The sequence below is a fragment of the Ursus maritimus genome, unplaced genomic scaffold (genome assembly GCF_017311325.1).
Source record: "Ursus maritimus isolate PB19 unplaced genomic scaffold, ASM1731132v1 scaffold_26, whole genome shotgun sequence".
NCBI classification, from domain to species: Eukaryota; Metazoa; Chordata; class Mammalia; order Carnivora; family Ursidae; genus Ursus; species Ursus maritimus.
In genome coordinates this window covers 42,241,255-42,355,327 of record NW_024425119.1, presented here as the reverse complement: position 1 = coordinate 42,355,327, position 114,073 = coordinate 42,241,255, and the positions used below count along the sequence as shown (strand labels likewise).

The 114,073-nt window shown below is 51.1% G+C and overlaps 7 protein-coding genes across 8 annotated transcripts in view; all 7 read left to right on the top strand.

Annotated features, from left to right (window-relative positions):
- Positions 1-861, top strand: part of LOC103675652 (keratin, type II cytoskeletal 6A-like) — a 5,751-nt gene extending 4,890 nt beyond the window's left edge. The window contains exons 8-9 of the mRNA XM_040641955.1: positions 121-155; positions 269-861. Coding sequence (XP_040497889.1) covers positions 121-155; positions 269-504 — 271 coding nt within the window. The 3' untranslated portion in view covers positions 505-861. The remainder of the gene's footprint in view (positions 1-120; positions 156-268) is intronic.
- An 11,802-nt stretch (positions 862-12,663) lies between these two features.
- On the top strand, positions 12,664-25,457 carry LOC103675510 (keratin, type II cytoskeletal 6A). Of its 2 annotated transcripts, XM_008704611.1 has the most exons (10): positions 12,664-13,269; positions 14,188-14,402; positions 14,748-14,808; positions 14,966-15,061; positions 15,187-15,351; positions 15,836-15,961; positions 16,796-17,016; positions 17,235-17,269; positions 17,383-17,559; positions 25,149-25,457. In XM_008704611.1, exons 1-10 carry the CDS (start codon positions 12,730-12,732, stop codon positions 25,319-25,321), a joined length of 1,809 nt encoding a protein of 602 aa, XP_008702833.1. In that variant the 5' UTR covers positions 12,664-12,729; the 3' UTR covers positions 25,322-25,457. The 2 variants fall into 2 exon arrangements, with proteins under 2 accessions (XP_008702833.1, XP_008702832.1); XM_008704610.2 differs by lacking the exon at positions 25,149-25,457 and having other exon boundaries at positions 17,383-18,087.
- A 10,941-nt stretch (positions 25,458-36,398) lies between these two features.
- On the top strand, positions 36,399-46,501 carry LOC103675651 (keratin, type II cytoskeletal 75). The gene is made up of 9 exons (XM_008704767.2): positions 36,399-36,896; positions 37,437-37,651; positions 38,604-38,664; positions 39,013-39,108; positions 39,948-40,112; positions 41,989-42,114; positions 42,256-42,476; positions 43,853-43,887; positions 45,797-46,501. The coding sequence occupies exons 1-9, from the start codon at positions 36,399-36,401 to the stop codon at positions 46,033-46,035; spliced, it is 1,656 nt and encodes a 551-aa protein (XP_008702989.2). The 3' UTR covers positions 46,036-46,501.
- A 1,681-nt stretch (positions 46,502-48,182) lies between these two features.
- Positions 48,183-60,210, top strand: LOC103675509 (keratin, type II cytoskeletal 5-like). The gene is given in 10 exon segments (XM_040642505.1): positions 48,183-48,373; positions 48,375-48,642; positions 50,501-50,709; positions 53,239-53,299; positions 54,089-54,184; positions 56,178-56,342; positions 57,303-57,428; positions 57,905-58,125; positions 58,726-58,760; positions 60,011-60,210. Coding segments are annotated over 10 exon segments (1,572 nt in total).
- Positions 60,211-63,750: 3,540 nt separating this feature from the next.
- KRT82 (keratin 82) lies at positions 63,751-75,563 on the top strand. The gene is made up of 9 exons (XM_008704608.2): positions 63,751-64,172; positions 65,901-66,109; positions 68,402-68,462; positions 69,134-69,229; positions 69,605-69,769; positions 71,674-71,799; positions 73,320-73,540; positions 73,789-73,820; positions 74,338-75,563. Exons 1-9 carry the CDS (start codon positions 63,768-63,770, stop codon positions 74,574-74,576), a joined length of 1,554 nt encoding a protein of 517 aa, XP_008702830.2. The 5' UTR covers positions 63,751-63,767; the 3' UTR covers positions 74,577-75,563.
- Positions 75,564-82,637: 7,074 nt separating this feature from the next.
- On the top strand, positions 82,638-89,799 carry KRT84 (keratin 84). The gene is made up of 9 exons (XM_008704607.2): positions 82,638-83,174; positions 84,387-84,595; positions 85,198-85,258; positions 85,775-85,870; positions 86,778-86,942; positions 87,106-87,231; positions 87,349-87,569; positions 88,037-88,068; positions 89,456-89,799. Exons 1-9 carry the CDS (start codon positions 82,638-82,640, stop codon positions 89,797-89,799), a joined length of 1,791 nt encoding a protein of 596 aa, XP_008702829.2.
- Positions 89,800-102,897: 13,098 nt separating this feature from the next.
- On the top strand, positions 102,898-110,398 carry LOC103675650 (keratin, type II cuticular Hb5). Its single transcript, XM_040642504.1, has 9 exons — positions 102,898-103,358; positions 105,316-105,524; positions 106,116-106,176; positions 106,306-106,401; positions 107,059-107,223; positions 107,465-107,590; positions 107,989-108,209; positions 108,932-108,963; positions 109,385-110,398. The coding sequence occupies exons 1-9, from the start codon at positions 102,939-102,941 to the stop codon at positions 109,576-109,578; spliced, it is 1,524 nt and encodes a 507-aa protein (XP_040498438.1). The 5' UTR covers positions 102,898-102,938; the 3' UTR covers positions 109,579-110,398.
- Positions 110,399-114,073: the final 3,675 nt, after the last annotated feature.

Below are 114,073 nucleotides of genomic sequence, written 5' to 3'. Positions count from 1 at the left end.
TCTCAGAGAACCATTTCAAAGGCAGCTTCCCCAGGGGCTCTCCTCACATCGGGGCTTCCCGCTCTGGTCCCCTGGGAGCTCTCTGAGGTCTCATGCTCCCTGTGCTCTCTCCCTTCCTAGGCTGAGTGGGGAAGGCGTCGGACAAGTCAACATCTGTAAGTACCTTTGCTTGCCTCCCTCCCTTGCCCTTGTGCTCTTCTGACTGGCCTGAGACTGGCAGAGAGAGCTCACTGTGTCCTGTGTGTCTTTGTCCCTCTCTCCTTCACAGCTGTGGTGCAGTCCACCGTGTCTGGCGGCTATGGCAGTGCCAGCGGCATGGGCGGTGGCTCAGGCCTGGGCGGAGGCAGCGGCTACTCCTATGGCAGTGGCCACAGCCTTGGAGGTGGCTTCAGTTCCAGCAGCGGCAGAGGCGTGGGCGGTGGCTTCAGCTCCTCTGGAGGCAGCAGTTCCACCATCAAATACACCACCACATCCTCCTCCAGCAGGAAGAGCTACAAGCACTGAGTCCTGCCATCTGGTCTTGGTCCCACGTTGTCCCCGTCTACAGTGGCATTGCCCTCTCTCAGGCTACTTCTCTCCTGCCTCTGATTTCTCTTACTTTCTGGGTTGGAGCTAAAGTTGCTGAGTGCCTTCGTTTCTCCTTTCTGTCTCTACTGATCCACCTGAGCTTCCATTGCTCACCATCTGAAGGTCACTGCCTGGGTCCCACTCCAGAATAGGGCAACTTCTTATTGCTTTTACTGGCCCAGGAATTCCCCATCTTTCAAAGATTGAGGTGCTCCCTCACAATGGTTATGAAAGCACAAGTAACCAGGTGTGTGATAAACAGGATTTGTATCCCTGTGATATTTTCTGTTCTTTGCTCTCTTCTAACTTCAATAAAGCAGATTTATATATAATTTATGGTGTAGTGTGACTTGCTTCATCACTTTTGATTCTTGAGGTTTTTTCATTGGACAAATGCCTTATCACGTGATAGATACTCCCAACACCCATGTACTTTACTCCCTTCCTTCAGACAGTTTCAACAAAGTGCAGTTTGGTATCCTGATGTTCAGGATTCATCCCCAGATCAGTTTCCATATAAATTTTTGGCACATGGAGTGGCAGGGATCTGGTCTACCATCGTTATAAAATTATTTTTACTGCCTATATTAGGTAGTAGCAGCTTAGTCTCTCCTACTTGGTCTTTGAGATTTCTCTGCCACCTGCCCCAGTGGCTACCCATAATGCCCAAAGAAACATGTTACTGTCCAATTATAGCAAAAGAACATCGGCACGAGAATAAGATATTTGATTTTTGCTTGCAATTGCCTTCATGACCTAGAAACCTGCCTGCCAAGGTGTATGAAGAATAATTAAAATGTGTATGTTCCTGAGCTGGAATTATACTTCCAGACATTTATCCTGAGAAAATAGTACAAATGCAGGAGGATATATGTATGTGGATGTGAATTCCAATAATCCTCACAACATGAAAAAATTGAAAATTCTACAGCTGGACACATTAAGGGTCCAAAAACTCAGGCACAAAACTTACATGCTGATTTCTTGACGTGTGAAGGCAAAACAAGAATGGAAATTCCCTCTTCCTTACCTCATAAGCTTCTCATAGTGGCTCAAAGAAGTCAAGTCCTGTTGCTCTGATGAGATGGTCTCGCATCCGTTCTAGCTATGCCCTGGCCTGCTTTGACTTCTAAGAATGGTTAAAGGAAAATAGGATACAGTGCAGGGATAGTCTATTAATTTCTACTTCCCGAGGGCCAGTTACTGTTTCCAGTCTGTTTTCTTAATGCCCCTAACCCCAACTCTCAGTACAAGAGAAAATCTCATGGATTGGCTAATTTATAAAAGTGTTTCTGGATCCTGCTGTATCAGTATCCTGCTGTGTTCACCTCTAACCTTTCCTGCAGGGAGCAGAGGTAGCCTTTCATTTTGGCACTGACTCACTTTCTGCACAGAATTTACCTAATACCCGATTTATGACCTTTGGCTCCCAAAATCTAAGCCCACTCACCACACACTAATATTACCATGAGGAATAATGGAAAGTAAAATAATTGGCAAAGAATTTTATCTAGGCTATAGCAATATACAAAAAGGAGGTTAAAAACCCATATATGCATGTATGGATTTAAATTAAAATCTTATGGTGCATAATCAAGAAAAACTACAAACAACTCCATACTTACATATTTGATAATTTAGATGAAATGAGCCAAATTAGAAAGACAAAAAACTACTAAAGATGACACAAGGAGAAACAGATAATGATAATAGTGCTGTATCTACTAAATAAATCATATCAGTAATATATAACCTTCCAAAAAAGAAAGCACCAGGCCTGGATATTTTCATCGGTTAATTCTACCAAACAATTAAAAAAGAAATGGCACCAATTCTTGGCAATCTCTTCTAGAAAATAGAAGCAGGAAGAACACTTTCTAATTCATTCTGTAAGGACAGCATTACTTTAATACAAAACCAGATAAAGACATTTCCAGAAAGGTAAAGTACATTCTAATATCTATTATGATCATGGACATGAAGACATTCAGCAAAATGTTATCAAATTGAGCCCTATGATGTATAAAAAGAATTCTACACCACAACAAATGAGATTTATTCTAGACATGTAAGGCTTATTCAACATTCAAAATCAATCAACGTAATTCACCATAGCAAAAGGCTAAGGAAGAAAAATCATATGATTACATTAATTAATGCAGAAAAAAAGTTATATAACATAATCCAACATCCATTCTTTTTTTTTAAAGATTTTATTTATTTATTTGACACAGAGAGACAACCAGCAAAAGAGGGAACACAAACAGGGGGAGTGGGGGAGGAAGAAGCAGGCTCCCGGCAGATCAGGGAGCCCGATGCGGGGCTCGATCCCAGGACTCCGGGATCACGCCCTGGGCCAAAGGCAGGTGCTTAAAAACTGAGCCACCCAGGCGCCCCCCAACATCCATTCTTGATTTAAAAAAAAAAAAACCAACTCACCAAACAAGGAGTAGAGAACAAGTTCCTCATCCTAGGAAAGAACATTAAAAAAAATTTATAGCTAACATCACACTTACTGGTGAGAGACTGGACCCTTTTCTTCTGAGGCTGAGAATAAGACAAGCGTGTGTTCTCTCTCCACTTTTATTCAACATCATACTGGAAGTTCTAACCAGTGCAATAAGATGAAAGAAAACAATATAAGTTATACAGATTAGAAGTGAAGAAATAAAGCTGTCTTTATTCCCAGATGACATGATAGTCTATGTATGAAATCTGAAAGACTTTGTCAAAAATCTCCTGGAAAAAAACAAGCCAGTATAGCAAAGTTGTAGTACACAAGATTACTATTTTAAAAAGTCATTTGCTTTTTTATACACCAGTAGTTAAGAACTGAGTGCTGAAATTTTTTAAAGTATCATTTATCTTTAGTACCAAAAGATTAAGTACTTAGGTATCAACCTAATAAAATATGAAGAATATCTATGTGTGGAAAATTATAAAATATTGATGGAAGAAATCAAAAGTGTAAATATATGAATAGATATTGCATATTTATGGATTAGAAGATTCAGTATTATTAAGATGTCATTTGTTCCCAGTTTGCTATATAGATTCAACACAATCTCCATTGAAATTTTAGCAAGCTTTTCCATTGATTATCAACAAGTTGATTCTAAAATTTATGTGGAAAGACAAAAGACTTTTGCAAGGTTAAGTAAGTGAAGCACAGAGGACTTACTTAAGGTAGTTAAACTTTTCTGTATGATACTGTAATGGTGAATTCACTACACTCTGAATTTGTCAAAACTCACAGAATTTTGTAGCACAAGAGTGAACTTTAATATTTGAAATTAAAAAGGAGGAGCGCCTGGGTGGCTCAGTCGGTTAAGTGTCTGCCTTCAGCTCAGGTCATTATCCCAGAGTCCTGGGATCGAGCCCCACGTTGAGCCCCATGTCAGGCTTCCTGCTCAGTGGGGAGCCTGCTTCTCCCTCTCCCTCTGCCACTCCCCCTGCTTGTGCTTGCGCGCTCGCTCTCTCTCTCTCTGTGAAATTAAAAAGGAATCATTTATGAGATTAAGCAATCCCAGGATGGAATGTAAAGTGTGAAAAAAAGAGCTACTGTATTACAAATGTATGAAACAACCCCATGGAAGGGGTTAGAGATAAAAAAGGCTGACCTAAGTAACTTTGGAAATGAATGGAACCTGTAAGACTAAAGGCAAGAGGAGCTATACATAAACACTGTAGTTAATAAAGTCAGTTCCCACAGGGATAAGGTATAATAATTATGAAGCCACTATACACATATAATGGCATTGAAAAATTAAGTAAACGGATGGCAGATGCTTAGAGCCAGGTTTCTCACTGTTGGTGCAAGTTTACATATAAGCAAAGGAAAACGCTAAAACTATCTTTATGGTAATGAATTAAAACTGTAGACACCAGCATGAGCTTATGGTTAGTTTAGTATAGATACAGATGGTTACATATTGTAACATTTATAGATATGTGTATATGCAGGGAAATGCTAGAATGTATACATTGGTTTTTTCGCTCCACCACCTTAAGGCACCTGGAAACAATGACACTCCGGTAGCAATGAGCACATCTAGCAACCAGATCTTGGTATCTAATACCATGACCCAATATTAGTGTGATGGTTAATTTTATGTGTCAAGTTGACTAGGCCACAAGGTGCCCAGATATTTGGTCAAATATTATTCCAGGTATTTCTGTCAGGATGTTTTTAGATGAGATTAACATTTAAATTGGTAGTTTGTATGGAGTCAATTGCCCTCCATAATGTGGGTGGATCTCATCCAATCCACTGAAGGCCTGGAGAGAACAGAAGGCTGACCCTCCCCTAAAAAAACAGCTCTCTTGCTTTGATGGCCTTCAAACTGGGGCATCAGCATTTCCTGGCTCTGCGGCAGCCTTCCAGCCCTCAGACTTGAAATGGAACAGCAGCTGTGCGGATTTTGGACTTGCCAGCCTCCATAATCACACAAGCCAATGCCTTGTAATAAATCTCTTTTTGTATATATATATACATACATACAAAGATCATATATATATCTATCTATGGATAGATATATATATGCAAAAAAAATTCGTTGTAAGGAATTGGTTCATGTGATTATATATATTATATATGTAAAACATTTATTTACTATAGATTTATGATATATAATTATATGTATTTATGTGTAATCATGTGTATTGTATATGTTGTAAATCTATAATGTGTTTTTATACATATGCATATATGTATATGCATATATATGTATATGTCTGCTCTGTTCTGCTTCTTCGGAAAACCCTAACTAATACCATTAGGAATAAAGAAGGCTCCCTGGAGAAATGACTGATTCTAGGACTGGGGTGGGAAATAAACAAGATAACCCTAGAGCATCTTTCCATGCCAAAAATTTAGGAAATAATCAAAAGCCCACTGAAAGAGCTCCTAGTGGCCAAACTGGGACAGTTTGTACAAGGAAGGGAAAGAAAGAAGGAAGGAAGGAAGGAAGGAAGGAAGGAAGGAAGGAAGGGAGGAAGAAGGAAGGAAAGAAGGAAGGGAGGGAGGGAAGGATGAAGAAATACTGGATTGTAATGCAAAATATAAAATAAATAATCATGAGCCCATACTAATATTAATAAATGATTTAATTAATTAATTAATGAGCGAAGGTACACTATTCTCATGAATTCCCAATTATTTACACAGATGCTTCTCCTTTCAGCAGATAGTAAGTCCACCCCTCTTAAGTGTGAGCTATGCATAATGATTTTGTTCCAAAGAGTATGAAGGAAAGGGTTAAAAGAATAACTTTATAATAACTTTACAAAAATCTGGCAAACACTTTCTCAGGCAGATGATCAAGGTTAACATCAGCAGTGATAAGTCCTGTTCATAGCATGTACCCTTGATACAACGCGATGAGAGTGGCAATATCACGTCTGCAGTCTTCCTCTCAAAATCCCATCACATCAGTGTCATCATGAAAAAAACATCAGACAAATCCCAAATGTGGACACCTACAAAATATCTAGCCACTGCCCCTCAAAACTTTCAAGGTCATCAAAACAAGGAAAGCCTGACAACCAATCTCAGCCAACAGGAGTTAAGGAGACATAATGACTAAATGTAATGTAGTATCCTGGATGAGATCCTAGAACAGAAAAAAGGACAGTGATAAAAGCTAAAGAAATCCAAATAAAGTATGGACTAGTTAATAATAATATATTTATATCAGTTCCTTCATTGTGACAGATGTACCATACTAATGTAAGGTATGAATAATAGGGAAATTGGGTGTGTGGGGTCTACAGGACCTCTCTGTATTATCTTCAAAAATTTTTTTATAAATCTAAAATTATTCTAAAATAAAAAATTTATTACAAAAATGCTTAAGGTGTGGGGCTCAAAGCGACATCTGTATTTTTAGGTAATGCCAAATTTGTAAACAAAATTATAACACAACTAAGGTGGGGAGAGAGACAGAGAAATAACTGAAGGACAGACGCTAAAGCAATACTACTGGTTATTTCAAGTTGGTGTAAACCTAAATAACCTGTATTTATTTTAAGTTGTGTACTTTCTGAGTATTTCAATGTTGAGCATGTATTATTTTCATCATTGAAACATATTTCAAAAGAGAAAAAAGAAAGAGTCCTCCAATGATGTCCTAATTATAGGAGATCTGAGATTAAATGTGGTTATGCTTTTTGGTACAAAGAGAGAAAAGATTTAACTCTAGATTTGAGGCCCTTGTGAAGAAAACATTGGATTTTATTCCTTTCCACACTGAGTGCTGAATAAGAAGGAATGGATTTCTTTTGCAACAGCAAAGACTTGCTTTTGAGGCAAGGAATGAGCTGTCAGTACCAATGGTGGTTAGATATTAGATTTGACTCCTAAGAAGCCTAGCCTATTGCCTTCTTCAGTACAGAAGCCATGTAACTGGAAAAGATAGGAAATACATCTTTTAAATACACCTGTAAGTAGAAGAACTCTTTTCTAGATAGACAACATACCCAAAGTCTACCATACCTGAATCCTCTGTGATCCAGCATGATTGCTAGTGGGCAGTCCAATGTAGATTCCAGCTGCATTTAGGTAGAATCCTGACCACATTCCAATGCTTGGAATCACATCTCATAGCAGGGAAGGGCGCAGCATAGTAGGGGAGGGAATGCTTCAGGGAGGGTTTGAGAGCAGGCTGCACTTCTCTGCCCTTCTCCATGCTTCAGGAGGCAGTCCTTACAAACTTCCTATCTATCTATTCATTGTATGTGACTTTATGAAAAGCTGGCAGTAGATCCAAGGATGGGAGGACAAAGGGGTTGAGGCATCCATCTCTGGAAGTAGCTGTCCCCTTTTTGACCATGACTCCTGTTGGGCGGTCTTTTCTCAATGCTTTCACTTACTAGACTTCAGGGGCACCATGATGCCTTTGGCACTAAAAAGTAGGGATGGGGCAGGAAAACCACCGTCTTTAGGTCTTGGAGGCATGTCTACTCAGAGGTTCCATTTCCCCAGCACTTTTACAGTCCCCAACCTCTTCATGCTCCCTTAGCAGGCCACTTCTTTTTTTTTTTTTTTTTTAAAGATTTTATTTATTTGACAGAGATAGAGACAGCCAGCGAGAGAGGGAACACAAGCAGGGGGAGTGGGAGAGGAAGAAGCAGGCTCATAGCAGAGGAGCCTGATATGGGGCTCGATCCCATAACGCCGGGATCACGCCCTGAGCCGAAGGCAGACGCTTAACTGCTGTGCCACCCAGGCGCCCCAGCAGGCCACTTCTTTAAGGCTTCTGTCATCTGTGTCTGTACTCCTCTCACTGAAGAAACTCTACTGCATCAGTCGTGGTAATGGAGGACCTTACGTTCCTGCTTCTGTTTGAAACTGCCAGCCTAGAATTTATCTGGATGTCATGAAAGTTTTCTTTCACCTCTTTCTCTCTGTCCATTCCCTTTACCTAATTTGTTTTTCTTCATACTACTGGAGAAAGTAACCCCAAAGAAATCACAAACCGCATTCAGTAGACTGATTTTTAATCATGACATTGCTACTGCTATTTTTATACTATCATAGGTATGGTGCAGGATAAAGCAAATGAGTAATATGTTTATGTCATTCAGGGCCAAGATTTCAGTGTGAGAAACAATAAATACAGGTATAAAATCAACCTGTAATTTTCTGTTTGAATTGAAAATATTACTACAAATGTTTGATTTGTTTTTAAATATATTTTTACATCTTTCCTAGTTCTGTCCATTGAAAAGATTTCAAAGCCGAGACAAGCCAGTAACAATGAGTGCTCTTATCATCCAAATTCTAGTTTATGAATATTATTTCCCAATAAAAGGAACCAGAGCTATTTGGCAAAATGGCTGATTCCATGTCTGTTACAAGGTAAGTATAAGATAAGCTGGAGACACCTCATCTCAGAAAACAAGGAAGCTATTGAAGCTGAATGGGTCTCGTCAAGAGGACACAGAAGCCAATCTGAAAAACTCCCATTGGCCCGAATTGGGACACTTTAAGCACCCAAAGGACTAATGGCTGCAACAGACTAAAACATATCAAATATATATTTTTTAAACTGTGAATTTATAATTACACCAAAAATTAAAACAAACTACCAAACTAAAAACTACCTTGATTACCTTTGGAAATTGCTAGGCTCCCAATCCATTAGTCTAAAAAGTAATTTTAAAAGGGAAAGAATCAAGTACTTATTTTGACTCTTCTAGATGAATTAACTATTAGTTTACCGAAAGAGTAAACCTAAAGAGTCCTTTGTAGATGAGCCCTGGCTAATAAATGCAGAGGCAGGATGCTAAATCAGAAAGTTGCCATTTCGCAACCCCTAATGAAACAGTGACTCTAGGAAGTGATCCGTGAACACTACAATCTTAGATGAAATTTTGTTGTGTACTTTTCAATAGAAGGATGGGGACGAACCACAGAAGTCCCCCGATCAGTCTTCATACACCAAAAAATTGGACATCTAGTATTGTGTAGCTCACGATCTGATGCAATCAGGAGTACAGAGCACAGCTAGTACTAGTCTTGCCCGAAACAATGGAAATAAATCTAAGCAACTCCAGGACAACTACCGGTATGCAGGAACACTGGGGCTAGAAGTTATGCGACACCAACAGGAAACAACGAGCCAAATCCAGAATGTAAGCATTCTATAGAAAAAATAATTTCTCCACAAATCAATGGCTTATGAAAGAAAAGGACGGAGTTTGTTATCAAATAAAAGAACTTTAAGAGACATAGTAGTCCAATGCAATATGTGAACCTAGTTAAGATGTTGCTTCCAGCAAACCAGGATAAAATGACATCATTGAGATAATCAGAGAAATTCAAATGTAGGGGGCTATTAGATACCATTTAAAAAGGGCTGCCGCTGAAGAGAGCCATAGTGTTGTTATGCAGTTAGCTTAAAAAGTCTTTATTCCTTAGACCTGCCTGCAAGTATTTGCAAGTGAAATGCTTGATGTCTGGATTTCCTTTAAGTTCAACAAAAGTAGTAGAGGATTTAGATATAAAAAGAAGGCGGATTAGAAGAAACAATAATGAGAAAACTTTGATAATCGTTTAATCTGGGTGATCGGTACCCGGTGGTTTATATGCTATTCTCTGTGACTGTATCCACTCAGAAACGTTCAATGATACAAATTTTGTTTAAGCAATTAAGTAAGTTGTCACACTGATGAGAGCATTTAATTTAGGGTTAAATTTCTACTGACAGTAAATATGATGTCCTATAGAAAACTGTCGGGTGACTCCCAACGTGGCTCTGGGGAAGGGAGGCCCTGAGGACAAGAACATCTGCACTGAATAAAACTGTTTTCATGAAGCGTGAGAGAGGAAAAAATAATATTTCTACTTTAAGTTACTAGCTTGATATTTTGGTTAGTATGATATTTTAAATATAAATATGTGAACGGGAGACTTCTGAATGGACCTAGCAGATGAAAGGGAAGCATTTCCCCTTTTTCAGAAATTCCCTGAAAACGACAAGAACAAGAAACACAAAGGTAAACTCCATCCTCAACTATCAAAATGAAAAGATCTTAAAATCCCTCAATTAAAAAAAAAAATAGAAGAATATTCTCACAGAAATAGAGACACGCAAGCACAGCTGTTAAGAAAACTCAGAGAAAAGATGGCCACGGCCACACGTCTCAGTGAAGGACGCTCTCCACCAACCGACAAATCAAAACCAAACAGCATGGTAACCACAGAGAACAGAAAACAAAGCTAACGCAGGTCTCCCTACATGCCAGCCACTGCTGACTCACTGAACTCCTGCCAAGTCACTGTAAAGGACACTTCATCAAGTGCAAATCCAGGAATCCCTTTTTGCAACAGTCAGAACTGGGTGTGTGGGCCGGAGGCAGGACCCCATTTGTCATGAAGTTTCTAGAAACTGTGAAGGCAGGGCTGAATAAGGAATCAGTCGAGGCCTATTGGCAGCATTTTGTTGGTGAAGCAAAGAAGGCTGAGAATGAACTGTGAGCCACTCTCCAGTGACCTTTGTTGTTTGGTCTGAATTAAAGCGTAAAGGAATTATTCGCACAGCTCTGTGTCATAATGAGAATCACTGTGAGCCTGGATATGGCCCTGGCCAACCTCCCAGAAGTCTTCCTGCAAATGGCAGGCCCAGAAGGCGCTCGCCTCATTCAGAGATGAGCACTGGTCAGAAAGGAACCATTCCAGGACCCACAATAGATACCTTACGTTAAAAAACACAGGGAACTAGAAAAACAAGAGGCATGTGAAAAACACTCAACAGAAAAAAGTTCCAATAAAATATTACCCAAAACTCAAGGAAAGAGACATCATGATAAAATAAGAGAATGAAGGGGCCAATGAGTGGGATAATAAAGGAGAAAATGTGAGCTTGTAGAGCTCAGGAAAGGAGCAAAGAAACAAGACAGCCATAATAGAAATGAAGACCAAGTTGGAAACAGACAAGGGGGTCAAGGCCTTGCTGAATGTACAGAAATAGACACGAAGGGGGGGCAGGGAGAGGAAAGGGGAGCGAGCAGGCAGGAAGCAGTCATCATAGAGAATGAAGAGAATACACCAATAATGAAAGAGAATGAGAATGAAGAGAAAACACCAATAAATACAAGACAGGAGTAACCGAAAAGAGAATATGTGGGGGGGTTATATATACATAAATATGCATACAATGTATACTTTTAAAAAAACATGGGCTCTCTCTGTACATATACACTCCCGCCCAATATCTCTCTCCTTCTCCTTCTCACTCTCTCTCATAAACACACACACACACACACACACACACACACATACACATCACACACATGCCAGGAAAAACACAGAAACATACCCAAGGGAGGTTACTACAACGATACACAGGAACTGGGAACGCTGCTTGCGTCTGCATGTGGGAACTGGCTGGCTGGGCAATGGCCTGGAGCATGTCTTTGTCCCTTGAACATCTGTTACTTCTTCAATATTTAAATATACAAGTAAGTGTGTAAGTAATCATATTCAGTAGATTAATAGACAGTGGACAACATCTACATCTGGAACGTTTAAATATATAGCATATTAAGTTTCTAGTTTGAACTACCACGTTCTGGGATATAAAGGGAGCACAGTAGGGTGTCAAGTGAGACATCATGAATATGCAGTTAGAAAACTCCAAGAATGAAACATTGCAGGAGACACATAACCTGGTTTCCTTAACAAATAAACTGTAAGAAAATTATGAAGGAGGATCTAATGACTTAAAAGATTTGAAAGATATATGATCTAAATGACATATCCCCCACGTACAAAATGTATAGAGCTTATGTGGGTCCTGATATGGACAAACAAAATATAAAACATAAATGATCCTCACAGGAATATTTGAAGATTGAATAGATACTTGTTGATGTTAATGAATATATAAAATTTTTAAGATATGAAAATGATATTTTGGTTATTTTTTTTAAAGAGTCTCTCATTTAGTCATAAATATGGAATTACATACCAAAGAGACAATACGATCTCTGGTATTTGTTTTCAAATAATTTACAGTTGCTAAGGAATAGGGTGGGAATATGGAAGCTGTAAGATGGACCATGAGATAATGACTTTTATATAGCCAGGTGATAAGAACATAGGGACCGATTATGTTGTTATTTTACTCCCTATGTGGGTGAAATTTTACATAAAAGGAAAAAAGTCATATTTAACTTCATTAATTATGGAAAAGAACAAGAATATTTCTATGACAGCATATGCAATGGATTATTTCAATGTCCTATCTCTGCTGGGTACAACACAGGTGGAGAGCAAAGCGCTTATACCTTCTGATGCACTAGCATAACACGCCGATCCTTTGTTTGAGACAGTGACTAACTCCTCGCTCAGTGAATTAAGAATAGTCTCATTGTACTGAGATCAAGTCAAAGCTGGAAGACGGGAGATATTTTTCCCTGACTAAAGAAAGCCAAAAATGCAATCTTCATATTTCATAACTTTTCTAATAATCCAGATGTGACATCACTGTTTGTAAAGCCCAACCCTTCCCGATCTGCAAGCTCACCTTCCAGGACGGAGCCCAACCCATTTCCATCCTATATAAACTGCTGCCGGGAGGTTCATCTCACAGATCTGCTCCTCTCAGCTCTACCCTCCAGCCTCTCACGCTTTCTTCAGCCCTCTCCTCTTCAGGAACCATGTCTAGCAAATCCACCATTAGGAGCCAAAGCGTCAGCCACCGTGGCTTCAGCGCCAGCTCAGCCAGAGTCCCAGGGGTCTGCCGCTCTGGCTTCAGCAGTGTCTCCGTGTCCCGCTCCAGGGGCAGTGGTGGCCTCGGTGGAGTGTATGGAGGAGCCGGCTTTGGCAGCAGGAGCCTCTATGGCCTGGGGGGCTCCAAGAGGATCTCCATCGGAGGGGGCAGCTGTGCCATCGGTGGCGGATATGGTGGCAGAGTTGGAGGTGGCTTTGGCTATGGAGGTGGAGTCGCAAGTGGATTTGGTTTTGGTGGTGCAGCTGGTGGTGGCTTTGGGCTCGGTGGTGGAGCTGGCTTTGTTGGTGGCTATGGAGGCTCTGGCTTCCCTGTGTGCCCTCCTGGAGGCATCCAAGAGGTCACCATCAACCAGAATCTCCTCACTCCTCTGAACCTGCAAATCGACCCCACCATCCAGAGGGTGAGGACTGAGGAGCGGGAGCAGATCAAGACCCTCAACAACAAGTTCGCCTCCTTCATCGACAAGGTGAGCCAGGAACACCTGCCTGCACTGGGATTCCAGAGTCCTGACACTAGGCAAGCAATGACTGTCTACCAGGGGGAGACTCAGGAGGCAGGGAGAAGGGGACTGAGACTAGCTCTCCCCTGGGATGCCAGTTGGCCTCCACGTTCACAACAGGCAGCAGGTGATGGAAACCATTTAAAACCCCTGGCTCTCTTACGTGTCCTTCATCCCTGCCAGGGAAGAATACTCTACTTTTCATAAGCATGAAGCAAAATAAGGCAGTGAGAGAATGGAGTGGGTTAGCTTTACCTTCTGAAGACTCCTAGAATCAAAAAATAATGCCAGCGGAAATCTCCTTGAGGACTCTGGGCATGAGGAAAAGAGTGGGAAGAAAAAGAAAAGAAAGCATTTCTGCCTGGATTAGAAGAAAAAGACTCAGAAACATCTATGTATCCATAGAAAGGAATGTGTAGAACCAGAGCATGACCATGAGGGTGTTTGTTGTAGAGGAGAACTATGTACTAAAACAGAAGATATTGCACTCCAATCATTAACTGAATTGGATTTAATCATTAGATTCTGCACAATTCATATACTTTTAACTGAGGTATGATTTTTTTTAAAAATCGTGCAATGTAACAGGGAAATGTGTGATTGTGCTTTTCAATGAAAAGAAAAGACAAGTTGAACGCTACTGACAGGTGACATAACTTAGCCAGCGAGAAGACCTCATAGGTCCATGGAAGAATTTCACATTAGGATCACTGGGGTAGGAAGGAAATAGGTTTGGGGGGACCAACACTGTCAGTCTGATCCTCTCTACATGCTCTGTAGTAGCCCAGGAGCTCGGTGACATGCCAGGCGTGCCTGGGCTCCTGGCAACTCATATCTCTTTCTCCATTGCTTTCTCTGGCAAATAACCACCTTGTCTTCCCCCAGGTACGGTTCCTGGAGCAGCAGAACAAGGTCCTGGACACCAAGTGGACTCTGCTCCAGGAGCAGGGCACCAAGACCGTGAGGCAGAACCTGGAGCCCTTGTTTGAGCAGTACATCAACAACCTCAGGAGACAGCTGGACAGCATCCTGGGCGAGAGGGGCCGCCTGGACTCGGAGCTGAGGAGCATGCAGGACACAGTGGAGGACTTCAAGAACAAGTGAGTTCAAGGAGACAAAGGGGTTCAGTTTCCTGAAGCGCACACTTGAAGACGACCGGGTGACCAGGTCCAGAGGTGGGCACGGTTCCATAGGGAAACAGGTCCATGGCAATGAAAACCACAAGTAGTGCCTAAAAACAACCCCAAAAGAACAAATGGACCATAGAGGTGGGTGGGGAGAGAAAAGATATAAGGAATTGAGGGAACACAAAAAAACCATTTTTGTGGCTCAGTGGCAGGAAAGCTCAACTTAGAGATATCTGTCTTATGGAAAGTTGGGAACCCAGGCTGATCTTGCTGTATCATCTTCGCCACTGGCTCAATTGTGTCTTGCTCTAATTCCAGATATGAAGACGAAATCAACAAGCGCACAGCAGCGGAGAATGAATTTGTGACTCTGAAGAAGGTGAGCTGATGAGGATCAGGGGGTCATGTTCCTTTGTAGAGGGTGAGGACTCTGGGTCTGTGCACACATCCAAGAGTGGACTAGATGGGGAGCCTAAAAGGTGTTCAGACTGGGAAGGAGGGCTCAGCTGACTTCAAGTTGTTGGTTTATTTCCCAGGATGTAGATGCTGCCTACATGAATAAGGTTGAACTGCAAGCCAAGGTAGACGCTCTCACAGATGAGATCAACTTCACCAGAGCCTTGTATGACGCAGTAAGCATCTCCACTCCTCTTTTATTTGCCCTGATGGGGCTCTGCAAAGGGTGGAAGATCTGGGTGATTGGATACCTCTGTAAATGCCATAGGAAAAAATGATCTGATAATCTTCTGCTCTGCAGGAACTGGCTCAGATGCAAACCCACATCTCAGACACTTCCGTGGTCCTGTCCATGGACAACAACCGTAACCTGGACCTGGACAGCATCATCGCTGAAGTCAAAGCCCAATATGAGGAGATTGCTCAGAGGAGCCGGGCTGAGGCTGAGTCCTGGTACCAGAGCAAGGTGAGCCTTGAGTTGACAGCTGTGTCCCCTACCTGAACACCAGCAAGACTATAGACTTCTTTGCTGGGAAGTGTGCTGTAAGGAAGCTGATCTTTTCTCATAGGATGTGTACCCTGCACTCCTAGAACAGGCATTACAGTTTTTCTGTCCAAGCTCAAGAAGTCAAAGAACCCAAGTGCAGGAGGACAGCTACATAGATAAGGACCTAGTGATCTTTGCTTTTGTCTTCACCCTGATGCCGGCTCTCAGAAACAGGATACAGAACATTGCTGGTCCCCAACTGAACTAGGCAGTCAGCGGTCCATTCAAAAGAGGGTCTGTGATCAAGGTACAGGATCCTGTGACCTTGCCACATCAACTTTCCCTAAAATCCCTTGGGGAGAAGCCACTAGGTGCAAGTGTGTTAAATGCCTGGTTCACAAGTCAAGTCACCGTTGGCATGTGAAAGCCCGTATACACTGCCTTCTCTCTGTCTGCATTCCAGTATGAGGAGCTGCAGGTCACAGCTGGCAGACATGGGGACGACCTGCGCAACACCAAGCAGGAGATTGCTGAGATCAACCGCATGATCCAGAGGCTGAGATCTGAGATCGACCATGTCAAGAAGCAGGTATGGTGGGGGGCTCTGGAGAGGAAGAGCATCCTTTCCTTGCTACACCACCAAGTGGTCATCAGTCACCATTTGGGAAACACTGGGAATTGAGGGAATAGCAGAGAGGAGGACACACCGCTCCCACTCTTGTGAGTTCCCCCAGCTTGGGACACACGCATGCCAACACTACAGAATGATGTAATCACCTGACAGGAGCAATCCCAGTTAGTCAGACTGTCAAAAGGTAGTCTTGGGGCTTTTAAAAGAGATTACTTAAGGAGAATGGTTGGTTTAGGAATATAAGAAACAAGTGAGGAAAGGAAAGGGGGAGGTCAGAAGAGGGTCAAGATTGTTCCAAATCTGCTGAAGATTCTACTGAAAAAGAAAGTTGAGCAAGGACCCAGGGTGAAGATCAGTGTTACCCAAGTGAGTTAGAATCCCTTAAGAGTGAGGAAGGCAAGATCTCCACAGCTAGATGTGAAACTCATCTCCTTGAGTAAGGATGCTCCTAATTTTGTATAAGTTAGTGTGGCATCCACAGAGCTCATCAAAAAAGGTGCTGGTCTGGCTTTGAGGCAGCACTCAAAAGAAATGAGTGGGTTCATTTCTTCCAAATTGCTGGTATTTTGTCCAGTGTAATGCAGGGTGGTTAAAAATAGAGGGCACGGGTTTTGTCCTGTGGCTCTCAGATTAGCTAATTTGTGCAGAAGAGAAAAGGGCTGGGCAAAAAGAGGAAAAGTCCCTTTCTATGATATTGGGCTCTGGAACTCTTCCTCACTTTCTACAAGAAGTGTGGCTAGTCTCCTCTGGAGGACTGAATCGCAAGTTCATTGTCCTGTGTTCCTCCCCTAGTGTGCCAACCTGCAGTCCGCCATCGCTGATGCTGAGCAGCGTGGGGAGCTGGCCCTCAAGGATGCCAAGAACAAGCTGGCTGAGCTGGAAGATGCCCTGCAGAAGGCCAAGCAGGACATGGCCCGGCTGCTGAAGGAGTACCAGGAGCTGATGAATGTCAAGCTGGCCCTGGATGTGGAGATCGCCACCTACAGGAAGCTGCTGGAGGGCGAGGAGTGCAGGTGGGTAACCCACACAAGCCCCTCAAATATCTTGGATCCAGGGTCACGTTGTCTTGGGCAGAAGTTGAAGGCACCTTACTTATGGCCATAATGGCTACTCTCAGAGAACCATTTCAAAGGCAGCTTCCCCAGGGGCTCTCCTCACATCGGGGCTTCCCGCTCTGGTCCCCTGGGAGCTCTCTGAGGTCTCGTGCTCCCTGTGCTCTCTCCCTTCCTAGGCTGAGTGGGGAAGGCGTCGGACAAGTCAACATCTGTAAGTACCTTTGCTTGCCTCCCTCCCTTGCCCTTGTGCTCTTCTGACTGGCCTGAGACTGGCAGAGAGAGCTCACTGTGTCCTGTGTGTCTTTGTCCCTCTCTCCTTCACAGCTGTGGTGCAGTCCACCGTGTCTGGCGGCTATGGCAGTGCCAGCGGCATGGGCGGTGGCTCAGGCCTGGGCGGAGGCAGCGGCTACTCCTATGGCAGTGGCCACAGCCTTGGAGGTGGCTTCAGTTCCAGCAGCGGCAGAGGCGTGGGCGGTGGCTTCAGCTCCTCTGGAGGCAGCAGTTCCACCATCAAATACACCACCACGTCCTCCTCCAGCAGGAAGAGCTACAAGCACTGAGTCCTGCCATCTGGTCTTGGTCCCACATTGTCCCCGTCTACAGCAGCATTGCCCTCTCTCAGGCTTATTCTCTCCTGCCTCTGATTTCTCTTACTTTCTGAGTTTGAGCTAAAGTTGTTGAGTCCCTCAGGTCTCTTCACTGCTGATACCTGCCCCACCTGATCATCCATTGCTCACCATAGGTCAACCTCTGCTTTACATCATAATAAACCGCAACTGGGGCTCCGGTTGTTACCAAAATATTACTCTCTTGCCTCCATTATTTTGTATATGAGGTTGAGAATCAGAAGGAAATTACCTTTGCCCATTTTCTTTACAGAAACACTGCCTGGGTCCTACTCCAGAACACGGCAACTTGCCCTTTGCTTCCAGGTACCCAGGAATTCTCTACGTTCCCAGTGTTAGGTTCCTCCTATCTTGCAATGGTCTTGAAAGCAGAAGTGACTAGTTCTACAATGTACAGAGTCTGTATCCCTGTGAAGTTCCCTCTGCTCTTTGCTTTCTTCTAATTGCTAAATAAAGCAGATTTACTATATAATGCATCATTTTATGGCCTTGATTTGTCACCCGTTGTTCTTGAGCTTTTCAATGAACAAATACCTGTTTATGTATTTAAAATACTCCCAATCCCCAGGTACTTCACTCTTTTCCTTGAGACAGGCACAAAAGCCTGCAGTTTAGCATCCTGACACTCAGATTTCCTTCCTAGATAAGATTTCATTTAAATGTTTGGCAAGTGGAATGGGAAGAATCTGGTCCACCATCATTGTATACTCTGCTTTTTATCAGCTGTACCAGGCAGAAGTGGCTTGGTCTCACTTGCCTTGTCTCTAAGACCACCTCACTACATCCCCCAGGGATGAACCTTACATTATCAGTTGGAGAAATATATTTCTGGCCTATCAGATCAAAAGAACATTTAACAAGGGATACGATATTTGATTTTTACTTGGAATTAGCTTCATGACCAAGAAATTTGCCTGACAAGGTGTATCAAGAGAAATGGAAGTGTACTTACTTCTGAACTGCAATTATCTTTCTAGAAATGTATACTGAGGAAATAGCACAATTGTGGGAAGAGGTATGTACACGGATGTGAATCCAAACAGTCTTCACAACATGGGAAAATTAAAAATACTAGAGGTTCTCAAATTAAGAATCCAAAGACTCAGGCACAAAACTCATATGCTAATTTCTTGAAGTGTGAAGGCAAAACAAAAATGGAAATACCCACCTTGTCCCACCCTAAGTCTCTCATGAAAACGGATAAAGCTGATTCCTTGGTCCTCGGAAGAGATGCTTCCACGTCTCCCCTCTGGTGTGCCATGGCCAGATTTGACTTCTATGAATGGAAAATGAAAACTCAAGGTATGGTGCAAGGGCTCATCATTCAACTTGTCCTGCCCTTGTCCACATCATTCCCTATTTCTTCAGAAGTGATCATTATCTTCCTAGCCCCCAGGCTCTCACAACACAAGAGAAAATTTCTTCAATTCCCTACTATATAGAGGCTGCTTCTGGATCCTCTTGTATCAGTATTCTCCTGTATTCACTTCTGAGTGTTCCTCCAGGAACATGGGCAGCCTCTCACATTGGTACCTCCTCATTTTCGGTCAGAACTTCCCAACAACAGATAAAGTGATAACTGGGTTCCAAAATCTAAGCCCATTTAACTTTCATATTATTATACACTCAGGAGGAGTAATGGAAAGGAAACAACTGACCTGGAAAATTATACAGGATATAGCATCTACCAGAAAAACAAGTTGCAAAAACAGTATATATACATGGATTTATTTAATTAAAATCTTATGGTGCAGGTGAGGATAGCAAAATGGCAGACTGGAAAACTTCAAGCTCTCCTTCTGCCCCCAGAAACCTCAAAAAACAACCAGAAACTGAGTAAACTCTGTAGGAGCTCTGGAAAACTGTCCAAAGTTGATAACAACCAACAAATGGCCAATCAAGAATATGCAACTTCAAAATTATAACAAAGCCTTTTTTAAAACAATTTTCTGAGCCCTTGCTCTACCCTCTACCTATTGCAATTTTGGTCTTGAGTAGGCAGCAGCCTGTTCCTGAACTCTTCCCCAACCTCCCTCTTTCCATTCTACCCTTCACCCCCTCCCCACCCTCTGCCTCTAATACTCCCTACCATATACACCTTCACACAGAGAGAAGTTGTAGACCCTATTTGCAAATAACCATGTAAGTCTCTTCAAACATGTCTGGAAGAGTTCCTAAGAACTAAGGCAAGGTTCTTAACTTTGTTTCACATAAATCCAAATGTAGATAAGAGAAGCAAGAGACACAGCAAGGAAGAACTTCCAGGAAGACTACAAACCCACAGAGTCCTGGGGCAAGAGGTTATAGGAAGAGACAAACAATAGACCATCTGACCATCTAAGGTCTAAAGACTAAGTGGAATGAGTTTTTTTGGAAAATGAGCACATTTAAAAGTTGCTCTGTGTATGAGAGAATTTAAGGAGTCATGCATATATCCAGGAAGACACATGCTCAGTAAAGTCTTGAGAAGATCTTATGTATTCATGTCGTACTGATCTCTAGGTTCAGAGTAAGCCTAGCTAAGTGGTGAAAGAATGTCTCATCACAGGGACAGTATGCAAACATCAAGAGATTAAGTTTCCTCAGTTTTCTTATTTTGTTCTTTTGTTGTTGTTTGTTTCAGCTCCTGGGACACAAGAAATTATCTGTCAAAATAATTGTTGAGCACAAGCTAAAGAAGCAGCCTGATGTTGAAGTTTTATTATATTCCAGGCACTGTTGACTCATTTAGCACAAGTAAGTCAATGTGAAGGACAAGTCATCAGGTGCAAATCCAAGAATCCCTTATTTGCAACAGTCAGAACTAGGAGTGTGACCTGAGGCAGGACCCCATTAGTCATGAAGTTTCAAGAAACAGTGGAGGTAGAATTGAATAACAAATCAAAGACAAGGCCTATTGGCAGCATTTTGTTGGTGAAAGAAAGAAAAAAAGCAGAGTGACTGGGAATTGTAAACCACTCTGCAGTTGTTGAGTAGGGTGTTTTAAGGAGCAAGAATTATTCACCCAATCTGTTAGCCTGCATATGGCCCAGCCCATTCCCCAGAATACTTTCTACAAACAACTGACGGGTCAAGATAGAGTTCATCTCATTCATGGATGAGCAGTAGTCAGAAAGGAACCGTTTTAGGACCCACAAAAGACAACACATGTTTGAAAATGAAGTGAATATGTAAAACGAAAGGCAGGTAATGATCACTCATCAACATGAAGTTACTATAAAACAAAATTGCCAAAATTAATGAAATAAACCCGCTATTAAGTTCGAGAATAAAAACCATATAATGAGACAATAATAGCTAAAACTTCACTTACAGAAGTCAGATATGAGGCAGAGAGAAAAATAAAGCCACAATGCAAATGAAGGCCAAATTAATATCAGTACAAAGGGCAATAGGTATGCCAAATGCACAATAAAGGACATGTAGGAGAATACTGAGAAAAGAGAGTTTCATGAGTGGGGGGGTGGTCAAAGAGCATTAAAGGAGAGTCAAGGGGAAATACAGATAAAGAAGATAAAGTAGGCGCAACACAAGCATAATTGGAACACCTGAAGGAAGTGTGTATACACACACACACTCATATGCACGAAAAGTCCCCTCAAAGGACAGAAACATCTTCAATTACATGGCTGGGGGCTTGCCTTGAGAATTTGTTTTGATAGACAAAGATGCATTACTTAGTGATTTCTAAATTTGTAGATATTGAAGTAATAATATTCATTCCTTTTTTAATGTTTGTTCCTTTTTTAAGATTTTATTTATTTATTTAGAGAGTGTGTGTGTGCAAGTGGGGAGAGGGGCAGAGGGAGAAGGAGAGAATCTCAAGCAGACTCTGTGCTGAGCAAGGAGCCTGATGTGGGGCTCTATCTAACAACCTTGAGATCATGATCTAAGCCAAGATTAAGAGTCAGTCACTTAACTGACTCAGCCATCCAGGCACCTCAAGTGACAATATTCATTCTTATACACTTTCAACTACACCTACTTCTGGAAAAGTTTAAATATATAAAATAAACTTATTACCCTTCTAGATTTGAGTTCCCCTTGACAGGAACACAGAGGAGAGAGTAACATATTCAATGACACCAGTGGATGCAGTGACAAAACCCAAAGAATAAAAAATTCTATGGGACAATTAACCTAGTTTATGTAATAAATAAATTGCAAGAAAAAAAAGACAGAGGGTTAGATTATTTAAAGGACATATTATTTGGGGGATACATCACTCAAACAAATATGTATGGACCTTGTTTGGATCCTGAATTGAACAAATTATTTTAAAAAATCAATAAGAATGCAGGGAATTTGGATGTTAAACCCTTCATGATATTAAAGAATTACTGTTAAACTTTAAGATATAAAAATAGTATTTTGGTCACTTTTTAAACAGTCTGCCATTTTGACATAAAAAGTGAATTATTTACTGATAAACATATAATCTTCTGGAATTTCCTTTCAAATAAATTTAAGGTAGGTGAAGAAAGAGGGGAAATTATGAATGAAATAAGGTTAACCTTGAGATACAATAGCAAAATCTGGGTGATGGGTATCCAGGGCTTTATTAAGTTCTTCTTATACTCTTCTACCTATTCAATGTTTTACATAGCTGAAAAAACAAGTCAAACTTCACATATTTGCAATTGTTGGAAAATAGTAATCTTTTGTTAGGGCAAAATTGCCTTTAGATTTCTAGTTCTCAGCCGTCACAAAAGACCAGGTTGGAGAGGAGAGCACTCAGGACATTCTGATACACAAGCAAAACATTCTGAACCTTTGTTTGAGACAAAGTCTAACTCCTGGCTTCAGTGAATTCAGAATAGTCTTATTGTATTGGTTTCAATCACAGATCAAAGATAAGAGAATTTTTCCCTCTAAAAGAAGTCAAAAAAGCAATCTTCATATTTCATAACTTTTCTAATAACAAAGATGAGGTCTCACTGTTTTTAAAAAAGCCACACTTCTCAACCTGCAAGGTCACCTTTCAGGATGAGCCCAGCCTAGTCCTCCCTGTACAGTGGCTACTAGAAAGCATCTCATGTTCCTCCTCCTTTCAGCTCTACCCTCCAGCCTCTCACACTTTCTGCAGCCTTCTCCTCTTCAGGAACCATGTCTAGCAAATCCACCATGAGGAGCCAAAGCGTCAGCCACCATGGCTTCAGCGCCACACTTCAAGTCTATGAGTGGCCAGGTCTAGTTGTGGGCATGATTGCTGAAGTGCACATTAGGGGAGAAAATGAGAGAGTAGTCACTTTCTAGTCTCCATGAACTGAAAGTTCAATTCAAGAATGATTCATTTAGTGTGAAATGTTGGGTCAAGACAGGCTCTTTCCAAATTCTTTACTCATTGATTCAAGCATCTCTCCTCTTCCTCTTTTTAGATACAAATGAGAAATCAATAAACATGAAGCAGCACAAAATGAATTCACCTGAAGATGGTGAGCTTATCAAGATTAGGTGTCTCAGTCCCTTTGTTGAAGGTTGGAAGAGTAAAAAGCAAGAGACAAAATTGGAGGAAAAAAAAATATTTTAATGACATTGTACTCCTAAGCTTTGCCTTCAACCTCTTCCTGATTGTAAATCCCAAGGATATGAAGAACATCACTGTTTTTTGCAAAACTAGGTGCTCAATGATCCTCCAGAACCACTCAGTTGCGCAACAGCAAATAATCTTGTGCCATCTACTGTTCTTAGAGATGTAACATCATTTGGTACAATCTTATTAGGTGATTGGGAATTAAAAGCCAGTGTTCATATGTGAAAGCCCATACCTACCTTTCTTTCCTTCTGAACTCCTGCAGGTCAAGGTCGGCAGACCACCTTGCTACACAGCACCAAGAAGGAGACTACTGAGCTCAACCAAATGATCCTGAGACAGAGATCTGACATTGATGACACCAAAAAGCAGGTAGGATGGAGCAGAGGGTGGGAGTGGGGAAGGGAAGAAAAGTATTATTTCCTTGCTAGACTATCAGCCAGTCATCGATCATCATTTGGACACATCTGGGCACTGGAAACTACAAGGGAGGAAAGACCATGCTGTCCTTAGTAGACCAAGCTGTCTACCTTAGTAGCTGCCACTGGGTCTCTCAGGGGGAGTGGGTCCAATCCCAAGAGCATGATACAAACACATAGAAACATCTCTCCTGGTCACAGGAGTAGAGTATGGGCTAGAAGTATGGAAATATGATTGATCTTAAAGGAATGATTGTATTGGGAGCTGCAAAGGAACAAATGGGGAGGAAAGGCAGGCCATAGGAGTTGAGAAAAGATGTTGCAAATCTACTCATGATTCAAAAAAGAAAAAGAAAAAAAAAGAGGGAAGAGTGAAAGGGGAGAACAAGCTTTCCCAAGCACGTGATCTGAGGTGGGATGAGAGCAGGGTTTCAATAGTCTCATGGAAAATCCACTTCCTCAATGGACCATATTTGTAATGTACAAATTTAGTCGTGGTCATGCTAGATACGTTTGTCTGTGGTCCAGATTTGACTTTGGAGACAACACTCAAAAAAAAAAAAAAATCCAGTTGTCCAGTTCTTCTAATGTGTAGACTGGAGACTCCATCAGTCACCACTCACGTCCTCATGCAGGTGGTTAATACAAAAGGCATAGGACTTTGATAACAAGCTCAGAGACGTGAAAAGGTTACCAGATAGTCAAACAGCTAGACAGGAAGATTCAGGGTTCCCTCTCCACAAATTCTATGCTCTAGGACTCTTTCTCACTAGAAAGAAGAAGTGTGGCTAGTCTCCTCTGGAGGACTGAATCGCAAGTTCATTGTCCTGTGTTCCTCCCCTAGTGTGCCAACCTGCAGTCCGCCATCACTGATGCTGAGCAGCGTGGGGAGCTGGCCCTCCAGAATGCCAAGAACAAGCTGGCTGAGCTGGAAGATGCCCTGCAGAAGGCCAAGCAGGACATGGCCCGGCTGCTGAAGGAGTACCAGGAGCTGATGAATGTCAAGCTGGCCCTGGATGTGGAGATCGCCACCTACAGGAAGCTGCTGGAGGGCGAGGAGTGCAGGTGGGTAACCCACACAAGCCCCTCAGACATCTTGGATCCATGGTCAGGATGTCATGAGCAGAAGTTGAAGGCACCCTAGTTATGGCCATAATGGCTACTCTCAGAGAACCATTTCAAAGGCAGCTTTCCCAGGGGCTCTCCTCACATCAAGGCTTCCCGCTCTAGTCCCCTGGGAGCTCTCTGAGGTCTCACGCTCCCTGTGCTCTCTCCCTTCCTAGGCTGAGTGGGGAAGGCGTCGGACAAGTCAACATCTGTAAGTACCTTTGCTTGCCTCCCTCCCTTGCCCTTGTGCTCTTCTGACTGGCCTGAGGCTGGCAGGAAGAGCTCACTGTGTCCTGTGTGTCTTTGCCCCTCTCTCCTTCACAGCTGTGGTGCAGTCCACCGTGTCTGGCGGCTATGGCAGCGCTGGTGGCTATGGCAGTGCCAGCGGCATGGGCGGTGGCTCAGGCCTGGGTGGAGGCAGCGGCTACTCCTATGGCAGTGGCCACAGCCTTGGAGGTGGCTTCAGTTCCAGCAGCGGCAGAGGTGTGGGCGGTGGCTTCAGCTCCTCTGGAGGCAGCAGTTCCACCATCAAATACACCACCACGTCCTCCTCCAGCAGGAAGAGCTACAAGCACTGAGTCCTGCCATCTGGTCTTGGTCCCACGTTGTCCCCGTCTACAGTGGCATTGCCCTCTCTCAGGTTACTTCTCCTCTCCTGCCTCCAACTTCCGTCGGCCCCTAAGTTACAGCTGGAGCGGCCCCATTCTCATTTCCACTGTCTACACCTGCTGTACCTGAGCTCCCATCATGCACCATCAGAAGGTCAAAAATCACTGACACTCAAGACAAGCACATGTCCATTGGATGTAACCCTCTTATGATCAGCTGTCTCCGTCTTCCACGATTCTGGGGAAGACGGAGACCTATGCCTGTCTTGAAAACCGAAACTCAGTGTGGATCATGTTACAAAATAAGGCTTCTTCCCTTTGATTTCTAACTGTCCCGCCCGTTGTAGCTACACTCAGGAGTTTCCCATATGATAAACAAGTTGTTATCTGCCCATGAACTGACCCTCGATGGTATTGCCACAACCGTCTCAGGTATGCAGTTACATTCCTGCAATGCTTTGTTTCTGCTTTCCGCTTGCTTTCCTTGTGTTACACAAAGCAGATTTCTAATATAAAGACTGTCAGATTAGGCAGCTGATCAGTGTATTGGTTCTGAAACTGTCTCATCCTCTCCTGCTCCTTGTCTTTGGAGACCCATCTCTCAGCCCTGCTGACCACTCACCCTGCTTCATACCCAACTCAGTCAGTCAACATTATGTGATACTTAGTTATCCTGTGGGTGGTATGACTACCCACAACAATTCAGCCCTCCGCCACTCAGGGCTCTTTCTCAAAACGGAGAAGTGAGGATCCTGGAAAGTGGATTAGCGTAATCTGATAACTGAGGGGTTTTGTGTTTCCAACTCGGTCACTCAGTGGCTTGCTCCTCAGCCTGGTGTCCCCCACCCCAGCCCCAGCCACCGCCAGGAAAACACTGCACTGATCCAGCAGAACAGAGGCCAACTGGTAGGAAGGCAAAATGCTTGACTCGGCTCTATGATAACAAAGGTTTGCCGCAGAGTTCCTGCTTGTAAGCAATTTCTGAGATGTATCAGTTGAATCAATTGCTACAGAAAAGGAAATATCCCCAAATCTGGGGTGGTTACATTGAAAGCCTGGGAGCATAGCCGAGCCTGGGAGCAGAGCCGTAAAGGAATTGAAATAGGTTTCCTTTGCACCCAAAGACATTAGGGTTGCCTGAAGAGCTTGACACACGCTGGTTACACGCCATAGAACTGTACACCTGAACACAGGGAATTTGACTGTCTTTAAATTAGGTCATGATTTCCTTGAAACAAAGTGAGGCAGTCAAAAAAGGTAATAGAATGAGCTAATAAAAGACCAAGCAATGTTGGTTGGACACTTTGTTTTGAAGTGCTGTTGGCAAAAGATGAGACTGAAAGATGGTCCATGTTGACAGATGGCTCTCAGATTAGCACGGGGGCGGTTCTGGCTGGCGAACACTCTCCTTTTGTGATAGGACACCCAAAAGCCATTTTCAGTGTAAACTTCATGCAAGTTTTGGCAAGCAAAAACAGAGAGTGGAGGCTCATTCCAATCTTCCCAGATACCGCCGTCAGGGTGATAATTTTGACTTTCACACAGCAATGGGCTTTCTATCTTCTAGGCTATGTTTACACAAGTTTATTCTAGAATCTGGCTAACCAGACATTCCATCCCATGAGTTGTCTGAATGTGAAAGAATAAAACAGAAGGAAAAAATTCACAAGAACAGTAGCAACCAATTCTGCTATAATAATATTTTGCTAATTGGAAGTCACTGCAGAGACCTGCCCCCCCCCCCACCTCCCTGGGTCATGAGTCAAGTTGCAGTCTAGCCTTATTGCATAGTTGTCCACAGGTGGGCAACGGTCTGGCTGCTGAACAGGTTAGATTGCTAGGCAGAAGCTTTGGAGCTGGGGGAGACTTTGGAATATTAGTGACCTCCCTACTCTTCTATTAGGAAGTTCTAGAGTTTGAGGTCAAGGGAACGGTGGAAGAGGGGCTTAGGAAATGACATGCCCCACAAAATCCCATAAGCTGACAGGGAAACTTCCCAGTGAGCCAGGCTCAGACTCTGGTTCTCCTTCCCCATTGAGAAGCTCCGTGACAGCAGGTTACCCTACAGGCCTCCCTCACATCCTTGAGTAAAGGCCAGACCAGTCCCCGGTTCTATGGAGGCCAACTACTTAGCTACAGGCTTGATACTCAGGGAAGGCATTACTATCCCAGTCACCTATGAATTGGGCCACTCAGCCAAAACAGAGGACATACATTTAAATATGAATTTCACATAAACGACATCAACAATTTAGTATGTCCCAAGTATTGCATAAAACATACTTACACTAAAAAATTAAGTGTCATTGATCTGAAATTCAAGGTGAACTGCACGTCTTATATTTTTATTTGCTCAATCTGGCAACCCTACCTACAAAGGAGACAAATCTGTCCTCATATTGACCTGCAGACAAGGGCACTGGTGGTCGGGCTGCTGCTCTGAATTTCTATTGGAAAGGGGCAGACAGTAGGCAAGTACCAAACTTGAGACCCTTCCCTCCGAACTGCCCCCTCCCTGCTGCCTCAGGCTTCAGCCCCAGGCTGCTGCCACCCACCTGCCCCTATAATCAGCTCAAACAGCCTCAGACCCGCCTGAGCTTCCTTGCAGTTTTTGTGGTTGTCATTGGTAGTTCTTAGGATCCAGGCCTTCCCCGTGTTTCTAAAATTTCTCGGGACTGGGGGCGCCTGGGTGGCACAGCGGTTGAGCGTCTGCCTTTAGCTCAGGGCGTGATCCCGGCGTTACGGGATCGGGCCCCACGTCAGGCTCCTCCACTATGAGCCTGCTTCTTCCTCTCCCACTCCCCCTGCTTGTGTTCCCTCTCTCGCTGGCTGTCTCTATCTCTGTCAAATAAATAAATAAAATCTTTAAAAAAAAATTTCTCGGGACTGATCCTGAGGGAGGGAGACAAACCAGATCCAGCCGGTTGGCCATCTTAGCAGGAACTTGAGCCATGAATTGTTTTTAAAGAACATTGTGTTTATTTATTCTATATGTGATTTATTAAAAGGCACTAACATGGAAAGAAGGATGAAAGTAAATAAGTCAAAATAATCACAGTGATTGATTCTAAAGAGTGGGAATTTGGATAATTGCTATTTTCCTTTTTCTACCTTTCTGCTATGTAAAGAGAAACATCCTCATTCCCCCCCCCCAAAACACACACACTCACACTTTTTAAATAAAGTAAAAAATAAGTATTACTTTATTTAAAAGTAAAAAATACCACTTTCATTACATGCTGAATTCATACATTTCCTCTTCTGCCCCATTGATCTCGTTATGTGATCACACCACTGTAATTACCAACGCTTCCTATTCCATGTTGGTTTCTGAAACAGCAATTCCTGCTCTTTGTTTTCAATCTTTTCTGGTCATTCTTGTGCATTTTGTTGCATTGGTCCTGTTGCTATCGGGTGTCCCTAGGCATCTCAGAGTTTTTGTGATGAATGCGAACTCCTTGTCTTCTGTCATGTTTTCTGATTACTGGAAGGCAGTGCCGGAGAATTATTGATTTCTGGACCCACTCACATCACTACACTTTATCCCAGTTATAATGATGAGGTTAAATGAGTAAGAGGCAGAACCAGCATCCAAGGACCGACCGACCTCCTTTCAGACTCTGTCTCTCTCCCCGTGTTAGGGAGGTACGCGTGGTCTCGCCCAGGACTCTGGCTCCATCAGTCTCCCCTCTAGCCATGGGCCGAGGTGCAGGAGAGGAGAGGCTGGCCTGACCTTCCCCTACCACTCCAGCCCTTCCTTGCTTTGCCTGCCCTCTGGTGGAGGCACCGCTACCCTGGGGTGCTGCCAGCAGACAGAGGAGTGGGCCCCTCACCTACTTGGAGCACCTGCCTGCATCTGCCAGGTGATGATGTCAGCTGGGGACGTACTCACACACTGAGGGCAAACACCAAGCAGCGCTGTCCTTGAGCTTGAGAATCCCAGCCCACACTGGAAGGAAGAGGAATGACTGCTTTTGCCCAAGCTGGCAAGCTCATTGCTCTCTCCTCCTCCAGCTCTGGACTCGGTCCAAGCTTTATTTTGCCTTGCCTTTCCCTGAGAGCCCTTGCTAGTCTATGAAGCCTTACATCCCCTACTCTGACTTCTAGTTCGTTCTTCAGTGATGAGGGAGTGCTGAGTGGAATGTGACTGCCTTTATCCTGTGTTACCTTTGCTTCACAAAATGTTCTTCCAAACCTTAGATACGTCCTAGGGGACTCAGCAACCCAGCAAAGCTACCCGGCAATACGGTTTAAGATTATCCGTGGCATAGCTGGGTTGTAGACGCTGCAAATAATAAATTATTAAGTTCATGTTGGATTCAACAGAATTGTATGCCTACCCTTGAAAAAATCCCTCTTACCTGTGAGAGCCAGAACACACACACACAAGCACAAACACACACACACACGCACGCACACACCAGAAGACAAGGACAATGTGTGCAAAGTATGAAGACATGGGAGCCACGGCAGATCCACTCTGGAGGGGCTAAGTGGATGTCGGTTCCTTCAAAGGGAAATCTTTCAAGATGTAGGAAAATCATAGTTTAAAACTAAATCCTCAAATACCATGATGCCTCAACAACCTTATCAGGGTGCAGAATATAGGTGCTTATCTCATGGAGATACTAAATGCTCCAGAAAAAAAAACAAAACAAACAAGAAAGAGCTCCATTTATTGCAGAAGCACACCCATCATTCCAGAAAGAATCTACGGAAATCTCACCACTTCTCCGGAGAGAAGATTTCCCTGTTGACCGTTAAAATCCAGAGACCCTCGAATGCTCCCTGAGGTTTAAGTGTATCATCTCCAACAGCACCCAAGAAACTGACTGGTCTACCATCATGCCCTTCTCCGCTCCCCAAACCTCCTATTTCCCAATTCCCTCATCATATTCATTAGTCTCTGGGCTCATTCCAAGTTGGCCAACTCTTGCTTAATAAACCAGCCCTCGGGGTGGGGGGGGGAGGAGGGAAGGAAAAGCATTTGGACACATTCCTTTAAAAGGAGTTAGTGTCTCTCATTGGCCCAATGGGAGCATATCCAGAATCCCCACCAGAGGAAATCACACAGAGGCTACTGAGACACCTGCCTGTGGGGTCACACCCCCTTTCAGCACTATTCCAGGAAGGGAGGTGACAGCAGCGTCCAGCTCCTCTGATATGACCTGCATCTGAAACTGGCCCTTTCAGAACGGCTTCATCCCACTGATTCCAGAGCTATGCTTGGTTTAGCACCCTCGAAGCCCCCCTGCAAAGCTGCATATCATCCATTGTCCTTTGAGTGCACACAAAGAAAGCCAGCTAATTCAAAGAGTCCTCTGTTGAGTGGCTTCCTCTAAGAGATGAATTTTTTTGTAAATAATGAGTCATTGATTTTTTTTGTTGTTGTTATTTTTTACCCTCTGTCTCTGGGCTTTTGTATGTTTACCCTTCTTAAAGCAGAGCACAGAGAGGTACCTACTCTCCAGGTTACCTTGACTCAACCTCTCCGAGCTTAATGGCTCTCAGTTTCCCGACATCATCGTCATTGTCACTGTCCTCAGCATCAGTGTTGGCTCACGTGGTGCCCACAGGGCAGCTGGGTGTCAGGTGGCCCAGCGTGACACCCATCATGGGACAAGGACTCCTAGGCCACCGCTGGATGGCCCATGGGCCCGGCCCTCCTGGAGATGGTGGAAAACACAGCCCCACATCCAGAAGCTCCTGCCCATGGAAACTCCCTGGTAAATGACGCATCAGAGATGTCTCAGACAGGATACACAGCTTTACAGACAAGGTGGGTGTGCGTTCAGCAGCTAAATGCAATCCCATCTCGAGTATCCGTGGATGGATTCACTCTGTGATTTACCTATGAGAAATGTTAAACCAAGCCAGCGCCCCCAGCCTCTCCTTGTATGCTCAGGCTGGGCCCTCACGTGTGTGCCAGAAACGTGGCCTCTGGAGCCCACGGGGAGAGTAAGGCTCATCGGAAGCCCTCAAGGCCCATCCTGTGATCGATCATGACACGCACTGTCCGAACTGCAGATTTTCAAGTTTGTTCTAGGGCCCCTTATACGACTCCCCTGCGCCATATGCGTCCATCTTCCCTTCCTCACAGCCCAGCAGGCTGGCGGTGGGGGGAGTCATGCGGAACGACGCCTCTATATCTAGGCCACAAGACCCTAGGGGGGACAGGAGACAACAGTCCTGGTTCCAGCTTTACTCTCAACTTCTTGTGGGACTCCAGGCCTCACTCTCGTCACCAGAAATAGGGAAGCTCTTGATGGTGTACTTCGTGAGCTTTTCTGGAGCTGAAGTGAACGGCAACGGCCAGGGGGCCTAGATCCCAGATCACGGTCTGGCCTCCGAGGAGGACGTGGCCCTGCCAGGTGTCCCAGGGCTCCCTGTGCTCATGCTGTGCCTGCTCGTATACATACGGCGACACCTTATTGTAGTGGTTCCTTTCCTTGAGGCGAGGGGGATGACAGTGCGTCCTCCGTTGTCGTGGCCCGGGACCCAGCACATTGTAGGTCCCAGCAAATATTCGTTGAAAGGATACATGAACAAATGAACAGATGCACGTTGGATGAAGGCTCCGGTCGGCAGTGCCTCTCAGATGTAACCGGGGTGAGAGATGGCACTGGAAGGCAGGGAGAGAAGGGCTCCCGTGATGTCCAAGGTTATGGGACACCGGGCGGTGCCAAAGCCCTGCATGGCTTCTGGCTGTTACTTCCCAGCCTGTGACACACACCCCAGACCTCGACAGCACCCCTGAGCCCTGGAAGGAGCCGGTGGATGGCGTCAACAGCTTCCTGCGGCACCGCAGTATCACCCGGCCCGCCCAGCCTGTGCCTGCAGGCGGTGGCGACGCGCCGTTCCTCCTGCCGGGGTGTCTAGGTACCGCACTCTCTGTTCACAGAGGCCCAGGAAGAGCCACAGGGGCATTCCATCGGTCCCCCACTTCAGACAGCTCTTGCTCTGGGTCTTCTCATCGCTAAGGCTCCGTCGGGCTCCAAAAGCCCGACTCTACTCCTTCATGTCACTTCTCTCCCCAGACACACCCAGTCGCCACCACGTTGCATGGAGACTGTTGTTTCATGAATGTTCTTGAGATATACGTGTCCGTGTGTTCACGCTTTGCACATGCACGTCTGTTGGGAGTGTCTGAAGAACTTGACTGTGGAGGGAAGGGGCTGTTCCACCTTTACTTAAATGCAAGCTTGAATGAAAAAGCACCCCATTTTGTTGCTACGATTGGCTGAAGGGGACTTGAGAGCTGCCTGCCCACCTGTGCAAGGTATGCCCCTGCCCCAAATCTGGGCCCCAGGGAAAGGCCTGTTATGTCGGCCGTAGAAGGGAGCAGATCAAAGAGGCCTGGCCGTGAGCAAATGTTGCAAGTCGTGAATCTTGGTGGTTTCTTGAGATGGACTGGTACGTCTCATGCCCTTTGGGCAGGAGCTATTGCCATGGAACGCAGGGGGAAGGGGACCATGGGCTGGAGGGTCTGACCCCCTTAGAGGCAGGCCGGGTGGCACCTCTTAGAGGTCCCAAACGGGAAGGAGGTCAGCTGCCCTGCCATGCACCGATAGCCCTGGGGGAAAGGGTTTCCGGTTGTGACGTCTCCGGTGCCACAACAGACTTCTCTTTTCTCTGCTCAGCCCCTGGCAGTTGTAAACTGGCAGAGCCATGTGTGGCTGCCCCTCCAGACAGCCTCAGCTCCCCTTTCTCCTTCAACGCAGACCCAGGAGGAAGCCGTGGTGTCTGCTTTGTTCCCCGCTGTGTCTCCTGTGCCTAGAACAGTGAACATCTGGCACACAGTAAGTGCTGATAAATAGTTATTAACTAAAGGAGAGGTCCATCCCAGTGTATGCAGGGGTTGGGGGTGGGTAGTTCGGGGCCTGGGTCCTCGGAGATTGTCCGCAGGGACTTGGCTCTGTGCGTCAAAACAGTCTGGTCTATGGAATTACCGAATCCCCTCTGTCCCCACCCAGCCTGCCCTTCCTTCTCTGGCCTTGGCCTGCTTGGAAGCCAAAGCTTCTTGGTGTGTCCCCTCCCCACCCCACCCCGACTTCCTAGGCTTTGGGAGGCGTGCTCCGTGCCTTCCTCTCCTCCTCCACTGATCTCCACAGCCCTGACTGCCACTCCCGCCTGGTCTTCTCAAAATCTACCACCACCCAGGACCTCTGTGTCCCTCCGGGGATGGGAGAGCCCACCCTGAGCTGGGTGGACAGGGAACAGCCTGGGGCATACCATAGCTCTTGACCCACCACCCCCCAAAACCTCAAGAAAATTCCTCTGGACAGACCCAGGAACGCTAAGGTAGTTAGAGGAACTCAGAAGAAGTGGAGAACAGAGAAGAGTATGGAGCTCTTCTCTAAACCAGACAACCTAACTCGGGTGAACTTCTGCCACAGTTCCATGCAGGGTAGTAGGAGCAAATTGGGGGTGGGGAGAAAAATACCCTTGACCCTCAGGGGTAACCTAGCTCCCAGACCATCAGAAGACCAAAGCAGTGGAAAAGCACAGTGACCTGCAAGCCTGCACATGTGGTCTCAGGAAACAGGCAGAAAGGGGTCAGTACCTGCATCCGGTTTATCTGAGAATCTTTCTTGGGGGTGAGTTTCAGGCAGAACCATGGAGGAGGTTAAACATCAAAACAGAGAACTTTCCTTGGCAGAAAGGAAAGAAGAAGGTATTGATAGTCTCAAGTTTTGAGGTTTTAAAGGGGACAGTGACACAGGCTGTCAGGAGGCTGGGCCGTCCTCGGCATTCATGTAGACATCGTTCACCCGCGAAAAGGTCACGATGATGGTCAAAGGCCACAGAAGGAGTGAAGGAAGAAGAGAAGTGAAGGACTTACCTATTTCCACTTATGTCACCAAAGTCAGTGAGTGAGACAGTCCAGCTCTGGAAACAACAGTCCGGGTAGAAAGATCAGAGAGAGGAGGGAGGGAAAGAAGTGGGCAGCCCCAGACACGAGGCAGATGGAAACGGGGTGAGAGGTAATGCCTGGGAATAGGACTCTCTGGAGAGGGCATGGGAAAGAAAGGAAGGACCCAGGCAGGAAGGCAGACTGGAGTCACAGGAAGCGTGATTAGAGAGAGCGGAGGTGGCCCCTGTTCCCACGGGCACAGGCTACGGTGCTCCCTAAGCCTCTCCACCGGCGTCTGTTCCGTGGAAAGCTCTGAGAGTTTACTCAGCACCGGTCAGGAAACAAGTGTCTCTTCTCTGGAAGGAAGATTATCATGCAATGAACACAAAACAAAGACAATTATTCTTTCCGCCCCAGACGCACGCACCACCCGGCTCGGACCTGGGGGCCCTGGCAGCTCGGTGAGAGAACTCCTATGCTCCTCTCACCCTGTATCAACAAAAGCTATGATTCATAGGTTCCCTGTGGAAACTGAGACTCTCCAGCAATCTCTCAACGAGGAGAGCTCCCCCCGCCTCAGCTGCAAGGAGGAAAGAGCTCCGCGCACAAGTGCCAAGCTGTCATTCCAGGCCGGTGAGCGTTGGCTAACCCATCGTTCCACATGTGTCTCTGAAAGGACACCTGTGTGGGAAGACCATGGAATCTGGCTCTGCTTCCCATAGCTGGGCACCCCTGGTCTGCTGGCTTTACCATTCAGGGACTCCGTTTCCGGCAACCGAATACATTTCCATTCCTAACAATGTCCCTGTCTGGCTCCCCCCAGGGTAGAGGCAGGGGGGTGAGATGCAGAAAAAAAGGGGAGACCAGGAGCTTGCAGGTTTCCATCAGTTTCCACTAATGGGGATGTAGGGCACAGCCCACAAGACTAACAGGGAAAATAAGACAAATGTCTGGGGTGCCCTCCACTCAGTGCAACCACTGAAGCTCTTCTGATGAAGACTGAAAGCCAGGGATCCCCGGCCTTCAGCCAGTGTGGCCAGGCTAGGAAGCTTCTGGAATAAGGCAGCCTCAGACAGAGCTGGGAGGCAGTTTATGGTACATCGGTGACTTCGTATAAATTCATGAACTTCAGTTCTGTCTTCCTAGAAGGACCACAAGCTTGTTATTAAAGAAAAAGAACGTGTATGTTGCTCCTTTCAAATCCCCACCGGCCTTGCCATGGGAGGGACACGCGGCTGGCTCTTGGCTCATTCGTGCTTGATGGCACCGGGAGAGAGGATTCGACAAATGTTTCCGCAGCATTCACGGGTCGCAGGCATTGCAACAGCTGTTTCCCACATGATTCCTCATCGCAAACCCCACTTTACAGACACCCGAACTGAGGCCCGGGGAAGCTTTGTGAGCGGCACAGGGTCTCACAACGAGTAAGAGGTGGGGCTGGGATTCGAACCCATCTTCCCACCCTCACAACTTCTCTCCACAGGAGACAGAGGGGCAGGTCCCGAGAGTCCCATAGTGGAGCAGACAGGATTTCCCACTCCAGGAAATCAGGTGTGACCTACACAATAGAGAAGGAAGCTTCTGAGAAAAACAAAGGCGCGATTCCATCTGGGTGGTTTCCTAAGAAAGATGAGCGTGGAGCAGGATTTTTAGGACCTGGAAGGCCAGTGTGGGGCAGGGGACACAGCGGGCACTTGCTGCGAGAAGGCTCTGGAGCAAGAAGCACCGTGGGGGGAGAGGAAGGCCTGGGAAACAGGGAATCGGCACTTGTTTTGACACACGATGTTTGCACAGGAGGGAGTGGGTCCCAGGCCTAAGAAAGCGGGTTAGAAACGAGGCGGTGTTTGTAGAACCCATTAGGAGATGCATGATTAGGACATGACTGAAAGCAATTAGCGCACTTCTCATTAGTTGCTGATCAAGTTGCGACTGGAAAGGAGTTTCCGCGTGGGGGAGAATGCCAGGGAACCAACCAGTGGCCCTGACACCATCGCGGAGGGGCGCTGAGCGTGAGCTCAGGGCCCGCGAATGCCTGGGAGATGCCATCAGAGGCCTCCCTGGGCAGCGCCCCACCCCTCCCGCAGGCCCATAAAAGCCAAGGCGGCCTGGGGCTCCCCAAGTGCCCCGTCTTCTCCATCCCCTGTGGCACGTGCCCGTGTCAGGAGTTCTCCTCGCCAGCCTCGCTCAGCCACCATGTCCAGGCAGTCCAGCATCACCTTCCAGACCGGCAGCCGCAGGAGCTTCAGCACGGCCTCGGCCACCACCCCAGCGGCCGGCCGCTCCCGCTTCAGCTCCGTCTCCGTGGCCCGCTGCACGGGAGGCGGTGCGGGGCTGGGCAGGATAAGCGGCGCCGGGGCGGGCTTCGGGAGCCGCAGCCTCTACAGCCTGGGGGGCACCCGGCGGGTCTCCATCGGCAGGTGCGGCGGCAGCTTCCGAAGTGGCTTTGGGGGCAGGGCCAGCAGCGGGTTTGGGGTCAGCAGTGGATTTGGCTATGGGGGCGCAGCCGGAGGAGGCTACGGAGCCTCGGGCTTCCCCGTGTGCCCCCCTGGAGGCATCCAAGAGGTCACGGTCAACCAGAGCCTCCTGACTCCCCTCAACCTGCAAATCGACCCCGCCATCCAGCGGGTGCGGAAGGAAGAGCGGGAGCAGATCAAGACCCTCAACAACAAGTTCGCCTCGTTCATCGACAAGGTGAGCCGGGGGGCGACATGTGTGCCACTGGGGTGGGGGGGCAGGAACTCTTGGAGAGGCCCCCCCCACGCACAGGGAGCAGCACTGCAACGGCCTCCCTGTGGAAAAACGCATCCGCTCAACAAGTACTTCACAAGTGGGACCAGACTGGCCCTCAGGACCTTGTGGAAATTTCCCTCATCCTCCCTGGGGGCCGCGCGGTTGGTTCCGCCAACACTGAGGGAAGAGTTCAGTTGTTCTCCACAGGAGACGTTCCCGCCGAGCAAACTCCGCTCACCCAGAGCAGGTGCGGTCAAGACACTCGACCCCAGAGTCGAGTCTCCCCATAGAGACCTCCGTGCCCACCACACCAGTTCTATGCAGGCCCCAGAGAGCAGGGGCGTGGCTTCAAGGGTTTTCTCATTTTGATTTGGAGTTGTCAATCATATCGCCGACAGATGGGTATCCAGTGAAAAGCGTATTTTTCTTCCCTCCCTTATTAGTTGGAGTGTCTGGCTCTGCCTCCCCAGTTTCTCAAGATTCCATCCTCCCTCCCTCCAGGTGCGCTTCCTGGAGCAGCAGAACAAGGTCTTGGAGACCAAGTGGGAGCTCCTTCAGGAGCAGGGCTCCAAGACGGTGAGGCAGAACCTGGAGCCCTTCTTTGATGCCTACATCACTGACCTCCGCCGGCAGCTGGACGGCGTCACCACGGAGAGGGGCCGGCTGGACGCTGAGCTGAGGAACATGCAGGACGTTGTGGAAGATTTCAAAGTCAGGTAAGGGGAAGGCGGGCTTCCGGTCATACATGGTCGTCTCAGGACTCCTTTTTGTAAGGACCAGCAAGGTGCAAAGCAGCAAATGCCAGTGTGCCAGCAGGGAGGTGTGGAACTTGCAGTCACCATCCCATGATTTGAAGAGAGCATGGAGTAGGGTCACAAAGGGACTCTCATCTCACGCATCACTATGAACAAGAAGCCTGTTCTAATCTGTCCACATGACCCCAAAGGGATGTCTGCGTCATCTAACATAACATGGCTATTCTGGAAAGCATAACACCATTTCACAGCCAGGATATTCCTTAACTCCGCTGGCGCGGACACTATAATTGAGCTGGAACATTCCCCGTGTACGCGAGGCCATCCTCCAGGGAGAGGCAAAATTTGGCCATCGTCCAGGCTGCAGTAGGTGAGGTATCCAACAAGAAAGGATGGCCCCCCTAACCCCTTAGCTGGCTTGCCCTTGGTTTCTGAGTTAGAGCCACTTCTATTTACTAAAAGTATGCTGATCACATGGCTGCTCTGAGGTTCAGTGAGAACACGTCAAAATCTACCAGGAACAGTTTCCTTCCTGGACAAGCAAAATTCACCCCACAGTTCCAGCAGACACTTGAGGCGGCAACATTTTTTAAAGATCGAAGTTGTGCCTCTCTAAGATGGAGTTGCTTAAGTACCTAATTCCATTTCCGTAAGCTCCCCGCTCACCTTCTAGTCTTACAAAAGGAGGAAGAAGAAGAAGAAAAAAAACTTCTGGCAGAAGAAATGATTCCCCTTTTATAGAGGGAGAAATAGAGGTTAAGTGAATCACCCCAAGTCAGGCACAGGTCAGTGGAAGAGCTGGAAAGGATTTGAGGTCTCTTAACTCTTGCTACACCAGAAACACTCCCCAGCCTCGGACGAGTTCAACTGAACACTTGCTCAACAGCACGCCCCCTCTCCTCTGTGCTCACAGGTACGAGGACGAAATTAACAAGCGCACCACTGCCGAGAATGAGTTTGTGGCCCTGAAGAAGGTGGGTGGAAATGTCTCTCATAGGAGAAGATCCGAGACTGAATCTCGGAGTATGCAGTGACTCGACCCTTGAAATGGCACATAACCCTCGAGAGGATCTGGAGAGTTCAAATCTGCCAAAATACTCCCTCTGTAGTTAGGGCCCCCTGACCCTGCTAGGGTTTCTGTTAGCTCCAGGGACTCAAGCCCCCAGTTCTCTGCAATCACCCACACACCCCAACCCCAAACCCCAGACTCAGAGTTTGCTAAAATCTAACCCGGGAGGGCCAGGGAGGAGTCTGTCCAAGTTCCACTGGACTCGCTGCTTGGGGCTGGGGTCTCAGAGGAAAATCCTGTGCTGTTGTTCTAGGATGTGGACGCGGCCTACATGAACAAGGTGGAACTGGAGGCCAAGGTCAACTCTCTGACTGACGAAATCAACTTCTTCCGGATGTTCTTTGAGGCCGTAAGAGGCTGCAAATGTTTTTGTCCCTCCTAGGTCTGGAGCCTGGAAAGAAAAGGAAGCTGCAGAGAATGTCATCTACATGGGGCCTCCATCCAGCATCTTGCCCCAGAGGCTCCAAGTTGGGGCTTGGGTGGTCACGGGCACCTGGGAGACCTGCTTGAAATCTTGCCACACTAAGCCCTACTCCAGCTCTGAGGCTGCTCCCCCCACCCCACAGCATAGCAAAGAGGGAGTGCCGATTCTCAAATCCCAGGTTCCTGGGTAGCATTTCCAAGGAATCAAGACACACCTCTCCCCCTCCCCTCCCAGAAAAGTTCATAAAAGGCAAGTTGCCCCTCAGCTCATTGCTCAGGGTGCTTCTTGCCCTCCGAAGATGCCTCATTCTGGGCACTGCCACTGTGAAGGCAGAGACCTGGGTCTTTGAAGGGGAGAGAGAAGTAGGGAGCGATGAGGTCACACTGTACAGGGAGAAGCAAGGTCCTAACACTCACTGTATCCTAAAAAACCTTTGAGGCTGACCTATGGATCAACATATGTCATATTCAACTCAATATAATTTGGACCAGAGGACACTGACCCACCCTTCATACTCAGGGAAAGCACAAAGGTGTGGGTCTTGAGAAGCTATGCTGGGGGACACACCCCCATCGCACTGGTCTGTGACCCAGAAACTTCTCAGGGATTGGCATGGGAGTCCCTAAATGGCTTCGTGTGCCCAGGGAAGGGCTGGAAGAATCCCTGCAAAGAAGGGATTCCTGACCTAGACGGGTAGTCAGTCGCGTGATTTCAAGAACCTTTCTTTTTATGCCTTGGTGACGCTGAGTTTTCTGCCTCTGCAGGAGCTGTCCCAGATGCAGACCCAGGTCAGTGACACGTCCGTGGTCCTGTCCATGGACAACAACCGCAGCCTGGACCTGGACAGCATCATCGCCGAGGTCAAGGCCCAGTACGAGGACATCGCCAACCGCAGCCGGGCCGAGGCTGAGTCCTGGTACCAGACCAAGGTGAGAGTGGGCACCTCTATGATAGGTTCCAGGGCTAGTGTTATCTGAAGCCCTGAATAATCATTTAATTATTAGCCACGAGCATCAGGAAATACATGAGCATTTCTGTTTCTTTCAATGTGGCGCAAGTGTCTGGTTCTATGAAAAGTCAACTTGAAATGGGTGTGGAAACCCAGCCATTCACACTAACATGCAGTCAGGCAATGTTGGGTGCTCAGGACAGCCCTCGTCCCCATTATCACTTATGATCTGGTTGGGCCTGGGTGAGACTCTGAAACAACCAAGAAATAGTCATGCAGCTATTTCTAAATGGCTTATTTATTCGACACATCTGTGTCAAGCAGTGTTACAGAGTCGTAAATAAGTAAACTGCAGTTTAATTTTGGTCTGAGAGAGCATGAAGTCAATGGAGGGGTCATGGAAGGGAAAAGACCATGTAATAAAAAGCTTCCAAGAAGAGGTGGGTCTTCCTTCCATTTGGAAGCATCCAGAGACAGTAGATTGCCAAGGATGGGGGAGGGGTTTAAGGCTGAGCAAGCAGTCCTGTGGGGGCTGGAAGACAGAAACGAGCACTTTGCCAAGCAAAAGTCTCTATATCAGGAAGGGGGGGTTGGGATGACCTTGGAGAGCTACTGTCCAAAGTCACAGATGGTCAGAAGAAGGTTTGGCGTTGGAGGGTGTAGGAGACTGGATAGTCCAATCCAGGAGATCAGCTCCCTGCCAAACGCAGACCCCTCTCAGGGCCATGCCTGAGGGTGGCTACATGTGGCTTCCACCCTTTGCCCTGCTGTGTGCACTGCCTTAGTCCCTACCACTGCAACACGGTAGGAAGGAAGAGGGTGTCAGGTGCCAGGGGTGCACGGTGCAGAGTCACGCCCCCTGCGGAGGCAAAGGCAGATGGTGAATGGGGATGAAATGTGCCTGAGCTGAAATTTACAGTGGTTGGAACTTACCCTTTTGTTGGCCGTTGGTTGTTCCCTTAAACCACGTGTATCTAGAACTGGAGGAGCTGGGCCACTCAGCACTTTGAAAGGCAGACAGATCTTCACTCGGGCAGGGGCTCTTCTTCCCTGGGGAAGGTGTGGGCAGGAGAGAGGGGCGTTGGTCTCTCCCTAATGAGTGCATCCTGGATATGCACCACTAGGCAGAGAGCTCCCTCAGATGGGGGATCTTGTTAAAGTCTTCAGAACCATGACCCCTCCAGCCTGGCTCCATCCAACACCAATGCCCTGCACCTCTCCCCTGCACCCCCAGTCCAGATGTCTGGAGGACTACCAAAATTCATGGTCACATGGGTCTGGGTGTATGCCCCGTGACCGGGATCCCCAAAGGACGCTGACACGTCACCTTTCCTCCCCCCTGCCCAGAGCTCACCATGCTCCTCCCTGCTCCAGGGTCTTCACACAGGCTGTCTCCCCTGTCTGGAATGTTCTCTCCCCAGCCTGTCACTTACACCACTCCTTCCCATCCTTCAGCACGCAGCTTGAGCCCCTCTATCTCTGGAAGGACTTTCCTGACTCCCTCCCCACAATTCCATATCTGGGTCAGATTCCTTTGTTACACTACGTTCATTTCCTAAGGGGCACTCATCCCAGTTTGGAACTATAAATTCAATAATAATTCATTAACATCTATCTCCCCCAATAAACTGTAAGCAGGGGTCTGATGATGCTCTCCGTGATACTCCCAGAGCCTAGCACGTGCCTGGCAAGTAGATGTGCCTAAGAAATGTCACACAAACGAATGAGCGAGGGAGTGCGTGAAGGATCAGTGAATGGCTGGGCCCGCAGGTGGTCCGGAGAGCCAGGCTGTGTGCACAGGGAGTACCCAGCCCAGGCATTTGATGAGGTGACTGACGCTGCTCTGATTCCATCAGTACGAGGAGCTGCAGGTCACAGCGGGCCGGCATGGGGATGATCTCCGCAACACCAAGCAAGAGATCTCCGAGATGAACCGGGTGATCCAGAGGCTGAGAGCCGAGATCGACAGCGTCAAGAAGCAGGTAGAGTTTGGGCAGGGCTGAGAGCTCCTTGCTCGCTCATTTCTCCCGGGTCATTCTGCCGTGCTTCCAGGACCCCGCCCCAGAAGCACCGCACCTCCAGGGGCTGTCAGTAAGGCTCGTGGCTTCCTCCTTTTCTTACAGTGCTCCAGCCTGCAAACGGCCATCGCTGACGCAGAGCAGCGTGGGGAGCTGGCCCTCAAGGACGCACGGGCCAAGCTGGTAGACCTGGAGGAGGCCCTGCAGAAGGCCAAGCAAGACATGGCCCGGCTGCTGCGCGAGTACCAGGAGCTCATGAACGTGAAGCTGGCCCTGGACGTGGAGATCGCCACCTACCGCAAGCTGCTGGAGGGCGAGGAGTGCAGGTGGGGACAGGTGGACCAGCGCCACTCCAGCTGCGAGAGCATTTCTAGGGGCTCAGGTGCCTGTGGCCCCCTCCTCTCCTGGAATGCAGATAGAACTGGGCTATAAGGGGAAAAAAAAGGTGCAATTTCCTTCTGGGCCAGTAAATCATTATCAAAGGCCCTTATCTGAAGTACAACTGCTTTTCACACCCCATAGAAATCTAGGATCTGATCAGGTCCAAACTAGTCAAATTCTATCAAAGGAGAAATTGTGTTAAGTGGTAGGTCTGGGTACATGGTATGAAAGGCTCTGGGCTGAGAATGAACTGTCCCAGGATTTGGGTGGACAGGCCTACCACTAACTAATTACGTAACCTCAGGAAAGTCAGTATCCTTTCTCTGGTCATCAAATTCTTCGGTGATGGAATAAAGGGGCCAAATCATCTGATCCCCAAAGCTCAGTGGGAGCTTCGTGCTCTGCCGATTACCAGCTGTGTGACCAAGGGCAAATTACTTTACCTCTCTGTTTCTCACCTGTGAAATGAAGATAACTATGGTTTCTATCCCATATGTTATTAAGAGGGTTAAAATAAGGGAATACACATGAAGTTCTTAGAACAGTGCACGGTACACAACAAGTGTTCGAAAAATGCCGGCCATCATTCAGTTTCGTGGCCAAAGATACGGGCTTTGGAGCCAAAGGAGTCTGGCTTCAAATCTAGCTCTGTGATCATGGGCAAGTTAATGAACCTCTCTGAGCTTCAGTTTCCCCATCCATCACACTGAGGTAACAATACCTACTTAATGGGGTCATGGGAGAATTAAGTGGCATAATGTAGTAACAGGTAGGTAGTGCTTTTTAATGTTCTAAGTATGTGTTTATGAATGAAGCCCAGTTCTGTCCCTAGCACGGGAAAGCAAAATTACTCCAGTTGCTACAATAATAGGCTGATCGTTGTTATTGTTATGTTTATGACTCAGTCTCCTCTCCACACCTCTAATCACCCCAGCACTGCCCCGTGCAGGACAACAGTCCATTGTTGAGAGAAATCTTCTTGTTCCTTAAGGAGCCCTGCCTTTCCAGCCGACCCTAGTGTATGATTAGCTTTAATTTTCTCCAGGTGTCTACCTAGTTTGAACCAAAAAAAGGTATTTCTGAGATTACAGGTTTTCCTCCTAGAACCTCAAACTCTGCGTTATGTCATTCATTAGATTATTAATACTACTAGTATTTAAATAATTTCAACCTCCACTTACTGCTGCAATAAACATAATAAAGGGTTTTTTTAATGTGCTTAATTGCAAAAATGTGATTTCAAATGCCCACGAGCTGCTGGACATAATAGTAACGTTCCTTCTCCCTCCTCCTCTCCCACCCCCACCCCCACCCCAATCAGGCTGAGCGGAGAGGGCGTTTCTCCAGTTAACATCTGTGAGTATGACATCCTCTGTGTCAGCTGGTGTGCACGTGGTTGGGACAGAGGCGGTGGCACCATGCGGGAGGTCGGAGGGCATGCATGAGGCATCGGAGGGGACCCCACGGATAGGGTTCATTTTGACGTTTGAGGTCTTGAATTCGTTAAAAGGAGAAGCATATTAGGAGTCTTTTTTTTTTTTTTAGGACAGAGTCTTTAATGTCCCAATTCTTACCTCTTTGCAAGGGACAGAGCACCACAGAGAGGGTGAGAGGAGGTTTTCTGGGACCCTTCTACATGGGTTTAGAAGACCCACAGGTTCTGCCCCCTCCCCACCACCTCCTGGGATTCCACACCTTTCTCACTGGGGGTGCAAGTCTAGTTCAGACACGAGCATTCACTGCGGACAGGATTTATGAAACCCTGGTGTGTTCTCAGCCTTTGGAGGGAGGCTCCACGCTGGGCCCAAGGGCATGGCCAGGAAGGCCGCCCCCTTCCAGAACGGTGTGCAGAGCAGCCCTGCTGCTCCGTCTTACGCTGCAGAGCAGGACAGCAGAAGGTTACCCGGGTCCCTCAAGGCAGTGAGAGCACCTCGGCCAGGGCAGCCGGGAGCAGCAGCCCGGGAATGGGAGCAGTGTTAGCGAGCTGGCACAGTCCCGTGCCGCTGAGGGCAGAAGTCACTCGCAGAGCTCACTGCTGGCACCGTGAGGCCAACAGGGGTGACTTTTACAGCTTGCATCCCGCAAGTGAGTTTGGTTTTCTTGATGCGGGATTCACAAAACCAATGATTCTATTAACCGACGGCTCCAGAAGGCGAGCCCTCGGAACTCCCCAGCTGTCCTCCTTCGCTGATAGCCTTTCCTGGCGGCTCCAGAGACCCCCAGAGCTAGTTTGGGGGGTGGCTGCCATAACCTCCGAGGTTCCCTCTCTCTTGAAAGCGCCTGAAAGTCCGTGTTTGTTATCTAGGGCTGGCACGTCGCAGTACCACAAACTGGGGGGCTTAAAACGAGGGAAATGTACTGTCTCACGCTTCCGGAGAACTCTCGGTGCTCCCTGCCCTGCATCATGCCGATCTCTGGCTCTGGGATCACATGGCCCTTTCCCTATGTGTCTGTCTTCATGTGGGTGCCTTTCCTCTTCTTATAAGGACACGAGTCCTATTGGGTAGGGCCCTCCCTAATGATTTTATCTTAACTGGATTCCATCTGCAAGATCCCATTGCCAAATAAGGTTGCATTCATGGGTACTGCAGGTGAGGACTTCAACGTATTTTTTTGGAGGACACAATTCATTCCCTAACAGTCCATTGTTATTTCAGTTTCCCTTCTGAAGAGCCCAGTGTAGGGTACGGGATGTTAAAGGTGATGGGTGGTTATGAAAGTTAGGAAATGAGCAGGTGGGGGAGGGGGGAGAATGGGAGCAGAGTTGGCTGGCCAGTGGGTCATCTGGCACTTGGTCTAGCAAGATTACCCCAGCCCCATTCTGGGATTCGGGGTGCAGAGGCTGGGGACACCGAGGCAAGTGTGTACGTGCCCCCCAAAAGGAAGAGAGACACCAGAGCCAGACCCACAGAGGGAGATGGGGACAGAGTGGCAGGGGAGTGTGTTGGGATCAAAGGGAAAGAAATGCTTCCTGGAGGCAAGAAGTCTCCATTGAGCTCTGGAAGGAAAAGCAAGACACCAAGTAGCAGAGAGGAGGCAGGAAGCCATTAGACAGGGAGCATGCCCGGCATCACAGCCCAGGGAAAACCAGGCTGAGCACGGGACAGAGCTCTCACTTAGGTGGGTGGGGCAGCTGGAAGGAGGCAAACAGCTGCCTGACCAGACAACCCCATCCTCACACCACGGACTTCGGGGCGCAGGCCCTGACACTCCAGTCTCTTCTCTCCTGCCCTGGCTTCTGACCCTGTCCCCTGTCTTCCGGCAGCTGTGGTCACCTCCACCGTTTCCAGTGGCTACGGCGGCGGCAGCAACATTGGAGGCGGAAGTCTGGGTCTCGGTGGGGGCAGCAGCTACTCCTTCACCTCCAGCACCGGGCACAACCTGGGCGCAGGCCCGGGCGGCTCCAGCTTCAGCACCAGCAGCAGCCGGGGCCTCGGGGGCAGTGGTTCCAGTGTCAAGTTTGTCTCCACCACATCCTCCAGCCGGAAGAGCTACAAGCATTAAGTGAAGCCACCCGCTCCCCCACCCCTGCCCTGAAGCCTGTCTGCTTTCTGACCTGGCCTGTCTATGCTCTCAGACAGGATATCTGGGTCCTTCTCCCTCTTCTCCCCTGGCCCACCTGTGCTGCCGGGAAGGAAGCCTGGTGTCCTGGCTAAACCCCTTCCCCAGCTTGAGCCAGCCTCCCTGCTCCTGACAGTCCCCAGAAGGCTCCCACACCCTCTCTGTGCCGATGCCCCCCCCTTTCAAGATTCACATTTGGCTTATCTTGCAGAGACCCCCCCCCCCTTCAACTCTTCCTTCTTCCTCCCCACCTTCCAGACACAGAGTTGGGGAGTGGGTGTTTTCCAGGCCGTCTCAATGCCAGGTTCGCAGCCCACCCGTCTCACGGTGTTTATAAGCTCCCTGCTGGGAGTGAGGGCTCTCTCTCTTCCCTCCCTGGAACGTGTCTATTAAATGCATGTGTAATGTGTTTGGTGTCCAGCCCTCTGCTTGGCGTGGTGATGCAGCACAGAACAGTCCCCCTTCTCTCCGGGCCACAAAGAGTGCCCAGTGCACATCCGATCTTCCCTGCTTCCCTCAGAACGAAGACTGTTGGGCTGGGGAGATGGGAGGGATGAAGGGGGGCAGACTGCCAGGCAGACTCCATCCTGGTGTTTCTGCCACTTCCTCCCGCCTCTTGTTTGGATGCCTTCTTTGAGAAGCCCAAGCCCCTGGGCAGCTCTGTCCATCCTCCCGACTTTGCGTGTCATTCAGGGCGATACCATCCCCTCCCAAACCCAGACTGTTTTCTGAGGACAGTGACGTAGGGTGGGCCGCCCAGCCCTCCTCGAGCAAAGGGGCTGATTGTTCCCTGACAGCTTCAAACTTGCAGACCTGAGCAGAGAAATAACAGGCCAGGAGAGGAGTTAAAAGTCAGCCCTGGGGGCAGTGCTTTCACCAAGCAAAGGAGCCACTGAGACCATAATTGCAGGCGGCAGTGAGGCACCCAGGAAGCTCCCACATTCCTGAGTTTACAGTCTCCGGAACCCCTCCCATAAGGCCTGAGCCTGGCATCACCTGGAGTGAGGACCACCCATGTGGACTTAGAGGAAGTGGGCTCAGGGCTCAGGACCCTGCTCAGACCTGGTGGAAGTCAGGAACCAGGAATCTGAACCACAACAAACCAGCGTGCTGTGCAGGAAAAGCTAAGTGGCAGGAGCAGAGAGGCCATGAACCCAGAGAAGATGAGTGTAAAACCAGGGGCTAAAGTCAGGAAGGACTGGGGGGATGGCAGGAAGGAGAGAAATGACACCGAGGGTGATCGTTAAATGTCCCTGGTCCCCAGGGACGAAAAGAGTAGAGGGGACAGGAATCTGGAGAGAAATCCTGAGTCTGCCACCCTCAGACAAACCCCCTCCCCTCCACCAGGGTCAGGTGCAAAGATCCTGTGGTCAGACCACAGTGCCTTAACATCAGCCCAGCACTCACCAGCCATGTGACTGCGGCCGGGTCTCACAACGACTTTATGCTTCAATAGCTTCATGAGCAAAACAAGAATAATAATAGCTACCCCACGGTGCTGCGTGAAGATTAAATGAGAAAACTGGTGTAACTCCCTATAGTAGCTGCTCAATAAACGTTGGCAACGATTACTCTCACCCTCACCCTCACAAAGTTAGATGAGAATCCAATGACATAATGCTTACAGCTGACCTGCCCCATGGTCTGGCACAGACTGAGTCCTCAGGAAAGGAGGTTTCTCTTCTTTTCCCAGCGACAGGAAGGGCATAATCCAGTGCTTGGGTTCAGAGTCCAGGACCTGGGAATCCAAAGAGAGGAACAGCTTAGAAACAGTGGGAGTGCCTGCTGCGTGAGCCTGAGAACCTGTCCGGGCGGGGGGCTCGGGACCCAGGCCTGCCCCGGGCCCGAATCCCCAGGCCAGGTCCTGCCCTGGGTAGGGTGTTCCCCATGATGATTAGGGGGCAGGAAGACGGGCGCTGGCCAGACATGCCATTGAGATGAACTCAACAGAGTGGTCTTTGATCTTCTCCGGCCAAGCCCAGTTCTTGAAAGGGATAAAAGTCAAGGAGAGTCTGGAACAGCTAGACTTGGAAGGCTCCTCATCCCTGTGACACTTTCGCTCCTCTGACTCTCTGGTACCAGCTTCCACCATGACCCAACGATCATCTGTCACCATCAAGTCAGGAGGCACTCGGAACTTCAGTGCTTCCTCGGCCAGCCTCCTCCCAGGCTGCCGGCCCAGCTTCAGCTCTGTCTCTGTATCCCAGGGCGGGAAGAGCTTCGGGGGCAGCTTTGGGGGTGGCTTCGGGACCAGGAGCCTCCACAGCTTTGGGGGTAGCAAGCTACCGCTGCGGCCGGGCCAGCAGTGGGGGTGCCGGCTATGGGCTGGGTCTCGGAGGCATGGGCTACCGGGCCGGGGGAGCCTTCGGTGGGTACGGATTTGGAGGCGGGATGATGCCTGGCTCCGGGGGCATCCAGGAGGTCACTGTCAACCAAAGCCTCCTGACCCCCCTCCACCTGGAGATCGATCCCTCCCTCCAGCGGGTACGAAAGGAGGAGAAGGAGCAGATCAAGACCCTCAACAACAAGTTCGCCTCGTTCATCGACAAGGTGAGAGGCAAGTGGGGTCCCCACCAAGAAAGCAGCAGGTGCCCAAGGTACCTCTGTTTTCTGTGCTTTTCTGAGGTCAACTGGCACTTGCCCAGGACCTGTGATTCTGGGGGCTGGGAAGACAGCTGACCCGGCAAAGGAGGGAGCGGAGGGACCTTGTTGAGGTGGGAGCAGAAAAATGTTCATCTCCACACACCAGAGCTGTCTGACCTACGGCAAGGTCATTGCTCTTTTCATGGATAAGAAATGTGTCCTGGGCTGAAAGTTAGGCAGCAAAAAGGGATCATTTTATAGGCAAAGGAATGAAGGAATGAACGGTTCTGAGAAGCAGGCTGGGGTTACCTTTACCTGCACAGTTAATAGGGGAAGCCCTCTGGCCATGACCTTCCCTGGTGACTTGAGTATGTCGGGGAAGCTGAGTGGTTGCCAAGGAGCCGGCTTTCCCACTTCTCTTCTGGCAAGAGCTGAGCTGTGACACCAGCCCCAAGTGCACCCTGCGGGATGGCCTGCGCTCCTAGGGATTTCCGCAGGTCCGGGGAAAGACGCTATTCTACTTTGTTCCACCACCGGCTCACGCCTGAGCTGGTTGCTTTGCCTGGGAAGAACCAGTCCAAGGATCTGGCTTGTTCAGGCTCCATATGTGGGACCTGGAAAGAAGAGTGCTAGACTCTTCCAACCCAGACTCTACTGCTAGGGGAACATCCCCTAACTTCTTGGGCCTCGGTTGGGTTGGACAGACAGACTAGTCAGGGTGACTCTGCAGGTCGAACAGGCTTTGGAATGCCTCATCATAGGGTCGCCGGTCTACGAATGTGCCAGTCTGACCAAAGGGACTGTTGAGCCAGGGGTTCTTCCATTTGATCACCCGTGACACCCCACTTGGCCTGGTATCTGCACCAACAAATACGAGGTTTCCAGGAGACTGGCTCTGAGGGGAGCAGGCAGGCCCTCCTCCGCTTGGTTCATCTAGAGAGGATGTGGGGACAAGGGGATGTGATAGGGAGGGACTCAGGGCCCGGATTGCCCTCCTTTCTCTGACAACAGACACGAAAGGTGAGAAGGGCAGGAGGGGCATTTGTCGAAGGCCCTCTGGAGGCACACTGCCATCTCCAACATTTTGGAGTCTCCTTCGTCCCTTCATTCTGAGGCTGTGGTCATTCCAGGGGCTCCCAAAGAAAGGACTTTGTGTAAGGACTTTCGCATATTCCCAAGGCAGCCTCCCAGACAGAGGAGCAGATAGATGAGAGCAAGTCAAGCAAACCAGACTAGTAGCACAAGAGCTCGAGGGGCCCGAGAGAGCAGAGGGGGCTTGCCCAGGCCACACAGCGGGCCAGCGACATGGCTAGCTTTGTGCCCAGATCCCCCAACGTGACTTTAGAGTGACCCATTTCGGCGATCCTGGACTATATGGGCAACTGAGTTCAGATTGCAGATCTAGAGAAATCATGTAGCAAAGAAAATGGACAAACAAAATTTTCTGCCAAGAACCTCCTGCCCATTTAATGGGACTCAAAATCCCGCCCAGTCCGGTGCTGGTGGAGTGTTCTTTCCTTCAGCTCCCGCATGTTGGCGTGGTTTGGTGGATGCAGACGGTTTCCAGCCCCTCTGGTCCTGGCCCTCCTTACTTCTCCCTCCTCCACACCAAGCCTCCACCCGTCTCCCAGGCCCACCACACCCACATCTGGGTGGCTGTCTACGTTCCAGGCTCCTTCCAGGACGAGGACGAGGAGGAGCCTGCCACCTGGACTCCAAGCTCCTGCAGGGCCTCCCTGCACTGTTGGGGGGCCCTGTGTCCCACAGCCCTCTGGGAGGCTGAGGCAGGGCAGCCCTCACGGTCTCTCCCCTCCGGCCGGGGCAGGTGCGCTTCCTGGAGCAGCAGAACAAGGTACTGGAGACCAAATGGAGCCTCCTGCAGGAGCATAAAACTGCCAGGGCCAACATCGAGCCCATGTTTGAAGCCTACATCAGCAACCTGAGGCGGCAGCTGGACTGCCTGGGTGGCGAGCGGACGCGGCTGGAGACGGAGCTGAAGAACATGCAGGACGTGGTGGAAGACTTCAAGAACAAGTGAGTAGATGTGCAGCCGGCTCCGGGGAGGGCCCTGCCCCGAGGGTCCTGGAGAGGCCCCGCTCTCCGCAAGGGTCCAGTCCAGCGGGGCAATGGGACACACACTCAGGGAAGCGAGGCAGGATCGGTAAAAGAACTGGGACCCTGTGGCCAAGAATGTTGAGGCTTTGCGGAGGGATGGCACTGGAGATGATGACGGCCGGCACAGGCATAAAGAGCGGGTTCGCACAACCACCTCGTAAACTCTGCTGATGGGGACGGTAAGGCTCGGAGACAGCCACTGACTTGACCAGCGTTGTCCAGGTGGCAACTCCTGGTTCAAGAATGGAACCCATAGACTCTCGCTCTCACATTTGTTCAACTCAGCCCCATTGCTAACTTACACGACGTGCGCGTAATCACCCCAACCCTGGCCAAGGAGCAAAAGAAGACAGATTTGGGGCCTTCTCCATGAAACCACACACACGCACGCACACACACACACACACACACACAGAGCCCACTAGACACGATGGCATGCTCGTGCCTATAAATTCAAGCAGCTTCCTCTTTTTATTGTTTAAATTTATTTCTAATGCTCTTGGTCCAAACAAAATAAGTGACTTGATAAGGCGTTTCGGTTATAGTTTGTATAGTGTAATGAGAATTCAGGTCGGAGTTGAGTTTAAATGGTAGCACCCTCCCCCCCACCATGGTTGTTTAAATTTAAATGAATTAAAATGAAATAAAACTTGAATTTCAGCTCCTCAGTCACACTAGCCACGCTTCAGGGGCTCAGTTGCACGTGTGGCTAATGGCCCCAGAGCAGATACAGATATAGAGCATTTCCATCATCACAGAAAGTTCTCTCGGACAGCACTAGCTCTATTGAATCTAGAGTCAGTGGAGTTAGAATCTTGGCTCAACTACTTACTAACTGAATGACCCCTGACTCTGAACTCTACCTGGTTCCTTTGTCTGTTAAAGGGGATATTAATAGTGCCCACCCCGTAGGGGTTGGGAGTATTAGATCAAAACTTGCGTGTGAAATACTTGGTAGGGTGTCCAGCGCCCAGCACGTCGTAAGTTGTTGGGAAGTGTTCACTACTTTTATTATAGGGATGATTAGGTGTGTCGTGATGCAGGACACAGGCAAGAGAAGCGAGTGCAGATGGAGAATTTATAATATGTATGCAATATGGAGTAACAGTGTTTCAGTCCAAGAAGGCTTCCTGGAGGAAGAGACTAAAGCTCAAGGTGGAGAAAGAAAGAATTGCAGGGGAGGACTATGGGGGGATCTGTTGAAGAGTGTGTTCCTGGTTAATGGACAGTGATGTTCCTGTGGCAGGGCCCCTAAGAGGCCCGTGCAGGGGGAGGGACTGTGAACTGGAAAATACAGTAGGTGAGGACAGTTGCATGGAGTCAGGTGAGGAGAAGATGTTCAGATGCCATTAAAAGGCAGCATAAGGAAGCAATAAGGAAAACCACATCCGTTCTGGAGAAGGCACAGTACTGAAGATTCAAGGGCAGGAAAGAGCTTTTCCCAGATCCTACTGGACAGTGGAGGCAACATAAAAACGGGGAGAACCCACACATGCTTAGCGTGGGGTAGTACCTGGTGGTTTTAAAAAAAATAATGACAAGCCAATTCGGAGATGAAGAGCCTCTGAGAGGCTAAGTGACCTGCCTCAGGCTACTCAGCTGGGAGGTGGAAGAGACAAAGCCCAGCCCAGCCGCTGCAGAGCCGCTAAGAGGGTGAGATTCACTGACGCTTATGAGGGCTGGGGAGGAAATGGGTTACCTAGGGCAGAAGGGAAGCTTCCTTCCCAGAGCTCAGTGAGCAAGGGGGCACCTCCCCTGTCCCTGGGGGGCAGGAGGGGAGAGGGGCTGCTATCTAGGGGCAAATTGAAGAATGAGAAGCCTGGCCGGATGGGGGAGGGAGGGCCCCTATTAGCCTGAGGCCGGCTCCCTCTCCATGGTTCAGTGTGGCTGAGACCAGAAGGGCAAGGCGACGTGAGGGTGCGACGGGGCGCAGGAGCCAACCAAGGCCTGGGACTGTCTGCTTCGGGCCGGACCACTCCTCTTTTCCTCCCTTCTTTGGCTTAGGGTGACACCAGGGGGTAAAAAAAAGAGAAGCCTGCTGGCCCCATTATGGGACGTCAACACTCTATGTAGCAAAGCCTCGAGGAAGGTAACCTCAGAAGGAACGAGGGGTGGCTCTGCTTTACTGTTATTTGGGGCTGGAGTTGTATTTGGACAGAGGCGGTTGTGTGTGACTTGGGGTGGGGACACAAGTGTAAAGGGCGAGCGATGCTGCAGGAGCTCACTGTCCATGGCTGCGCTGGAGACCCACACCGCCTGTCCACCTATAGCCCCCGCTGCTGGGCCTCACTCCCAGAAGCCGCTCCTAACACCCATCCGCTCTTCGGTATAGACTTACGATTGGCATACAATACGATATTATTTTCAGGTGTACCGCATCCCGATTCCATATTTTTGTATATTACACAACGATCACCTTGACAACCCACTTCTTAATCCTTCCCACAGGTACGAAGAAGAAATCAACAGGCGCACAGTGGCGGAGAATGAGTTTGTGGTGCTCAAGAAGGTGAGGGGACAGGGCCGCCCCCTCCTGGCTCCCAGGCCCCAGCAGCCCCTTCTGGGAGTGACGTCACTGAAGCCAGGGGCCTCGCAACTTCCCGTTCATGTAGCTGATCTTTGAAGCAGGTTTTACTTTAGAAATGAGAAAACTCAGGCTCAGGCAGTTTAAGTAAGAGGCCCAAGGTCACCCAGAAAATCAGAAGTGAGTCAGGATCCAGGACTCCAGAGTCCCAGCTATAAATCACGACACCAGCCTCTCCCCACGTGCAGTCCCTATGGGGAGAAAGAAGCAAAACGGGCCCTGTGCTGAGCTAAGGCTCCAGGACATCACGTCAGGCTCAGGAGGACAGGGGCAGGACAGGGATCAGCTCCTTGGAGTGGTGGGCCTTTCTGCTCAGCAGAGGCAGGCGGAGGGAGGGGAGGCCAGCTGGGGGAGGGAGAACGGAGCAGCGGTGGGTGCAGCGCAGGAGGGGCTGAGAGTGTGAAGAGGAGGGCGGGGGAGAGGCTGGGAGAGCCCAGAGGCAGCCGAGGCCCACAGGCCCAGGATGGGGTCGACCTCACCACAGGCAGGTGACCTAAGATCTGTCCACGTGGCACCAGCTCGGGAGCCGGTGAGCATTCCCTGAGAGCCCTGGTCCCCACATAGTCTTCGCCCTCCTGCAAGTTCCGCTCCAGAGCCTGGAACAAAGAAACGCCCTTACCCCTGGGAGCTGGCGTTCTCCAGCCTAACTCAGCCAGAGGGGCTGGCTGCCCCACAAAGGATGGGCCTCAGAGTGACCGCATGTTCTGTGCCCAGGACGTGGACGCCGCCTACATGAACAAGGTAGAGCTGGAGGCCAAGGTGGACGCCTTAATGGATGAAATCAACTTCCTGAGAGCTTTCTACGATGCGGTAAGCAGTGTCAGGGGCTGGGGGCCTGGGCCGGGCACACAGGCTGCTGGCTCCTTCCCTCGTCTCCTCTCTGCTCCCCACCCCGTCGTCAGGTTGGAATTCAGGGAGCAGGTGCTGCTTTCCCTACTGAGGAACAACATGAGGCTCCCTAGGGCAGCTGGGGGGGTCAGGCAAGAAATTCAACCTTGACTACTTGGACCGAGCATGTGCTATTGGTCAGACAAAAAAAACTGCCTGTCGATGAAATGCTCGTGGTTTCCATAGACACAGCTGGGCATCCTGGCTCACCCAGCCCAGCTCAGATTTACCAGCTACTCTTCCTAGAGAGGCTGCAGAATGATGCGGTCTCACACACCAAGTGGCAATTAGCGAGCCCTCGGGTGCTTCTAGAAGCACCCAGCACAACTGCCCAGCTCTCTTGAAGAAGACACGTATCGTTGTGCCCCTCTGTATGCCAGGCACTGTCCTCGGGGCTGCAGGGGAAGTGCTGAGCAGACACAACAAAGCCCCTAAGCTCTTGGAGCTTCTGTTACGGTGGAAGAGATGGGCTGCACAGAGAGGATGGAATAACTTCGCCATTTCAGGCATAGTAGGGCTGATGGAGAGACACAAGGAAGGGTGGCGGGCAGGAGGTCGGTGATATCTGAAGAGAAACGGGAAGAACCGAGGATCCAGGAATGCAAGGAGGAAGCCAAGGTGGCTAGAGGAGAGCGAGTGAGGCAGAGGGGTTGAGAATGGGGTGCAGGGTGTGCTGTGTGCCTCCGGGTAGCCCCGGGAAGGACAGGTGATATGCCCGTGCATTGCATATGTTCAGTGCCCAGCAGAAGTGGGTCATGTTCCGGGAGCAGGAGCATGGGCTCCATGGCTTTGGACAGGTTCCGTGACCACCCTGCCGCCCACACTGGGCAAAAAAGACATCATTCTTCTCTGCTTGTTCCCTGCGATGCTGACAACAGCAAGCATGTCGGCTGAGACCACCCTCCGATCCCCACAAGTTAGGTCCCCTACCAGGAAAACTCTGTGGGAAAAACATATCGCAAAACAACAAAAGAATAATTGCTTGAAGCGGGAAATGCATGACCAATTATGAATTTCATATGAATTATGAAAGGAAAGGAATATTTTTACTTAGATCTGTGCTGCGGACCAGGGATTCTCAAATTTTAAAGTGCATCAGAATCTCCTAGACCGCTTGTTAAAACACCAGGTAGGATTCAGTGAATCTAGGGTAGGAACCAAAATGTTGCATTTCCAGCAAGTTCCCAGGTGATGCTGCTGGGGCTGCTGGTCTCAGGATCCCATTTTGGGAACCGCCACCATAGATGATTCTGGAAGGTGAAATTAATTGTGGTTTACTGTTTCCAAAGCCGTGTTATGTAGACATGAATTGATTTAATCCTCACAGAAAGCATGTGAAACCGTGCTGGGACCAGCCCCTCTGAGACTCAGAGAAGTGATCTGACCCTTTTGGCCGATCCCAGACTCGAACACTTTGTTCTGGTGCCCGTTCTGCTGTCTCGAGCTGATTTCCATTTCCCATCTCTGAGGAACAGGGAGCAGCCAAGTTGGGAAATAGGACTGAGCTTTCTGGCTCCTTCTAACTCAGTTTTCTGTCACAAGAGGATTTCTTTATCTGGTGTGAAAGGCTGTGTTTTCTCAGAGCAGCCCACCACCGACAGGTCACGGCAAGGTGCGCTCCCTTGATAGCGGGAGTGACTTCTGAAGGATGCCGCCGGAGTTCCCTGTGCAGCTGCTCCCTTCGGGCAGATGGGGTGACAGCCAAGCCCGGGTGTAAATTCAGTGACCTTCCTAACGTCCTTCCCAGCCCTTCGGGCCTTAACAAGGTGCTGCACCCCGACAGTGCAAGTGAGGTCCTCGATGCCAGGGTCTGTTTCCCGGGCCTGGCCACTGTCTCCCAACACACACACACACACACACACACACACACACACACACACCCTGCTTCAGCTCGTCCGTGTGGGTTCCATCGCAGGAGCTGGCTCAGCTGCAGGCCCAGATCTCAGAAACCTCCGTGGTCCTGTCCATGGACAACAACCGGAAGCTGGACTTGGACAGCATCATCTCTGAGGTCAAGGCCCAGTACGAGGACATCGCCAACCGCAGCCGGGCTGAAGCCGAGTCCTGGTACCAGACCAAGGTGAGGCATCAAGGTCAAGTCCGTGAAACAGTCTTAGAGAACTGGGATTTCAAAGGTAAATTAGGTAAGAGCCTTGTCCTGCCAGGTGTCCCGGTCTGATGGGGTCAAAAAGATATGAGTTCAGCCTGGGGCTTACCCTCCATCGGGAGAACTGCTTGGGCAGCACCATCGGGACCTGGAGGGGGCAAAGAGATGAAGGCAGGAGTTGGTCAGTCCTCTGTGAGGGGGAGGATGGACACACCTCCAATGCCCTATAGCGGGCAGCAAGGGACAGCTGGACAGCACCAGCCAGCGGAAGCCAGAGGGAAGGTAGGAACAAGAGCCTGGATCCAGAGAAGGGAGGTGCAGCTGGGGGTGACCAAGGGGCGGGGACCAAAGGCTCAATATGGGCCACACCATGATACTTTCCAGGTTAGGGCAAACACTCTGAGCTGGGGAGGCATAAATATGAAAGGGCTTAAAAATCAGAGTGACAGGCACCCCTGTGGCTGCTGAGCACGTGAGGATAAGATACCTGATATGGAGGGGCGCCTGGGTGGCTCAGTCGTTAAGCATCTGCCTTCGGCTCAGGTCATGATCCCAGAGTCCTGGGATCGAGCTGGGTGTCGGGCTCCCTGCTCAGTGGGAAGCCTGCTTCTCCCTCTCCCGCTCCCCCTGCTTGTGTTCCCTCTCTCGCTGTGTCTCTCTCTGTGTCAAATAAATAAAATCTTTAAAAAAAAAAAGATACCTGATGTGGAGGGGGAAGGACGAAAGACCAGACACAGGACGGGTCCAGCTGTGGGGTGGGGCCTGCGGGCATGGAGATCGAGGGGCAGACAGCCAAGGGACAGTGCAGAGGGTATCTGATGGAAAGTAGCAGTGGGGGCAAAGCAGGCACTTCCAAGCAGCGCCCTGGAAGACTGTTGGGCCCTGGGAAGCCATGGCCATCTCACCTCTGACCTGACCACCCCCTTCCCCCAGTACGAGGAGCTGCAGCGGTCGGCCGGCCGGCATGGGGATGACCTCCGCACCACCAAGATGGAAATCTCCGAGCTGNNCCGCGTGATGCAGAGACTGCGCTCCGAGATTGATAACCTGAAGAAGCAGGTAGGGCTGAGCTCCCAGCAGCCATCCCGTCCGTGCCCCTACCCGCCGGCAGACCCAGGCCTGGTCCCAACTCAGCCCATGCAGAGAGGAGCCTCCCCAGATGAGTGACCACCCAGGAATGTAACTGTGTGGTCTCCCGCCCCACCAGGGAAGTCGGGACCTTCTTTCTGAGGTCTGCCCAGCAGCAGCTGCTCCCCGAGGGAAGGGTCTGTCCTCCGGGGCCATACAAAGCAAAACTATGCAGAGAAGCCCAGCATCGGGAAGGAACCCCCTCCCCAAATCATTTTCTCCACTATGGCTAAACCTCAAATTATCCAAGGAGGACAGAGATTAATCTTATTTTTGAAGATGATGAAGCTCCAACCTCCTTTGCATGAAACCCATTTCAGGAAATCCTCCCATATGTTTAACCTAAAACGTGTATCTTCCTGCATTCTCTGTGGGCGACCTCACAAACTCCTGTGTGTCCCTGGCAGTGCGCCACGCTCCAGAACGCCATCGCCGATGCCGAGCAGCGCGGGGAGCTGGCCCTCAAGGACGCCAAGCACAAGCTGGCCGAGCTGGAGGACGCCCTGCAGAAGGCCAAGCAGGACATGGCCCGGCAGCTGCGCGAGTACCAGGAGCTGATGAATGTCAAGCTGGCCCTGGACATTGAGATCGCCACCTACCGCAAGCTGCTGGAGGGCGAGGAGTGCAGGTGGGGCGCCTTCCCCACCGCGGCTGCTCAAGTACCATGGCTCCCACCGTGGCTCCAACAGATGCCACGAGACCACCAAAGCCACGGACACCAAGAGCCCCACAGCGTCAGGCCCCAGATAGAAATGCCAAAGGCAGAAACAGGGTTAAGATGCAGCTGCTCCCCAGAGGCGCCCTGCAGCCTCAGCCTCTCCCATCGTTGCTACCGGACCCAGGGCAGAGGGTCGGGGTGACGGTGTCAGGCAGTGGTGGCCCATGACTACCTGGAAGGCCATAGCAGGGCCCTTCCTGCCCAGCCCCCAGGCCACACTGGGATGGGCCTCAGGGGCTCCATGTTTGCCCAGAGAAGCCTGCAATCTGCCGGTCCCTCTCCACCTAGGGAACACGCATCCCTCTCCCCATTTCTCTATGTATTTATTTTAACTCAGTCTCTCTTCTAGATTCCCCTTGCAGATTCATATTAGCTAGATGAAAGGAAGGCTTGCTACGCACAGGGCCTGGCACATAGTAAGCACGCTGTGCCGATAGCTACAAATATGAGAGCCCAGGGCTCCTCGACTTCTCAGCCAATGAAGTGTCTCTTTCTCTCCCCCCGCAACAGACTCACTGGAGAAGGCGTCGGACCCGTGAACATCTGTGAGTAAATGTCTTGGGATAACAGAAAAGTGGGCGTTGAAATGGAAGCAATGGCATCACTAACAAGGAGTTGGTGATAGACGTGGGTGGGGATGTCATTAAGACTCTCCCAAGGGCTCTGTGGAGACCCTTCTCTTCTGTGGCCTTTCCTTTCTGTGGGCTCAAGAAAGACTTGCGGCGGGCCCTCACCCCCCAGGGCCAGACCCAGTGGGGTCACACGTCCATTCTGGAAGGACTCCACTCTGGTCCCTAGAAGGCCCCCGTTACAGGACAGGACAACACGCAGAGCGATGGGTCCGCAGCCTGAACACGATCCCTTAGCTAGTTCTGGCAGGATTCAAACTCACACAACTAACAAGAGGCTAGTGAACTGGCGCAACAGAAAGGACCATACCTAGAATTGAAGCAAAGGAATGGAACCAGCAGAGCACAGCAGGGCCTCAGCTCACAGAGGGGAGAGCAGGAAGCACCGCAGCTGGGAACGAGCCCGCAGTGGGAGGGACGTTCAGGGAGCAGCGAGTCCTGGGTGTGAGAGGAAGCATCTCCTTGGGCCCCAGGTGGCTCGGACCACAAGAAGAAGGCCAGAAACCCAAGATGGGGGAGGGCTTGAAACCAGTTGGTGAAAGGAACAGGAAAGCTTCAGCTGGAGAACTGGACAGAGAGGGACGGTCAACAAGGCATCTCCAGATGTTTGAAAAGCTAGGGGAGCTGCGTCCCACGGTAGTGAGCGCCCCCTCCCTGAGGGTATCGGGACAGGTGCTATAAACCATCGCCTTTTGGTGATGTGTCCGAGGTGATTACAACCTGGGGAGGCTCACCCGGATGGCCTTCAGGCCTCTTCCAGTATGGGAGCCCCTGCTCCTGCCCAGGACCCGAGGCCTCTTGCTCCGGCCATGAGAGCCCTGCGCCGCTGAGGAACGGACGCAGCAGGTGTGACCCCGCACTTGCCGCCTGATGTCTTAGCCCCTCCGTGTTCCTCTGGCAAGTGGACGTGATCCTAGTAATGGTGTCCTCATAGGCCTGTTGAGATCAACATGGCCACAGCTGTGAAAGTGCTTCGGAAAGTGCGATGTCCTATGTAGACGCTTACCCTGGGGCAGCGTGTCCGTGCCCACCCTCTCTGACCCCGGCCCCCGGCCCCAGGAGATTCCTGTTCCCTGAGGAAGCCCCGCGGGAGGGAGCCCTCCTGGGCCTAGAGCCTCGGGGACCCGGAGGAGCCTGCCAGCGTGCCCTGTGCCTTCTCTCCACAGCCGTGGTCTCCTCCAGCGGGGGCACAGGCTACAGCTCGGGCGGCGGCCTCTGCATGTCCGGCGGCGGCTACAGCAGCAGCCTGGGCTACAGCTCCGGGGGCGGCTTCAGCTCCCCCAGCGGCCGCAGCATGAGCGGCAGCAGCTCCAGCGTGCGCATCATCTCCAAGACGTCATCCACGAAGAAGAGTTACAGGAGCTAAAGGGCCCCGCCCCCTCGGCTGCCCCCTCCAGCCTCCCCCCGACCCCCAGCCCTAAGGCCTGCCGCTTCGCTGATGCCCCATGCGCCAAATCAACAGCAGGAGGCATGGGGAGTGGCCTGTGCGTCCTAAGGTCACCTCGTCCATCCCTCTGCCTCCGGACGGGTCCCCACAGACGTACCCCCCTTGCTCCTGATCCCAGGGCCCTCCAGGGTCCCCAGGCATCCACTCCCAGTAATGCCCACTCAACTGCTCTGTGCCAAGACCTGGGCTAGGACTTGGCCCAGCTTCCAGAGCAGGGGTGCGGTAGGATCTTCCTCTTCCCACCAGAGCCAGATCCATGGCACCCACAGGCCTTTAGAGAGGAGGGTAGGGCTTAGAACTGACCTTGGTGCCCCCAAAGGAGCTGCGGGTAGTCTAGGCCAGGGTTCCCACGCGTGGCTCTCTCGCCGCAGCAGGACGCTTTCCTGTAGGCCCCCTCCGACCAAGGAATGCTGCCAACCCAACCAGCATGGGGTGTCCCCACTTCCTTCTGGCTCGTCCCCCGCCCGGCTCCCAGCCACTTCCGCTGACAGCTCCCACCATCAGAATATTGGAATAAGAAATCAACACCCTTCAAAATATGACTGACTCGATTATTCATACTAGAATAGAATGATTTTATCAAGAATGCCAAAGTGCTTCACGGCCTGGGGCTACATTCCATGATAGTTCACAGCCAGATTCCTTTCAAATCTGCCTCATTTAGGCCAATATTAGAATTACCATCCTGCCCAGAATGGCCCTGCTGCTGAGTGGGAGGGAGGCAGGCTCATGCCAGGTGTGGGACGGCGGCCAGGCAGCAGATGAACCAGGGAAAGGAGCCCGATCAGCCTGTGTTAGAACAGCCCTGGGAGAATCCTCCTGTAGAGTAATCCTCCAGGCTCAGGAGTCTTTCTCCTGGCTCTGTGGTAGCCATGTCCCTTTTCTGGAAAGTTCTCTTTCCTTCTTACCTTGCTCTTTCTTCCCTCCTCCTTGTTCTACTCCTCTTCCACCACGCTGTGTGTCTTCTCTCTCCACCCCTGCCCTCTGCTCCTTTATCTCTCTCTTTTCTTCTCCTCCCACTCATCCATTTGGCAATACATCCCCTGCTCCCTCTCTCCTGACCTTTCTTTCTCTATGTCTCCATCTCGGACACGTCTACGGTGTGGATTTGCCTGTGCCCCAGGCCTGGCTAGAACTGACATTCTCCAGGAAGCCCACCAAACCCCCTGCCCCACAGTCTGAGAGGGCAGACTCGGGAGAGAGGCAGTCCTTCCTCCGGCGTCTTTCCTCACTCTCAGAGGATGCTCGCTCGGCCCGTGAAGGCAGCAGGGGCAGAGGAGCGGTGGAAGAGGGGAGCCATGTAGGCACAGAGATCTTTTTGAAGCTGGTCTTCATGGAGTGGTTTCCCTGCTTGAGCAGCTGGGAGCTCTCAAAACACCTGCCATGCATTCAAGACCAAAATGCGTTCCAAAGGCAAGCAGGGACTGGCTGCCAGCTGTGGACATGAAGACAGGAGAGATATTAAGTCAGAAAAAAAAGTCACCCCACTCTGATCGTCTCAAACCCTCCTGAACTGCCCACTCCCCATGCCTGCCTATTTCCTGATAGCGCTTCAATAAAGTGTCCCTGAGCTCTCTAGGTCTTGGTGGAGTCTGCGTCTTATCTCACATTCAGAGGGCGGCCTTGGAGCCGGTGTTCTCTGGGAGCACATGCCTCCCGCCCACAACAGATCCAGCCAACGATCCTACTCACTGATCCCCAGCTCTGGTCCCGGGCTCCTGGGGACCCAACATGTCACTGCACCGTGCTCTGGCCTTGGAGTGGTAGGGGGATGCTCTCCGGTCTGGCTTCTTAGTGTCACCATCCCCTTCTAACACCGTCTCCTGGGCCCACTTCTGTGACGCTTACCCCAGGGCGGAAGGGGAATCCCCCTCTCCTGCCACCATGCAACAAGACCCACCCCCCCCCTGCCTCCCACCATTGCCCGTGGCCTCCTGTGACACCCCTGACCTTCCCAAGCCCCAATTTCGATCCTCAGCATTCTAGGACCCAAAGTCAAGACTAGGGAGAAGGGGACAGTGAAACGTCACAGTTAGACCGAAACTGTGGAGCTCCAGGCTCGTAATCTTCAGGTGGAATGGAGGAGACATAAGGCATACTGACAGGAGACCCCATTCTCAGCCAGGCTTCTCTCCGCCAGAGCGGCAGAGCACCTTGACAACAGGAAGAGTAGGCTCGAATCCCAGCCCACCACAGATGTGCTGCGTGGTTCGGGGGTCCTTAATAAATCACTCTGCTCCCTACGTTCCTCGTCTGTAAAGCAGAAACTACATCATGGCGCCATCAGCAATTAAACGAGGTCGTGGGTGTAGAGCTTGAGGTGGTCCCGGCACTCAGTAAACGCCCAATAAATATTATTATTATTATTATTATTATTATTATTATTATTATTGGCTTAATTGTGACCTGGAAAAAAGCCAGTATGGCAGGGAAAGACAGTCGTTGACGGCAGAGGTCTCACGGATGGAACTGATGGAAAGGGGGAAGGAAGAGAGTGAGGGGCGGGGGGTGGGGGCCATACCAAGCATCTCCGAAGAGCTGTGACCTGGGCGCTGGGGAGGAAGCCGGGATCCCGCATCCATCTGAGCAATTCCTGAGGGTAGCAACGGTCCCCGGAAATGTCCTCAGGTTAGGGCAGGCTCTGTCTACCTCGGGGAGGCTGGGGATGGGGTGGGGACAAAAGGCAAAAGGCTAGTGACACAATAGTGTTAACCTAAGGGCTGACGTCAATGTATCTTTGAAGGCCCAAGAGTCTTCAGGAGAGCATTTCTTCCTCTCCCCTCCTGAAGCACAAAGCATCTCCTGTTGAGTCCCCTGCAGGTGTTTTGGACTAAACAGGCCCCAGAGACAAGAGTCCATGTCAGGAGCCCTAGTGGTACTAAGCCAGAGCCAGCACCCGCCTGGCCTGGGGAGGGGGCAGGGCCCAACCTGCTTGTGGAGGCTTCTTCGACCTCAAAATCCTCCCTCCCAGGGAGCTTCTAGGAACACCCAAGAGCCTATGGAGGGCACCTGGGTCTGGCACATCAGCAGAAAAGCAGAAAAACAGCCCTGGGGAAATAGAGCATCCCCAAGCATAGTTAATTTGGTCTCTAGTCTTGGGCAACCAGGGTGTATAATTCATGCCTCTCCCCACCACAAAATGGCATAAAGTCCTAAATCTCCCTTTCCTTGAGGCTGAGCCACCCAATATGCCAAACGTCTGTCTGGTTGGCCCCTTTCATCGCCCCCATAAACAAGGAAAGAGGACAGCAGCACTGCCCATTGGCTCCTTCCCTTTGCTCTTTGCTACCCTAATTATCCACCTTGGTACTTAGCAGTTGCCAATATCCCAAGCTTATAAACCTGTTAATGGTGATTTGGGGTTTGGCTCTGCCCGGCCCTCCATCCCCCATGAGATAAAAGGGGGGAAGCTGGGCTGGCTTGATAACTCGGGCCTCCCGCTCTCCCTGCCAGCACCTCTCTGCCTCTCTCTCACCATGTCGTGCCGCTCCTTCCAGCTGGGCTCCAGATGCGGGGGTCGGAACTTCAGCTCCTGCTCCGCTGTTCTCCCCCGGATGGTCACCCAATATGCAGTGAGCAGGGGGCCGTGCCGGCCCGGGGGCGGGGGGGCGCTCCGTGCCCTGGGCTGCCTGGGCTCCCGGAGCCTGTGCAACATGGGCTTCGGGAGACCCCGGGTGGCCTCCAGGTGTGGCCTGCCCAGCTTCGGGTACCGAGTGGGAGCCCCCTGTGGACCCTCGGCCTGCATCGCCCCCGTCACCATCAATGAGAGCCTGCTGGTCCCGCTCCAGCTGGAGATCGACCCGGCCGTGCAGAGGGTGAAGAGGGACGAGAAGGAGCAGATCAAGTGCCTGAATAACCGCTTTGCGTCCTTCATCAACAAGGTACCAGGGAGGCCCCATGCTCGGGGCCATGCAACACAGGGAGCGCTTTGCTTCGGGTCCGGGGAGGCAGGAAGAGGCCGGCAACCGAGAAGGCACGGGGCATGGACTGGCCTCTTTACTCTACGACCACTAATGGTTGAAAGCTGCTTAGATCAGGCTCAGGGCTAGACACTTCTGCCTGCTAGTTCTTTTTTTACCCTGTCATCATCTCTCTCTGAATATGATCTGAGAAAATCACCAGGGCTGCCTGAGGTCAGACTACAAGAGGAACTTCCCAAAGCAATGATAGATACTGAAAAGAAAAACGAATGAAGCAGAGGAGGCTTTAACACCAGAGCCGCTTTTTGGGTGCCTGAGCTGGGGTGAGACCCTTGGGCCTGGGGGCAGGGAGGGGCACTGGGACCCCAGATTTGCCACCGGAGTAGGCCTGGTGTGAAGAGAAGACGGAGCAGGCAGAGCTGGGAGCACCCGGTCGCTGTCACCAAAGCCACAGCTCCGACAGCCTACAGGGATGGGTGGTGTGCGGCCTTTGAAAGGCACTGAACTGGCCCAGCAGAACTCCAAGCAGCGGCCTCTGCACCTGTCCCCACACCCCAGGGAGGCTCTTGGGATCGGGGGCTGAGCCCGTGTTTCTGCTGACCCCCAGGTGAAGGGCAAAGAGTCCTGAGGCAGAAGGCAGGAGGCCTGGGCCCTGGTGTTGGCTCCACTCCTGACTGTTCCCCCCCAGGCCCTGTGCACACCTCTCACTTCCCAGCCTCAGGGCCCTTGTTGCCCGGTGGGGAAGGGGGCCTTGGTGGTGAGGAGTCAAGGGAGCTAAGATAGGTAAAAGTGCTCCGAAAAGAAACTTATTGCAGTAAATGGGGACTGTTCCACTTACGGTTTTATCTTTAAATCTCAGTAAGTTCTGGGCTCCCATCTCCAGCAACGTCGTACCACCTTCCCGAGGCTGGGAGCCTGCTGGCAGTGCGGCCGTTGACCAGAAGGAGGGCAACATTTCTCCCTCTGCAGATTTCTTTTGAGGCATGGACGCCGTGTTCCCTCTGCCAGTGGCTAAGGGGGTGGCCGTGATCAGCTCATTCAGCTTCTCCTCACCTCGGCTTCTAAGCCGTCTAAAGGGAAAAGCTGGCTGGTAGCTCTCCATGTTCCAGGGACAGGGACATTTTCTAGACACGGCCACGCAGGGTACATTAGAGTTGGGGGAGATAGCTTAGAGTCCTAGGACAAAGCCTTTGCTCTGACCTCCCCTGAGTGCCCCTGGGCTGTGACCAAAGAAAGCCTGAACTCCCAGACCTCACGTCACCAGCTTGCATTACTGTGAAGATTCACCAAGTGCTTCCCAGACACAATTCCAAGCAGGAGTCTTGGAAGCCAAGTGAGGCTCGAAGGGCCGGGGTTGCAAGGCTCGTGGGAAGTCAGCGGCAGGGCTGGAAGGGGGACCTGTCCCAGGCCTCTTGGGACAGTACTCCTCCCATGACAACCTGCCACCCCTAGGTGGGGGGGGGGGGGTCTTATAAAAGCTCCCGTAGGTGGAGGAAACATGGAGACATATTCTCAGGTGCCAGTCTATGCAGGGAGCCTCCTCCGAACATTTTAGCTCATTGGCAGCAGTGTGCTGGGAGTAAAAGCCCACACTGATTGCCTTGCCCGCCCACGCCGCCACCTCCCACTGTCTCCCGGCCACGGTCCCCAGGCTCCCTGCTCTCTGTGACATCCCGTTCTTGGCGGCAGGTGCGGTTCCTGGAGCAGAAGAACAAGCTGCTGGAGACCAAGTGGAACTTCATGCAGCAGCAGAAGTGCTGTCAGAACAACATAGAGCCCATCTTCGAGACCTACATCTCCACCCTTCGGCGTCAGCTGGACTGCGTGGCCGGGGACCGGGCCAGGCTGGAGGCAGAGCTCGGCAGCCTCCAGGACGCACTGGAAAGCTACAAGAAAAAGTGAGTGTGGCCCCCTTTCACCCCACCAGGGAACCTGGAGCAATCTCCGTCAACAACCTGGGCCTCAGTTTCCCCATCTCTACAATGGGAAGCCCCCAACTTCTCGGTTAGGTGGAACAACAGTGCAGTGCAGGGGAGCTAGGGTGCTGCTCGTCACTCACGCGGTAGAAACTCTGAACTCCTGTGTTTGTCTTCACCTCCCTCCCCGCCGCCCTCCCTCAGTAAGGCCCTCCTCATCTCCCTGTTAATACTAGCTCTTTCTGCTGCCATGTCCCGCCCTCCGGGGCTCTGCTCTACCACCCGGTCTGCTGTATCATCTATCGATCCCCATTCAGATCCACAACCACGTCTTATCCCCAAACAAGCTCCCAAACCCTCTTCCCTCCAAGCTTTTGCTCCCACTGTTCCTTCCTCCTAATAAGCCCCTCTCGGCAACTCCTGGGACCACTTCCAAGCTAACCTGGCCCACGTTTTCTCTCACTCCCCGACGCTCAGCTCCCGGACCTCGAGTCCACACCTGGAAGCCATCACCCCTCTACGTCCCCAGCTCTGGTGGTTAAGGTCAGGTAGCCTGCTAGACTTGCCCTCCCAGAGGGCAGCTCCCGGCCTGCCTCCCAGGAGAAGGTACCCGAGAAACAGATGTTAACTAGGAGCTTGCAGGCTACTAGGTCTAGTGCCTGCAAGAGGCTTGAGGCCCAGATAAATTGGCTCACAGGTCCTAGGTGGGTGTCTCGTGGGAGCACATGTTGGTGGGGGAGGGTTGAGAGAGACACGTTTCCATTGACAAGAAGTGGTGCAAGTAGGCTCAGAGCCATGGTTCCTAAGGGATGTGCGTCAGTGGAAGGAGCCACATGGGGGCCTCTTGGGCTGCGGGTGTCAGCCATGTGCCTATCTGGTGCCAGCTGGACACTGCGCTGAGCTGGCTCCTCCCCTCAAGGTGCCCCGGTCGGGCACAGACTTCCATGCGCGCAAACCAACAGCTACGACGGGAGACAGGGCAGAAGTGGAGAGGAAAGCCCAGACAGTGCAGGTGCACATGGGGCCCAGGAAAGCTTCCTGAAGGCGAGGCCGTTTGCTCGGGGCCGTGCTGAAGTTTCATTCTAGTTGGGCCTTACAAGAGGGGAGTCCAGAGTAGATGCCAGAAAAGGGGAAGGGACGGGAGCAGGTGACAGGAAGGGCCAGAGTGTGCCAAGGGAGAGGGGACCACTGAAGCAGACCGTGACAGGCGAGATGCGGCGAGGCCAGCCCTCTCAGCCAGAGCAATGCCTGTCTTGGCGGGTAACATACAAGGTGGTCAGGAGACGCGGTTTACAGCTCACGATGAGGATTTTGGACTGGGAGAGTGGGGGGAAGAAGGATGAGACTAAATGCCTGCGGCCCGTGCCAGGGCAGCCCAGCGTTTGGGAGACACTAACCGGTGTGTGCGGTAGCTCACAGCAGCTCCGTGAGGCTGGGCCGGGGTCATTCTCATTCTGTACATTATGAAGCTTAGGCACAGACAAGTCCCTCACCCAAGTCCCTTCCCCAAAGTCACATGACTAGCACCCGCCCGAGCTGGCATTCAGGCCCAGGCAGAAGGCGCCAGCTCCCGGGGCCCATGCGGAGGCCGAGGTCTGCTGGAGCAAGGAAGGATGGGCGTCAGGAAGCGCAGTGAGGCTGCCCATGGATCAATATCGCACTGAGTCATCCCAGCCAGACTGAACCCCCTAACCCTGACTCCCTTGCCCAGGGGGATAGGGAGTGGGCGAGGAGCTCCCTTGGAGCCTAGAAGAGATGGCCGGGCTGTCTCTACAGCTCTGGTAAAGTGGGTAATTGCTACCTCTGCAAGTAGGGGCCAGGCTCAGACCTCTCCTGGCGGGGAGGGCACGGGGCGGGCTGGGGTTCCAGGGTCTGCAGCCAAATCTGAGAAGAACTCAGAGAAGGCAGCCAACTCTTCACCTACTTCCCAGAGGAAAGAGCTAGATGATGTGGGCTTCCTTAGCAGCAAGATAGAAGGAAGGTGGCCTTAAGAAGGACTTCCCAGAAGATGATTAATCACAGGAACAGGCTGGGAGTGGAGAGGGAGGTTAACATGTACAGTGGCTAACGAGAGGCCATGACAATCACCGGTCCTGAGTGGCTGGAGCAGCTAGAGGTGTCCAGTGAGGACGGGGGCTGGCCTGGTGACTCCTTAGGGCACTAAGTCAGTAAGAGGCAGATTTGCCCCCCAGGCTCCCTCCCTCAGGCTGGATACCAAGGCCAATTCTGAACCCCCAAGCCAGACTGAAATATTTCTTCCTGCCCATCCACCAGGTACGAAGAGGAGCTCTCCCTGCGGCCCTGTGCTGAGAATGAATTTGTCGCCTTGAAGAAGGTGAGGGAGGGCAGCGCAGGAACAGAGGGCCCCCTGAGCTGGCCCAGGTGGCCTCAGCACACTCAGCAGACACTCACGTTGGACCGGATCCAAACCAGTCTGCAGCCCACCCACCCCCAGACAGGGCCTCTCCCCCGTCGGAGCCCAGGGCCAACCCCACCGACCCTGGGAAAGAGGAAAGCCAGCCTTCCCCCACTTCTTCCAGAAGGACAGTGATTGACGTGGCCTCCAACTTCCAACTCATGTGGGCCCAACCCGGTTAGGGTTGTGTCTACACCTGCCCGAGAACTTGGAGATAGAGCTAATGCCAAATCAAAAAACCAAACAATAACTCTGACTCTAACCACAAAAGAGGAAAACAATAGCGACGGTTTCTCAGCTAGACACCGAGGTGTTCTATGGCCCGTGCTCCACACAGCAGGCTCTGAGAAGCTGCATTCAAGGCTCCTTCAAAACCCACTCTGTCATATCCTCCCCCATCAGAGTGCCAGGCCCAGGCATAGGGTCCTGGAGCTGGGCTCCCTCCCTCCATCCTTGGCTTTGTCACCTTTTCACTTCCACATGGACCTATACCTGCGTCCCACACCTGCCACCAGCTTGTCTGGGAAGAGAGGGTGGCCCGCACATGTTCCCCCGGCCCCAGGTTATAGTCGTCCCTGCTCTGCCCGCAGGATGTGGACACAGCCTTCCTGATGAAGGCTGACCTGGAGACCAATGCGGAGGCTCTGGTCCAGGAGATCGACTTCCTAAAAAGCCTATATGAGGAGGTACCTGCAGCCCCACTGCGCACAGATGCTGGGTCAGGGGACAGTTCCGTGGGCGTGATGGAGCGGGAGGGCTCCTGCCCGCGGGTATGGCTTGGGGCAAGCTGACTCAAAAGTGAGCATTGAAAGAAATCACGGACAGCTGGTTCTCAGGCAGTGAAACTCCTAGAAGTTAGAGGGCCCAGACCGTGGCTCTCGGGTCCGTGTCACTGGGGCGGGGGTGGGGGGGGATGAAGAACAGGTTGGTGATGGAAGACTAGGGACAGCTATGTAAAGTCCTATGCAAATCTGCTATGGGAAGGTCAAAGCTGCTTCTCCCCTCCCCTCCTCCACCTTTATGCTCAAAACGCTCACCCATTCCCACTTGCCCCCACCCAGGAGATCTGCCTGCTCCAGTCTCAGATCTCCGAGACCTCTGTCATCGTCAAGATGGACAACAGCCGGGAGCTGGACGTGGACGGCATCATTGCCGAGATCAAGGCCCAGTACGACGACATTGCCAGCCGCAGCAAAGCCGAGGCCGAGGCCTGGTACCAGAGCCGGGTGAGGCCCGGGCAGGGCCGGGCTGGGACCCCAGACTCCCTCTCCCCTAGGAAATGAGGAAGAAGATAATGAGGGCTGCGTCACACACAACCACAGGGAACCCCGTAAACCCTGGGTCCTGTTGTTTCTGCCAGGCCCCGGGCCAGGGCCCTGCAGAGTGTGTGGGAGGGGACCCCACGGACAGCCCAGGCCTGTCATCAGGGTGCCGGGGCATCCCAGCTTTACCCACGCACAGACACTGGAGGTGCTCTCCTAGGCAGCCCTCAAGAAGCACTAATTGGCGATGACGGCAACGAGGGCCCTGGGCTTCAAGGCGTGAGGGAGGGTAATGGCGCAGTGGGCACTAATGGCAGGGCGGAAGCGGTCATTAAGGCGGCCCCAGACTTAGGCAATTAGGGGCTTGCTGGGAGGGAGAGTGATACCCCCAAGGGCAATTTGATTCGCCAATATTATCATCTCTGTCTTGCCTGCCCTGTCTGCAAAAGGCACCATGCATTCATTCATTCGGTCATTTATTCTTCCAACAATCGTTTATTGAACATCCATCATACACCAAGCGCTGTTCTAGATGCTGGATTCCAGCAGGAGACAGAATAGACAGCAAGCTCTGCCTTCGTGTCACTTTCATTCTAGAGGCAGGGGCAGGGGAGGGGCAGACAATACACAAGGCGAATCAGTGTGGAGGGTGTGCGTTAGATGGTGACGTGCGCTTTGAAGAAAATCAATCAGCATGAAGTGCAGGGAGTGTTGTGGGAATGAGGTTTTAAACAGTGTGGCCAGGGAAGGCTGACCTTACTGAGGTGTGTGGCACCGTGAGGATACTAAGAGTCACGCCATCCCTGACCTCAAAGAGTTTACAAAGATAGAATGCCCACAGATGACACGGGGGTTCTATGTTGCCATCAGGGACACAGGCTCCTTCTCGCTTTCTGTTCTGCTATCCTTAACATTGCTGTAATCCTCATGGTTGCCTCATGTCCCAAGAAGGCTGCCATATCGCTAATCTCACATGCTCATTCCAGGCAGGAAGAACACAGGGCAAAGGAAACATGCCAACTGGGTCATTCCCCACTTTAAACAGCTTTCCTGGAAGTGTTACCCATAGATCTCATTAATGAAAAAGCCAAGAAATATTCTTTTATCTGGGCTCACTGCCACCCCAAATTAAAGCGGAGTTCTGTTGGAAGATGAGGAGAGTGCACATTGCTAAGGCAGCTGCAGGCTTTGTCACAACAAGCCTAACAACAAAAGAGCCAAAGAGAGTGATTTGCTTATCACTTGTTTTGCCTTCTCAATGCAAAATGCTCCCATCCATGAGAGGCAGAAAATCTAAAGTTGGCTAATTGTTTTTAATCTATCGTTGTAAACCTATGAAACATTATTCAGAAATTGAATTTGGAGCTGCAAAGGTTTAAAAAATATGTTAAGTCAAAGTAGGAAGTAACATTGCGTTTTGTTTTCAATGGTTTTGAAGGAGAATATTGGAAGGCACTCGATCCCAGGTCTGTCAGGCGTCCCAGGCTGAACACAGAAACCCCACTAAGGTCCAGAGGAGGAAACTCTAAAGGGGAAAGAGCCCTCAGGAGACCCTGGGGCCTTGGGTTAGGGAGAAAAAGACGCGCCACAGAACAGCTCAACAGAAAAAAGGAGAGCTCAGAGGAGCGTTTAATAAGGCTGAAGGTTCAGGGCTGGGGAAGGAAATAAGAAGCAGCCCAGAAAAAGACCCCAAATGGACCAGAAACGGAAAGGGGATGGGGAGCAGAACAAGCATTAGGGTCCAGAGAGCCCTGAGCTGGGAGATCACCGGAGGAGAGGCTCTGGATTGTGAGAACAGGGGGCTGCGAGGCGCCGCAGTGCGGGTGCAGGCACCAGGGGCTCTGACCTCCCGGCCCCTGTCCCGGCAGTATGAGGAGCTGCGGCTGACAGCCGGGAGCCACTGTGACAACCTCCGCAACCGCAAGAATGAGATCCTGGAAATGAACAAACTGATCCAGCGGCTTCAGCAAGAAATCGAGAACACGAAAGCCCAGGTGAGGCCGGAAAGCGCTGGTGGTGAGGCCCCATCCCAGGCGGCCCCACTGCTGGTCCTGGGGGCGGGTCCGTTCTCCCAGGGAGCTCCCAGAAGTGGGAATGCATTTGCGCCCCTCGCTCACGAGGGAACAAGCCCTTCCTACAAAAGCTGACCAACCGCAGAGCAGCCTCGGGAAGCAGCGAGGTCCCAACAGACCCTAGGCCACCTTCGGTCACAGATGAAATAGCAAGGGTGCTCCCCTCGACAGGGGCACAGGAAAGATGGTTGCCATGGCCCCTTCTAACCCGAAGGCTCCAGTCCTGTGATCCTGAAATTCCAGACGACTCCCAGGAGTCCATAAACGCAGACCCACTCCGTTCTCCTAGGCTGGTGAGGACCAGCCAGACGCTTCAAGTCTATTAGCCCCAAAGACATCGCTCGGACCCTTGAGGTGTTACAGACAGAAGTGGTCCGACATCCGCGGGAGGAACCAGATGGCACAATCCTAGGACGAAAGGCACAGCAGCTTTGACTCTGGCATGGCCCCATGACTGTGAAGGAAATCTCCCTCCACCTCCTATGTGTTCCCTTGACTGTCGCCTTCCTCCCACACTCACAAAGCTGCTCACCCAGCCGATTATTTCCCCCAGCTGGTGTCCTACAGCTCAACTCAACTCTGACACCAGCTACCTGGAGAGAGGGTCCCATCCCACAGGGTCGGGGTCCCATCCCACTGCCCCCAATTCCAATGCCGACCATGAGTCCAGGTTGTCACCTGCGCTTCTGACCCATCAGCTGTACGTTGGAGCTTCCCATGATCCCCTCTTCAGGTTCCATTAATTCTCTAGAGTGGCTCACGGAACTCAGGAAAACAGTTTACCGTTTTATAACAACTATAACAGTTGTTATAAAAGGCTGTGAAAAAGAATACAAATGAACACCCAGATGGAGGAGACCCACAGGGCAGGGTAGGTGGGAGGGACACGGAGCTTCTGTGCCATGCTCTGGGCACACCAGTGTCCCAGCCCCTCTGCATGTTCTCCAACCTGGAAGAAGTATGAACTCCATCCTTCGGGGATTTTACAGAGGCCTCCTCTCCTAGGCACTATCATTATAAACTCCATTTCCAGCCCCTCCCCTCTCTCCGGTAATGGGGCGTGGGGCTGAAAATCCCCAACTTCTAGTCATGGCTTGGTCTTTCTGGTGACCAGCCCCCATCCAGGAGCCATCGAGGACTCACCCAGAGTCACCTCATTAGAACAAAAGACATTGCTATCATCCAGGAATCCCAAGGGATTGGAGAACTCTGTGTCAGAACCCAGGGTCAAAGACCGAATATTAAATCAAAAGGTGTTCCTAATGCTCTTATCATTTGGGAAATTAACAAGGATTTAGGAGTTCTACGCCAGGAACTGGGGGCAGAGACCAATATATGTATTTTTTATTATCTTGCAATGGCCATGTTCTCCCTGTTCTTCCGAAAGTCAGCCTAGGGCTCCTGGGGCCCCCAGTAATGCCTTGCTGTGCCTTTTCCCCCAGCGCTGCAAGCTGGAGGCCGCGGTGACCCAGGCAGAGCAGCAGGGCGAAGCGGCCCTCAGTGACGCCAAGTGCAAGCTGGCGGGGCTGGAGGAGGCCCTGCAGAAGGCCAAGCAGGACATGGCCTGCCTGCTCAAGGAGTACCAGGAGGTGATGAACTCCAAGCTGGGCCTGGACATCGAGATCGCCACCTACAGGCGGCTGCTGGAGGGCGAGGAGCACAGGTGAGTCGGGGCTGGGCACCAAGGGCACATTGCCCCTCCAGAGCTGGTGGGGGCTGAGGCTGCGGGTGCGATTGCCCATCCCGCAGTCAGGGGAAGTCCCAAACAGCCCAGAATCCTCAGGCCCTTCTCCTGAACGTGGTCCTCGGCGGGCAGCCTTGGCGGGGCGGGAAGGAGAAGGGGCGCCCCACGTTCATCAGCCTTGTTCTCTCTGACGCAGTTACCTTGTGTCTTCTTTCCTCTCCCTCCAGGCTGTGCGAAGGCATTGGGCCCGTGAATATCTGTGAGTAGATGCGCCCTCCCCGGGGCTCTGGGGCGGTGGGGGCTGGTCCACCCAACAGGGACGGATCACATCACCCGGCCCAGACTTCAGCACACCTTCCCCACCCCAAGGAAGGGCTCTGTCTTTCAGGAGCTCCTGGTCAGATGGAGGGGCTTTTCTTCGCTTTGGGAGTCAGAATTATATTAGGGGCAGAGATGCAGCAGGGCCTCCGTGCTTTGGGGCCCGGAAGCTGCCGGGAACCCTCATGACAAGGGGGTGCCTCTCTGGAGAAAGCAGTTTTGAAGCAGGTTCAGACAAGTAGACACGGAGAGCATGAAGCGGAAGCCAAGGCTCTGGGGAAAGAGGAAGAGCTTCTAAGCACTTTTTGGGGCTAGCGTGGGAAGTCGGTGGCTGGAATGGGGGTGTCCTTCCTGGTGAGGGGCAGCAGGTGGGGGCACGGCCCGGGTGAATGGTTTCAGGGCCACGCCCTTAGAGCCGCACAGTGCAGGACCCTGAGCACCCCTCCCTGTTCCCGCAGCCGTGAGCAGCTCCAAAGGCGCGGTCCTCTACGAGCCCTGTGTGGTCAGCACACCCGTGCTGAGGACCGAGTACTGCCCAGGGGGCACCAGTGTCCTCAAGACCAGCGGGGGCTGCAGCGTCGTGGGCACTGGTGAAGTCTACATCCCCTGCGAGCCCCAGGGGCTACTGGGCTGTGTGAGCGGGCGGGGTGCCAGCGTGAAGCTAGGGGCTGGGAGCAGCTCCTCCCACAAGTGTTAGCCCGGCCCCTGAGGCTGGAAGCCCAGGGACAGGGCGCCAGCCCCCAGCCCGGATGTTGTCCCCCGACCAGGGCTGAAGACAAGGATATTCCCAAACCCCACCTTCCTGTACTGACCACAGGTTTCCCTTGGGTTTTCACCGAGAGGCACTCCTCAGGCATCTTCAAGAGCCACCTTTCACTTAGCCGTGTGCAGACCCTGCGCTAGGCCCTAGGGGCGAACACCCCAAAGTTCTGCTTTCTGGATTATCCCCTGAAAGTTGCCCCACAAAGCCAGTCTTCCACCCCCAACCCCTGGAAGTTCCCCCACCTCCCTTACGTCTGGCTCTCATGCACCGAAGAAAAGTGAACTTCTAACGCCCAGCTGACACGTGCACTATTGCAATGATCAAAAAGAGGTACCCCCAAATCCCATTCTGAATTCCAAAGCCAGCATTTCAGGATCACTGGAGACCTGCTAATGGTCCTGTCGGTTGGCACGCAGAATCAAGAGGTGGTCTCCGGGCAGATTTTCCTGCCCGGGGCTGCTGAGCTCACACCATGAAAATACATCTTTTTCCCGAGCCACATTGGGAGCTGACGGCGGGGAAACGCCAAAACAAAGGCAAGGGGACATGGAATACTTCCTGGACTGAGAGACAGTCACCAATTGACACCCTTTGCTCAATGGAACCAAGCCCCTCTCCCACCCTCTGTACATAGCCCTCCCCCCACCCCACCCCTTGTCCTGCTCCCTCTCCTTTTCAATCCTCTTGCTTTTGGGTCTGATATGCTTTCATGTTTTCCTGGCTACAATGATGTGGGGCTGCCCAGCCACTGGGAGGCTTTGGCTCAGGGGCTGCCCAGAAGGCGGTGCTGCGCTGACCCCATCTCCCCAGAGGCCCCTAGTGCTGCCTCCTGCAGGAGCCCCCTCCCCCACCCAGGGAGCAGCCATCCCTGCCATAAGCCTCTGGGCTTGTCTGTTCCCAATAAACTGACTGTTAACGGGCTGCAGGAATCAGGATTGTTCACTCTGCTCTGTGGGGTACAAGAAGGCTGAAGGCGAACCAATGAGCAGCCTTTGGGAGCTGGGAGGGCTTGGGAGCAGAAATGACGGTTATCTTACACAAGGAAAAGCTACATATGAATGATTTGCCAACAGCCTGTGGAATAAATGTGGATCCATACAAACTGCCTTTAAACCTGCATATCAAAGCCCCATAGACTGAAAGTCACTTGTTATGTTAAAAATCATGGCCTTATACATGCAAGCCTCCTCACATACGTGTCCTAGAGAAAGCCTAGAAATACTTAGCAGACTCCAAGCCCCGTGTTCTGCCTCCCCGTCCTGGACCAGCCTTGGTGCAGGTCAGGTGCAGGCCTGGGGAGAGCTGTGCAGACGGGCACCAGTCCAGCCAGGGAGGAGAAACTTCTAGTCCCCTCTCCTTCTTAGGGAGCCCCAAGACCTGGAGATGAGGCTTGGTAACAGCAGTTCTGCCCTCTGCGGGGCCCCCAAATCCTTCTTGTTGCCTCAGTGATCCCCTGTAACAATCCCCCCACCACAAACTCCCCCTTGAGGCTCCTGAGTGTTAGGGTGCAGCTCCCCTCCCCGCACAGCCCATGCAGAGCATCTATTCTGTGCCAACCCCTGCATTAGAAGCTGGTGATACAGAGGTGACTAAGACCCTCTCTAACCCCGGAGGGACTCTTGGCCTCCCAGAGGAGTCATAGATAATGAGAGGCAGAGAACGTGGGAGCAACAAGAAGAGGCAACTAATGATTACGCCCGGAAAGGGGGTCAGAGAGAGAGGTTCACGGAGAAGGTGGTGAGGATAGAGTCTGGGAGGAAATCTACAGCAGTATATTCAAAAGGAGCCATTTATTCACTTTTTCATTCATTCAATATATATTTATCAAGCACCTGCTTTGGGTCAGGCCACCCAGGGGCTGTTGACAAGGATGAACGGTCGAGGTGGAGTTACTCCGCAGACAGAAGAGACACAGGACCTAGGGCCCACAGCAGAGACTGTAAAATGGTGCAACCACTTTGGAAGACATTCTGCCGCTTCCTCAAAACATTCAACAGAGAGCGGCCATAGGACCCGGTTGCAACCGTGAGCCAGAGGGTCCTGTGCCCGTGCCGGTGAGAGTCTGGAGTCCAGGACCACACAGCCACACAGAGGGAAGGAGGGGGCAGAAGAGCAAGGCCTCCCAGCCTCAGTTCCCACCTACAGCCCTGTCACTCTGGACATGGCCCTCGAGCCAGCTAAGCTCCTGGTTGATGAATATGCAAAGTTCTGGGAACCACCAGGACGCTAGGCCCTGGAGTCCGCAGAAACAGAGATTTCAATAGACCGCCCACCTCCAGCCTACAGATGGCTACCGCAGGCCCAGGGAACAGGCCCCGGATTAAAGGAGAAGGGGGAGGGGAGATTCCCCACCCGCCCTGTGAGGAGGCCTCAGGCATGACGACCATCCCTTTAGGACTTTCTATTCAGAGTGCACAGGCCCAGGAGAGAGGAGGCTGTCTGAACAGCCCACTAGGCAAAACTCGCCCCCAGTAGTGGGGGGACCCAAGCTCAGTCCTGGACGGTGAGCTCGGAGGCCTGGGCGAGCCCCCTCTAGAACATCCACCAGGAGATCTCCTTCATTGCCGAGCAGCGATGCCCCATTCTCCCTTCCTCCCCACCTGGAGCTGGCTCAAGGCAGATGGGACAAAAGTGCCTCCCAGTGGTGACCGGCGGCACATTCCATTCACCCAGGCAAACCTCCCCTGAGCTCCTGCCTGGGCCTGCCCAGGGCAGGGAGCTAGGATCCAGAGAGGGTCGGCCTCGGAACCCTGCCCTCAGGAAGGAAGTCAGAGCTTCATTGTATTCCACTGGGCCTCAGGAATCCAACTCCTGGGCCCCTCCAGGGCACCCCAGTGAGGGCAGGAGGGAGCAGCCCCAAGGGGCCTGGGGACAATGGAGCACCTCGTCTCTCTGTCTCCCCAGAATATCTCCCATTTCCTTGTTGCTCTTCTCACCTGGGGCCTCTCTTTGCAGGAGGCCCTTCCTGGCCCCACTGCCCCTCCCTCAGGGGCCCTCTGCCTCTTCCCCCGGAGGCCCTTGTCTTGCCAGGACGCCTTGCTCATCCCAGTCCCCTTGGTGGCCCCAGCTGTACCCACCACTGCTACTCTCTAGCCAGGGCTTGGCCTGGGGACAATGGCTTCCAAAGCGGCGCTATGACCGGAGGAGGGGACACAGGATCACCATGTCCAATGGCAGGGAGACAGCTGGGCCGCAGCCAGGCCGGCATCTAAACGTAACGCCAGGCCCCCATCAGCGCCAGCAAGGGTGTGGCAGCAACCTGACCGTGTACCTTCGAGGAGCTTCGTTGTCACTCTGGACAGGTGACAGCCGCAGGGGCCAGGGGAGGAATCTGGGTCCCACCTGAAAACAGCCATCCTGCCTGGAAGAGAGGGGATCCCCAAACAAGAGGGGGCACTTTATCTGTCCCGGGGGAGGGGGGTATTAGCTTCCATCTAAGAGCCCTCAATCTGAGAGGGCAGACGGGTGGAGGGCCTAGGTCGGGGTGGGCTCAGCCTCTCCCCACCGTCCCCCTCTTTCTGCTGGGGGACTCCTGAGCTTCTCTTCCCACAGCGGCAGGTCCCAGCATGCGCACCTCCCCGTCAGTGTCTCTTTCCAGCACAAACTTGTCTTCAGGCAAAACGGAAACGCTCTGAAGAAGGCGGCTTTTAGCAAAGCCTCGGCACCTGGGATTTCCCTGTCTCCCCTCACACACACACACACACACACACACACACACACAGCCCTGGCACGCCCAGGGTTCCCAGACCCTGCTTAGCCAACCAGGACGGCGCCTCTCCCCACCGTCCCCCGTCAGCACTTCTGCCTCCCCACAGGGCACAGACAGCATCTCGGGGAGCCCGGCCCCCAGATGTCCGATTCCAGCCAGCCTGACCCACAGCAGGAAGAAGAAACTGTCCGGGCAGCAAAAGCCCAGCATTTCCAGGGCAACCCCTCCCCGCTCCCTCCGTGCCACCCGCGGAAAAATGGCTGAGGCTTGTGTTATGCATCGTCTGGCGAAATGATGCCTCAGAACTAGAAACTGCTGATGGGGACAGTTCATCCCAGAACGGGAGTTATGCTTGACTGGTCACAACTGCCCCGCCTGGGAAGCAGGGACTCGGGACAGCCCCAGAGCGGTTGGTGGGTGATGAAAGCACCGCTGTGGTGTGGGAGGAGGCGGGTGCTGAGCAGGAACTGGGGTGCCCGCCTAGAAGGGAAGGGAGGCTTGTGCCAAAGAGAGGGGAGGGGCAGAGAGAGGGAGGGAGGGAGGAGAGCGAGGGGGGGAAATGGATGGCCGTGGCCACACCAGCCGCCACAGCATCACCCCAGACACTCTCACACTTATCCCTATGGTACTGTGAAGGAGAAGGCAGTGTCAGTCCCATCTTACAGGTGAGGAAACTGAGGCTTAGACAGGTTAAGGGACGTCCGCAGGTCACCGGTACCCCACGTAGGAGGCATGCTTGCTGCCTCCCACTGTTCAGAATGGCCGGTGCACCGTGATAATAAAAAGTCAACTGACTTTCAGTCTGTCGTATTATCGTTTTTAAGTTCTGTACCGACAAGCACCCAGAGCAGAGCCCTGTCCTGCCCTGCCCCTGGTGCCCCACCATCCAAGGTCATCCGCTGGCAGGTGGCAAACTGGGACTGAACCCAGTTCCATCTGACTCCAAGGGCAATGTCAAGTCTCTGTTGTCGGCCTGGCACCCTCGTTGGTGTTCTGGACGTCGCTCCTTCCCTTTTCACCTCCCTAAGGGTCCGCCAGTCGCCTTCCCAACCTCCTGGATCCCCTTGCCTGGCCCTTTCCTCCAAGCAGCCAGACTCACAGTGCAAGAGGCCGGGCCTGGAGGGCAAACTGTGCTGGCTCCCCAGTGCGCACTTGACTTTCTGCACCAGCAGCACCCTCGGGGCCACGGCTATCCGTTGCGGAGCCTGGAGTCTCCTCTTCATGATGTAGCTCCAAAACCAAATGTTCGAATGCCTCTTCTTTTTACTTCCTGCTCCTTTCACCCCCTTTTTCCTCCTGCTCTGAATCTTAGAGGTGTATTCATGCATGCTACAGAACAAGATAGCATTCCCTCCACATGCCCCGCTCTACCAAGCACTAAGGGCACAGAGAACAAAACACACCAAGTGTCTGCATCCTGGGGCTTACATCCCAGCCAGGGAACACAGAAGCTAAGCAAGCAAATCCATGCAGGAGAGGACCTCTGATGGTGACAACTACTAGGGGAGGAGGAGGGATACGGAGGATATGGGGGAGGGAGATGTAAATAGGGGGTGACCTATGAGCAAAGACCTAGAAGAGTTGAGGGAGCCGGCCATGTAGCTATTTGAGGAAAAGGAGTTTCCGGCAGAGAAAAGAGCAGGTAGGTAAGTGTCTGAGGCAGGAGTTTTCCTGCTTGCTCGACAGACAACCAGGAGGTCAGGGTGGCTACAGCCTGTTAGGATGGATAGAGGGAAAGAGGTCAGTGGACATGGGAGAGCAGACTGTGGAGGGTCCTGTATGTCATTTACTCTGAGTGGGATGGGAAACCGTAAGCACCTAGAAATGATGGGCTCCAGCATGTTGTTAAAGGATCACTCTGTGCTGTTAAGAAAAGACTGAGGGACAAAGGGAGACTAGCTGGAGGACACATCGATGGACCCTGTGGGAAGTGATGGGCTTGGGCAACATGGCAGCAGTGGGGTGGTAAGAGGGAGTAGGAGCCCACATACATTCTGAAGGGACGATTTGCCAATGCATTGAACGTGGGATATGAAAAAACAGAGGAACCAAGGATGACTCCCAGATTTTTGGCCTGAGCTACTGTAGGGATAGTGAACCTTGCAAGAGGAACCTTTTTTAGCAGGAACAATTGGGAAAACAGTTTCGGATACATTAAGGTTGAGATGCCTCTTTGATACCCAAATAAAGATGTTGATTAAAATATACATGTGGAGAACGGAAGGGATGTTCACCAGACCAATATGCCTTGGCAGTCATCAGTGTGGATAAACGGTATTTAAAGACGTGTGACTGTATGATGTCACCAAGGGAATGAGTGTAGATAAAGATGTGAACAGGTACAAAGACTGGGTCCAAGGATGCTGCAGTGTGTAGAGGTTGGGGATACGAGGAGAAACTGGCTAAGAAAACAGAAAAGAAGCTGCCAGTAATATGGCGAGAAAATCAGAACAGCATGGCATCTGGAAACTAAAAGAAGAAAGCATTTCAAGGAAAGGGGAATGATTGACTATGTCAGATAGTGCTGAGACGCTAAGTGAGGGCTGAGGACAGACCACAGCAGTTAGCAGCACGGACATCACCGGCAATCTTCACAAGAAGGATTCTCTCATTATTACTTTCCTGCTTCTCTCTTTAGTCATACACCGGATAGCTGGCTCTATGGAAAATAGTGGTGAACTAGGAACAGAGGGAAACATCCTCAATTTGATAAAGAACATCAACAAAGAACATACAACTAACATCCTACTTTTGGTGAGAAACTTGAAGCTTTCGCACTAAAATTAAAAATAAGGCCAAGAAGTCCCCTCTCACCACTGCTTTTCAACACCATCCTGGAAGTCCTAGCTAATGCAGTAAGACGAAAGGAAATAAACGCTGTAGAGATTGGAAAGGAAGAAAAGAGTAAATACCCAAGCTGGATAGCTCAGGTCAAAAGCACACACGCCTTCCAAGTAGAATCCCAAGCACCCCAAAGGATCCCAAGCATCCAGTCAAGTACAAGTTCCACCAAGCACAGGACAGGTAGGATGAACCATGTCACACACTAGAATAGAAAAGGCAAACACCTGTCTCTGGGTCCTGAAATATCTACAATATTGGTAACAATGATAATATCCAGTTGCTAAGAACTTCTCCATCCGGATGCTTATTATTTTGTCTCCCATCCAAGTACTAACCAGGCCCAACCCTGCTTAGCTTCCAAGATAGATGCTTTCAGGGTGGTATGGCCATAGGCCAGATGCACATTACTTTGTGTCTCTCTATCCTAACCAAAGGTTCATCAGTAACACAAGAAACCTTCACACAAGCCTATAGATCAACTCTAATGTGTGTTTTGGGGATTCAAAATCATGTGATTAACTTTGCACACAGGTACATGATCAAAGCATTGGCATGCTTTGGCCTCAAATTATGCCACGGAAATATTGACCGGCGGAAGTCCTTAAGATAAATCTTCCCCCAACGTAGAGACTGTCTTTTTATCTCTGTACCCTCAGCACCAAGCACACTGCCTGGGACAGAGTAGGCAGCTGATAATTGTTGAATGAAGTAATGAATTCATGAATTAATCTCTTCTGAGTGTCTCAAATCAGACGTGCGTCTATACTAACCCAAATGAGCTTTACTGAAGATTCAACTCTTACGTAAACAGCCAAACCAGAAGACAGATAAGACAGTGCAAAAGGCTTTTGAACTGTTTAATCCATCTAGAGATGCAATAAACTGTATTCTCGCCATATCACTTCTTACTCAGAGCTGTGCAGACCCTGTCTCTTCCGCATCCCCCCCCCAACACCCTCATCTATTTCAGGGGTTATATCTGTATGGATGCACCTCTTTTGAGCCTTTTGCTGGAGGTGTTGCCGTCCTAACTTCCTGGTGGTTCGCCACACTTGCAGTGAAAAAGTCTGTTGGATTTATGACCAAAGCAAATTTATGTCCCCATAATGGCAATTGTGGTGGACTTGTGGGGAAAAATAGGACCATAATGTTTATGTGTTTATGTGTTTTTAATGTTTATAGGTTTGATGTTATAGTCCTGATCCTGAGGAGAATAGGTGTGTCTGAGATTAGCTCATTATTAACAAGGTTACAGGCATGAAGAGTTTCTGCTAACTACCCAAGCTCATAAATGCATCCAAATGGATTTTTTGCATTTTTATGGGGCCAATCCTCAGATCCCCAGACACATAAAAGGGGGAAAGGGATCCACTAGCCTCAGAAGGACTCCCAGCTCCAGCTCGCCCCACTCTGCAATCCCGCTCTTCACCCAGGAAGCCATCATGTCTTGCCGCTCCTACCGAGTCAGCTCTGCGTGCCGCATGGGCAACTTCAGCTCTTGCTCCGCAGTGAACCCCCAGAACCTGAACCGCNTCCGGGCCAGCTCTGTCTCCTGCAGGAGTGGGCCCAGCTTCCGGGGCCTTGGCAACTTTGGTAGTCGGAGCGTCATGGCTTTTGGATCGTGCTCACCCCGGATAGCAGCTGGAGGCCCTCGTCCCATCCGCTGTGGAGTTGGCTTTGGTGCTGGCAGTGGGATGGCCTTTGGCTTTGGTGATGGTAGCGGTGCTGGTCTGGGCTTTGGGCCCAGCAGTTGTGTGGGTCTGGGATTTGGAGCTGGCAGTGGCCTCGGCTATGGCTTTGGCTACAGAGTTGGAGGAGTTGGAGTCCCAGCAGCCCCATCTATCACAGCAGTGACTGTTAACCAGAGCTTGCTGACCCCCCTCAACCTGGAGATTGATCCCAATGCCCAGAGGGTGAAGAAGGATGAAAAGGAGCAAATCAAGACCCTCAACAACAAGTTTGCCTCCTTCATTGACAAGGTACCTATGACAGCTCAATTTCTGGGTCTGGGATGGTGAGAGCTAAAATGCAGTGGGGTGTCCTCTCCCTTAAGAAGAAATAGCCCAGGCCTGAGGCATCAGCCTTGATCCACATCCTTCAGGGTCAGTATGATTTCTGGGTCACTCTGCTGCAAAACAAGGACAAACCTGAAGAAATGCTGCATGGTGAGATAGACTAAGACAGTGGTTGTGTCTTCTGGAGGGAAGAGGAGCATCCAGCCAAATCTGAGGGCACCTGGACGAACTAAGACCTACCACCTAGTCACTTAGAAATACCTACCAAACAGGCTAGAAACATTAGGAATTTGGCCAGATGTTAGCCACATCTTTAAAGAGTTTTATCCTTTGAGATCTTCATGCTCTTTTTGAGATTGTTGTAATTTCTGAGGCTGGGTAACCACATCTGTTCAGGCTCAGGAAAGTAGAGAATGGAACTGAGTAATTTTTGCACAGAAGAAAGAATGCAAACTCCTCACATGGGGTACCCAGATTCAGCTGAGTTGCCTATATTGAGGGAAATAGTAGGAAACCACCACGGGAAGTCGTGATCTTCAGATTGGTGAGAGAAACTGATGTGGAACTGACATCCCACAAACCATGTCTCCGTGGAGTGGGAATCCTCTATATCTGGGAATGGAAACTCACCTCTGTGAGCTTCAGTTTCCTTATCTCTGAAATGAGGGGGTGAAGCCAATGATCCAAGTTCTCCTTCAGCTGTACAATTCTCAGCTGATGGAGTATCTGGGATAGTGGATATGACTTATGACCTGAGAATTCGCACCTCCTAATGTCTTATCCCACCCCAATATATTTTATTCTGATCCTCATTCCCTGTGAGGGATGGCCAATCAGTTTTTAAATATAGGCAAATCCCAGCTCAGGTAGAATCAAATTTTCCAACTTCGCAGTGGACTGGCTTACACCTTTCCTGCAGGGTAGAGGGGAAATGGTACTGAAGCGTTTTGGTTCAAAAGCTTCTGTTTGCTGCTGAGCCTGGCTGAGCATGAGAAGGGGGTCACAGACCTTTTCCTCCAGCTTCTACTGAGTTAGAGGAGGAATGAAAGTCAACAGACAAGGGGACAATGTCAACATGGAGCTGAGAGTCATCTCTGGCCACCTGAAGAACTGGTCGACATGTAGGTGACTGTATCAAGCTCTTCAGGTGCCATTTCTTTGCCCCTGTGGATTTAGGTGCGGTTCCTGGAACAGCAGAATAAGCTCCTAGAGACCAAGTGGACCTTCCTCCAAGAGCAGAAATGTGCCAGGAGCAACCTGGAGCCCCTCTTTGAGAATTATATCACCAACCTGCGGAGGCAGCTGGACATAGCAAACAGTGACCGGGCCCGGTTTGAGGCTGAGAGGAATCACATGCAGGATGTCCTTGAGGGTTTCAAGAAGAAGTAAGTGGCATCTGGACTGCATAGACTGAGAACAGGCAGGGTTGGTTCCCAAATCAGCTGCCAAGCTCAGATAACAGCAGCTGGAGGGATCAGGGTTGAATGCTGGTTTCAATACTCAGCCTAGAGATAGGAGTAGGGGCATGATATGTAAGGGACCTTCTGTGGGTCCTGAGTAAAAAGAAGTCTTGAATTGGACATGGTTTGTCCCTAGTCTTGTCTGTGGAGATGGACAGAGGACTCCAGAAAAAGGAGCCCTCTGGTTTTGAGAATAATGCTGAGGTTCAGCAATGAGTTGGGTCCTACTTTCTCTATGTTCAAGTGCAATGACTCCAAGTCTTTTCTAGCAGAGAAGCATAGCAATGGTCCACATTTTCAGATCCCAAGTCTAATTTGAGAAAGTAAAAGGGATTTGGAAAAACTGAGGGCCACAGGCTCGTAAAAGATACAAAAGATGAGACAAAGTGGATGAGAATATGTAGGTGGCAACGGGGACCCATGTTCCTGGATGTAGCACAGATGTCTTAAGAGGCTCACTGGGGAGTTAGGAGTAATTCCATCTCAGTTCAGAATGAGAACTCACCTTCTCAATCCTTATCATCCAGGTACGAAGAGGAGGTGGGATTCCGGGCCAATGCTGAGAATGAGTTTGTCGCTCTGAAGAAGGTAAGGGAGAGCAACAGGTCCAAGCAAGCTTCTCCTCCAGACAAGAAAATGTTCCCGAGACAAAACCCAACCCCCCACCCCCCAGCTGAAAATGTCCAGGCAGCCCCATGGAGTCTGGGGCCACTCAGAGTAGAACCTCTAAGGCCATAACAGGTTCCCTTTGGAGTTCTGCTTTGGCCTCAGATTATTTAGGATTGGGTCTTCATGAGAGCAGAGGTCTGAAGAGATGACCTTTTATCAGTCTTAGATTTAAAAAAAAAGAGTCTTAGATTATCCATATTCTCCTTGCCTATAAATATACATTCAAAAATGTCCAGCAGCCCCCAGGAGAATTTTCATGTTGTGGTAGGGAGAAGAACAATAGTCAATAACTGCATTCCAAGCACTCTCCCACTTGTTCCAAAGCCTGGCCTGGCCCTGTGGGGATTGGCTTGATCTTCCCATCCATCTCCAGACCCTGCCAAGTTTAAAGAGTCCACAAGTAATGACCGTTTTCCCCTTCTCTCTTTTATGCAGGATGTGGATACAGTTTTCTTAAATAAGTCTGATCTAGAAACCAATGTGGATACCCTAACTCAGGAAATTGACTTTCTGAAAACCCTATACATGGCGGTAAGCTTTCATCCCCTCTGAGCCAAACAAGGAGATCAGTCCTTGGCCTGAACTCCGGGGGGGCTTCATCGGGACTGACATAATTTCTAACATTTAGTATCGTACGTCTTCTTCTCATTCCAATCTACTATCCTCTATATGTCGATGTATCTAAAAGTGAAGAAAGGAAGGTAAGCAAGCAGGCTTCTCAGCAGGTCCATGAATAAACTCCTCGGATCTATGATCCAGCTCCTCGTTGGCCAATCCAAAGACTGGGGTCTAAGAGTGGCACTTCCTCTCTACCAATCAGAAGACTATAGAAAACTGACTTGCTAGTACATGTAAGAAAAACTGTGTCTGACCTAATTAGCTAAATGAATTAGTTATCTTTTGCTTTGTAAGTGGTCTATTTGGTCTGGTACAGAGCCAGCCGGAGCTAATGTCTGGCTCTGAGTGGAAAAGCATCAGAAAGCTCCCTCTGGAGCCTTACAGGCCAGTTCCAAGCCCCTGGTTTTATTAAGGACTTGAGATATAGAAATTCCTAGACCACCATATTCTAGAATATTGTCAACTCTCCATGATCCATGACCAGCACAGCCACTTTGTGGATAACCCAGAGAAAAGTTTCAACCCTAACATGGCTCTCACTCCCCTCTGCCAAGTGCTTAGTCCCCACATATTCACCTAAGCAAATAAGAAGTTAAAGGGGTGTCTTCAAGTATATAACAAGGGCTTAAATTCAAAATGAAGTGGTTCTTGGTTTATGTCTTTTTCTTTGTCCTCGGTTTGGATGGTCAACTCCATCACTTTGCTCTGAACAAATGAACAATGTTCTCTGCTTCTGAAGCCACTTCTGGGGCCCTTGTGGCACAGTCCTGGCCACTGATGGGACTCTGAGCCCAATTGTCTTGCTGATGCTCCAACACAGGAAATCCAGTTGCTGCAGTCACACATCTCAGAGACATCGGTCATCGTGAAGATGGACAACAGCCGGGACCTGAACATTGATGGAATCATTGACGAAATCAAGGCCCAGTATGAAGAGGTCGCCAGGCGTAGTCGGGCTGATGCTGAGGCCTGGTACCAGACCAAGGTGGGAAGGGGAGTGGGAGGCTGAGGAAGGGGTGTAGGCAGCCCTAGAGTAAGACTCAGGTACAATGGAGTGGACCCAGTGGAGGTCAAAGGCTCCCAACTCAGTTGGGGCTGTGGTCTTCACTCAAACTTTGGACTGTCATAACATCCCCCTCATCCCACAGTATGAGGAGATGCGGGTGACAGCTGGCCAACACTGTGACAACCTGCGCAACACACGGGATGAGATCAATGAGCTGACCCGCCTGATCCAGAGACTGAAGGCAGAGATCGAGCATGCCAAGGCTCAGGTAGGCAAGGGAGAGGAGAGAAAGCCACAGAGGGAGGAGAGGGGGCTGTGTTTCTAGCCCCAACCAGGGATCCCCAAGTCCCAGCCAAAGCCCACCTACATGCCGCCCTTCCTGCAGCGAGCCAAGCTGGAGGGCGCAGTGGCTGAGGCAGAGCAGCGGGGCGAGGCGGCCCTCAAAGATGCCAAATGCAAGCTGGCGGATCTGGAGGCCGCCCTGCAGCAGGCCAAGCAGGACATGGCCCGGCAGCTGCGCGAGTACCAGGAGCTGATGAACATCAAGCTGGCCCTGGACATCGAGATCGCCACCTACAGGCGCCTGCTGGAGGGCGAGGAGATCCGGTGAGAGCTCTCATTGCAGGGGAAGGAGTGAGGTCAGACTTAGCATCTAGACCGACTAAATGGGGGAGGGGACCAGGTGAAGAATTGCCAGCTTGAGCAATCTCTAGAGGTAGCAGTATCTTCTCTGCAAGCATTACTCAGGTTGCCCTTGCCAGGAAATTAGAAGATGGTTCTAGATTTTTGCCTCCAAAATTTGAGTTTGTAGCCAGGCTGCACCAGTCATGGGATGTTTTGCATGATAGGTTATCTGTTTAAAAATAATAATAAAACCACATTTCCTCAAATATTTTGACTCAGTAGTTTTGGGGCAGAGTCTAAGAACATGTGTTTTTTCAAAGCTCCCAGGATGCTTGTAAGCTAGGGGTAAGAACCACCAGTCCACTCTGCCAAGAAAGCCCTTCTGATAGCAAGCAGCTTCTCAGGGAACAACACTGCTTGTGAACTCACTTATTTCTTTCTCTTCCCAGGATCTGCGAAGGTGTTGGACCAGTAAACATATGTAAGAAACTTAAGTTTTTTCCTATTCCCATTTCTCTCCTGGGGCTCTGCAAATTCCTTTTAAACTCAGGCTCACATTGGGATCAAGAGCCCATGCTGGGCTGGCCATGACAGTCAGCGGCACAAGGACCATCTAACCCCGGGACTGGGAGCATCCCTTAACTGATGTCTGAGATCTCCCCAGAGCCTGCCTTCCCCAGAGAAAGCAATCACAAAGGTTTGCAGGGCCGAATAGGTGGGAGAGGGTTCCAGAAGAGAGTCAGCCTTTTTCCTTTGAGTGGCCTTATCCTTCAGGGACAAAGGACCTCTGTCAAGGAGTCACCCCCACACCCATGGCAGGGGATGGGACAAGGATGAGCAGAAGTTTCCCTGCTTCTTCTGCCAGACAAAATATTGTTGCACCCAAGGCATGAGGGGGATTATGCTGGGCACTGCGGGGGGGGGGGGAGTAGGCACAAAGAAGGCAAGACTAGCCCCTGCTATCTAGAATTATAATCTTCTTGAAATGAGTCCTATCCATTGTCAACCCAACCCTCAAAGCCCTGAGGAGAAGACTAAGCATTAGCACCCCCTTTATGCTCACTCAGAGAAAATATGTGGTTTACCAGAAGTCCCAAAGCCAGTCAGTGACACAATTCAAACCCAGATTTCTGATCCAAAAGTACAAATCTACACAGATGTATGGTGGAGCCGAGTGCCACACTGGGCGGGTCAGGCAGTCAGAGCTACTCGTCCTCAATGACCTGCCCTCAGAGAGGCGGACGCAGCAGGGGGTAGCTTTCTGCAAGAGGTCAAGCTTGAGTGGAGGTCACAGATGATAGACAGGATTCTGGTAAAAGGAGAAGGAAGGGGGGGGCCTCCACAGACAGGGCTGGTCTAAGCAAGCTTTAGTGGGATTGGCATCCTGGGGTATGGAGGTATGCCCAGTGGGTACCAGAGGGCTACAGAGCAGAGACATCGGTGGGTCGGGAGAGAACTTTTGGAGGGACAATGTGGGGACCCCCCGAGGAGCATGATATAATGTGAGGAGAGAGAAGCCCCAAGGCTTTATAGGAGATACTGTTCCAGTTCCCTGGGTAATCCAGCTCACCGCCCAGCCTAACTTCAGCTATATATAAACAACAGTCATATATGACTATACGCGATCTGGGGAATTGGCTGAATTCTTCTATTTTCATCTGAATGTTTAACTTTAGTGGAGCCACGTCCTTTGAGTCACCCAGACAAGAGAAGGGAAAAGTGGGTGTTGTCTGTGTAGGCAATAGGGACCACTTGCCCTGCTGCCACCAGTCTGTCCGCTCCTCTCCTGCTGCCAGCGGGAAGCATGGAGGGTGGGACCCCAGGTGTGGGCAGCCTGCCTAGCTGACAGTTTCCTCTCCTTCCCGCAGCCGTGAGCAGCTCCCGGGGCGGTATAGTGTGTGGGCCTGAGTCCCTGGTCCCCAGCTCTACCCTCTCCCGCTGTGGAGTCACTTTCTCGGGCAGCAGTGGCATCCGGTCCGGCGGCACCTGTGTCTCCAGCCTGAGTGGGACGCGGGTCATCAAGGCCAGCGGAGACCTGCTGAGCACAGGCTCCCGGGGGGGCTCGGTGCTCATGGGAGAGGCCTGTGCCCCCAGCGTCCCCTGCCCACTCCCCACCGAGGGGGGCTTCAGCAGCTGCAGCGGAGGCCGAAGCAGCCGCAGCTCCAGCGTCCGCTTTGTGTCCACCACCACCTCTCATCGGACCAAGTACTGAGAGGCCAACGCCAGCCAGCCACTGCCCAGGGAAGAGCCATCTCAATGCCACCGGCTTCTGTCCCAGAGGCGTCTGGACTCTGGGCCAGAGGGGGATCCAGCTACCGCACTTGTCAGGAAGGCAACACCTCTCCCCAGGGATTGATCTGCCTGGCCCCTGTTCTTGGGGTGGGGGGGATTTTTTCACCACCTAGACGCTCTGTCTGCAGCCCCAGTAGACTGGCTTCTCCCTGACTCCACATTTCCACTCTTTGGATCACTCTTCACCATTCAGTTGAACTGCCTGCAGAAATTCACATTCCATACAGTTAACACAAACCAGTGCCCCGGGGGGAAAAGCAACAGTCCAAAGCCAGAAAGAATGTGCTTGGGCACCACCACCACCCAGGGCTTTGGATTAATTTGGACAATGGAGAGTTGACTGTCCACACTGCAGGCATCTTTAGCCCACTGCCTTTTGCTTCCTTCTTCCTTTTCCTGGCAGGAGAAGGTTCTTTCCTTCTCTTCCTCACCCGTAAGGATCCACGGTCCCTGGTGGCCCAAGGGATCCCTGAGTCCCCTGAGATGGTTCTTCTCTGAGTGGCAAATGTCCTTGCAGCTTCTCTTCCTGCACTATTGGTTAAATGTGCATGTGGGTGCACAAGGCAGGGGTGGGGGCCGCAGATGGAGCTTGAGCTCTGCTCTGCTGCATGGACCCTGCCCCTGTGTGGTGTGAAGGAGGCCCGACCCTGTCTGCTGCAGGAGGGTTTCTGACTGCAAGCTCCAGGGAGGTCTGGGGTGGGGCGGGGTGCCTGTTTGTACTGTTCTCTGCATTGCTGGGTTTTCAATAAACTTGCCAAGCTAACATCACTAGGACTCTGGCTTCTCCTTCTGGATCACACTGCCAATGGGAGAGATTGCCTCCTAGACTCCACCACCCCCACCCAGGGACCTGCCAAGGGCAGAGGCTGCTGTCCTGGGCACAGGGGAGGCACAGCAAGTTCCATCGGTGAGGCACCACAGTGACTTCTCTGGAATCCAGGGAGCAGTGCTGTGCCCTGTCCAGAGTGGGACCTCAGTCATGGCTTCTTCTTGGGACCCTAGAGGTAGGGACTGTCCCTTATGTCTGTCATTCTACACTCTTTAGAGTTCTCTGGACTTCTTACTAGCCAATTTTTCATGACTCCAACCCCAATATTATCTATATTAAACTTCTCCTGTTCATTTGCTGTGTTCTATTATCCCCTGACTGGACCCTAACTGACACATGCCACTTGGACAGCATTGCTTCCAACCTCTAGGGCTAGACAGCAAGCCAGTACCGGGACTCCTCAGGCTCCAGTCATTAGTTTCTTCTTTTCTCTCTCTGTCCCTCCCCATAGGTGATCTCACCCAATCAGTGTTATGGCTTTAAATACCATCCATATGTCGATGGCTCCTGAGTTTGTATCTCCAGCCCAGACCTGCCATTAACTACAGGCTGGTATATACAGACACAAATCATGGACATCTCCATTTGTGTAGCTAATGGGCATCTCAAACTAAACATGTCCGGAAACAAGCTCTTCACTTTCCTTCTTCCCCCTCCATGCTGTTCCTTCCATGTTAAGGGCATCTTCATTAAGTTGCTTAAGCCAAAAAACACTTTAGAATCATCTTTAAACCCTCTCTCTATCTCACAGCCCCATATTTAATCCATCAGCAATCTTGTCAACTTTACCTTCAAATAATATCTAGAATCCAACCACGTCTCACCACCTCTATGACTACCACTGAGGTCCAAAGCACAGCCACTCTGACCTGGATTACTGCAGCAGTCTCCTATCCTATCTGGACCCTCTGCTTCTCCTCTCACGCTCCCTCAGCATGTTTTCAAAAAACAGTCAGCGTGATCCTGTTAAAACTAAGTTGACTCCCAGCTGCATCCATGATGGAGTAAGACTATCATAGCCCATCTCTCCCACTGATGACCACCACAAACTCTGGATAAAATCCAGCACAACTACTAGGGGGCTCTAAAAAGTAAATAAAAGCTGGTAGATCATGGTGGGAAGACAAAGCTTGAAGAAGCAACCCTGTATTTCTTTTCCCTCTGCTCATGGCTGGCCCCCATGGTAAGGCTGTGAGCCAGCAACATGATCCACGAGAACTCTAATAGACATCCCAGCTTTCTAAGCAGAGGAAGCAGGAAAGGGGGCCCCTGAGGGCTGGAAAAGATGGAGGGGGAATGCTCATGTTTTTCTCTTTTCTCTCATGGCTTTGCGCTGAGAGCAGATCCCAGTCACGAAGCTGTGCCGCAGCCATGATATGGCAGCAGAAATTCCAAGACAAACCTGATCTTTCTGGCAGGAGGAGCCAGGAAAAGAACCCCCACTCCGCCATGGGGGAAGGGGTGAGAGAGAAAAACTGGAAGAGATGATTCCTGTGTAAATCCACACACGTACAAGTCCTGGGGCTCTCCCTTGAGTTACACGTGCATGAGAGACCCAAATAGCATGCCAAAGCTTCGAGAACTGAAGTCACGTTTAGGTCACTGCCCACATTTCAGACAAACCCTAGTGGCATAGACACAAATCAGCAAGCAAAGAAAGGCTTGAAAATCGAAATTGAATGAAGTTTCCCACAGATGAAGAATTTTCAGTCTGAACCTAATTAGGCAGACTCCCTATTAAACAAACAAAACAAAACAAAAAATTCTTCAGAGAGTTTTAGCAGGACCAAGAGTCTACACATCATATTTAAAATGTCCAAGACATAATCTAAAGTTATTTTGACATCAAGGAACCAGGAAAATGTGACCAATTTTCCAGAGTCATGAAAATCAACAGATGCCAATCCCAAGATGATACAGATGTTGGAATTATCACACAAAGATTATGTGTTTCATAAGATAAAGGTAAGCACATTTGAAGTGAGTTAAAAGGGAGGAATTCTCAGCAGAAAATAGAAACTATAAAAACAGAACCAAATGGAAATTTTAGAACTAAAAAATACTACATTTAAAATTTAAAAGTCATTGGTGGGCTCCACAGCAAAAAGGAAAGGACAAAAGGAAGTCAATAACTTGAAGATAGAGCAATAGAAATTATCCAATCTAAAGAATAAAAAGAATACTGAAAAAGCTAGAGAAAAAGGCTATATGATGTATAGCGAGAGGAAAAAATGACACATTATGTATATGTATACCGCAAATTTCTCATCAGAAACTATAAAAGGCTGGGGCACCTGGGTGGCTCAGTCAGTTAAACAACTGCTTTCAGCTCAGGTTATGATCCCAGGGTCCTGGGATGGAGTCCCACATCAGGCTCCCTGCTCAGTGGGGAATCTGCTTCTCTCTCTCTCCCTCTGCCCCCCACCCACTCATGCTCATGCACTCTCTCTCTCTCTCTCTCTCTCTCTCAGATAAATAAAATCTTAAAATAAAATAAAAAAAACAAACTATAAAGGCTGAAGAAAGTGAACAACCTCTTTTAAGTACGGGGGTGGGGGGGGAGGGAAGGATTGTCAACCCAGAATTCTATAGGCAGCAAAAGAATCCTTAAGAAGGGGTGGGGGTGGGGGGACCAGAAAGACATTCTCAGATGAAAGAAGACTAAGGGAATTTGCCATCTGCAGACCTACTTTAGAAAGAAGGCAGAAGTTCTTCAGGATGAAAGGAAATGATACCAGAGAAAAATATAGAACTTCAGGAATAAAGGAAGAGCAACAGAAATGGTAAATACCGAATAAATATAAGACTATTTTCCTTCTCTTATGTTCTTTAAAATGAATATCTGACTCTTAAAAACAAAAATTATAACATCGTCTGGCAGGGTTTCAATGTACATAGATGCATAACTATGACAACTATAACATTTTACAGGAAGTGACGAAACACTTGATTATGTACACTCTAGTCTCTAGAATAGCCACTAACAAATAATACGAGGGATATACTCAAAATCTAATAAATAACCTAAAAGGAATATTTTTTAATATTCAAATAATCTGAAAAAGACAGGAAAGGGGTACCAGAGAAACCAAAATCAGAAGGAACAAAAACAAAACAAATACTAAAATGGTAGCTCTAAATATTAATAATCACACATAATGTAAATGGTCCAAATTACATGGCAGAGATTGTCAGATTGGAGTCAAAAAGACTCAAATATATGTCGTCTACAAAATATCCACTTTAAATATAAAGATATGGATAGGTCAAATTAAAATGATAGAAAGAGGTATGTCATAAAAACTATAATCAAAAGAAAGTTGGAATGATTGTATTAATATTAGACAAATTAGATTTAAGGACAAGGAATACTGCCAGCGTAAAGAGATACTGTATTGTTAAAAAAGTCAATGCAACCAGAAGACATACAATTCTAAATGTGTATTCACCTAACAACAGAGCTTCAAAGCACTTGAAGCACAAAGTGACAGAATTGAAAGGCAACACGGGCAAACCCACGATCATACTTGATGTAACACTTCTCTCTCAGTAATCAACGGACCAAGCTGATAGAAAATCAATAGGATACAGAAGTTCTAAACACCACTATCAATCAAACTGACAGTTGACATTTATAGAATATTCCACCCAAACAGAAAAATACATTGTCTTCTCAAGTGACAACAGGGAACATTCACCAAAATAGGCCATTTCTGGGCCAGAAAACAAATCTTAACAAGTTTTAAAAACTCAGCCCCATACAAAGCATGTTCTCTGACCATAATAGTATTAAATTATAAATCAGTATCAGAACGATATCTGGAGAATATCCCCAAATACTTGAAAACCAAGCAACATACTTCTAAATAACCAACAGATCAAAGAGGAAGTCACAAAGGGAGTTAGAAAATATTTTAATTGAGTGAAAACAAAAACACAGCTTATCAAAAATTTAGGATACAGCTAACGCAGCTATCACATTGGATACTTAAGTTAGAATAGAAGGAAGGTCTCAAATCAATTATTTAAGTTTCCCTCTTAAGAAACCAGGGAGAGAGGGGCCCCTGGGTGTCTCAGTTAATCAATTAAGGGTCTGACTCTTGATTTTGGCTCAGTCATGATCTCAGGGCTGTGAGACTGAGCCCCAAGTCAGGCTCCACGCTGGACATGGAGCCTGCCTGGGATCCTGTCTCTCTCCCTCTGCTCCTCCCCCCCACCTCTCTCTCTCTAAAAAAAAGAAAGAGGAAAGAAACTAGGAAAAGAATAGTAAAGTAAACACAAAGTAAGGAGAAGAAAGGAGATAAGAAAAGAGCAGAAAACAATGACATTGAAAAGCAGAAAGACAAAGTAACACAACTGAAAACCGGTTCTTTCAGAAAGCTGATTAAAATGGGCAAACCTCTAGCCGATCTGAGGAGGGCACGGGGGACAAGAAGGCAAACATTAGCACTAGCAAGGGCAAAAGAGGGACATCTCTACAGACACTGCCGATGTTAAAAGGATAATAAAGGACTATTACAAACAGCTTTATGCCAAGAAATCTGGGAACTTAGAGGAAATGGATTAATTCCTTGAAAAACACAAATTATCAAAGCTCATTCAAGAAAAAATAACCCAAACACAGAGCCGGCTTCATGGGCATGTGTGATATTGTGATTTATAATCAGAAATAGGTATTTGGTTTTCCTCCCCTGCCTGGCACAGGGCTCCTAAAACCTTTGGAATTTCCTAAGTGGGGAGAGTGATAAAGTTGTCTTTTATTATATTAATAAGCTGACTTTTGGACTGTACCTAGGAGAGAGGCTAGTTGGGGGTGGGGGGAGAGGGATGCACCCAACCAGTGACTATAGGGTTGGAACTTCCCAGAGAGGGGAGCAGGGCTGGAGGTTGAATGGATCGCTCATGACTATGGACTGAAACCTCCATCAACACCCAAAAGGACCGGGTTCAGAGAGCTTCCGGTTGGTGAACTCACAGCGATGGGGGAGAGTGGCGTGTCTAGAGAGGGCCCGGAAGCTCCGCGCCCTTCCCCACACCTTGCCTTGCGCATCTCTTCCTCCTGGCGGTTCCTGGGTTACATCCTTTTACAATAAACCAGTCATCTAGTAAATACAATGTTTCTCTGAGTTCTGTGAGCTGCTGTGGCCAACAGATAGGATCCAGACAGAGGGTCGTAGGAAGCTCCAATCGATAGCTGGTTGCTCAGAAGTCCAGGTGATGAGCTACGCTGGCACCTGGCATCTAAAGCAGGAGTGGGGGTGGCACGGAGGGGGTGCTATCGGACTGAAGCCCGAACTGGCAGAATCTGATTCTATCTCCAGGTAGATAATGTCAGAATTGAGTTGAATTGCAGGATATCCAGCTGTGGTCCAAGAATTGCTTGTTGGTGTGGGAATGCCCCCCCCCCACATATCAGAATTGTGACCAGAACTTTTAGTGTGTGTCCTATGCAAAATCGCACAGGGACCTACAGCAGAGAACGCCCCACCCCTGCTTTACTGACTACTGTCATTAAAATCTTGAAATTGGAAATTTTTGAAAATTCTTGCAATTCTTAATTTTAAACAACAGGCCCTGCATGTTTATTTCACACCGAACCCCATAAATTGTGTAACCGGTCCTACCTGAACAGCTGTAGGTCTACTAAAGGAATCGAACGTGTAGTTTAAATCTCATAACAACAAAAAAAACCGTCAGGCCCAGGACGCCTGGGTGGCTCAGTCGGTTGAGCGTTTGCCTTTGGCTCAGGTGATGATCCCAGAGTCCTGGAACCAAGTCCCAGGTTGGGCTCCCTGCTCAGCGGGGAGCCTGCTTCTCCCTCTGCCTGCTGCTCTCCCTGCTTGTGCTCTCTCTCTGTCAAATAATAAATAAATAAATCTTTTTAATAAATAAATAAATAACATGCTTTAAGTATCATTTACAGTAGCACCCCCAAAATGAAATGCTTCGGTGTAAGCCTTCACAAAGTATGGGAAGGATCCGGGTGCCGAAAACCACAGACACCGACGTAAGAAATCAAAGAAGACAAATAAATGGAGAAGACTGTCTTCAGAAAGTGAATATTGTGAAGAGGTCGATTGTCCCCCCAGAGACCCTCCCGCAGCGACCGCATGGGGTTCAAACCCACGGGCTCCGGGGTGGGCAGAGCCCCTTCAGATCCCAGGCCCTGAGCTTACAGGCCGTGCGACCAGAGGTCATAAATCAGACGCAGCGATGTTTCATGCTTCAGCTCACTGGCTTCTTTCAGCAACCGGACGTGGTAGGTACGTGCATTCTTCCCTCCTAAGCCTCCTTTATTACTACGTGACAGGGGACAACGCCACGGCCCAGAGAGGCTGAGTGGCGGAAGCGGTGGCATCCCGAGTCCAGAACCCATGCTGGTCACCACGGTGTTGTGTCTGTTCATCTCAATAAGCCACCTGCCTGTCAGGTGGGAAGATCGTTCCTACTTCAAAGAGTCGCTGTGGAGATGACACACAGGGACAAAACTGGGGTGCTTGACACGCAGCCCGGCGCGCAGCTGGGTGCCCAGCCGACATCTGCTATCGCTTTGGCCCTGGTGACGGCAGTGGTCCTAGTTTTACGGCTAATGGAGAGGAGCTGTGTCCAGCAGTAGCAAACAAGGGCAGGGTGGGGGAGATGCTGAAGTGTCAGCAGACTGTTTCTGGCGTCTTCCTCCAGAGTCCTGAGCCCTGAGCCACCTGCACGCGGGCACCCCGGGCTCAGCCTCGGCCGGTCAGCAGTGGGAGTCTGCTGCCCTCTGCTGGCCGTCTACTTCCCAGGAGGCCCTACATGGGATTTTAAAAGTACACTGACCATACTGTGGGCAGCTTAGTGTCTTTTAAAACTATTTTTTCCCTCCAAAATTGTGCTTAGGACACAAGCATTACAACAATGAACAGCAACTTTGGAAAAGAAACCCTCTGTCTCACCGGGCCCGACGCAGCCCTCTTTCCAGCTTTCTGGGTTTCCGTCTGGCTTTGTTCCCACAGGTGCTCAGCAAACAACCGCACTCACCCAGGAGAAAGCTGCGGAGGGCTCTGAGTCCCAAGGGCTTCAAACTGGATGTGCTCCTCAGGGCCTGGGCCAGGTCTTCCCAGAAGGTGACATTTTCTGCCAACATCAAGTATCTAAACTGTCCGAGATTTCCATTCACTTATACATGCAGTCACAAACAAATATTTACTAAGCACCTCCTATATTCCCGGTACTGTCCTAAGTGCTCGGGAACCATCAATGAACAAGACAGATAGAATCCCTGCTCCCCTGGAGTTTTGTTTCATTTTGGTTTGGTTCAATGGGGAAAAGAGGAAAGACTGACAATAATCAATAAAAAGAATAAATTAGTCAATTACAGAGTGTGTTAGAAGGTAAGTGCTATGGGGAAAAAAAGAAAAAGATCAGAGCAAGATAGACCTGGGAAGAATGTCCTGGGAGTGGGAGGCCAGGTTACCATTTTAAAAAGAAGGGTAGGGAGCCTCTGTGACGGTGAGAAAAGACCCCCAGGCAGCAATGGAGCCAGCGTGTGGCCGAGGGAAGAGCCTTCTGGATAGAAGGGACAGCCAGTGCGAAGGCCCTGAGTTAGGAGTGTTGCAGGTGTGGCTGAGGCGCAGCGGGAGGCCAGTTGAGTTAGCTGTTTTCCTCCTGAGATTCAGGGAAATGGTCCTAGTGCTTAAAAAGACAAGAAGAAAAAGCTTCCAAACCATTAGTAGGTATAATTCTGAAATTGGAGGCCCTATATTAACTGACCGACTGCTGTGACCCAGAAAGGCCACGGACAACAGCAAAGCCCCCAGGGAAAGCTGCCTGCAGGAAGGTGTGTGGGTAGGTCCAGGGAGAAACCATAGAGCATTTCGCAGCTCCTGGTGGGGAAGCCCGTGAGACGAGAGGAGGGCGGGCCAGGGAGCAGCTTGGCTGACTGCAGGGGGGCCGTGCCCTGGATGCACTGGGGGACAGCCCAGTGGCTCGTCCAGCTCCTCCCTGTTGCTCAGACCTCACTCCTCTCACAGAGGGTCATGATTCATGCCCCAGTTTTATGGAAGCCAAAGAAAGTATCACAGGGCTAGAAGCCCCTTGAAGAGCTGTGTCCCAGCACCCGGAGGTGGTGTCGATTCAAAAACTAAGAAGTGTGGAGAAGATCAGCAGAGAAGATGGGCGCTGCCCAATTTGAACGAGCTGGGTTTGGACAGCCACCGAGACCCTGCTCAGGACGGGTCTTGTCCGTGGGGAGTCCATCAGGGGTGATTCTGGAGAACCAGCCAGCCAGGGAGGGTAGAAAGACAGCCCACGAGAGCCCAGACAGATACAAATACGAAACTCCAAGAGCCGGCAGACAGCTCTAAGGGCAGACAGGGAAGGATGGGAAGGGGTCAGCGCTCCTTTATCTCTGGACAAATACGGAAAGCCTTCCCAGAAACAGGGGGATTTTAAGCACAGTAGAGAGATCAGAAGGGAAGGGAGGTAGTGAGCCCTGGGCTGGGGGCAGAGCAGGCGTGCCCCAGCAAGTGTCCTACAGGGAGCACGTGGGAGGAGGATGGCCCATCTGTGGGGAGGTGTGACGGTGGTAGGTCTCAGGGGAAACCCCAGGAGATGGCATCCAGGAATGGGGCAGAGTCAGACGGAGCCAGGGCAGCTGCCTGGGGCTCCAGGGTGGGGTATAGAAGCTCTCTCGCTCTGCCGCACCTGGATGGCTCAGTGGGTTAGGCGTCCGACTCTTGATTTCATCTCAGGTCATGGTCTCGGGGTCATGAGTTTGAGCCCCACATGGGGTTCCACGTTCAGTACAGATTCTGCTTGGAATTCTCCCTCTCCCTCTCCCTCTGCCTTTCCTCCCACTTGCTCTCTCTCTCTCTCCTCTCTCTCTCAAATAAATAAACGTTGAAAAAAAGAAGTCCTCTCTCACTCAATTAGCTCTTGAAGGCTTCCTGGACAAAGTGGCCTCTTGGGAGCACTGTACATGGCAGGAGGGACATGGGTTCTTATGCACACATTCCCGACACAGGGTGTGGCCTTCAAAAGATACAGGGGCAGGAGGGGACAGGACCAAAGGGGGTGATGGATGACAGCACCCTGGACAAGAGGGTGTGGAAGGAGATAATTGGAGTTACCTGAGAAGCCCCGGAAAGGGCATTTTATGAGCTGCCTGCTGAGACAAAGGAGGAGAAATCACAGCCTCCCTCTGACTAGTTCACAAAGGCTTCCTGGAAGAGGTGGCCAGCCATTCGGGAACATTCCAGGCAAAGGTGTGCCCAGAGACGAGGCTTGGGTGTAGGGAGAGAGGTGCAGGGAACCTGTAGGGCACAGTGGCAGTAAATGAGGAGGAGGCCGGTGAAGCGAGGTCAGGCTGCCACCCGAGAGTCGATCCCATGAGCAGAGGTGGTGGGAAATGAGTAGAGCCAGGCATGGGGCTATGGGTTCTCTGTCCCTTTCTTGGGTGGGACTAGACAGCAAAGGTCCAGGTCTCATGCGTTTACACAGACCCTCCAGGGCAGCTGTGTCATGCTGGCCTGGCCTGTGGGTTTCTCACTTGCCTTGCACAACCTGGAAACAGCCTCATTAAGAACTTAGCCTCCCTCTCCTGCCCAGCCCCTCTGATCCAAAACACCACGCGGACAGCCTTCCTGAGCCGCTGCCACCAGCCCTGGGCTCGGCTGCCATCTGCCGAGACGCACACTTCACCCAGCACCCCTGCGCACGCCCCTGTGCCAGGCAGGGACCCTCACTCCTGCTCACTCCAGCCCTTGTTCTCCCAGGTCTCCTGAGTCCCCCAGCATCCTCTTCCCCACCCTCAGTGGCCAAGTCCAAGCCCAAGCCCCTCTCAAGGTAGAGGTTTGGGAGGGGTGTGTGTGTGTGTGTGTGTGGGCGTGTGTTGGAGGCACGGGGAACAGCTGAGTCAGGAGCCTCTTTGGGACAAAGCCTCCACTCCCTCCTGCCCCCAAGGAGAGGCAGAAATGGATCCAACTCCATCCTCTTCAACAAGCTGAAGGAGAGCAGAGGCTGATGGGAGTTGAGAAGAGGAGGTCTGTGGGCTTTCCAAGCTGGCTGAGCAGAGGGCCCACCCGTCTTCTACTTCCCATGCTCACCCGTTCCCCTCCCCCTGCCGTGTTCAAAGGGCCCAAATCCTTTTTGGTCTCCATACGCCAGCACCAGGTCCACACAACAGGCAGTCAGGAGCTCAATGTCCCAGGCACCAGACTGCGTCCCTGGACCCAGGCCAACAGGGCCCCCACTAAGGAGTGGGTGCTGGGAAACCAGCCATTGCGCTCCCTAGCCTCCTCTCTCCACCCCCAGACTCCACCCCAAATTTTTATACTAGTGAAATCAGGTTAAAGGAAACATTAAAAGCGGCCTTGAAAGGGTAAAGAAGTCATAAAGGTGCAGAGGATGTGAAGACCATGGGTGGGGCTGGGAGTACACCCACTCCCTTCTGGATGAGGGGTACAGGGTGTGGCAGAGGCTTTCTGAGAGGAAGCAAGAATCCCTTTCCTTTATACAGAGTGGTCTGCTCCCCAAAGCACACGATTGCGTATTATCCACATCATCCTCCCCACAACCCTGGAAGTAAGAATGAATTCCACACAAGCATACAAAGGCTCAGAGAGGTAAGAGCGTCCCCAGAGCCACACAGCCAGGAAGCATCCAAGCTGGCCCTTGAACCAGGTCTTCCGACTTTGATTCCACTGTCCAGCCTGACCGTGGTCTGAAGATCCTTCACGGCCAGCTGGTGAGGCTGCCTGTCCCTCCCCGCCAGTTGCCCAAAGTCTTTCTGCCCTCCTTGGAAGAACACGGGTGGAGTATGGAGACAGAAACCAATCAGCCTGGTTCTGGGTGAAGCCCTGCAGGGGCCCATCCCCAGAGATGAGGCCAGAACCAGGACAGAACATCAGTCATGGAGGGGGAGAAGTCAGGCCGTGGGCCCACGGTGGCGGCACTTGATTCTGGAAGGCTCCCCAGAGGGGTTGGCACTCTCAGAGGACGCTCGTTGGCTCTTCTTCCCTTCTCGAAGTTCCTCACACCTCGGGTGCCTGGTTAGCCTCCCCGGGGGCAGAGACCACATCCCCCAGCTTTGTGCTCAGCTACCATTAAAAGAATGGCAATCATTATCCTAATAAGTAGCTCCAGGATACATGGGGAAGCGAGGACGTTATGAGGAGCCCGGCTCCCAGAGCCCCCGGGAACCAGAAATCACAGCATCCTCAGACGAGAAAAAGCCACTTTCCCGCCCTGGTCTCTAAATGTTCCTCTAAGGGTGACAGTTTTGGGGGCTGAAGCCCAGGATGCGCCCCTGCTCTGACTGGTGGTCTTGGAGGAAGAGAGATGAACAGAACCTGTTTCTTCTTAAAGAGCCAAGGGAAAGTGCCCAGAGCAAGTCCACAGCAGCCAAGTTATCCCAGGATGGGGTTCGTCCATCCCTGCAGCCCAGTGCGAGAAAGTGGATAAAGGGGAGGCTCCCCATTACCCACAAGTAGCCATTATTGTGGCCACTGACAGTTGAGCAGTTTGCAATTTTGCTGGGTGAGAAATGGAAGCTCCGAAACAGAGCCTCTGGGCTGGAATCCAGAAGGTTCTAAGAGACCATGTGCTCCAGCCCTCTGTCCTGCAGGCAGCATGGTCAAAATGGTCCCATGAACCCGAACCACCTTCTAGGCCAAGTGCCTGGGTGGGTTTGGACTTGCCTGACCCATAAGCCCCTGAAACACAACGACTTACTTGCAAATATATCCTGCACGGAGCCAGAAGGACAGAGATAATGCACTCTTGGGGTCTCACCCAACCTGGGACCCTAGACCTTCCCCCTTGAGACAGTAGCCCCAGCCTCCACCCCAACCCCAGCCAGCTCAGACTGTTGTGGAGTTCAAATCCGTCTCCGGGTGTGGGTTGGGGCCCTCTTACAGGGAGACTGCGAGAAAATTAATTACTTAATGTATGTAAACGAGCTTTGAAGATGAAAAGTGCAAACACAGTGTCCCTAATAACATCTTCAATACTTTTACGGAGGCCCCAAGTCGCCGCTGAGCTCACCTTTAAGACGAGTCTTTGGGGAGTTGCTGGCAAACTCCCCAAGCCAATAAACAACATAAAATGGCTTTTCACTCCTTTTATGCAGCCAACCCCAGCTCTCCCCACCAATAAAAGGACCAGGGAGGATCAGAGAGGCCAGAAGATCGTAAGCAGCGCCCCTGAAGCCCGCACTCCTCCCGCCGCACTCAGCCTCTGCTCGGACCCGCACGATGTCCTGCCGCTCCTACAGGGTCAGCTCAGGATGTGGGGTCACCCGGACCTTCAGCTCCTGCTCCGCGGTGGCCCCCAAAACTGGCAACCGCTGCTGCATCAGCGCTGCCCCCTACCGCGGGGTGTCCTGCTACCGCGGGCTGACGGGCTTTGGCAGCCGCAGCCTCTCCAACCTGGGCTCCTGCGGGCCTCGCGTGGCTGTGGGCGGCTTTCGCGCTGGCTCCTGCGGCCGCAGCTTCGGCTACCGCTCCGGCGGCGTGTGCGGGCCTAACCCGCCCTGCATCACCACCGTGTCCGTCAACGAGAGCCTGCTGACGCCCCTCAACCTGGAGATCGACCCCAATGCACAGTGCGTGAAGCATGAGGAGAAGGAGCAGATCAAGTGCCTGAACAACAGGTTCGCTGCCTTCATCGACAAGGTCAGTGCGGCCTGGGATGGTCCAGAGACGGTCCCGGCCTGCCCTCCCCTAGGGAAGGTGCTGGTGTGTTGGGGAGACAGCACAGAGCCGGGTTTGAGACAGCAGAGGGAGAGAAACACAGGCCAACCTAAGCAGAGGATCAGTTTCCATCTTTTAATTCCAGCAAAGTGCACAGAGGGCCCAGCGTGGTCCGGAAACGGAGTCTGTTGGTCTGAAGGGTGTGTGTGTACTTCTGGAGACAAGACAACACAGGAACATCAGAGGCGCCCCTGGAAAACTGGATGGGGCACTGGGAGCTACGAGAGTGGGAGATAATGGGGAGAGTAAGAGCCGCGTGGCTCCCAGCCAGGCGGCTCGGGGAAGTGGGCAGCACGGCTCAGAGCCTCGCTGCCTCCCCAGGTTTGCTCTGCCCCTTGGCAGCGTGGGGCCTCGGGCATGTCCCTTGTCTGGATAACAGAACCAGCCTCGTATGCGTGTTGCGAGCATGGATGGATTCATGCTTGGAAAATGCTGGCACACAGTAAATGCTCGATGAATGTTCACTGTCAGCATGATTCTCCAAGGACAATAGTGTGACGGGAGGCGTGACGGTAAACCAACCGGGGCTAGCACAGCCGCCTTCGTGGATGGAGGGCTGGGAATGGGAAGAGGGGCGGTCCGGCTGGCAGGGGGAAGCCCACGGATGCAGAGTGTGGAGACGCCCACACTGTGGGGCTGCCTCCCAAGCCCCCAGGCCCCCCCCCCCCCTGCGTGTCCACAAGACCTCACTCCGGCAGAATAGATAGGACCAGGCTCTGGGCTTGGGGTCAGGAATTTTGTTACAACTTTCTCTTTAGAGAGCTTGGTTCATCCTCAAAATGACCTGATGGGGTAGGCATTAGTATTTCCATTTCTTTACTATCAAGTGGCGGCTGAGTTTAGATGAGTTGTTAGACATACTGTGACGGGCAGGTGAAGGGGACTCAGGGACACCAGACCCCGAATCTCACCGACTATTGGTGTGACAATAAGCTAGTCATCTCAGTGTCCCCATCTGTACTATGAGGGGAATGATACCGCCCCCCCCCCCACCTGTAGGGTTTCGAGAACTGAATGGGATTGATGCGCGGGTAGAAACAGATGGGTAGACAGAGATACACAGTTGACCCTTGAACAGCACCGGCTGGAGATGAGCAAATCCACATCTATGAGGATTTTTTTCGATAAATACAGTACTAGAAATGTATTTTCTCTTCCTTATGATTTTCTTATTAACATATTTTCTCTAGCTTATTTGTTGTACAAATACAATATTTAATACATATAGCACACAGAATGTATGTTACTCGACTGTTCAGGTTATCAGTGAGGCTTCTGGTCAACAGGAGGCTATTAGCAGTTAAGTTTTTGGGAAGTCAAAAGTTACATGCCAATTTTCAAATGCACGGGGTAGGGGTAGGGGCGGGGGGAGGCGTCAGTGTCCGTAACCCCCCGCCTGGTTCAGGAGTCAGCTGTAGAAATAGATAGACGTGTATGTATCTTAGCACGGGCCCTCGTACCACACAGTAAAGCTTCCATAAGTGTCCCGTGGATTAATAAAAGAGGAACTGCTAATTATAGTAAGAGTTAAATTAGTTGAGCGTTGACCATGTGTCAGGGATGTTCTAAGCATTTTCCATGTATTAACTTGTTCAATCTTTACAACGTTAAGGGAGGCACTATTATCAACTCTGGTTTAGAAATGAGAAGACCAAGCACCAAAAGGTTAGACAACTTGCCTGCTTCGAGTGGCAGAACTGAACTTGAACCAGACCTTTGGCCTCAAGGCGGGGCGCTTTCCCCCACAAGCCACACTGCCTCCTGGGGAGCTGGGAACAAGGCCCCTTGCGTCACAGACACTCGGCCCCAGGCTCAGGGGGACCAGGCACCTCCCGGGCTCCCCCCACCCCCGAGTCTCATCCTCACCCCCTGAACGCAGGTGCGCTTCCTGGAGCAGCAGAACAAGCTGCTGGAGACCAAGTGGCAGTTCTACCAGAACCAGCGCTGCTGCGAGAGCAACATGGAGCCCCTGTTCAACGGCTACATCGAGACGCTGAGGCGGGAGGCCGAGTGCGTGGAGGCCGACAGCGGGAGGCTGGCCTCGGAGCTCAACCACGTGCAGGAGGTGCTGGAGGGCTACAAGAAGAAGTGAGTGCGGCTGGACTGGGGGCACACAGGGAGTGTGGGAAGGCTCCACCCTCAACCTTCTTGAAGCAGGGGGAGATTCCTGCCCGTCTAGAAGCAGGGCCCGCCCGGAACCCGAGGGGCTGTCTAGGGCAGGGCTAGGTGTCAGATTCTTTGGCCCCACTCCCGTCCTTGGAGGCCCTGTGGGTCTTAGAGCTGCTTTCAGGGGGAGCAAGGAGAGGAAACCCAGTGGAGTTCTATAGCTCTCTGTGGTCCTACCCATCTCAGCTCACTTTATGATGCTTGCTCTGTGTTTTTGCTGCCCAGGGCACTAGCTCTCTTTGGATCTGCGGGGGGCACAGAGGAATTTAGATTTGGGGAACAGAACATGCATTCCCTGATCTCATCATCCCAGAGGCAGCAGGACTGGGGTGGCCTAATCCAGGCTGGGACAAGGGCTAGCTCCCAAATAATGCACAAACTAGACCATGGAGAGGACAAGTTAACTATCGCAGGACTCTATCCCTTTGGACCCCTGGGAGAGCTGGCCCAGAAGCTGGGATGGTGTCCGAGCCCCAACCCCTCAGCTGCAGCCCCTCTCTCCCCCCAACCCAGGTATGAAGAGGAGGTGGCTCTGAGAGCCACGGCAGAGAACGAGTTCGTGGTTCTGAAGAAGGTGAGGGGGCTGCTCATGGGGCAGGAAGGGAGGGCACCCATCCGGACAACCTCCAGTGGGGGCGCAGTTACCATGCGAACCGCACAGGCCTCCCCCCCACACACGCCCTCCTCTTCCCTCCACCGCCAGGACGTGGACTGTGCCTACCTGCGGAAATCCGACCTGGAGGCCAACGTGGAGGCGCTGGTGGAGGAGTCTAGCTTCCTGAAGCGTCTCTATGACGAGGTGAGGGCGCCCCTGCTAGCTAGCCGGGGCAGGGGGGGGCAGGCGTGAGGACCTGAGCAAGAGGGGAGGCAGTGGGCTGTGTGTACATGCTTGCCCCGTGTGTGTGACGTAAGCATGAGAAAACATGCGTACACCTGCAAGAGGGCCATGTTGCACGACTGTGACAGACACACGTAGGTACGTGCCCAGGGAGAGCCCGGCGTGCGTGTTTGAGGACTGCGGAACGTGGGTGTGGTTCTCCACGTTTGTGAGTGCCGGTGTGTGTCGCATGTGCGCCCGTGTGCTGGTCTGGGGGTGTGTCCGTCTGTACCTGGGTATGAGAGTGTATATTTGAGGGTGGGGGTCAGGGTCAGTCTCTGGTCAGAGAGGGGTCCTAATTAATGGACAAATCACTAGTCCCGGCCTTCAAACCCCAGCTCCCCTGCTGGGCGACTTTGAGAAAACCCAGCATGGGTTTCGTTTTCCCGTTTGTTCAGTCAGGGACCCCTCCCAGCCTTCTTGTTTTATGAGGTACCTGTGTGTGCGCGAAGAGGGAAGGGGAGCCGGTGGAGCAGGGGTCATGTAACATGATGACCAGCGCCCCCTCCAGGGAGGGGACACTGCCCCTAAGGGTGAGCCCATGGCCCAGACCCAAATGCATTGGCTCTTGGCCCCCAGGAGCTCCAGGTCCTCCACGCCCACATCTCAGACACCTCGGTCATCGTCAAGATGGACAACAGCCGGGACCTGAACATGGACTGCGTTGTGGCCGAGATCAAGGCTCAATATGATGACATCGCCAGCCGCAGCCGGGCTGAGGCCGAGTCCTGGTACCGCAGCAAGGTGAGGGGCATAGGACACCTGCCTCCTAGACATGGCAGTGGCAGGGACGGCCTCTTTCGTCTGGGTATTTTGATTATTAGGGATGGTAAGAGCACAGGCATCTCTCAGTTTGGGTGGTAGAGCAGGGCTGCCATGCATGGTTGCACAGGCTGAGCACTGTACAACTTACCAATCGTCTGTGGTGTCTGAATGGGTGGGAAACTGCATCCTGAGCCTCAGGAGCATCTCTGCTTCCCCCCAGTGTGAGGAGATGAAGGCCACGGTGATCCGGCACGGGGAGACCCTGCGCCGCACCAAGGAGGAGATCAACGAGCTCAACCGCATGATCCAGAGGCTGACCGCTGAGATCGAGAATGCCAAGTGCCAGGTAGGGTACAAAGAGGGGTTTGAATGCCCGGCACAGGCAGACTGCAGCACCAGGCACTTGGTCCCCAGGAGGGCAAAGGCCTGGCCCCAATCAGGCTTCACAGTGTGCCTGTGAAGAAACAGGGAACCAACCAAATCATACAGCCCTCGGAGAGGGATGTACAATATCACCGATGTCACCCTCCTTGGCCACCCTGCAACCACCACCAAGGAGAGAGGGTGAAAGCCCCCATCTCCTCCCTCATTTTCAAGGTCTCATTAAATACCTGGTCCTACATAGTTAACCCAGCTTCTCTCTGGAGCCCACCCCCCCGCCCCCCGGCCCAGCTCCATGAGCTCAGGTGAGCCAAGCTGCGCCTTCTCTCTCTCATCCTTGCTTTCACATCCCCTTCCTCACAGCGGGCCAAGCTGGAGGCAGCCGTGGCCGAGGCAGAGCAGCAGGGCGAGGCGGCCCTGACTGATGCCCGCTGCAAGCTGGCCGAGCTGGAGGCCGCCCTGCAGAAGGCCAAGCAGGACATGGCCTGCCTGCTCAAGGAGTACCAGGAGGTGATGAACTCCAAGCTGGGCCTGGACATCGAGATCGCCACCTACAGGCGGCTGCTGGAGGGCGAGGAGCACAGGTGCGGCTAAGGGGGATCTCCCCGGGTATAGAAGGAGGCCCTGGTCCCCTGGGAGTGTGTATCCCTGAGCCCAAGTGTGAGCTACATCTCTAAGCGCTGCTAGTACAGGTTAAGCTTCAGGAATAGTCACAGTTTATCAAATACTGCTGTGTGCGGCCTCACCATTGAATGAGGTAGGTCTCATTTTTCGCTTCCAAAGATGAGGAAATGAGGCTCAGCGTGCACTGACTTTCTCGTGGCCTCAGCTAGTGAGTGCAAGACTTAAGAAGTGTGCCCCAGCCACGTGCCTCTCGAACCCACTTCCTTCCGGGAGCTCCCTCCGGGAGGCTGCAGCTTAGCCTGCCACCCTGGCTCATGCCCCATAAGGACGTCACACTCCATATGCAATAGCTCCTCGCAGGCACGGAGCCCCCCACACCCACGGCTGCACACTGTTGCCTCTCATTTCCGTGAGCCTGACCAGCGCTCCCCAGGGGGCGGGGTCGCTCAGATTGGCTGGAGCTCAGCAGCGGGCCACCTCTGCTTAAAATCAGAAGCCTTTCTCTCTGTGGTCCAAGAGCGTTTAGAGAAAGAAGGTGGTCATGTAACACAGACTTTGGGGTGCCACCCCCCACGTCTCGGGGGGAGGAGCTGTACACAGACGGGCCCTCTCTGTCCCTGAGCACCTGCTTCAAGGAATTCAGCTCCATGTGCAGAGCTAACCGAGTTGTCTTTCCCCACAGGCTGTGTGAAGGCGTGGGCTCCGTGAATGTCTGTAAGTATCTGCTTCAACAACATTCCCCCTGAAAAATGGCTTTGTTGATGGGCAAAGCTGCGCCTGGAATGCTCGTAGTCAAGAGAAGGCCCTTCCTCCTTCCCTGGCTCCTCACTGGGGAGCACTAGAGGGGTTAGAGATGGCGGTGTGTTGCACGCCCTCCACTGGTGGCAGTGGGAACTGCAGGCCATGGAAATGGGGCCAGCCACTTTGACCCTCTGGGTGGGTTGTCCTCACTTCCTTCCTATCCCAGTCCCCTGGAAGGACGAGATGCTGGGAGGAAAGGGGCCTGAGTTCTTAACCACTAAACCCTTTTCCGGAGGAGGAAGTTCCTGCTAGGCGAAAGCCCCGTGGGGCCTATTACAAGGTTGGGGAGATCAGGGCCCGCCACCCACCCTGTGTCCCCTCTCTCCCCTTATAGGTGTCAGCAGCTCCCGCGGCGGAGTCGCCTGCGGGGGCCTCACGTACAGCACCACCCCGGGGCGCCAGATTGCCTCTGGCCCCGTGGCCACGGGTGGCAGCATCACAGTGATGGCTCCCGACTCCTGTGCTCCCTGCCAGCCCCGCACGTCCAGCTTCAGCTGCGGAAGCAGCCGGTCTGTCCGCTTTGCCTAGAATCCCGGGCCGCCTGCATCCCTGTCCCCAGAGCACGGAATGGTGTGTGAATGGAAATCGTGTGCTTGCTTCCGGAATCTTCCACGTGTTCCTACAGAGGGAAAGACCCTCGGCCGCGCTCTGGCACCTTCTCATTCTAGGGAGTTGTTTCCTGGTTCTCCTCTGGGCTTCAGTTAGAGAGGCATTCCCAGCCCTTCACCTAACTCCGGTTTGTCTCCAAAAGACCCGTGGCCAGTTTGTATCATTCTCCAAGCTCTCTGGGACACTACCAGTCGGTCACCCAAGGTGGCAGGACATCACGGGAGCTTGGCCTTCCCTCGAGACAAGGAGTGAGCCTGACTCCCAGCCAGGTCTCCCCCAGGCTAAGAGTCTGAGAGGAAGTCCTCCCTCCTGGCAGCAGTCCTCCCTCCTGGCAGCAGTCCTCCCTGTCTCCTGGCTGGGAGTTCTGCAGGAAGCACTGGCCCTGGGTTATTCTTGTTTGTGTTTTGCTTGTCTCTCTAACTGACTGCCTTCTTTGGGTTAACCTGTCCCAGCCAAACTCCTCATGTGACCTTCCAGTTGAGGGGCCCATTATAGGGGGGAATCCTTTTGACTTGGGACAGGTCTTGCTATTCATTGCACCTTTATACATTTCAAAGAAAACTCCAAGGTTGCTCCAGACCTCCCCCTGCGGGTGCAGGAGAGGTGTGTCCAATGCGAGCCGGTGGGATGGAGAAGGTTAGGCCACTTCCTGAGTCTCCCTCTTGTTACGACTGTCTGTGGGTGCCTTGCCTTCTGGGTTGTCTCAGTCTGTGTTTCAATAAATGCTGCTTCAATGCAAGGATATGTGGTCTCGTGAATGACAATGTCCCCACCCTTCCCATAGCCACGACCCTCAGCCCCATCCCCAGCTGGTCAACCTTTTCCAGCCCCAGGCAGTGTTTCCCTAACCCTCCAGGCACTGTGCCTCTTCTCATCCACTTCCATAGCCTGATTCCAGCTCAGCCCTCTTTGGTCCAGTCTGGCCTGGACCACAGCTCCAGCTCCCATCATGACCTTCTGTTGCCTGCCCCCACCCACCCCCAGCAGCCAAAAGTCTCACCCCCGAATCACTCTCACCCTCTACGACCTGGTTCAAACTAGTTCCCAGCATGCACCTGTGCTCCTGATGCCAAGCACCGGCTCCCTCCATCTCCTCTTTCCCCACCAGCTCCTCAGCCCTGTGCAACCGCCTCCTACCCAGTGCTGCTCTTCCCAGACGTGGGCTCCACCCCATGGAGACAAGCCCACCCTCTAAGACACCCAGGACCGTCCCACATGGACCCATAAGCCATTCCGTACCTCTCCTCCCATTTGTCTCTACCCAGTGCTCTCTCTGCTCTCCCTACCTACCCTCCCTCCCACATGCACAGTCCCCGGACCCCTGCCCCACAAGGTCTCCAACCCTGAGGATCTCCAGTTCTGACTCTGTGGCTCAGAGCCAGGGATGTCACTGGGTGTGTCCAGAGCCTGGATCAAGCTGGAAATTCCCTGAGAGCAGGAAGTATCTCCTCCTGGCTCTGAACCTCCCCAACCCCACCCCAACCCCACCCCACCCCCAGGATGGCGCTCCAGGACATGTCAGGCCCGGGATGGTTGGATGAACTCAGGCAGCCGGTGGAGCAGGAGGAGTAGACATCAGCCGTGTTGGACTCCCCTCCATTTCTTAGGAGAACAGACTGCCTGTCACCATTCTAGGCAGACGTCCACCTGCCAGCCCCCTCTGCTGCCCCATCTCCCAGCCTTTCCCTGAGAAGAGATGTTAAGGCTCTGTGTGTTCTGGGTGCTGCAACCCAGACCCAAAGGGTTGCAGCTCCCTTGCAGGGGGGAGGGGGCTGCTGGCCTCTTCTGAGAGCTCCAGCTGCTGCTGTTCAAGGTTTGCCACTAGGTAGACCTGCTCTAAATTTCCTGCCCGCCTCCCTCCTACCACTCACCTCTCCGAGCCTCAAGGGCATGGTCCTAATCACAATAGGACAACTGTTCAATTTAGGGCACATCACTCATGCACAGGAAAGGTTAAAAGTCAGGGGCTGAAAATCAGAACCTGAGCATGAACTCCACTGTGGCTCAGTGAAATATAGGGCAGGAAGCGGCCTGCACCCTCTTACATCAGCCTGGGCATCTGCGAGCGGAGCCCGCCTCAGCCCTGATGCCAGCCCTGATCTGGGTTGGAGTGAGTCTGTGGGGGGAAAAGCACCTGGATGTTCCCATGGGTCTGGGCCCCGCATAACTAAGATGCCAAATCCGGTACCCCCAAAATAGGACATGGTGCACTGAAAAGTCAACAGCCACAAGCGGGGTGATAGTAACAAGCTTTTTAATGTGTTTCCATGCTTTGCGTGCAAAGACCAGTGAACCCACTCAGCCAGGCAGAGGTCCCATCACCTTATAAGGATGACCCCCCTCCCAGCCGTCCCTGCAGCCAACAGCAAAAATGCAGAGTAAGCTCTTCCAGGTCAAAGGGTCCTGGGCCTCCCACAGCCCTCTCCTAATAGAAGAACTATTCCCCACACAAAACAAAGGATATAATCCAAGGGCCAGGAGGGATTCAAGTTTTATTAGAAAAAAACAATTTAAGGAGAAGTCAAGTGGTCTGAAATCAAGAGATCAGGTAAATTGCAGAACAAGCGATCCACACAATAAAGTTGGCCCATGTGGGTGACTCCAGAGCTCTTTCCTGGGCTCCTTTTCCCTCGAAACTCCGCAAACCAAATAAGACCTCCATCAGAGAAAATCAGACCTTCTGTTTGTAGTTTACCTTTATTCAACTATTCGATGTCCCCCCAAAACACAAGGATGAGGGAAATACAGATTATAGTCCTTTCAAAAAAATCAGGTCGGGTTAGGCTTTGGCATCTTGTCTTTCCTCTCTGAGGCCACAAGCTCTCCTCCACCGCATCTCAAATACCCTCCCCTTGGGCCAACCTCACCAACACCCACTCCCAAGCCGGCTCCTTCAACCAGCCCAGCGTCTCCAACATCCCAGCTTCAGTCTTTGGGACCACAGGAAACACAGATGGGTGCCATTACTCACCTGAAGCAAGCATAGTAAGAAATGTGAATTAACCCCATGATCAAGGAAATCACAAAGCGTATCGCTCTTCGGAATGGACAAGGACACTGGAAACGGCTATCTGGGAACTACCCCCTGTCCGCATATGCAAAGCACTGACACTCTCTGGGAAAGTGGATATTAAGAAGAGACTGTTTGAGTGTTTATCGTTCACTGAAAAGTAGAGCAGTGAGGACACGGGAACTAGGTTCTGCTGTCTTTTGGTGGCGGGACTTGCACTGGAGAGTGGCTGAGTTCACAAATGCCTCACACCGCTCTCCTGCCCCTCCCCGACCCTTACCAGACCCCCTTTGCACCCCTCGGAAATCCCTGCCTACTTCTGCTTTGTTCGAAAACAGAGGGTCCTCCGAAGAGCCCACTCTTATTTTCTTGGTGCTATTGGACAGGAGTGGTAAGAGGTGGGCAGCCGGGGAGTGAGCGGGGTGGAGGAGCGCTCAGAGGATGAGTTGTTTTTGTTTTTTGGGGGGGTTTTGAGAGAGAGAGAGAACAAATGGTGGGGGGCAGGGAGGAACAGAGAGAGAGAGAGAGAGAGAATCCCAAGCAGGCTCCACGCCCAGCATGGAGCCCAACGCAGGCCTCAATCTCATGACCCGAGATCATGACCTGAGCTGAAATCAAGAGTTGGACGCTTAACCGACTGAACACCCCAAGGATGAGCTTTTGCATCAAAAATGAAGAAAACACCAGAGACACAAAAATGTGTATACACACCCTCCACCACCACCATCAGAAAGGAAAGGCAGACCCTCCCCCTTTCCATCCCCTGTTCTGCCCCAGGGCAGCAGGTGCCCAGTGGGACTCCCTCTCCTCCTCAGAGGAGATCCCGTGGCCCTTGGACCTGATTTTACCTCCACTCAAACTTGGTGGGATGTGCCCAGCATGCAGCCCCTGCGGGACCCTCCAAGGCCAAGAGGCAGAGACTAGGGGAGTAATATACTAAGGGAGATCCGGGTCCTTCCAGGGGCACAGGGGAACAGTGTGCCCCTGAGGACACATTCGGAAAGCATCTGAAGGACTGCGTTGCCCGAAGAGCTGCTCATAGGTTTTTCTGTGTCTTGAGATCAAGTCTGTATTCTCATGGCAAAATATCATCTACCCAGTCAGGCTGTTTTTGAATCTTTTTTTTTAAATCCCAAATGAAATAAAGTGGAAGTTCTTCCTATAAATCAAATGAAAGAAACTTGTCCATCAGAAACCCCTGCCTCCACCTCACCAGGAGGACCCCCTTGCCTCACAGGGGACTCCAAACAGACTTCCCCGGGTGGGACTTCTTGGGAACTGTCAGTTAAGGAATAGGCCAGAGGCAGAGTTCCCCCAATCAATTGCCCTGTCTCGGCCATCAGGGGAAAATGTCCTCCAACCAGAAGTCTGGGTTTTACTTCTGGGTTCCCACATAATTGGCCT

Bases quoted from the DNA above. Each gene is read 5' to 3' on its own strand.
- LOC103675510 (XM_008704611.1), top strand. From the start codon at position 12,730: ATGTCTAGCAAATCCACCATTAGGAGCCAAAGCGTCAGCCACCGTGGC. The intron at 14,403-14,747 runs GTGAGTTCAAGG...CTCTAATTCCAG, and splicing joins GTGGAGGACTTCAAGAACAA to ATATGAAGACGAAATCAACA. The intron at 17,560-25,148 runs GTTCCACCATCA...GCGGTGGCTCAG, and splicing joins CAGCTCCTCTGGAGGCAGCA to GCCTGGGTGGAGGCAGCGGC.
- LOC103675651 (XM_008704767.2), top strand. From the start codon at position 36,399: ATGTCCAGGCAGTCCAGCATCACCTTCCAGACCGGCAGCCGCAGGAGC. The intron at 42,115-42,255 runs GTAGAGTTTGGG...CTTTTCTTACAG, and splicing joins TCGACAGCGTCAAGAAGCAG to TGCTCCAGCCTGCAAACGGC. The intron at 42,477-43,852 runs GTGGGGACAGGT...CACCCCAATCAG, and splicing joins CTGGAGGGCGAGGAGTGCAG to GCTGAGCGGAGAGGGCGTTT.
- KRT82 (XM_008704608.2), top strand. From the start codon at position 63,768: ATGTCGTGCCGCTCCTTCCAGCTGGGCTCCAGATGCGGGGGTCGGAAC. The intron at 69,770-71,673 runs GTGAGGCCCGGG...CTGTCCCGGCAG, and splicing joins AGGCCTGGTACCAGAGCCGG to TATGAGGAGCTGCGGCTGAC. The intron at 73,821-74,337 runs GTGAGTAGATGC...CTGTTCCCGCAG, and splicing joins CATTGGGCCCGTGAATATCT to CCGTGAGCAGCTCCAAAGGC.
- LOC103675650 (XM_040642504.1), top strand. From the start codon at position 102,939: ATGTCCTGCCGCTCCTACAGGGTCAGCTCAGGATGTGGGGTCACCCGG. The intron at 105,525-106,115 runs GTGAGTGCGGCT...CCCCCAACCCAG, and splicing joins CTGGAGGGCTACAAGAAGAA to GTATGAAGAGGAGGTGGCTC. The intron at 107,591-107,988 runs GTAGGGTACAAA...CCTTCCTCACAG, and splicing joins TCGAGAATGCCAAGTGCCAG to CGGGCCAAGCTGGAGGCAGC.